The sequence below is a fragment of the Oncorhynchus masou genome, chromosome 32 (assembly GCF_036934945.1).
Source record: "Oncorhynchus masou masou isolate Uvic2021 chromosome 32, UVic_Omas_1.1, whole genome shotgun sequence".
Taxonomy (NCBI): domain Eukaryota; kingdom Metazoa; phylum Chordata; class Actinopteri; order Salmoniformes; family Salmonidae; genus Oncorhynchus; species Oncorhynchus masou.
In genome coordinates this window covers 31,421,419-31,543,314 of record NC_088243.1, presented here as the reverse complement: position 1 = coordinate 31,543,314, position 121,896 = coordinate 31,421,419, and the positions used below count along the sequence as shown (strand labels likewise).

The window sequence follows — 121,896 nt, the reverse complement described above, 5'->3', positions numbered from 1 at the left end:
GGTCACACACACACCAAGTCATTTATTCAAAAGGGCCTAATGAGCAAGTAGGCTATGTTTACATGTGTACTTCCCACTTGCACATCAAATCAAATCAAGTAAATTAACAAATGTTTTGTTGAACATTTCACTCATGTTATTGTGCTTGACCAATGCATGGGCATTTAATTTATCTGCACACAACAAAAAAGTCACAATGAAATTGAGGAAGTCAGTCAAGGCACTCACCTCAATTTGGGCAGTATATCAAGTAACTGTAATCCTGGAAAAAAGAAACAGTGCACTTAATAAGGCAGTGATAAAAACAACGATCCACTTTCAAATTGATCAGTTTCGTACTTTGTACTATTAAAAAGTTGGAACACCACGGAATGTAAACATGAATTTGTGTGATGGGAATTAGCGTGTGATTTTTCACAGGTGAGCGATTTAGGATATAATTAATCAATCCGCAGTGGAGCAGGGATGTGGAACGACTTCTAACAAATTACACATTTTCTGTGTATGCCAAATTCACAAAAGGATGTGAATGGTAACTTGACAGACTTCAGACGAGCTTCTGTTGTTGGCTTCTGATTGCAGCTAATTTGCCATTATAAAAAGGTAGGCCTACATCGAAGCCAGTTCCTGGACAATACTGTAACCTGTCAAGAACCATAATATTGTACATACAATGTTGATAGGACTACTATGCCCATATTTCTTCAACAAATTCAGCACACATCTCTATAGACCTAATCTTAATTTCCCAGATAAAACACAGATTTTCCCAAAACAAAAAATGATTCCGGTACCACCATCTATGTCAAATACAAATGAATAGGTCTACTTTCAAACCTAAATATGTGAGGTTTGCCCAATATTCAAGTATTTAGGGAAGAGATAGCCCAGTGAGCACATTCCGACACCGAAGTCTGTGCAGTTGAAAAGATCTTGAAATTTGGTCTGTCCGTCCTGGCCAGACAGATGTCGTCCGTCCTGGCCAGACAGATGTCGTTTTTTGGTCTGTGGATGTTAAAAATCAGGGCCAGGGCGGGGACGGACATAGACGTCAATAACTTATTCAGATTTGGTCCGGTTTGGACCGGAATTGATTTCAACCTCCATAGATGCCCGGCCCGAACCGACCTCGATTTGGCTCGAACATCGACGTCTATGATTGGGTCAGATTTGGTAATGTACAGTAGAGTATGGTCCAGTACAATACAGTAGAGTACAGAATACTAGAGCACATTCGAGTAAAGTACAGCATTCTGTGTTCTACTGTACTGAACTCTAATGTGCTGCAATATGCTCTACTATACTGAACTAAACTCTGCTGTGCTCTACTGTATTGTGCTGCACTGTACTGTGCTGTCTCAACCTGTAAGACATAGAGGTTTGGTCCAGACTGACCAAACGTGGTCTTCTTCTGGGCGGGGTTCATTAGAATAATACCCAGCATGCTCTGAAAGTGTTCCTTTTCACATTTACATATTGGGCCATTAGCAGACACTCTTATCCAGAGCAACTTACAGTCAGTGCATTAAACTAAGGTAAATAAACAACCCCTATTCACAGTCATAGCAAGAAAAACGTGTCTAACTGTTATTGAGAATATTATTGTAGTTGAAGTGTTCTGTTGTTGTTGTTTTTTATTGTGTGTCTGAAATCTCTGAACATGATCACTGCCAGTTCTAAAGCTTTTGAAACAGCTAAAATAGAAAAAGCTAACGTGAAAGATGGGAGGAAAAATAAACATTCCATTCTGCACTCTTTGGTTTGCTCCAGTTTCCTATTTTAATTGTAGTTCAAAATGTTGAATGTGATAGAATTCTTTCTTCATTGACATGTAGATACACAGTACCAGTCAAAAGTAGAATGTAGAATAATAGTGAAGACATCAAAACTATGAAATAACACATATGGAATCATGTAGTAACCAAAAACGTGTTAAACAGATCAAAATATATTTTATATTTGAGGTTCTTCAAAGTAGCCACCCTTTGCCTTGATGACAGCTTTGCACACTCTTGGTATTCTCTCAACCAGATTCACCTGGAATTATTTTCCAACAGTTTTGAAGAAGTTCCCACATATGCTGAGCACTTGTTGGCTGCTTTTCCTTCACGCTGTGGTCCAACTCATCCCAAACCATCTCAATTGGATTGAGGTCGGGTGATTGTGGAGGCCAGGTCATCTGATGCAGCACTCCATCACTCTCCTTCTCAGTCAAATAGCCCATACACAGCCTGGAGGTGTGTTGGGTCATTGTCCTGTTGATAAACAAATGATAGTCCCACTAAGCGCAAACCAGATCGGATGGCGTATCGCTGCAGAATGCTGTGGTAGACATGCTTGTTAAGTGTGCCCCAAATTCTAAATAAATCACTGACAGGGTCACCAGCAAAGCACCCCCACACCATCACACCTCCTCCTCCATGCTTCACCGTAGGAACCATACATGCAGAGATCATCTGTTTGCCTACTCTGCGTCTCAGAAAGACATGGCGCTTCAAACCAAAAATCTAAAATTTGGACTCATCAGACCAAAGGACAGATTTCCAGCTGTCTAATGTCCATTGCTCGTGTCTCTTGGCCCAACCAAGTCTCTTCTTCTTATCGGTGTCCTTTACTAGTGGTTTCTTTGCAGCAATTTGACCACGAAGGCCTGATTCACGCAGTATCCTCTAAACAGTTGATGTTAAGATGTGTCTGTTACTTGAACTCCGTGAAGCATTTATTTAGGCTGCAATTTCTGAGGCTGGTAACTCTAATGAACTTATCCTCTGCAGGAGAGGTAACTCTGGGTCTTACTTTCCTTGCTCAACCGTCCTGAGGGGGGGACACCGATCCCGTAGAGGATATTATTAAAGTAATGATGGACTGTTGTTTCTCTTTGCTTATTTGAACTGTTCTTGCCATAATATGGTCTTTCACTACCTCATGAAGCTGGTTGAGAGAATGCCAAAAGTGTGCAAAGCTGTCAAGGCAAAGGGTAGCTACTTTGAATAATCTCAAATATAATATAAACAATATTTGTTTAACACTTTATGGTTACTACATGATTCCATATGTGTTCTTTCATAGTTTTGATGTCTTCACTATTATTCTACAATGTAGAAAATACAAAAAATAAATGAGAAGGTGTGTCCAAACTTTTGACTGGTACTGTATGTGAATTTATGTACGGTTGAAATTTGGCCATAGAAACAATGACTGGAAAAATAAGTATTCTCAACGTCCGTAAAATAAGTATTTTTAACATATGTTAATGACGTCTTTTCAAAGTCTGTAAAATACATATTTTCAACGTCCGGAAAATACATATTTTCAACTTTCAATCAGAACCGTAAATTAACCTAATTTTCACCGTCATTTCACCCAACGCTCACTGGGAGGGGACAGATTGCAAGCAGGCATATAGCTAAAATGACACAGTGACATACATTAGTAATGGAAGTGTTGCCAAATGGCATATTTTCATTCCCATTTGTCTGGTGTTTCTCAATAGGGAAACTTTTGTTATTAACAATGTGCCACTGTGTGACCTTGCAGATGAACTGAGTGGCTGAGTAGTGAAGATAAACAATGCGCTGTACCAATAAACTCCTTGCGCATCTTATCTCTCTGTTGCAGGTCATCTGTCCCAAAGATGATGGCGTTGATGACACTGAGGAGGGTGACCATGTAGGGCACGTTGTCTGTGGCCTGCAGCTCGTTCATGATCACACTGAAGCGATACTGCTGGGTCTTCACACCCTGGAAGCAAAGTAACACATGTAACTCCTGCTGTGTGAGGACAGCTTCTATCCCCATAATGCTCTAATATTGATCAGTGTGTAACATTTATCAAAGTATTGACAACTACGGACATTGCTTGAAAACCCAAAGCGGTCACTTCAGCATTTCAACACATGTACACTCGAGGGCATTACTAGGTGCATATGGTTGTTCAGTAATGTCTGGGTTGATTAGAAATGACTTTAATTTGCCTATTTAATGAGATTCCTTTGCGCTGAAATAGCATGCTACAAAAAACTCATCATAACTGATTTCAGTACATTTTCATCAAAAGCACACAGATTGTTATTTATAATTTTCCTCGAGCATTGTTAATTTTCTCTCATGATCCTTCCTAAATCAGAACTAGGTCACTTATTCTGTAAGTGTATGGTATATAGTCTCTGTCAATCAGTGACAGCTTGTCTGGCTGTATGACACTTGCCTTGTAGTGGTCCAAGGCATCCATGGCCAGACGGTACCCATCAGAGGAGAACATGCTCAGGGCAGCAAGCAGCTCAAACACCTGCTTCTTCACCATGGTATTGGACGTGTCCAAGGCTGTGATAAGACAAAGTCACAGACATCAGTCAGTGTACACATGGTCATTGTCCTCATATTCCCTCCTACGTTTCTCCTTCTCCCTTGTCTGGTGTCCTCTAGGATGTTATGGCTCATCTTAAGACAACGTAATGTGAATTTACCTTTACAAAAAAGTGTTTTGTTTGTGATAAGTTTGTCAGTGTGTGGGAAGATGTTGCAATGCACTGTAACCTCCACACAGTGTCCCCCTCCATACACTTTGTCTGACACAATGGCCTATATCTGACCTGAATTCTGTTGCCATGGTACTTCTTTGAAATTCCCAAATCTACTTAGGTATTTTGTGGGGTTGATTTTATATTGGATTACAATTATGTACAACTGAATACTAATTCTTAAGTATTATTCTCTCTCACACACACACACACAGTGGCCATTTTATTAGGTACACCACCTGTTCACGAAAATGTTTTGCTCCGGACAGTGAGTTATGTGGCCGTGGCTTGCTATATAAAGCAGGCAGACAGGCATTGCAACATTTAGTTACAGATTGAACATTAGAATTGGCAAAACGAGTGACCTAAGCAACCTTGAGCGTGGTATGATTGCCAATGCCAGGCTCCCCATTTCCAGTATCTTAGAAATGGCCAGATCCTGGGCTTTTCACGCACGACAGTGTCTAGGGTTTACAGAGAATGGTGCGACCACCAAAAAACATCCAGTCAGCATCAGTCCTGTATGCAAAAACAACTCGTTGATGATAGGTCGAAGGAGAATGGCAAGAATCGTGCAAGCCAACAGGTGGGCCACAAACAGGCAAATAACGACGCAGTACAACAGTGGTGTGCAAAACGGCATCTCGGAAAACACTATTCTTTTGTCCTTGTTATAGATGGGCTATTGCAGCAGACGACCACACCAGGTTCCACTCCTATTAGCTAAAAACAAGAAGGAGCGGCAAGGGGAATGTTTTCCTTGCACATGTTAGGTCCCTTGATACCAATTAAGAAACGTTTCCATGCCTCAAAGTACCTAATAAACTGGCCACTGAGTGTCTATATATACTGTGTATATATATAAAAGGCTAATTCGTGGAACCTCTCGTGGAAGGTGTGTGTGTGTGTGTGATGCCATAGCCTTAAAACACTGTATATCTCCTCAGTCCTAGGTGCTGTCGAACCTTGGGAGAGTTTGCGGATGTAGCCCTCATTCTCCACAATAAAGTTGATCCCAGACGAGGAGTTCATGATGGCCCGGACACAGCTGACACAGGTGAGCTGCAGGAGGGCGTCTGCGATGCGGGAGCAGCCCCTCCCAGACAGACAGTCCAGGGCCTCCAGCAGCAGGTCCAGCCCACTCAGCTCCAGGAACTGGACCATCCAGGACTCCTCGCTGCCCTCCAGACGACGCTTCAGCCCAGAGTAGTTGACCACACTGGGCACCTGGAGCATGAGGATGCACAGCTCTGGGTCTGCACTCTCCAGGTTGGCCTCCAGCTGGGTGTCTGAGTCCTGGGAGGAGCTCAGATGGCCCCTCACTGTCGCCCACTTTCTCTTCCCGTCCGACTTCACTGACATGGCGATGGAAAGGGTCTGTGGAGGGAAGTTAAGGTAGTTTAATTCATTAATTGACATGGTGATGGGCAGAGGGTTTGTGGAGGGAAGGGAACGAGGTTTAATTCAGTGTCGTGGTGAGACTTTTGGTTTGCTGGACTGCAGTATTGTTTGATAGAGTCTAATGTAAACATACATCTGTTTTCTATAAAGTGCTGAAAGTGGTGGAGAGTTCATAATATTTTGATGGTCAAAATGTTATTGGGATGTTTTTTTGCAAACAAACCATATACTATTTGACCTGCAGATGGGCCTTTGCATAAATATATCCTGGCTAAAGGATTCATGCCTTTATCACAACATAGCACATTCATAGGAAATGACAGCTCTGCACATTGGGGGACAAGTGAAAGATATGTCAGCAGTCCTGTCATTACTAGTCCTGACAAACATTCAAACATAATCCTGTAGTAAAAGGGAAGGGACTCGCTGTCAGCTAATCAACAGCAAACACAAAGACAGGCACATGACACTCAGTGTATCTTTATGGGAGATATATTATATTCTGTGTATATACTTTATTTTCAATTACATCCAACTGTGAACAAGATTTTGAGTAGAGTTGCAAAGGGAGGGTATATTACTGGAGACTTGAGAAGTTTACCAGTAAACCACCAACATTTTTGGTATCTTTTTGGTATCTTTGTATGTAATCTATCACAAGACATCTGGCAGCTCTATTGGGATTATTACAGGTGTCTGTAATTATCTCTGGCCCTTTGTTGGGACTCATCATCTGTAAAATATATTAAAATAAAATGAAAAAATTGAATGACAAAGCTGTAAAACATTATCCTAAATATAAACCCTCACCTTAGTGATTACCATTGGTGTTTAATATGAAGGTTTCAGAAGTTTACTATGTCAATATGTATTTGTTGTAAATGTTTTGGCATCAAACTGGTGGGAGCTGAGAAAAAAAGTAAATAGTTGGAAGAGTTGCAGAGTTCATTGAAAATTATACAATTGTTGATTAGAAGCTTTGATCATTAATTAGGCTATTTTCTCTTGAACCATATGGTCTATCTACTAGAAACTTGTGGACAATATGGACACAGATATAAAAAATGAAAACCATATTAAAAGTGTTTCAAGTATAAATGACCAAAGTTACGATAGATTTAGCTTTAGCAAATTACCAGTAGCTTTGCAAACCTAGTTTTGAGTAATATGCTGCAAAACAAAAGTATCATTGTGAAGCGAAAAATATCACCCAGGATATCCCTTAGCTCTTCTGGTCTTTCAGCAAAACTGGCTGAATTGGCGCAAATGCACACATTGATCACACAAGTGACCTTTTCTGGCATAATCTTAGCTCAGAATATGGCTCTTTCTATCAACCTGTCCCACCCTCACCTACGCACAACATCCCTTGCAAGCTCCCACACTCACTTAGAAATAACAGGGTAGGGAATGAGCTTAAGAAAGGGGGAAAAATCTATAAATAATGCATCTATAATCGCAGACATCTGATCTAATAACTGTAGAAGTATAATTCTCCTCCCAAAATGAGTTACTTATTTCAATAACATTAGTTATTTCACACTTGGCAAGACTAACCTATACAGATGGCATTGGAAAGGCAAATACACATAAACAGCAAAACTGCAGCTCTGCACGCACTGCAGTACTATGGATGGTTCCAAGCCCCCGTCTGCCTCTCTCTATATCTACACAACACATGGCTTAGCTCAGGAATCCGGGCTATTTCAGGGATGTTTCTGTGTGGTGTTTTATGTAAAAGTCTCTCATGAAACTCACTGAGCAGAATATCAAGTGAGTCAAAACTAGGTGCTGATGACAAGACTCCACCACAGTGGGAAATTACATGGAACCAAAGTCAACTCTAAAATGTAACAAACTGTAAACTCCTACAACTTTCCATTCAGTTCTCAAGTTCCCGATAATTCAACAGGCCGAAAAAGGAGCTGCTCTGTTCCAGACACATTTGGCAAATCATTTGTCAGCTTCAACTTTGGCGGGGCTGATTCTATCTGACTTGGACTGACAGTGCGACAGTGTTACCGAGCAAGCCAGGAAGACAATTTCCTTTCACAATAGGCTTTCTCATCCCCCATAAAAGAGCTCTGTTCAATAGCTACAGAATGGGAGGAATATCTCCTGCTTCACTGGTTGCTTTCTGATGACTAATGGGTTTTATACTCAACAAGCATCTGAACACATTCTAACAAGGATTTACAATCTATTCATCTGCACAGAGTGATGTACTGTAGGGTCACTGGTGAATAGAACATTTTAGTCCAGGTGAATTCCACCACATTAGTAATGGACACAGTCATGGACACAGGGGAAGTACATTTGAAATGCATTGACATTAACATTAGGTAGCAGGACAGTCAGCAGGACTTTCCAACATGGGTCAGGTGCTTTTCAGTAGGAACTAACAAGGGAACGACTTTCCTGAGACAGGAAACACAAGACAAACATGGTGCCACAACAATATTAATTTTTAAAATGTAATTTCTCACACAATTCTGACCTGACCTCAGTTATATATAGAGAGAGAGAGCGTCTGTTAATAAACAAACAGCTGGCTCTCAATGCAGGACCAACCGTGGATCATCTGAATAAAAAGGATGACAATTACATTCTTTATTAGCTTGTTGCTTCTGCACATTGTTCTACTTTAACCAATATTAACATGAGCTCAGTGACAGCTCCCACATACCACAACTCACATTAGCTTTCTTACTGCATGTCAGGAATACACTCCTCCTGTACTCAAGGGAAGCTGCCTACATTCAAACAAACCAACCCACCAACCCACTGTTCTACTGTAAAAATAGAGTGCTATTATATAAGAAAGATGATCCACATTTATTTCCTTGTAAGAACTCAGCCAACATATACAGTGTAGATATGTCTGCATTTGCCATGGAAAGAGTCTCACAATCTATTAGTTTATTCTTACCACCTTGAGAGCAGGGGGATTTTGTGTAAGCCAAACAGAAGAGAGTAAATAAACAGCAACATGTACCGGTGCTGGGATAAGAATTGAACCAGATGAAACCCAGTGTTTATGGAATCTATCTTATTTGTTGTCCTTTAACTGGAATGCCAGACTTGGCCATGAGAGAGAGAGAGACCCATGATGCCTCAGAACTGTCTCTGAAAAAACATTGTTGCCTGCAGTTTAGCTGACTGTCGTGTTTTTATAATGCAGACTTAAGCCATAAGAAAAGCTTATTTAAAAACAGAGCCCCCTGGAACTCTTATAAAAATCTTGAATTGTCATTGATAACATCTCACTTTCATTTCTAAACATTCAATTCAGCATAATTGTATCTGTAACATATTTGCCCAAAACAGCCAAAGTGTTGGCCATGTCCCTTTCTTCACATCTGGTATTCATTTTCTAGAACTAGTAGCCTGTTATGAATTCCTCGCTTCACTTGCTATCTTCATTGATGTTTCTTCTTTGAAGTGGTTGAATTTAAATCCTGTTGATGTTATTGACTGACAATGTTTTAAGACCTATAAGTTCAGACCTGTGAGTTCACCAGAGCAGATGTCTGACGGAACTATTAGGAATAATTTCTCATGGTCTTGATTCTGGTTTTTAGAATCTCAGATATTTGGCCATGGACTTTAAGACATTATGACCATGTTGTTATGGCAATGCATTTTGAGGGCTGCAGCATAGCCCAGTGAATACTGTTGCACTCCAAAGCTATGAGGGTATGCTGTGAGTCACAAAGCCCTGAGTGGGTTGCTTTTTCTTAGTGGCAATTACACAGAGTGATATTTCAGAGCCCTCTCATCCTGGTTCTAATGATGACTGAGCGTGACTTGCCTTGAACAATAAATCCATATAGGTACTATGCGATGCTCCTGCACTCCTGCTTGCATGAACGGGCCCACAGAGACTGATGTAAAGTATGAAGAAAGTATGTAAATGTCTGCACTCACTACTAATTTACTAAAATGTTTAAAAATAGGTATATAATAAGCAGAGCCTAATGTAAACAGGGCTGAGATCTCCAACAGAATTTGGGCAGTGTATCCCAACCTTGTTACAGTTAAACAGTTCAATGCAACATACATTTTTTAAACTTTATTTAACTAGGCAAGTCAGTTAAGAACAAATTCTTATTTTCAATGACAGCCTAGGATTAGTGGGTTAACTGCCTATTCAGGGGCAGAATGACAGATTTGAACCTTGTCAGCTCGGAGATTTGAACTTGCAACCTTCCGGGTAACTTTAATTTATATTCTATTGGACCACATCTGTCTGTGTTTCTGTTAACAGGGACCAGCTGACTCCACTGATGTAACCTGTCCTGCATCACACACAAGCAGTCCTCCATTCTATGGGAAATACTAAGAGAATGTTTGACCATTTCCAAAAAGATGAATATGCATTATGTCAGGATATTCACTCCTGTTGTAACAATATGTTATGATAAATAGGAGATAATGGGGGATGTGATGCCAATAAGGATGAACTGCCATCTGTTGGGTAAATGTTCAATAGGCCTACATGTAGTTGACGTTCTGTCAGTAGCCTTAGATTATTCTTTGGAACAGATGTGAAAATATGTTTCTGGTTGATAATCATGTGAAGTAGCCTGTCCTAGTCCGGAGGATTCCAATGTTTTTAGGACCGTTTTTATTTTGCGCTCCTGTCCGCGGCTTATAATGGCGAATTCCGATAACTCGTTTAGATTGCCTAATGGAATGATTGCCTTCAGAACACTAATTTTCCTTTTAAGACATCTAAACAGGTCGTTGTCTGAAGTTCTCATAAATAGCCTACCGATGCGCTAAAATACATTTCAATTTAAACCGTTTCCAGTTGCGCTGCTTTACCTGAGATTATGCCAGAAATAACCACTTGAAGAATCGCGTCCTCCGATTGTGGCCAGATAACGAACGTCCCTTTCCAGCCTTCAAGCGCCTTTTTCTTTCGTACTTTACCAGGATACCTATCTGCAATGTATGTAGTGGAAAATGGATGGGGATGGTTAGGAAGATTTCAGTTTGGACCTGGATCTCCTTGCAGTTTACACATGAGTGTGACGATGTTGCAGGCACAGCTGGATGGCCCCTCCCACGCCCTGAACTCAGCTGGCCCAGCTGGACAGCATGCTTTATTGTGGCATGGGGTTGAGATAGGTAGAAGACGAATGTCCCAACAGGTTGCAATAAAGTAGCCAATATATCATATTCTATTTTGCAGCCTACTATTATGTTGTATTATATTCTGTTGTATTCTATTTGCATAGGAATCTTGTCTTTCAAAAGTCTCCATGGGAAAGGTGATACCAGGCAGGCCTACGGTTTCTTATTGGAATGTCAAATAGCTATGCTTACAAAAACGTTATCTGCCTCAGGATTACAGTCTTTTAGCCTGATTACCCTGACCACGTGGTAAACCCAAGCGGCCAGGCCTAATTTAGTTTGAAGATTAAAGATAATAATTATCTTAAACCAAGGGCCAAACCAGGCTTAATTAGTCTATCCATCATTGCTCCAAAACACAAGGATAACTAGTTCATACACAAACCCTAACATAGAAAATAAAACCTAGAACCCCACATAGAAGTAATAACCTAGACTAAAAATACTAGTCACACCCTGACCTACTCTACCATAGAAAATATAGGCTTTCTATGGTCAGGACGTGACAGTGGAATGTCTTCCATGTACGCTGTTACTGTTTTGAGTGTTAATTCATTCATAACTAATACATATATTAATTGGTTTGAGTAAATGCATTTCTCGTTTATAGAGTAACTCTTTGATTGACTACTTCATCATTTAGAACTGGTAAATGATCAATCGTAGAGTTAATTACACACACGTGTATGCTTTGCGGACTGGGACCAGAAATCGGCTTTGGCATTTCTAACCCATTTCTTTCCTTGAGGCCCCCATTATTAGCCAGATAATGATCAGAAAAAATAAAACATATGCAAATAAATATAGACAGTACAAATAAGCCAAAAACGGACCAGTCCATCTTGCATTTGACCGAAATGTTAGATGGCCAGTCTGCCCCTGTCTTTGTGTGGGTGTGTGATTGTTGTTCTCTTCTCAGAAAGCTTTAAATCATTCTAGGAACTGAACAGACTGGCATTGTTTACAGGGCCGGACTAACTCATTTGGGGCCCCAGGGCACCGACCTCCAGGGGTCCTACCAGCCTCTCAGGGAATGCTGCAATTAACGGGCTTTCCATGAAACTGGCTGCATTACCTTCCTCTATAAGCCACAAGCCCACATCCAGACATCCAGAAGTGAAACCAGAGTGTATTATGCCATAATAACCCATATGAAATGTTCATGAATGTACCCTCTCTTACCTTTGTTTCAAACATTTGTTATTTTTATTTTTTTAAATGATGTCCTAATATTACTGTTATATCAAGCGTAGCTGTAGACGAACACACATCTGCACGGTTTCACATTTTACATCACTCTCATTTAATGACATGTACGCTCATTCTCACAACCCATTAATCCGTAAAGCAGCACACTGTCATAAACCATAACAACATACAGTACGACTTACAGCACGTCGTTCCATACATAACAATTACCATATTATAATGGCCAGTCTGGTACAGTTTGCATAGGTAAATAAATATTACACTTTGGCACCAAAAAGTTAATATTTGTTAATTATTTACAACATTTTCATATCACAATGATATCCCAAATGGATCACTTTAAAGCCAGCAAAAAGTATTGGAATATGCCACACTTGACCAAATAGATCAACATGCTTGCATATCATTGTAATTCAATACGTATAATTTTTAATCCACAATATCGTCCCAGTTCGATAATAAATTACGTGTAGTGTACTTAAACTACACCTCCCATAATGATATGTTTTCAGGAAGTGAATGAGTTCGAATTGGAACGTTCAACCCATACCTGCTACAACAACACACATATTGAGGACGTTGATTTAACGTTTGTTTTGGTAGCTATTATATTGTACGAAAGAAAGATAACATGACAGGAAAGACAGCGAAAGACCTTTTACAGATGGACCTATATGGTCTACTGGGTATTAAAGACACAGCGACAGCGAAAGAGGTGAGTGATGGCTAGTTAGCAATAAGGAGCTAGCTTGCGAACTAGCTACTTTAGATAACTAACGTTAACTAGCTAGCTTACAAACTTTGACGCCTTGTGTAACTTAGCAGTAGGTTAGTTAGTTGCTTTGAAGTTGGTACATAGCTAAAGACCTATCTCTGCTCTTCCAAAAGGTGCTAGCACAGACGGAAGTGGGTTGTTATACTAAAAAGCCAGCTAGCTCTGATCCAGTCACCCGACGACAACAACGAGTTGCCTCTGTTGTGTTAGTAGAGGGACGAGCACTTAGCCCTGGACCAGAGCTACTAGCTCGGTTGGTTATGAACAAAGCAAGCTAACGTTAGTTACCTAATATTTTTTTTAGGTCAGAATTTGTACATCATGGATAATGTCATTAGCAATATGTTTACCAAGCCTGTAGGTCTTGTGTGTTCTAAGTAAAGTATCTTCAAATTGCCACTAAGTGGCGGCATAGTACTGTTCAAAATTCAATGTGTCTCGTGGTCCTATGACAGTTTTTATTAAGATAATAAAGAGCCAGCCATTTCTTTAGATGTGGGTTGTATCTGAAGGAAGCATGCAGATGAAGTGCAACACCTCCTGGAACAGATGTCTTCTGAAATTATAAATCAGACTCATAAGCCAATGCATCATGTTGCCAAAATTAGACCGTGGCTTCCTTTTCTAGTACTATAAGAAGGTCCTGTTTGATTCTCCCAAGGGATACCAACAAGTACCGGCTGAGCCAGCATTTGGATAAGTTCAAGAAACAAATTATCTTCCTCAATATCTCTTATTGTTTGCCAATCAGAAAGTGTACTGCAGTCTGCATGTTAAACAAGTATCATGTTTGATTGCTTGCTCAAACAAAAGGCTGCTCCACCTAATTGAAACATAGTCTGAATGACATTATGTGCAGACATGGGTATTTGGTTTGCTCTGGGAAGATTCCCCTTCCCTTGTCCTATTTTCCCTGCCCATGCTCCATGGGTGACAGGCCTGCTACATGTGTGTCCCCAAATCCAGTCATTTTCACGACCACCTCTGTGCTAAATTTTCAGCTCCTAAAATCTGCAGGCCAGAAGGAAATTAACATTGCTGCCAAATTGTGGGAAGAATTCAATTTCCTAATTGGATTTCAAAGTCTCATCCACCCCAGAGGAGCATTTTAGGGAAGTTAGTGGTTGTGGCCTGGCCAGAAAAAGTCCCTGAAATGGGGAGCTGAGTTTTGTGAGGTTTGCTGATGGTCAGGAAAGATAGTGAGCAGTAGTGCATACACCAGTGTGTGTGAGGGGACTGGTAGAATTTGTGAAACCAGGTGGTGCAATCTACATTGTCAGTTGTTTTCTCCCACTGTTACACCAGGAGGACTGCTGTTTTATCATTGAAATAGGAAATACTCTTTCAAGATCATGTTAATGTGGACTTAGCAACAGCTTGTAAACGATTCCCTGATGAATCTTGGCTTCCTGTTACTCCTCCTGGTTTGAATTACCTTTGTCGTTATCTCTGGTTTTGAAATTCCTCTCATTTTGGATTCCAGATATTTTAGTTAGGGAGCTGGTGGCTTGGAACCTGCGGTTCATGCACATCACTGAATGAATCATTATCTGGAGTTATTTTTGCCACGGAGTTCTCCTTTAGCTGACAGTTAAACAGACCAGTTATTTTTCAGGCACATGCTCCTGCAAATCAGCAGGGATAAAGAAGTGGCTGTTTTACAGAGGAAGGGAATAGACCAAACACAGTTTAAGCACCAAAAAATTCAATAAGATTCAGCAATGTGGCTGCCTGGTGCTATTTCTTTTGTCTAATAAAGCAGAATATAGCCTACCTATAGTGTGACTGTTTAAGACAGATAGATTGTGTCTCCATATATCTGAGTTATGTGCAGACATTATTCACCAGCAGATGTCTTTATGGACTTTATCATGACAGTGCAGCGTTTACACGTGGAGCTCCTTCCTCTCCTTCTCATTGCTCTTTGTTTCTGGCTCCCTGACTGTAGTAATGTTAGGCCTCAGTGGCTACAACAGCTCATGGTACTATAGCTTAGCTAGCTGTGGGACTGAATAGAGTGACCCCCTGCTAGGCTGGCTGTGTATCCTACCGTTGCACTCTACTGCCTGCCTGCATCCATTCAGAAGACACTTTCCTCGGGTAGGTGAGTAACTCAGCTGGCCCTTGGCAGGCCCCAATCATGATAATTGTATCACTGTCCCAAACAAATGTTCCTGTCAGGCGAATTATGCTCAGCTCAGGGCGCATTTTGGAAGCTGAACCGCAATTACATCTTAGTAGACACACACACGTTCCGCTTTATACCCCCGACCTCTGTACATATTTTATAATTTCCTTTTCTTTCTCCCCCTGCACCACTCCCTTGTCCTTCTTTCACTCCCTCTCTCCTTTTCTCTCTCTTTCTTCCTTGCATGTGTTTTCTCCAGCGGATAATTTTCTAATAATGTCAGATCAGTGTAATTTAGGAGGATGGCCCAGTTGCAGAGCAGGTAGTTAATCAGCCACCCATGTGGGTCCTGCTGTGGCTGTGTTGGGGCCAGTTGTCAGCTGTAATAGGTACTACAGGCGGGTAATGAGTACAAGATGTGGGCATGCAGTAAAGACTGTGGCAGGCAGCGGGTGGCAGAGAGAGCCTGATTTCACCAGGCACCAACCATTAGGCTACTGTTTGCCTGCTGGTATTGTAAGTAAGTAGCCCACTGCTAAGGAGGGAGGGATGGGCTTGATTATCAAATCAAATTACATTTTATGTCACATGCCTGAATACGACAGGTGTAGATGTTACTGTGAAGTGCTTGCTTACGAGCCCTTCCTAACGATGCAGAGTCGAAAAATAGTCACACAAAAATGGCGTTATATACAGGGAATACCAGTACCAGATCAATGTACAGAGGTACGAGTCCGGGTAACCATTTAATTAAACACATTTCCACGTAAAATTACCCATGAGCACCAACATGAAGTTCATAGGACCCTGTTAAATTGGGTGTTGAATGAAAGATAAGAGAACCATTATCCATCCTAAAAATAAGAAATAGACAAAGTATTTGATTTCTGGTCAAACAAATGGAAAAGGGGTCTTAGATAAAATACTTTTTCTGCTAATTGTTTTCTAACAGGTGGCATGCATAAGTCTAAATATTCCTGTTACATTGTACAACCTTCAATGTCATGTCATAATTGCCTAATTCTGGCAAATTAGTTCGCAACGAGCCAGGCGGCCCAAATTGTTGCATATGCCCTGACCCTGCGTGCAATGAACGCAAGAGAAGTGACACAATTTCACCTGGTTAATATTGCCTGCTAACCTGGATTTCTTTTAGCTAAATATGCAGGTTTAAAAATATATTTTCTGTAGATGCCCTGTTAGTCTAATGGTTAATTGCTCCTTTAAGAAGTCTCATTCTCATAATTTATTTAAGATATCCAGCACTGGAAAAACAGTAATGAGTAGTAGACCTGTAGTTGCCACTGTTATTGATTCTCCTCACTCAAGAGGACCTGTCCCGACCTGAGATTTCTACTTCCCCTTATCACTGAATTAGCTCACTCTAAAGTTGCCACATTGGCATGTACAGATGACCCTGGGTCTACCTCAATTGGGGCTTGCGTGTTACATCAGTGATGGGACCAATGATGTATTTAACTAAATTCAGGGCTACGGGAGCAGTATTGACTTGCCAGCAGTAGATGAGGGAGATGGGGCAGAGTGGGGGGGGGGCACCTGGCACTGGACTGGCTTGTCTTATGGAGCCCCAGTGCCGAGCACAGCACTATGAAACCCACAGTCAGTAATCCCCAAGGGGGTGTCCTTCTGCTGTTGGAGTGCTTGCACGCATTTACCAAATAGGCTGTTATTAACACAGAGGGGATCTCTCCCCCACCCCATCCTCAAGCCCCTAAGCCCAGTTCTTCTCAAGGCGATGAGAATAAGGGCCTCTGTGGAGCTTGTTAAAGGGAGGTGAGGTAACCACTCTGAGGGATTTGATTTACTGATGGTGTTACAATTACTAGCGTGGATGTTTTTCAGCACAGCGTGCTTGATGACAGGTTGCTCTTGTTCAAGAGCTCGGTAGGTGTCCGGGCAGCTGGAGAAACCTACTTTGACCTTACAAAATGACAGAGACATGTAAACTTATGAGATTGGTCTGATGATGGCCAAAGCCACTATGTGAGTTGAGGTCACGACCTGACCTCTGAACCGGCTGATGTGTTTCTCTTGGGCAGTGGCAGTGCTGCGTAACTCAGGAGCTTCTCATGTCATGAGAGGGGTCGCTGGTCAAGAAGTGGTCCACCTGATCGGGGGAGGGGGGGGGACTATGAGAAGAGACTGAGTAGGATTAGGTGGTCCAGGAGAGGTGAGACAAGAAATGCAGCAGAGCAGAAAGTGACTGGATAGTAGAGAGGAGAGGTGGTAGGAGGCTGAGTGGGAAGTGTTGCTGCTTGAAATAGTTCTACTGACCTGAATATTACTCTATGTAGGAAGCTCTCTGAGTGAAGGGCTGTAATAATGTGTAGCCTCACAGAGCGATCCCACCCTGTCTATCCCTCTCTGTACAGCACACCATGTCCAGACCAGACTACTTTAGACGAGGATAGGCTCATCCCCAGATAGTTAAAATGTCTTCTCTGACTGCTGATGCATTACCACATCCTCTTCAGTTCACTAACAGCCAGTCAGTCAGTCGGTCTGGGCTGTCTGTTTTGGCACATTCCTCAGATCCAATAGTGCAAAAAAAAATGCAAACGTTGCCCGGAGTTGATGGTGTCCAATGCAAAACAGAGCAGAAAGGGGCCCTTGATCTATCCAGTTGTAATGGACCGGTTCTGATTGATTGGCAGCACGGAAGAGATGAGGTTGTGGTGAAAGGGGGGGGGGGGGCTGGGAATTGCCAGGGACCTCAAAATACGACCTTATCATGATTTTTTAACTTTAACTTTTATTTAACTAGGCAAGTTGGCTATGAACAAATTCTTATTTACAATGACGGCCTAGGAACAGTGGGTTAACTGCCTTGTTCAGGGGCAGAATGACAGATTTCTACCTTGTCAGCTCGGGGATTCGATCTGGCCCAACACTCTAACCAGGCTACCTGCCGCCTGATACTTAGCTGCTGATACAATATATATTGAGATTCTCATGATTTATTGCAATTCGATACTGCAATTATATTGCGATTTGATGTTCCAAACATATTGCTCACCATATTTCTGCTGCAGAGAGACGAGAGAGCATGAGAAAATTAGTTTTGATCAGTCAAGGAAATAAGTGCTGAAAACATGTTGGCTCACGTGAAGAAGATGTAGAACAAGCTATAAGATGAAAAATACCAGAGTTTTGGCACAGATACTGCTGACGAGCACTAACTAATGCTACCTAGCAACAACAAAAAATATTTGCAGTCAAAATATCAATATAATTTGCGATATGTAACTATTGATTTTTCCCGCATCACTAGAAAGGGGGAGGTGAAAGCATGCAGAATGCTGGCAGGGCTGATTAGGACGTGAGGTCTTCATTGGGCTTGGAGGAGCGGTTTGAAAAGCTGCTTTCTCTCTCAATGGGCCCTGCTTCCTCTCTGGAGGAGTAGACATTGCCTAATGAAAAACACGTTGTCATTAACTCGCCCAGAAGAGCCCAAGAAATGCGGTTAACATTCCAGAGAACAACGGAGTAAAAAAAAAAAGAAACGGACTAGAACCTGATTTTTAAGATCACAATGCTCCAAAGTATTTTCCCCCCGCTAAGTTTGTCACTCATATTTTAAAATGTTTTGGCTTGAGACACAAGATATTAATGGCTGCCATCCCAATTTAGTGACTGACAATGGTACACTGTTTGTGTGTTACTGTAATTTTTTTCCTCTGCTGTCAATCCATATTTATCTTGAAAAAGTTTTGTCAGCATTAAGGTGACAGCAGTCAAGATGTGGCCCCAGTGAAACAGAGCCTAAACTCACTAATCAACTACTAAACGCATTTCCACCCCCTGTACCGTCATATCAAACTTCTACTCATATTTTCGTTATGTTTCCAGGAGACCATAATTTTTTTTATACACATTTCACTTTTTGGGCCAGTAATGGCATGAAAAACAATAATTGTGTTGGAAATATATTTCAGAGATTCTAGATTGTCAAGATGCATACAGCGGTTTGGAATATTCAGGAAAAACAACCTTGAAGGCATTCTTTCGAAACAACAACATAGTACAGTCTCTACCACAAAGACCAACCAAGGTGCACAAAATGAAGAACTAACTGCATGCATCTACAAAAATATGAATCCACTCTTGGGGCAGTTAATAAAAACAACACAACACAGTAATGGAGAATCTGGCCCTTCTAGGTTATTGGTTTCAATAGACAACTGAACATAGTGAACTGGGACATAATGTGAATAACAATGTGCTGACCTAAGTCCATGCATACTAAAAGAGTAAACACTCGGACTCTGATTTAATTCTCCCCTTTTTTTCTGTAGATCAAGAAAGCCTACCGACAGAAGGCCTTGACATGCCATCCAGACAAGAACCCAGACAACCCAAAAGCAGGTGAATGAAAATGACATGGCACGATGTCCATTTCTCCTCACCTCGTATACCTGAACTCCATCGACACTAGCTACGTCCATCATTGTGACCTGACACACCCTGAGAGAATATAGTGTGTGTGTGTTTGGTGTCTTGTATGACTGGGAGGTTAACATGGGTATTCATGTGCAGTGTGGCCCTGTCAACAGGCAACAAGCTTGCATCTCCTCTCTTAACCCACAACATTACATGCTGACATCTCCTCCACGAAACCCTCTAGAGTCTGACCTTGCTGCCAGATGGACCTCCATGGCCAACCAGAGCAAAGGCTTCCCACAGGCCCTCCAGCCATGCGGGCCAGCCCCAGCCAGACAGCATGACTAGCATTTCTCCAGCCAGCTCCTTTGGCACTATGCGGCTTGTCACCAACAAACGTCAACAACCAGTTTCGGAAGTTTCAGTATAATTCTGCGTCCGGGGAAAAAAATCACTGTGGCAAAAGCCCGTTGTAAGGCATGTTTAAAAGTGAGGTTTGTGCGGTTGCTGGATACCTCTTACTATCCCTGATTAAGTAAAAAATGGGAAACAAGGGGGTAATGGGGGGGCTGAGTGGAATAAAACAATGAAATTTACCAGAAATGAAAAGGAGAGGTTGAAGAATGTTCTCTTTCACATCACATGCACTGATTTACCCACTTGCACGAGAGGTTAAGAGCCCCGAGACTGTAGCCCCAAGGGATGGGGGGGTCAAGTTCCACCCCCCCATATTGCACGCCCTGTGCTGTAATAGTCTGAGCTGCTCTGGCCAATGTGGCACTCCAGCAGGCTTTCATTCAGCCAGCTCTGCTCCATGTGCGTAGGTAACTTGACCCGTCCACTTCCACCACAGTCTCCAGCCTTCTGTTTGTGTGCTGCTTTTCTCACAGGGAGTAAGAGTAGAGGTCCGTTAGATAGAAGAAAAAAACTCCCATAAGTGAGTGATTTAAGCGTGCAGTAGTGGGGCTGTTATGAGCTGGGGGTTTGCGGTGCTGGGGGGGGTGGATAGAGGCGAGCGCCAGGGATTTGTGTGGTACTTGTGATTGCCCCTGTGGCCCCGTAGGGCTCACAAATGGGAGATGGATTGAGAGGTCTGGGTGGATTTATGTGGGGAAAAGTGCGAGTGGATCATTGGGGAACCAGGTTTCGTGAGACTCCGGGCACATTTTAACACAGGAAATGTCTCCGTTTATGTCAGCCCCGGGTCCTGCGTTGGCAAGGAGACATCACAGAGCACACGCCTGCTAGTTTTTTGAACCTTGCCTCATTTCGATCCTCTCCTCCACACGCAACGCACAGCCCCCATGGTCTCTCCCTCTCTCCTCCCCACCTCCCCTCGCGTGTTAGAAGCTCACTAAGGTATCATTACCTTGCGTTGTTAACCTTTGTCCCATTTGGTTGCTGTTTTTTAAAGCTAACATTCTACACATGCACTATGGTCCCCTTAACCACATCTTAAGTCCCCACTGAGCAGGACTATGAAAGAGTGTATGTTTCTATGTACTGTACAGTATTTATTATCTCTAGAACATGAGTGTCCTTGGTGTTTCCTCCCCAGCTGATCTCTTCCACCAGCTGTCCCAGGCCCTAGAGGTGCTGACTGATGCTGCTGCCAGGGTAAGACTCTCTGTCTGTCTGATACTCACCCATCACCAATACCCCCCCCCCCAGGCCCTTTTTCTTTCTTCTCTCCAACTGTTCATCACATCAGACTGTCCTCCTCTCTTCTGTGTCAGGCTGCTTACGATAAGATTTGCGCTGCCAAGAAACATGCGGAGGAGAGGAATAACAAGCTAGATGCTAAGAGGAGGAAGATCAAGCTAGGTGAGCCCTCAAACCTGTGCCATCTCAACAATTATTTCCCTCAGTTTCCAAAACTGGTGATTTAGGATGTGTGTGTGTGTGTGTGTGTGTGATTTTCACAGACTTGGAGGCCAGAGAACGTCAGGCTGAGGCCCATAGTGCAGAACAGTTCCAAAACACCAGAACTCTACAGGAGGAGGTAAGAGATACAACTCCACAGCATCCTAGTTTCCTACTCTGACCCTAGAACAGATCATACAGGCATGTTTCACTTGAATGCCAATCTACACACAGTCAGGTGGCTAAAACATTACATTTACATTTAAGTCATTTAGCAGACGCTCTTATCCAGAGCGACTTACAAAACAATCGGCATTCTGGAGGGTGGATGAATCAGAATATATAACACATGCTCAGCTCACCTGCTCAACCTCCTGAATGCTGCACCGCACACAGTCAGCCCCAGAGTACAGCTGTTCCAATCACTGGCTTAGTGAAGGTAACACACACAGCCATCTCTCTATTCTCGGCCCCCACACCCTCTCAAACAGTTGAGCCTACCATTGTTATTATAACGCACACTTTCACGTGTTTCCCTTGATTGACCTTGAAATTCACTAAAGTCGTGGGCAAACAACAAAACTGCAGCCATATCTCACGAAACATGTTTACTATTATTTATTATGATTTATTATGATTTTTTCCCTCTCCCCAATTTCGATCTTGTCTCACCGCTGCAACTCGGCCTCGGGAGGCGAAGGTCGAGTCACGCGTCCTCTGAAACATGACCCGCCAAACCAAGCTTCTTAACACCCCCCCTGCTGAACCCGGAAGCCAGCTGTACCAATGTGTTGGAGGGAAACATCGTTCACCTGATGACCGAAGTCAGCCTGCAGGGTCCCGGCCCGCCACAAGGAGTTGCTAGAGCGCGATGAGCCAAGTAAAGCCCCACTGGCCAAACCCTCCTCTAGCCCGGACGATGCTGGGCCAATTGTGCGCCGCCTTATGGGACACCCAATCACGGCCGGTTGTGATACAGCCCGGGATCGAACCCGGGTCTGTAGCCTCTAGCACTGCGATGCAGGGCCTTAGACCGCTGTACCACTCAGGAGGCCATAGAAGCGTTTTCATTCCTTGCCATATCATTATTATTTCCATTAGGCAACATTGCATGACTTGATACACTTTGCTCATAAAGTCAATGGTAAATAAAAGGTTTGGGATGCTTTTCATGTGAGTCATGATGACTTGCCCTCAGCCTGTTAAATGCATGTAGTTATGGGCCGTGTGCGTTGTGACTGACTGACTGGGAGTGATCACCAGTAGGTGGTAGTATTCTATTGAGCTAGTGGTACTGCACCGTAGCTGGTCTTTCAAAAAAATAAAAATAATCATAATTTCAAAAAAACGTATCCTAGTTTATCACTGGTACTCTAAGACGTTTTGTGAATATCGGCCCAGAAACCATCCTTGGGAGAATGATGTTCCTTGTTAACCCTGGGGTTATTGTTCTGTCAGATTGCCCGTCTGAGGGAGGAGGGCTCCAGGCAGCTGCAGGAGGAACAGAGGCTGATCAAGGAACAGATCCAGAGGGAGAAGGAGACACAGCTCCACCACACAGGCACCTCAGACTACACATCTACAGGTACTGCACTCAACCACACTATATTTATTGATATATATATATATATATATATATATGACATTTCACATTCTTAAAATAAAGTGGTGATCCTAACTGACCGAAGACAGGGAAGTTTTGCTAGGATTAAATGTCAGGAATTGTGAAACTGAGTTTAAATGTATTTGCTAAGGTGTATGTAAACTTCCAACTTCATGTGTATGTGTGTGGCTGTTCCCACAACAGCTCAATAGGGTTGAGGTCTGTGCTGGCCACTCCATTATAGACAGAATACCAACTGACGGCTTCTTCCCTAAATAGTTCTTCCATAGTTTGGAGCTGTGCTTTGGGTCATTGTCCTCTTGTATTTTAATTTAATTTTACCTTTATTTAACTAGGCAAATCAGTTAAGAACAAATTCTTATTTTCAATGTCGGCCTAGGAACAGTGGGTTAACTGCCTGTTCAGGGGCAGAACGACAGATTGTCAGCTCGGTGGTTTGAACTTGCAACCTTCCGGTTACTAGTCCAACGCTCTAACCACTAGAAATTGGCTCCAATTAAGCGCCGTCCACATGGTATGGCATTGCAAAATGGAGTGACAGCGTTCCTTCTTCAAGGTCCCTTTTACCCTGTACAAATCTCCCACTTTACCACCAAAGCACCCCCAGACCATCACATTGCCTCCACCATGCTTGACAGATGATGTCAAGCACTCCTCGAGCATATTTTCATTTTTTCTGCATCTCAAGAATGTTCTTCCTTGTGATCCGAACACCTCAAACTTAGATTTGTCTGTCCATAATATATATACATGCATACATATACACACAATTATATACACACACACAATTATATGCTGAGGTGGGGGGGTCACGGTCCACCACCCTGTGCCATAACAGTCTGAGCTGCTCAGGCCAATGTGGTACTCCAGTGCCCATATAGAACTTTATTCTTGAAATGTTGGTGATGTAACAATACGAGCGCGCCTCTGACAGTTCATTCTACCTTCTCTAATGCTATGCTTTTTTTTGCCTCTGGTGCTGTATGTCAGACCCACTGCCAATGCTGTCTACTAAACCAGGCCAGTCAACAGGGCAATGACCAGCCAGTCGGACATATATTATACAGTACACACCCTGCCTGGACAGAACAACAATGGCTTGTCTTTGACTTAGAATTTGTTACAGTATGTTGCTTAGGAACACAAAACTGTTTGGAATATTAGTATGAAAGACCTATTTTTGTCCTTTGGCAAAGAAATGACCTAACATAATACAGACCTAACAGAAACATATACAGCTTCATCATCTGGTCGACTAGTATTCTACCTCTTATTATCATATTTGCATTTGGGGGGAAAATATGCTGGTTCTGGGCTGTAGCCATGATAAACCGTTGTCTAAATGTCTCTAATAAAGGGATGTGATGGAAGTCAAGGTTGTGGGAGATGAGGTCTTGGCCTGGCCCCCCTTTGCGGCTATTCACTAAGTCATGCAGGGTCAGCACGTCTTCACCGAGACCCTCTCTGCTCGCATGCTATTGGGACTCTGCGGTGAGGCCTTCCTGGAACAATGCCCTGTTATGGCTCCAGAGGCGCCTGGCGGGTCAGCCGGCTTGGGACCAGTACAGTACGTGGGGGGGATGAACAACCAAAGGCTGATCATGTATGACCTGCGGTGATGCGAGGCAAGCGGACAACAATTTCTTGACTACTGTGACGGAGCCCTCCCCGACCAACCGCACTTCTCATTTGTCTTTTTGACATTTGTTTGTCTGCCTGAATAAATAATAGTTTCTTTGTCTTTCTCTCTCTCCCTTTCCCTCGCTCTCTTGCAGACTCAGCTGTTGGAAGGCATTCCAAGAGCAACGTGACCCCCAAATTAAAAGTAAGCTATAATATTGCCTTTAGTTGGGATTGGAAGAGGGGTCAGTGTTTTTAGGGTTGAGATTCTTGGACAAGGAACATGGGAAGAGAGGGAGAAGAGTCTCCGTACTGGTGTCCTCCTGAGGAATCTTTGACGGGAGTTAAACCATGGCCAGAACCTCCAAAGTATTTCATTAGTAAGGGGTTTATGATGGAAACCAAGACATTTGGGATATAGTAAAGAGCACATACACTCCTCCCCAAGTGCGTATGTGCCCTGTTCCTGTCTGTTCCTCTCCTCCAGTGTACTGTAGTCCATCGTCAGGAGAGCTGTAACTACGTAAATAGAGGGTTATTATATTTCCTTTGGAAACCACTCAATCCACATCTATTAAAGGACACAGGGGATGTTAGCTAATGTCTTTATATATTTCATCTTGTTAAAATGTCTGATACCCATCGAGCGGTGTATCCCCTAAAGAATCCGCGTGTGTTAGGAAAACAAACATCAGGGTTGAGGGCTGAGTCTTGCTACGGTATTAAACATATCATATTCACGTACTGTACATGTGAATATTGTTCCATACATTGCTCTAAGGGGCAGTTGTATCTGATAGTTGGGCACACGCAAGAAGTCAGTCAGTCAGATTTTGCCGTATTGATAGATGTAAATGAATGACATCTGTATCATTTTTATATTACAACGTTCAAGCCGTATTGTTCCTGGCCCTATAGCGTTGTTCTTTCCTTCAGTATTCCAATACAACAGGCCCAATTTTGGGTATCTTATCAGTCTTCATCTGACAGAAATTGAATAATTTTGTTGATGTTATTTTGGTGTAGAATATATTCCAAAACTACTGGGGGACATTGACCCTTACATTTCTAATACTCCTTATTGATTTCAACAGTGCTATTTGGAAGTTCATCATAAACCATTGTTGTCCTCCCCACTGTGGCAGATTCTTTGACAAGACTGTTATTTTTCGTGTGAGGGTATTTGTTTTTGTTCTAAAATATTTAGGTATTTGCGGCTTCCAAGCGTGCGTATCAAATGTACCAGAGCAGTTGGGAACTGCCAGGGAACTCCAATCTCTTTAGAGTTGTTTAGACTACCAGCAATATATACAGCAGCAATGTGCTGGAGCAGTCTGAAATTTGGGTATCATCCAAGATCGGCTCTGCCTTGTTAGAAGATTAATGTGATACAAGGTTATCGTTGGGTAGGGGAGAACTGCCTTGGAAGGAGAAAGCACATTTTCAAAATAATTGTTTGAAAAAGAATGGTGTGTAGAATGGTGAATTCCCAGAAAGGCTCCCTCTGACAGTGAACAGGGTGTTGGTCTGGACCTAGTCTGGCCGCTTGCCTTTGATAATTCTGCTCCAGATAGTTAGCGAGAAAGTCTTGACCCTGCAGGGTTATGAATGGAATTAGCCTGTTACATAACATCTTACTCAGAGCTAAGCACTGGGAAGAAGAAGCATTTGCAACTGAAATTATGTACAGTTCAGATAATTTACTGTACGTAAACCTGAGTCAACTTTTAGCTGTCAGCCAACATGTCAGCCAACAGACACATGCATTGATCTGATTTTCTGTAATATACCATTGCAATGCTTAAAAGCCAGATCAATGCCAGTGGGCTGGACAGACCATAATATTGTGACCATAACCATGAACACCAAGGTTCCAAAGAAACCCCCTAGGATTGTGGTCAAAATACATTTAATCATGAGCTATTTCTAAATGATTTGGCTGCTGTACCCTGAGTGCTGATTTATCTAGAGGATGATTTAAATCACGCTACAGAATGTTTTATTGATTTGGTCAATGAGGTAATGGACCATCATGCCCCTATAAGAAAGAGTACAGTTGGTGCTCGTCCATCTCCATGGATTGATGAACTGGTGAGGCTTTTTCTCAAAGAAATATGGCAATAGTCTTAGCAGCCAAGTCAAAATTAGAAATTGATGAACAGAATTATAGAACATAATGTAATTATGCAGTTAAATTGAATCAAAAGAGAAAAAAAAGTTATTTTACAACAATGCGTTTATAGATTGTAAAAACGATTCTAAAAAGGTATGGAACACAGTTAAGGGCTTACTTGGTACATCTATCTCATCATGCCCATCTAGTGTGGAGGTTGACGGGAGAATAATAACAAAATCAGTTGATATTGCCAATGATTTTGCAGATTTTTTTTTACAAAGAAGAATTAAATTACTGAGCAACAATGTAAACATACATTCTTCCAAACAAGCTATTGTCCAATGGATTGATGATCATATTATGAGCAACGAGATCTTCTCTTTTAGTCTACAAACAGTGTCAGTGGAGGAGGTGTTAAATCTATTGAAGTCATTACCTGATGGTAAATCTACAGGTTATGGTCTTATGGACAATTATTTTGCTTCGCTGTGCTGCTCCCCTGATTGCAGTTCCACTGAGATACATATTTAATTGGTCACTGGAAAAGGGGATGTTTGCAAATGTATGGAAGCATGCGAAACAGTGTCCTATTCCGAAAGACAGCAAAGAACCCATTACTTCTGCCAATAGTCGACCAATTATTATACCCCCTACACTCAGTAAGATATTGGAGGATATTGTGAGTAGACAAATGTGGGAGTACATGGAAAATAATGATCTGATTACAACCAATCAGCATGCTTATCGCAAAAACCATTCCACTGCATTGGTTGACATGACTGACCAGTGGATCAATGCTATGGATAATGGCAAGTTTGTGGGTGTACTATTTTTCAATTTTAGTGCGTCATTTCATTTAGTGGATCATGAAATAAGTTTGACAAAATTAACGCATTATGGTTTTAAGGAGGTAGCATTGAATTGGGTACAGTCATATCTAACTGACAGGAAACAGTCCACCTATATCAATGGTTCATTTTCTTCCCTTCATGTGTTAAACTGTGGAATACCGCAGGGCAGCTGCCTTGGGCCACTTTATTTAATATATACCAAGGATCTTCCCTATGCCTTAGCTGAAACTCAAGCCACTATATTTGCAGATGATACTACAATTTATGCAGCAAGACAATCGGTTCAACAGGTACAGCAAGCTTTACAAGGAGATTTGGAGAATATCAGGGAGTGGGATTGCCAAAACAAACTTGTTTTAAACAACAAGAAAACAAAAGTTTTCTTGGTCTGTTCAACTAGGAAAAGGCCAAAACAGCATGGGATACAATTAAGTATGGAGGAGTAATCAAATCAAATTTATTTATATAGCCCTTCGTACATCAGCTGATATCTCAAAGTGCTGTACAGAAACCCAGCCTAAAACCCCAAACAGCAAGCAATACAGGTGTAGAAGCATGGTGGCTAGGAAAAACTCCCTAGAAAGGCCAAAACCTAGAGGAACCAGGCTATGTGGGGTGGCCAGTCCTCTTCTGGCTGTGCCGGGTGGAGACAGAACATGTTCAAGATGTGGCCAAGATGTTCAAATGTTCATAAATGACCAGCATGGTCCAATAATAATAAGGCAGAACAGTTGAATCTGGAGCAGCAGCACGGCCAGGTGGACTGGGGACAGCAAGGAGTCATCATGTCAGGTAGTCCTGAGACATGGTCCTCCGAGAGAGAGAGAGAGAAAAAGAGAATTAGAGAGAGCACACTTAAATTCACACAGGACACTGAATAGGACAGGAGTACAAATTGAAGAAGTGGCAGAAACCAAACTATTGGGAGTGCAGCTAGACAACTGCTTATCATAGTCGTGTCAAATAACTAATCTATGTAAAAAATAAAAATTAAAACAGCATGCATAATCAGAAGGATAGCCTAAATATTTACCAGGAAAACTTCTTCAGCAAATAACACAAGCATTAATTGAGAGTCAGGTGAACTACTGTTCTGTGGTCTTGGGAAATGCATCATCAAGTGAAGTTAGGAGGCTGCAGAATGCACAGAACAAAGCAGCAAGGATTGTTTTAAGGTGGAGATATGGTTCTTCTGTTGCAGTCATGCACAGTGCTCTTTGTTGGTCATCAATCGACAAGATAATTGAAAAAAACATGCTTATTTTATTTCATAATATACATCATTTAAAACGGTCAAGTTCTATTCACAGCGGTATTCAGTTGGTAAGAGACAGACATTCCGTAAATATTAGGAATAGATTGTCCACCATCTATGCGTTATCCAGACAGAAAAGAGAAATAGGCAAAAGAACATTTCGATTTAGAGGAATAAAGAAATTGAATAAATTAACTGAGCAAACTAGAAACCTTTCAATATATAAATTTAAACATTTATTTTAAAATGATTTAAATATACTACATAGAAATTTTGTGGGACTATAGTAGATGAAGAATCAATATTTTTTTAGATTGGAGTATTTATTGAGTCATTATGTTACTATATTATGTATGTTTGTAATAGTGTGTTATATGTAAAAATGTGTTTGCATTATAAATTGTATTTTAATGTTTAAGGACTCTTGGAAGATTACTCCAAATGGGGACTAAATCCAAATAAAATCAAACATTATAGAGATCATGGCTTCATTACATTGTATTTGCTAATAATGTCCAGAGCTAACAAGGGGTTCTCAGAATAAATCTCACATATTTCTGAGTGAATGAGTGACCCTCACGTTAGATACATGCCACACATATATACTTCTCTGGATCCATCTGTTTTGCATTAGGTGCTCATTAAAAGGCCTGGTGATGTGTGTTGCGTTGTGGCTAGCAGCAGGTGAGTCAATGTGCTGTCTCCGGTCCAGGGCCCAGTCAGCCCCGTGTTAATTTCAGCCCTCTCGAATGCACGTAAAGCTGAATGGAAATTGACTGCAGGTCTCCCAGGTGGTGGTGGGTATGCTCCAAGACCTGAACAATGTCCCCCTGGAGCACCACTCTGCTCCTTGGCCTGGTGCAGAGGCTATTTCCTGCTTAAATCTACGCATGTCATTAGAACGTGACAGTGCCAGTGTGTTCTTGCCACACTCTTCTCTCAGCTAGGCTGGAACTCCATTATCCCATTACTCCAATATCCGCTGGTTAGACAGTTTTTGATAGTGAAGAAATAAAGAAATAAACTTCAGTGCTGATATGTTCACATGGGTTCAACAAGTTTTATGACATTCATGAATTCTATCCGGTGATCCATAACCCAAGACTGGCAGGGTTGAAACACTTTAGTTCAGGCCCTATGTTCCTCCAGGACCCAAGAGGATTAAGTAAGTTACTTCTATAACCAAAGATGGGTTATTTGTCTCTCTGTTTTTCTCTCCTAACTCTTTTTTTTATTTTTCTCTTCAGTTAAAGTGGAAGTGTAGTAAAGAGGATGACACCAACGGGGGCTACTCTCAAGACTTCATTTTTAGCCTTCTATCAAAGGTGGGTGCCCTGAACGTGAATCACCAGATACTACCGCATGGCTGAGATTCCAAAGGCCACCGGCTTTAAGTTGGCACACAGTTATTACGAAGCGCAACAGTTTCTCACACCTGCATCGTTTGGAAGGAGCTATGACTCATACCGTATGTCTCATGTCAGATGTTCCTATTTGAATGTGTAATGTAGCAGAAGAGACACTGGTTATATAATTATAATATTTATCTGAAGGCTTGTCCCCTGCTGTATCACAGACCTGTATCTCACCCCAACTCTCCTGTAATGAGACCTGCCTGGTGCCCAGCTCACGTTTGAGCTCTGCATGACATCAGTGTTATAGATGTTTTATTTTCCACTTTATACAAGCCCCATTTAAGTTTAGTAGCAGTGAAAGTGCTGGGGGCAATGCAGTGCCCTCTTAAAGTGGTGCACGCCATTGTTAGTGCCCCTGTTACCGGGGAGGTTTAGCAGTGCCAGGGGAGTCGCTAGGAAATGTGCTTTTCTCATGCAACCGTGTACCACCTCGAACTGCACCCAGCTAAGGAGCATTTTGGTGGGGCTTAGGTTGGGCAGGAATGAGGATAGGGAAAGTGTCACTGACGTCAAAAGATTGAAAAAAGGTTGAACTTTCAATTTCTCCTCCGCACGCAATCAGTCAGGCGTGGGAGGCTGGGTCAAAGGATTGTGGGAAACCAAATTTTGCTTTTTTCTTAAATAAAGGGAGTGAAATTTAAAAAACAACTTGATGCTATTTGAAATGGCGAGCTGCTCTCATGAGTGGCAGGTAATGCTTGAGTAGGAGTAGCCGCCCATGTGTGGGAATGGGGTCTGTGTGTGTGTTTTGGACTCACACAACCGTACGTCTGCTCTGGAGGAAAACACATTTCGAGTTATGAAATAGGGGTCTACAGAGACTGTTTGTCACTTGGCATGCTGTGGAGTGTCCTCAGTGTCCATTAGCATTCCAGGCCTGTCCCTTTCCCAGAGATTCCTGGGAATGGGATTCTTAGAGGCTTCCTTGCTGGGACTCTGCTCTTTAAAAGTGGGCTTAGTGAGAGAAGCCCTGTATTTCAGGTGACATACTGTATCAGTCATCGGGCCTTCTCTCTGCTGCATGCCTTTACCCAGAGGAGCCCAGCCTCCATCAGCCAAGAGCCTCTCTGTAATTATCAGTGCAGCTGAGAAGGATCAGCTTTTACTGCAGTCAGAGACCCAGTCCAAGTCCTGTCTCCACTCTCCAGCTCCTCTGTGTGTGTGTGTGTGTCAGTGGTTGACCCAGGCTGGACTCCTCCTACCCTGTACTCTCCTGTCTCTGACTTGTTCTGGCAGGCAGCTGGACAAAGGCCACAGCTAATTTCAGCTCATACCAGAACATGATGTTTTATTGAGTTCTCTCACCACATATATAGAGCAGGCTAACTGAAGAAGTAAAAGTAGCAGTTGATGATGAAGTGTCCCAGTTGATTGTATTCAAAATGTTATTGAGGTGAATGTCTTTCTGTAAATGAATAATAAAACCGATACATTAGGGTAGGGTTCATGTAATTTTAGAGTCACATTCCGGGATAATGTGATGTTTTTCATTCTCTCGAACAAAATGTGTCCCATCCACTCTCTCTCAAGGGCCAAATCACAGTATGTCCCCCCCTTTGTTTTTCCACTGCTGCTTCTTGCTGTTTTATTTATGCATAGTCAGTCACTTTACCCCGACCTACATGTACAAATTACCTCGACTAACCTGTACCCCCGCACATTGACCCGGTACCGTTACCCCCTGTATATAGCCTCATTATTGTTATTTTATTGTTACTTTAGTTTATTTAGTAAATATCTTCTTATCTCTATTTTCTTAACTGCACTTGGTTAAGGGCTTGTCAGTAAGCATTTCACGGTAAGGTCTACCTACACCTGTTGTATTCAGCGCATGTGACAAATAACTTTTTTGATTTGATAGTTAATTTGTAACTTAAACTCAGCAATTAAAAATGCATAATCTAATATTGCCATTGGATGTGGCGTTCTGATACGATACACTAGAATTTAAGGTTTTACAGTCCCGTCCAGTCATCAATTGTTTTTATTGCTGATTTTTTATTTTTTTTTATTATTCAAATTTTATGTGATCTACTTTCAGAACATTGTGTACCAACTCTCTGTCTCTGTTTCTTTCAGTATGGCGACGTTTTAAATGTTCTCATATCAAGTAAGAAGCGAGGAAGTGCTGTGGTAGAATTTGAAACTGTCAAAGCAGCTGTAAGTATTTGGTTCAGAAATGATACACACATTTAATTTCATCTTATATTGAAAACTCACTGAAATCAATCAATACCCACCAGCTTATTTTTTTACTATTTGGTTTGCACTGAGCACTATGCGTCTCACCAACTTCCCAGCCCAAGGCCCCACATGATGACATTTTGAAGAGTCTCTTTGTTGCCGGAACAGAGGAGTGTTCTGATGGGAACCAGGAGAACAGGACGGCTGAGCCGTTTCATTGTTCAGACCGTCTGAGTCCTCTGCCCCTTTGTTGTCGCGTGCTGTTTTGTTGTGGGCTCTGGTGTGCCGTGTGGTTCCCCTCAACAGAACATATCTGCTGTCCCCTGGGGAGCCAGACTCGGGGGCCTGTGGTCTCCGTCTCTCTGTCTGGAGATCTCAGGGTCCCTGCCCTGGTTGGGGTATCCAAAGTTCACATGTGTGTTTCAAATACAAACCCCCACACAAACTTGATGGAACTGAAAGGAGTAGAGAGGTTGATGCTACGTGCTGGGGCAGGTCATGTCACACTGGGTCTAACGTTACTCCGTTGTTGCTCTCCAGGAACTGGCATATAAGAACGAGAGTGGCCTTACAGCAAACCCACTGAAGATCTCGTGGCTTGAGGGACGACCTGAAGTCATCACCCCAGTGGTGTCGCAGGTTCAGCAAACAACTGGACAGTACTTCCCACCTATACAGGTATGTAACCAGGGGCAACCTTCACCACGAGCAGGGAAACCTCTCTCCAATGTGCTTAGTCCTAATTCTCCTTCTCTCACATCAACGATAATGTAAGTCGTATGTTACCAAAAACCCCACATTTTCCATACATTTCCTTTAAGCTGTGCTGTATTTGTGTTTGGGTCTGCATGGTTTGGGACCAGTAGACTATACCTCCCTAGAGCTGCTGATAAACTGTGTTTCACCTCTCAACCCACCACAGCTCAGTGACTCAGGCCCCTCGTCAGGGTTAGCACGGCGCGCAGGGTTCACAGCCTGACCCGCGCACTTGGATTTGTCAGAGTAGTATGTTATTATGGTAACCGGTTTCGCCTTACGCATATCCGACGCAGATAGCTTCATCTCTCACAGAGCTTTTCAGGGCAGAGAAGGAAAACATGATTATGGTAGTGTAATTTCCCCATTAGCCCTCAATGAGAACGCTCCTCACTAAAGAGGCCAACATGACATAATGAGATCCAGTGAATATTAGTAATGTTGTCCCATCTGGCCCTGGTCACTTGGGAGAACCATGGAGGTCCTGAGGAGTCTGTCTGTGTTCCAGAACACTACATCTCTCGCTCTTCCTCTGCCTCCTCTCTTTGTCTCATCCTCTCTTTCTCTGTCTCCCTTTTTCTCCCCTCTCTTCCTATCAATCCCCCCTCACTTGCCCTCTTCTTTTCCCTCTTTCTCCTTTCCTTGTTCCCTCTCCTTCACGGTGATAGTTGCGATCACAGAGGAGCAGCTGTGCTGATACCTGCTTTTTAACCTTAGCAGTTCAGCCCCAGCAGAGCAGGGAGCACAGGGACAATCACGCATGATTTCACACTCTGCTCCACTCCGTTTAATAAGAGAATCTGCTTACACTGGTTTGGGACCTGCTGTTACACTGGTGTGGGACCTGCTGCTGCACCTGGGCCCCACAAGTCCCCAGAGGCCCCTGGGGGCCCCTAGTATCACACACTGGACCGTAGCAAAGTTTTACAGACTGCCTGAAGTGATGAGCCCTGTTGTACTGCTGTGCTGAGTGATTCTCTAAGCCTGTGAAGGATACAGGCTCTCTGTAAGACATGGGTGTGCTGCATGGTCAGAGACAATACTGTAGGGCCGGTGGTCCATTCAGTATGTTGTTCTTAACATAAATGATCAAGCACGGTAAGGAACAGAGGCCCTGTTCCTGCCAGGCCATGGTGCAGAGATTGCTCCCCATTCTCCTGACTAGTTCATATCCCTTGTATTGGGATAGGATTTAGTTTCACCTGCTGGGTGTGCTATGTTTTGTATCACTGCACTGTGCCATAATTACATTTGTATTTATTTATTTATTTAACCTGTTATTTAACTAGGCAAGTCTGTTAAGAACAAATTCTTATTTACAATGACGGCCTACTTGTAAAGCCCCCCCGGCCAAACCCTACCCTAGCACGGATGATGCTGGGCCAATTGTGCGCCGCCCTATGGGACTCCCGATCACTTCCGGTTGTGATACAGCCCGGGATCAAACCCGGGAAGCGTAGTGATGCCTCTAGCACTTAGACCGCTGCGCCACTCAGGATAATACATTCTCATAGTGAGAGGTTATGAAATGAGTAGGTTTATGAAATATATGTACAGTAAATCATTCTGTGGTATAGTGCTGTTTTTTAAAAATGTCAGATGTCTTCTCTCGGCTTCTGGCGTTTTGATGTGAAGTTTTACTGAATGGCAGTGTGATGTACACAGCTATGTGGATTACGTAGATCGAAACAAAGAATTAACTATACTGTAGCTACATGGATGTAATGGCAGGGTCAACTGTGGGATGTGTGTTAATGGTGGTTTACATGACAATGGAAAGTACACAGAGTTAAATTAAGTGTTAGAGCTGTCCTCCAGAACTCCTCACATCTGCCGTCAGACTACAGGGATTCACACAGTGTCAATATGATTCATAGTTCAGTCCTTACCTCCAAGAATCTCTGGAGTTTGCTGTCCACATTCAACCATCTGTATCCTATTCCCTATCAGAAGGACTTGTAGCATCGTCATGTGTTTTTGAAGTCATTGTGTCCCCAATTTAGAACAACAGTTTAGTATTGTATTTTTAGTGTTTATTCTGATAAAGCATCATCTCCAGTGCTTGATACAACTCTGTTTATTTAATTTTCGAGGAATCTTTGACTTGGAGCCTGTCACGACATGAACCAGATCTAGCGTGTCATCTTTTCTGGGATGGTTTTTCCATCATATCAGAATGGCTAGCTTCCTTCTGCTGAATAAAGTGCAGGTTCACCTAAAATAGCCCTGCATCTGTCTGGGCCCTGGTATGCTGAGTGTAGTCTTGCTGCAGCTGGCTGTAGTGCTGGGCTCTTTCCGGACGGAGATAACAACTTCTAGTGTTCTGACTTCCTGGAAGAGGCCGTTTAGAGATCAAAAGGACTAGTGTAACAGATTGGTTAATTTACATCTGTTGCCAGCTGTTATCAGCATGAATTCATTTAACTGAGCTTTAGCTTGGACAGGGAGTAGAGAAGGAGGTGGCGAGAGAACGATCTCAATGAGATCTGGGAGCACTGTAAACCCCTGCCTGCATTTTCCTTCATGGGACAGTTAAAAAGAGCAAAGAGACATGGGAGAGGGGCATGTTTCGACGTTGCTGACTCAGTGCTTTTCCTCTGGACTAAAGTTGCACATTACGTACTGTAGCACATTGCATGTGAACTTGATTAAATCGCTTGCTTGTTTTAATCACTGGATGTTGAACTTTTGAGATCTTTGATAGTTTTGTCTTCTTCCCAAGGTCTTACGATGCCCAAGTGTATCATGGATATCATGTGAAGCAGTGGTATTGTGCTGCCTTGGACCTAATTGATCTTTTAAATGGGGGAGAAATGTGTGACTCGGTAGCTCTGTTGTGTGTCCTGACACTATGCAGTTTCAGAAACGGTCCTCCACGCTGCGTACCCCAGTGAAGCATGTTGCATATTTTCAGTAGCATTAGGTTGCACTGCCAGATGCAATTTAAACAGGAGTAGGAATGTATCAGTTGGCAAAAACAATATTTCCCCCTCAAAAAATGTGCAGCATAAAAAGAAATAAAATCCACCGTCTTCTGGAAGATGGCAGGCTTTCGTTGTATTCTGTATGATGGCAAGTTTGGAATTTGGGAGGAAACGTGGTTCCAGATGGGATGGGGTACCTCAGTTTAAACTGTTTGGTCAGTGATGCACAGCGCCAACGTAATGTGTCTTCCAATTACAGACTCTTCTCACATCAGCCGTGTGAGTTTGGGCGTTTTGTTGAGAATACCTTTGTGACTCCTCGTGCGGAGAAGCCCATTGCAGACGATGGGGTTGTCATACGGTCTTTAGACAGTCTGTGTGGCGTGTGTCTGTGTGGGATTTCTGTTTGTGTCTGATTACTATGGTATGATGGAGGAGGAAGAAGACAGTAGGCCCACTGTCCCAGAGGCATGTTATGCCATGGCGGAGAGTCTGGGTAAGCGGCCATGTAGATCTAGGCACCAGGTTTGCTCATTCTTCTCCTGAGCAAATTATATCAAAGTCCTTAACCTAGAAAGCCAAGATGTGACATTTAGCCGAATGAGGCCCAGGTAAACAGTCACAGTTAAAGCAATCCATTCATAATGAATGTTTTCTGTTGATGCAGGATAAGCAGAATAAAGGTTGACTTCGTCAAGCCACACCTTAAGCCATTCAGTAACCTCTCTGTTGATGTAGGTGTGATCCACGCTGTTCATCATAGCAAATCAGTGCTTTCCTCAAGTTCCCGTTTTATATGATGGGTTTACTTTGAAAGTTACAGCTGTCTGAATGAATGGATGGTTCAGTTGGCTTGGAATGTCTGTCTAATTTGTGTTTGACATGAACTAGCTACCTCTAGTTGTCTCGTGTAATGTAAGGTGTAATTCCTCTTCAAACAGTAAGTGTAAAGTGTGACAGACAAGGCTTTAATATGGCCTCTATGGCAGCTCATCACTGTTAGAAAACTAAACATCTCTGTCAGTCCATCAGTGTCTAAACAGTATTATACAAGCCATCTAAAATGTTGATCCGAGCAATTCCAAACCACTGGTCTTCCACACAGTTAAAAAAAGTTACAGTACACACTGGTCTACCAGTCTTACCCAATGTGTTATTATTCTCATAAAACACAATACACTGAAAGCCATAACAATTGGTTTTCCTGAAAGATGCATGGAACGGATATAAAGTACAGATGTACCCACAAAAATCAGTGGATTGTTAACGTGCAAACACTGTTTAACTGCCTGCCAGCAGCAGGACACTCATGGCTAGTGAAGTTCTCTGTAGCGCCTCAGGGACCCCTGGAATGTGACTGCTTTTGGCTTTGCCCCACTGCTTTCCTTTCCTGACAACCCCCTGCTGTGGTGCTGGATGTGGCTCTCTCCCAGCTCCCCTGGCAGGTGGGTGAGTGGGTCCAGGACTGGGGGTGGTGAGGGGTGCGTCAAGCCCTGTTGGTTCAGCAGGTATAGTTTAAACTCTCATCAGGAGCCTTGCTGGTAATGGATGGCTCTGGTCCCCAGCCTCCTTGGTCCTAGCAGCACATGTGGAAGTATCACATTACCCCTCGCCACTTTCCCCTCTCGTGCCACTCATCAGAGCGAGGGACTCCGATTTACAGCTAAGAAAACAGTGCTGGGGTTTTGGGGCTCGGACCTGCGGCCTGGCTGAGGTTGCAGCCCGCCAACCGCCGGCTTTATTAGAAGCAGAGCTAAGTGTTTGTTTTCACTGTGTTGTTGGGAAAGAGAGACGGGGGTACCTTCGTGCACCTTCGAGTGGGGCCTCTAAGATGCGTGCGGAGGAGAGATTGCCCTCCCCACACAACATAATGGCAAGGATGCCAATACGTCACAGCTTCAGGACCTTGAAAACTAAGCCTTCATTCTTATTTATTTATTTAACATTACACTCTGAAGTCTAACATTAGTCTCATCAAGAGATTTGTAGAAAGGAACTGGGTTTTAAACTGAGAAAGGACAAAAAGCAGTCATCTGAAGATGCCTACTTTACTTTTTTTAACAGATTAAAGGTCCAATGCAGCTGTTTTTATCTCAATATCAAATAATTTATTGGTAACAATTAAGTACCTTACTGCTATTTGTTTTAAATTAAAATGGTCAAAAAGAAACAAAAATAGCTTCTTAGCAAAGAGCAATTTCTCAAGCAATAATTTTGCTTGAACTGTCTGGGAGTGGTCTGAGTGGGAAGGGGAAAACTAGCTGTTATTGGCAGAAAGGTTTGGAACTCTTTCTTATTGGTCTATTAACGAATTTACCACTTGGTGATGTCCCCAGGCAGGCCCAAACTCCATCCAACCAAAACAGGCTAAAATTTCAGGCACTCTTTTTAAACGGCTCTTACACCAAAAGGGCATTTCACAGGTATTATTCCAACCTCATAGTGTGAAAATATATATAAAACACAAGGAAATTTGGTTTTTGAATGCACTGGGCCTTTAAGATAAATAAGGTGTTAAATTATTAACTAGACTATGTAACATTTTATTTAACGCTGCAACAGGTAATGCTAGAAGAACATGAACTTTGCCCCATAGACTGGTTGAAAGGAGAGAGGAGAATTCCAAAGTTAACCCTTAAACATCAATAGACAATCGACACTCATTCTGATTCTATTACTGTATCATAGAAACAACAGATACAGTCAAGAAATGTTCAAATTAGCGTACAACTCCATCATGAGAAGCGTTCTGTCATAATAATCTACTATAGATAGCAAACATTTGTCTAAGTAAAATGAGAGAAGGAGTAAGTTAAAGTGGAAGTCCATGTGTACTCGTATTCTTGTCGATGACCTTGTATGAAATGGAAGAGATCATTTTGTAGGTTATATCCCCATGGTGTTTGCAATGCTCTGACACTGGAGTATGTTTACATGCACTAATAATTCAATATTAAACTAATTGGCAGTAGGCAGATTAAGCAGTGTAAGGTGTTTACATGACTATCTTAATCGGTGTACGGTCATAATTGAAGTAAACGTACGACGATTAAAACACCTTGTTTTCTGAGCAATCTTTCAAAATATTAGGCCATGCAATGCCTTAATCAGAGGTCTAACGGTGTATTTGATCTGTGCCAGCACGAGCAGTGCAAGCTTCCTTCTTTTGAGTGAAGTGACTTCGGAAAAACTGAAAGCATTCATATTAGAAAGAGTTTTCACGTGTATACTCAGAATCTAATATGCTTCACAAATATAACATGGTCACAGTGGTAGAACGTTTATTTTGATTGGTGATTTTCTGCGTTTATTAAAGGCCCATCAAATAGCCTGATTTCAGATGGGTCTATGTCAACAGGATTATTAGGGAAATTGTTCTTCTTGCAAAGCATGTAACTGTTTATTTGAACTACTATATTAATCTGACTATTCCCAATAATCATATTATTGTGTGCATGTAACCGTACTCTATTTTATGTCAGCCGTTCATCGTGTTATGGCAGTTTGGAGTGTTCTAATGCCAGTCATGATGACGTTAGTAAGGTCTCTGTCTGGCTGTTCCTCTAATAGTGGAGCCTGTCCATGACCTGCAGCACGTCATCCAGGATGGAGGGGCCCAGGTCCAGGCTGAAGGAGAAGCTATTGTCCAACTCATCCAGCTGCTGCGTGTCCTCAGAGCAGGTCTGAGTGGAGTCTCCATCCCGGTCAGAACTTAGGCTGCCACGGGCAGGACTGGGGCTGCTGACCATGACCCTGTGGCTGGGGCTAACCCTGCCCTCCATCTCCCCATTCCCCTCACCCTCCTCGCTGTCCAGCAGGGGCAAGGAGCTGCACTTCTTCCTCCTCTCTGAGGCACTGTGGCTCATGTGGGCCCTGGTCCACTCGGGGCTCTCCGTGGCCTCGTCCAGGTTAAGGCGTAAGGGTTTGGGTGGAGGGTAGCAGGCCAGCAAGAGGTTCTGCTCACTCTGAGAGCTTTGCAGCACCAGGCTGTTGCCCCCCTTCAGAAAGGACAGGTCCCCGAAGCTGTCGCTGTGGTCGTTGTTCCCGATGTGGGAAACATGGCGGAAGTCGGCCAATGGGAGGCTGATCATGTTGACAGAGAGCACCTCCCTGCGCTTCTGTGTCCTTCTGGACCAGCGGGCCGAGGCTGGCTTACGGTACAGAGACGTCGTCAGTGGCATCTTACCAGGTCCTGTTGAGGTGTCCTCTGGTTCACTTCTGAGGCGAAGCTTAAAGGCAGTTTACAATAAAAAAGAAAAATATAGAAGAAATATTAAAATCTATTCACTTCGTGGTTAGGTTCATGTCAGATCATGTGGTTTCCCATCAACAACACATCATACATCTCTGATATGATTATCCAGGCTTACTTTCATCATGCTGCAGCCTACTGGATGGGCATTATTTGTTTCCCTCTGCTTTCCAACACCAGATGTAACCCTTGGATTATGTCAAGTTTAATGTGACAAGGCAGCAGCTCTGCTTAGTTTTATGTTAATATGATTCGGCGTCATTTGTCTCCTGGGAGAGGGTCCAATACATACTTAGAAGGGTTTTGATTTTTAAATGTTTACTTTTCAAATCCAGTTTATTCCCATAAATGCAGGTCTGGTCTGCTGAATGCACCAAAGGAATGGCTAAGCCTGATTCTGACTTCCAGCAACCATGCTCCAAATATGCACATTCTAAGCAGACACAGCATCCTCTATCTATATAAGCCATGTCACCATATCCTCTGGCCCCCTTTCCTGTCTTTTTGTCAGGCAACTCCAAGCTTTGCTTTCACTTCTTAAACAGTAGTTATTTTATGAATGGGGTGTAATTTGTTACGTGCTGAGAGACAAAGCTCAGAGACACAGTATGTGTATTCGTCTTTATTTATTTCTCCTTACCTTTAGATCTGTTAATCTGGTTTACTGGTCACAGACAGTCAGCCTTTCCTGTTATGCTGGATCCAGATAAGATCAAATTCTACAACTCTTGATTAGAGAGATGTGTGGCAATACCTGCCATTGTTATGACTGTGAGTTATGTAGAATTGAACTGGAATATGCCTTTCACCTGCTATAAATGGCGTCAAACTGTCTTGTTTTCTCAGACAGCGCACTTTGTACAATGGTAATTTTAGAAGTTCATCTGTACATTATCAATCTGTTATCTGTAAACAATGGGCCTTTAACAGCTACCACCATTTTAAAAAGCAAAGGCATACAATATATTACGCAAAACAACTGTACAAACTGAGAACGTGTGGCTCTGAAAAGATAGTTTAAATCCATTATAGTTTGTATAAGAGCTAGGCCAAAAGCGCAAAATAAAATGCACCTTATTCTAATCTAGTTGAGTATGGTTCCAGTAATTTAGTGTTTTGTGAGTTGTAATCATTTTATTGAGTAACACAGAATGCAGTTCATCTCTGGCAGGTCAAATGGACGATCTCAGTGGTCTTTGTGATTTTACAGGCTCCTAACAGCTTTGCCCATATTAGATTTGCGTTCGTGACTTGAAACACTCACTTTGTAGATTTGTAAGGCACTACGGCAAACGGGTTTTGTTGGCCCGTAAAGGTTTTATCGGTACTTTAGTAGCAGCGGGAGATGGGGAGAGTGTGGACGCACCAGCATTCCTTTCCAAACATGTCAGTTGGACGAAGGAGGAGTGTTAGAATTGCAGCGGTGAGGATCACATTAAGGAAACACTTCTCTTCCAAGTCCAAATGAAATAAGCCTAGTAAAAACCGCTTTGCCAAGACAATTTACAGTTACTAAATAATCTTCCTCCTCTAGCTGAGCACCTTTTTGAGGGAGATGTCTAAAATATATTCTCAAGAGCAGGTGTTGGTTATGATTTAAGAGTTGGCATATGCGTGTTTTTATAACCAATATTTTGAGTAAGTTGATGGATACAGTTTGTAATAACAGAATGTAGTGTGATATCTGTTATTTTCTGTACTGCTGTGTACACAGGGTGTCTGTATCCCACACCCACGTGTCTGTCTCTATCAGGAAGCCAGGCTGGGGCTGGTACCTAGAGACTGACACTGTTTCTCCCGACATGATTGGGCTTGTTCAACTGTAGTGGGAGAAGCACAGTGAACATCCCTGAGAGAGAACTGGAGCGACTTCACCCCCCAAGTTCTCCAAATCCCAGATTTAACAGCCCAAACACTCCGTTTCAAGTGTTAATGTCACGTGCACAAGTACAGTGAAATGCCTTTCTTGAAAGCTCCAAACCCAACAATGCAGTAATATCAAATGTAGCACTAAAAATAACTGTCTCTTACCCGAGTCCTAGAATCCTTCTCAGTAAAGGGTACCTATCATGTCCTGTAGACCTTGCCAATTTGATCCCGTGCTTCCCTCTATCTTATCAAAGTTCAGTTCAATAGTACAAGTATATTCCTTCTAGGACCCAGCAGGTGTGTTGTTTGAGAAAGTCTCCTCTGACGAAGTAACCCAGGTGAGGTCCGTGTAAAGAGACGACCAGGTGGAGTTTTGTTTCCTTCTTTGTTTCCTCCACCTCTCCCTACCTAACGGCAGAGAGTGTGTTTACCCTCGGATGATGTCACTCTCCCTGTCGTGGGAGTCTGAATCATGGGCGTGAATCCTGCTTGCTGCACCCACTACCTGAGTGAAAGGACAGAGCAGGAGCTGTTGTAGTCCCCACTGATTTACTGCTTGAAACACGGAACAAGGTAAAGCTGAGCTGGTGAAAGAGCACAGCATATTCCTCACACACACACACACACACAACACACAAACAGGGCCACAGTGACTTGTCTGTGTGCTAGTCATCTTAATTTCATTGTCTCTACTCTGCTGATTTCCTGTGCTTTGTTAACTTGTGTAAAGCGCTGGGCCAACGCAGGCCGTTCTGGCAGAGTAGAGGCCAATAGACTGTGGTATTGGATAAAGCCACTGACTCACACACAGACATGTACGAACAGGCAGGCTATGTTGCACAAGAGAACCTGTTCCAATTCTCACGCCTTCAGCGTTAGGGCTGTGACAGTCATGGAATTTAGGGTGACGCTTATTGGCCTACTGTAGTAACCATTAGGCTTATCGATAATTAGTGTTTGTATATGCTGTTTGATGATGCCCACATACCTACTTTTCCCTTGAGAGCTGACGCTTTATAGCAGTGGCCACCCCACTCTGCTCAACGCCTAGCGTACACATCTCCTAACATTATCTGGTCTCCGCAGCAGAGTCACAGTCCGCTCTGCACACCAGCATCCTCTGAAACATTTTGGTGCCTCCTTGCAATGGCTTTGACCTTGAGAGAACATTAGTGGTCGTCTGTCTGGCTCCAGACAACATAGCAATCTGCTCCGGGGTCTCTGAACTGAAACATCTACGGGATTGGCTGGATTCATTCTCTAGGATTACTGATCAGATCCTTTCAAATGGCTCCAAAAACCAAAGGCCAGCTGCCATTCATTCCTCATTCACTCCCCGACACCAGAACAGACCTTTCTGCTTTTAACAGATGCAATTACAAATGTAATAATTGCCTTGTCATAACATGTATCCAAGGCTGGAACTGAGCTTTTGAACAACTCCAATTCTATAATTGTTTTCTCCCCCCCACCGCTCCACTTCATAGCCTCCACCTCGACCCACATGACCACACAGCAAGGAAAAGCTTTCGAGAGCTGGTGTCAGTCAGACTATCCACCTCACCCCATCCACACTATTTTGTTTTGTTGGGAAGAAATCTGTTCATGCTAGCAGACAGTCAGCGTGTGTTATTTGTGGTGATGTGATCACACATGGCCTATTTGACCAGGGGTTCGAGGTGGCTTACTCCCATGTTTGTGTTTGTACAGTATGTTGTCCAGAATCTGAGGTGATTACGTTGGCCCTGGACCCTGACCGTAGGGGCAAAGTAGGTGTCTGATTGCCTTCCTCTCTCCTCCTCCCTCTCCCGTCTCAGGGCAGTGCTGGTACTGTGGTCTGTCTGGGTCGACTACGTTCTCCTTCAATCCTAGGATGCTGCTTGTTTTTTTTGTTGCATGAAAAAGTGCTTCCAGATACTGATTTCTTTGACTGGCTAGAAACCCAAATGGGGGTTTTTGTAGAATTTGGCGTTTTGTTGTGTGTTCTTTTTTCGTGTGTTTAAAATTATTTTTTTTTTACCCCCTTTTGTCCCCAATTTCATGGTATCCAATTGTTGTAGTAGCTACTATCTTGTCTCATCGCTACAACTCCCGTACGGGCTCGGGAGAGACGAAGGTTGAAAGTCATGCGTCCTCCGATACACAACCCAACCAGCCGCACTGCAGGAGTCGCTGGTGCGCGATGAGACAAGGACATCCCTACCGACCAAGCCCTCCCTAACCCGGACGACGCTAGGCCAATTGTGCGTCGCCCCACGACAGAGCCTGGGCGCGAACCCAGAGTCTCTGATGGCACAGCTGGCGCTGCAGTACAGCGCCCTTATCCACTGCGCCACCCGGGAGGCCTTGTGTGTTCTTGTCTTGTGGACAACAGACAGAGTAGTGTTTCGCTGTTGTAAGCTATTTCCACTCACATGGAAGGAAACACAAAGGTTCGGTCGTGACCCTGATGGTGTATGATGATCTGTACAGGACTGAAACCTTGGATTCAAACCAGTGTTGTGGATGTTCGTCAACAAGTGAATTCCGTCATTCGATAGTGAGAGAGCCGTGTCGTCACTGTCTCTCTACTATGAGTCAGTCAGACAGACAGTGATGAGCCTTGTCTGAATCACCTGTCTGAATCGTTTTACCTCTGTCTCTGGAGACGTTTCAACAAAGTTGTCTTGATGTTCTAGTGTGGCCTTCTACGCCCTTCTCCTCCCCCCCAGACCTTTTGCCTGGGGGATCTTAACAGATAAGAGAGGTAACTGGTGTCAGGCCCTCTGATGAAACACACCGTTTGTTTCATTTCAAGTCCTTGTATATTGTTTTGATTGGAAGGAACACAGACTTCTTCCCCACTGTGTGATTTGTAGAAGTAATGTTTAATTGCTGTGTTTGTAGACTAGCAGACCAGAGGTGTATTTGTGTGTGGTGTTCTCGCTGGACGTGGGAGGTCAGGGAAGTCTGAGAATGTTTACTTCCTTGTGTCTCCTGGCACTGAATTATTTGTAATTATTAAATTAAGGGTTTGATATTTTGGTTTCTTTGAACGTTTGGGCTCTGAAATAAACAGTGTGTGGAGGGCTGCATTCCAGTTGCTGTTTGTGCAGCACATTAGGCAGATAAAGAACTGTTACACATGTTTGAAGCAGCAGTACAGACTTCTCCTCAGGCCCTACACCAGACACACACAAAACACCAGCTTGTTCAGACGCATGCACGCACAGTAGAAATTAGCACATTGTTTCATTTGTGTATTTGAACTTTAACCTTCGGGTCACTTTCTTTTTTGGGAATATTGAGGATTTAAACTACATTATTGCTGGTTCTGTGGCCCCAGTGTTTTAATAGAAAATCTGTTGCAATCAGAGGGCTTTTCCCAGAAGGCCCTGATGTGAAATACATAATTCTGGTATTACAAAGATGTATTGTTGAATATTATTATATAGTTGAACAGCCGTCTTCCCCATCTATCTATTATATGAACCCCCAACTCATCCATCATACAGAGAAATGCCAGAACACAGGGAGTTCACGTCTCAACTTCCATTTCTCTTTCATTTTGTTTATTTCCTTTAAGGGTTTCCAAAGGCACTCTCTCGATCCAGCAGGCTCAAATCCAGCCTTTTACAGCCCCTCCCCTCGCCCCCTGAACCCAGTGCTGACTGGCTTTTCCTTTACACTAATCTAACTCCCTGACCAGAGATTTCAACTAGACACCAAGACCTCTACATGTAGCCTACAAACACCTGCACACAGCTTACTCAGTCAGTTGTCACCTGCTGCTCCTGTAAGTTTTAGTTGCTATTTTTACATTCATCGTCAATCATGTTTGTGATTGTGTGGTTTGGCCCTGTCAAAACTGTAAAACCTCATTCAGATAAGTCAATTTTTTTCTGCTCGCTACATTCCAGCCGTTATTACACTGAACAAAAATATTAACGCAACGTGTAAAGTTTTGGTTCCATGTTTCATGAGCTGAAATAAAAGATCCCAAAAATGTTACATCTGCACAAAAAGCTTATTTCTCTCAAATGTTGTGCACAAATTTGTTTGCATCCCTGATAGTGAGCATTTCTCCTTTGCCAAGATAATCCATTCACTTGACAGGTGTGGCATATCAAGAAGCTGATTAAACGGCATGATCATTACACAGCTGCACCTTGTGCTTGGGACAATAAAAGGCCACTCTAAAATGTGTAGTTTTGTCACACAACACGATGCCACAGATGTTGATGGAGCTTGCAATTGCCATGCTGACTGCAGGAATGTCCACCAGAACTGTTGCCAGAGAATTTTATGTTAATTTCTCTACCATATGCCGCCTCAATGTCATTTTAGAGAATTTGGCTGTACGTCAAACCGGCTTCACAACCATAGACCACGTGTGACCACATCCAGCTTCTTCACCTGCGGGATCGTGTGAAACCAGCCGCCTGGACAGCTGATGACACAGGAGTATTTCTGTCTGTAATAAAGCCCTTTTGTGGGGGAAAAGCTCCTTCTGATTTGCTTGGCTTGGCTCCCCAGTCGGTGGGCCTATGCACTACCAGGCCCACCCATGGCTGCGCCCCTGCCCAGTCATGTGAAATCTAAAGATTATGGCCTAATGAATTTATTTCAGTTGACTTTTTTCCTTTATATGAACTCTAACTCAGTTAAATTGTTGAAATAGTTGCGTTTTTATTTTTGTTCAGTATAGGAATATTAGGACAAGCCGTGTGTGTGTGTGTGTGTGTGTGTGTGTGTGTGTGTGTACACACACACACAGTAATACATCCTCAAGTCTTCTTGGGTATGACGCTTAAAGCTTGGCACACCTGTATTTTGGGAGTTTCTCCCATTCTTCTCTGCAGATCCTCTCAAGCCCTGTCACGTTGGATGGGGAGTGTTAATCAGATAATCTAGTTTCTCATGGTCTGAGAGTCCTTTAGATACCTTTTGGCAAACTCCAAGCGGGCTGTCATGTGCTTCTTATGGAGGAGTGGTTTCTGTCTGGCCACTCTACAATAAAAGGCCTGATTTGGTGGAGTGTTGCAGAGATGGTTGTCCTTCTGGAAGGTTCTCCCATCTCCACTGAGGAACTCTGGAGCTCTGTCAGAGTGACCATCGGGTTATTGGTCACTTCTCTTACCAAGGCCCTTCTCCCTCGATTGCTCAGTTTAGCCGGGCGGCCAGCTCTAGAAAGACGTTGGTGGTTCCAAGCTTCTTCCATTTAAGAATAATGGAGGCCACTGTGTTCTTGGGGACCTAAAATGATGCAGACATTTTTTTTTTGGTCAAGTTCCCCAGATCTGTGCCTTGACACAATCCTGTCTCGACGCTCTACGGACAGTTACTTGGACCTCACATCTTGATGTTTGCTCTGACATGCACTGTCAACTGTGGGATGTTATATAGACAGGTGTGTGCCTTTCCAAATCCTGTCCAATCAATTGAATTTACCACAGGTGGACTCCCAATGAAGTTGTAGAAACATCTCAAGGATGATCAATGGAAACAGGATGCATCTGAGCTCAATTTCAAGTCTCATAGCAAAGAGTCTGAATACTTATGTAAATAAGGTAGTTTTGTTTTTAAATGTGCAAAAATGTCTAAACTTTGCCATTATGGGGTATTGTGTTTAGATTGATGACATTTTAGAATAAGGCTGCAACGTGAGAGAAGTCAAGGGGTCTGTATATTTTATGAATGCTTTATGTGTGTGTCTATATCCCTATTTAGTGTGAAAAGCTGTCATCAAGGCAAAGGGTGGCTATTTGAAGAATCTCATAAAATATATTTTAACACTTTTTGGTTACTACATGATTCCATATGTGTTATTTCATAGTTTTGATGTCTTCACTATTATGCTACAATGTAGAAAATAGTAAAAATAAAGAAAACCCTTGAATGAGTGGGTGTCCAAACTGTTGACTGGTACTGTATATTGACAGTAGATGGATAGAATATGTAGTTCATCTCAAGAATATGTAGGATACAATAGTATAGGTACACTTTTTGTGACTGACTAGAATACAGCATATACATATGAAGTGGGTAAAAAAGTATGTAAACCTTATTAAAGTGACCAGTGTTCCATGTCTATGTACATAGTCAGCAGCCTCTAAGGTGCAGGGTTAAGTAATCCGGTGGTAGCCAGCTAGCGGCAGTGACTAAAGTTCAGGGCAGGGTACTGGGCGGAGGCTGGCTTGTGGTGACTATTTAACAGTCCGATCGCCGAGATAGAAGCTGTTTTTCAGTGGCTCGGTCCCAGCTTTGATGCACCTGTTCTGATCTCGCCTTGTGGATGGTAACGGGGTTAACAGGCCGTGGCTTGGTGGCTGAGGTCCTTGATGATCTTTTTGGCTTTCCTGTGACACCGGGTGCTGTAGATGTCCTGGAGGGCAGACAATGTGCCCCAGGTGATGAGCTGAGCAGACCACACCACCCTCTGGAGTGCCTTGCGGTTGCGTATGGTGCAGTTACTGTACCAGGCAGTGATACAGCCCGACAATATGCTCTCAATGGTCCATCTGTAAAAGCTTGTGGGGCCAAGACTAATTTCTTCAACCTCCTGAGCATGAAGAGGCGCTATTGCGCCTTCACCACACTGTCTTTGGTGGACCATTTCAGATTCGGTGACGTGTACGCCGAGGAACTTGAAGCTTTTTGATGTGGATGGGGCGTGCTTCCTCTGTTGTCTCCTGAAGTCCATGATTGGCTCTTTCATTTTGTTGAGGAAGAGGTTATTTTCCTGGCACCACTCTTCCAGGGTCCTCACCCCCTCCCTGTAGGCTGTCTCGTCATTGTTGGTAATCAGGCCTACCGCTGTTGTGTCATCTGCAAACTTGATGATTGAGTTGAAGACGTGTGTGGCCATGCAGTCATTGTTGAACAGGGAGTACAGGAGGGGGCTGAGCACTAACTCTTGTGGGGCCTTTGTGTTGAGGATCAGCGTAGTGGAGTTTTTGTTGCCTACCTTCACCACCTTTGGTCGGCCCATCAGGAAGTCCAGACCTAGTTGCACAGGGCGGGGTTCCGGCCCAGGGCCCCAAGCTTAATGATGAATTTGGAGGGTACTATTGTGTTGAAGGCTGAGCTGTAGTCAATGAACAACATTCTTACCTACACTATATATTCAAAAGTATGTGGGCCCTTTTTAAATGAGTGGATTTGGCTATTTCAGCCACACCCGTTGCTGACAAGTGTATGAAATTGAGCACACAGCCATGCGATCTCCAAAGACTAACATTGGCAATAGAATGGCCTTATTGAAGCGCTCAGTGACTTTCAACGTGGCACCGTCATAGGATGCCACCTTTTCCAACTAGTCAGTTCGTCAAATTTCTGCCCTGCTAGAGCTGCCCCAGGCAACTGTAAGTGGAAACGGCTCAGCCGCGAAGTGGCAGGCCACACAAGCACAAGCTCGCAGAATGGTGCCGCCGAGTGCTTAAGCACTAAAAAAATGATCTGTTCTCGGTTGCAACACTCACTACCGAAGCAACATCAGCACAAGAACTGTTTGTCGGGAACTTAATTTCCATGGACGAGCAGTCGCACAGAAGCCTAAGATCACCATGCCAATGCCAAGCGACTGCTGGAGTGGTGTAAAGCTTGCCGCCATTGGACTCTGGAGCAGTGGAAACGGGTTCTCTGGAGTGATGAATCACACTTCACCATCTGGCAGTCTGACGGACAAATCTGGGTTTGGCGGATGCCAGGAGAACGTTACCTGCCCGAATGCATAGTGTCAACTGTAAGGTTTGGTTGAGTAGGAATAATAGTCTGGTGCTGTTTTTCATTGTTCGAGCTAGGCCACATAGTTCCAGTGAAGGGAAATATTAACGCTACAGCATACAATGACATTCTAGAATATTCTGTGCTTCCAACTTTGTGGCAACAGTTTGGGGAAGGCCCTTTCCTGTTTAAGCATGACAATGCCCCCATGCACAAAGCAAGGTCCATACAGAAATGGCTTGTCAAGATCGGTGTGGAAGAACTTCACTGGCCTGCACAGAGCCCTGACCTCAACCCCATCGAACACCTTTGGGATGAATTGGAATGCTGACTGCGAGTCAGGTCTATTCGCCCAACATCAGTGCCCGACCTCACTAATGCTTTTGTGGCAGCAATGTTCCAGCATCTTGTGGAAAGCCTTCCCAAAAGAGAGGTGGCTGTTATAGCAGCAAAGGGAGGGGACCAACTCCATCTCCATATTATTGATGATGATTTTGGAATGAGATGTTTGACGAGCAGGTGTCCACATACTTCTGGTCATGTAGTGTAGGTATTTCTCTTGATCAAATGGGATGGGGCAGTGTGCAGTGCGATGGTGATTGTGTCATCCATGGATCTATTGGGGCGGTATGCAAATTGCAGTGAGTCTAGGATATTGGGTAAGGTGGGGGTGATACGATCCTTAGCTAGCCTCTCAAAGCACTTCATGATGACATGTTTGAGTGCTACGGGACGATAGTCATTTAGTTCAGTTACCGTCGCTTTCTTGTGTTCAGGAACGATGGTGGACATCTTGAAGCAAGTGGGGACAGCAAACTGGGATTGGGAGAGATTGAATGTCTGTTAACACTCCAGCCAGCTGGTCTGCGCATGCTCTGAAGACATGGCTAGGGATGCCGTCTGGGCTGGCAGCCTTGAGGTTTAACACGCTTAAATGTCTTGTCTCATGTCGGCCACGGAGAACGAGAGCTCACAGTCCTCGGAAGCGGCTATTTCTAGAGGCAACTTGGAACATATCCCAGTCTGTTTTGATCATGCAATCTTGAAGCATTGATTCCGATTGGTCAGATCAGGGTTGAACAGTCCTTATCACGGGTATTTCCTGTTTTGAGTTTCAGCCTATAGGAAGGGAGGAGCAGAATGGAGGCGTGATCTGATTTGTCGAAGGGAGGGCGGGTGAAGCCCTTGTAGCCAGCCCGGAAGGGAGAGTAGCAATGGTCGAGAATTTTTTTGTGTGTGAGTAGCATGTGTTGGTAAAACTTCAATAGCGTTTTCCTCAGATTTGCTTTGTTAAAGTCCCCAGCTACAATAAATATGGTCTCAGGATATGCGGTTTCCAGTTTTCCATAGATTAGGGCCTAATGAAATGTATTTCATTTCAGATTTTCTTATATGAACTGGAACTCAGTAAAATCTTTGAAATTGTTACATGTTGTGTTTAATATTTTGCTTCAGCGTACATAAATACAGTATGTTTTTATTTCTATAGCTTAGCTTTTCTTTAGAGGGAAACGTGCCTTTCCCCAAACTCTGAATGGCATTAAGAAACTAGGTGTTCAATTCTGATTGTGGCCTTAACTGAATAACACAGGAAGTAGACTTGGGGCCCATTTCTGTAGCGCTTACTGCAGTATTATGATCTAGTATTTGTTCCTTCATTACAAAGTCTGTCTATAGACCTGGATTCCTTTTGTGTTATGTCTGTTCTCAAAAAATAATGATGATGATGATTGATCTTCTCCCATTTATGTGTGAATTTACTCTTATGAGGAATCACAGTTTGACTGTGGCATATGCGATCCTCCTGCCCAGTGTGTGTTTGTTTGACTATGCGGGAGCGCCTGGGCACACTCTCGCACATATCACACACACACCCCTAATGATCTCTACATAAGTATTTGGCTCTCATAAATCACAGGGTCCATAGCCCACTGACACACATGCATACACTCACGCACACACATGCACTGCAGAGAAATGGCCCCTTGATTAGTTTTACCAGACTGCAGTGCAAGTAGAACATTTTATCTTGAACCACAGCATGGCCAGAAAGAGACCAACTTGGCAGATATTCAACAAAACTTAACCCCTTGTGTTCATTTAATGACATTTTTTGAAATACCATATGTACTGTACAGTTTTTATTTAAGGATGAAATCCACATCTAGACCTAGCAGTAATTTACCTGTACAACCACTATGGTGTGGTAGTTCTGTGGTAGAAGTACCGTAGTCCATAGGAGGAGCTGTCTGTTTGACCTATTTGTCTCAGACACCTTGGAGCGGGATGTGTGTCATTGTTTACATTGGATCTTGGAGAGCGGGAAATCAAAGCAAACTGAAGCGATGTTGATCAGAATGTTCTGAAAGGAGGTGATGGCTTCAAGTCTTTTCAGTCTTGTCCAAATCATTCAAAGACTTCTCTGTTTATCAACGCTGTACACAAACACACATCTCTCCTCGTGATCTCACTCTTTAGGCTAATGAGGGCTGATGGCTTCCAGTCTGTTTCTGGACTGCCAGTTAAGGAGGCAGACAAGCTCCGTCTCATGTCCATGATGCAGTGCTGTCAAAATTCAATTTCCCTGTGTTTTATATCATATCGTACAACAGCTGATGAAACTAACACTGTAAAAGTGTGATTAATTTTTTTCAAATAATAATTGTATCAGTTAGTTGCTAATTTTGAAAATACAATCTACAAATGACATTCTAATCAGAAGGTTTGCATACCAGGGAGTTTCAGCTTTCCATGGGGACATCCAATATGTGGTAAATTGGTGAATAGACCAATAACAATGAGTTCCAAACCTCTGCCAGTGACAGCGGGGCTGTACTTGTGAACATAAGCAAACATTTAAAGTCAAATGGGTTCTCCCGCACAAAATGCATATCATCCAATGAAAAGCGTTGATTTACTTGCATGTGACTGAACACTAAATTGTAGCTGTTCCCATCAGATAACATGGTACAAGTTAGCCCTATGCTAACTTAAACAGGTGGCACAGATTATATCCTGGCACAAGTGCATCAACCAATTGGATGTGTTCCAACACTTTTTCATGATGTCCAACAGCATGTTCTGATCATCAAAGCAACTATCATCAAAGTATATTTGATTGACTGGTCAAATTGCTCTCTGTGTAAAGTGCCTAGTCCACCTTTTAATATTCACACAAACGCACTGCTATTTCCTAATAATCATAATGCACAGGCTATAATACATGGATGTGTACTCCTAAATGTAGGGCTACAACGTTTTATAGGCTATGCATTATTATAATCATCCACTTTGTCGCACATGTTTATAATTGAGCGTCAAGGAGCGGCAGTGAAGGTCTGTTCCTCAACAAAAAAGCCACGAGGTGTTAAAGTGCACTATCAATTGTGAGTTAACCGCTTTAGCATTGGTGCCACCAAGAAGCGATGATGACAATGATATCCTATATGACTGCTATTTGACAAATCCATGAGGCTCTTTAAAAAAAAAATATATATATATATTTTATGTATGATAAACTTGCATGTTGTAAGGACCTCATATTTTTCAATAAAAGCACATGGATGTGTGTGAAACTCATAAACAAAAACATGGGATTTTGTCATGTATGAGAAAAAGTTGTCTCATGTAGTAAGTAGCCTAGTCAAGGATGCATCAGTGCAATATTGGCACACATTTTATTACAGATCAAAATATCCCTCTCGTGCAAGCATATAATCAGTACCACCTGATGAGGTTAGCATAATGTGTGCCATGTTATCTGATGGGGCCAGCTATAATTTAGCATTATGTCACATGCAAGTAAATTTGACACTTTTCATTGGCTGATATGCATTTAGCTCCAGCTATAGTAGTTTTCAGTTTTACCCACCCCACTCAGACTACTCCCAAGACAGTCCTAGGAAAGTTCTTGCTTGAGAATTGTTTGCCAAAAACCCATTTATTTCCCCCATTTTAATGGAAATCTATTACAATAAGGTATTTAATTGATACCTAGAAATGATTTGGTATAGGAACGGCTGCATTGACATCATCAGGCCATCACAGCCCGAGAGGCACACATCTGTCATGAGCTGGAGAGAGAGATTTAGGAGGGGGAGAAAATGAGTCTCTTTCTCTTGATAACCCTAATTTCTACCCTGCAGTAGGTTGAAGGAATGAATACCCTTAGATGATACTGCTATGTTTTCAGATCAGTCCTTCTGTGATCGTCTGCCAGATCAGATACCACTTTTTGTTCTCCTTTCTCATCAACAAAAGTGTGTAATATGTGTAACTCAAGATGCGAACACACAGAGAGAGACCGGTGGGTCTAATGTAGAGCCGATCTCTTGATCCCATCTGTCTGTGTGGGGAACACACTGCCTGGCCACCTGCAACATGGCCTGCCACTTCCAGGGGAGCACCCTAACTCATAGCTCTGCCTGGTGTATGGTAATGTCACGGCTGGCCTGGGGTCAGGTTGTTGGGTGCTGTTGGGAGGCCTGGATCGTGAGTGATATCAGTGCTGTAAGTCCGGCCTAAGCAAGCGAGCGAGGGCAGGGTGTGTGTGTTTGTCATCCTGTCTCTGTGCTGGCCCTGTCCTCTTCTCCTGGCTTTGTTGTGGGTCCTATTGTTTGTCTTCTGCGGTTTCCCTAGACTCCCTCCGGCACACCACACACACACACACACACTTGTACATACAAACACATCTCCCCAAGTGTTTGGCTAGTGTGATGCACAGGCTAACCATGTACGTTGAGTGCCCAAGTCCCCAAGAAAGGAAACAGCTCTCAGGCAGAGAAGTGCACCACACCACTCATAGACACCTGTTTTGTGTTCTGAGCCCACCTCTACATGGAAAGTGAACCACTAGATTCTCTTTTGACCATACATGGGAAATCAATGGAGACCACTGTCATATAGGCTGTTTTTTTATATGAGCATTTCAGAGAGTGGCCAGTAGAGGTCAGTGTGGAGTAGAGGTGGAAAAGGGGGACTGCATTTCCTCCGGCCCACAGTTACACCATTTGTTTTGTTTAATTGAAGATGCAATACTTAATTGAGCTTGCGTGGTATTTCATAGTTACATGTTAGTCAAGGACTTGAGCTCACATTACTGGAATGATAATCACAGCCCTCTATCCAACAGCAGGGCGAGGGAGCCTGCATCCGCACACCATCCCTCCTTCTCTCCTATCTTCTTTCCTCTCTCTCGCACACATGGGTGGATGCTGGAGTCCCTGTGATCTCTTCCAGATGGTTTACCTCGCCGAGCCACTCTCTGAACCTCCCTCATTCTCTTCTTCTCATTTCACTTTGTCTCTCTCCCACTTTCTCTTCTGTCTCACTCTCACACATCCACACACACTCCCTCTCTTCTTTCCCCTCGCGGTCTTAAGGAGATACTTCCTTGGCACAGCAGACTTCCTCGATCTAATCCTATAAAACAAAAGGTTTATTCTGTGGACACTGAGCCTCCTTCCCCCTCCATGTCAGGATTACGGGCAGTGTGTGTGACTGACTGTGTGTGTATACATACATATGAGTGTGTCTTTGCATGCTTTTGTGTTTTTAAAGTGTATCGGCACCTAGTGCTGACTGTGCAGCCTAAGCTTGTGTGTGTGTGTGTGTGTGTGTGTGTGTGTGTGTGTGTGTGTGTGTGTCAAATCCAAAAATCAAATGGTATTTGTCACATGCGCCGAATACAACAGGTGTAGACTTGACCATGAAATGCTTACTTACAAGCCCTTTCCCAAAAATGCTGAGTTAAAAATTGACAAAATTAACAACAAAAACGTAAATAGTAACACAATAAAACAACAATGAGACTGTATACAAGGAATACCAGTACCGTGTGTGTCTCCCTTTCTCTGTGTGTGTGACCATAGAGGGCTGGAGTACAGGCTGAGCTGAGGCTAGCCTGCGTCTTTTCCAGCCCGGCTGATTAGCCATTAGCCGGTGGCTGGCTCACTCTGGCCTCTCTAATTTCCCTCAGTAAGGGAATCCCTGTACAACTCTCCCACCCCAGCCCTTCAAAGCAATCACACAAGGATGACCACGCAGGCAGACAGCATCCCAGCCCTCATTTTTGGGCTTACTGACCTCAGGCAGGGAATTATTTTGTCATAGTTCCTCCGGCCCGTCTAATGCATGCTAACCCTCTGTCATCGAATTTGTAACTGACACTCAGATGTAAACTGAGTATACAAAAGATTAGGAACACCTGCTCTTTCCATGACATTGACTGACCAGGTGTAAACTATGATCCCTTATTAATGTCACTTGTTCAATCCACTCACAATCAGTGTAGATGAAGGGGAGGAGACAGGTTTAATAAGGATTTTTAAGCCTTGAGATTATTGAGACATGGATTGTGTATCTGTGCGCTGTTCACAAGGCGTATGGGCAAGACAAAATATTTAAGTGCCTTTTGAAAGGGGTATGGTAGTAGGTGCCTGGCGCACCAGTTTGTGTCAAGAACTGAAACCCTGCTGGGGTTTTCACGCTCAACAGTTTCCCATGTGTATCAAGAATGGTCCACCACCCAAAGGACATCCAGCCAACTTGACACAAATGTAGGAAGCATTGGAGTCCACATGGGCCAGCATGCCTGTTGAACACTTTCGACACCTTGTAGAGTCCATGCCCCGACAAATTGAGGCTGTTCTGAGGGCAAAAGGGGACATTAATATTAGGAAGGCGTTCTTAATGTTTTGCCCTCTGTGTGCATCTGAAGCGGTTCTCTCCTCTCTCTGGTCAGACGGATACACAGACAGCAGCAGTGACAGACAGTGTTATCATTTGTTCCACCTTAATTGTATTTTTGCATTTGCACTCTTTACCCGTGTTATGCCATTATTAATGCAACGGCTTAGCAGATGGTTTGTTCTTCCTTTTGAATGTTTTATACTGGTAACTGAAGTAAAGCCTTTTTAAAAGACCATGGTAAGGATCACTGGTTGTTATATCTTTGTACCTGTCCTTCGTCTACCTGCCTGTCCCTGTGTCTGTCTTCCCCTGCAGGGCGCCCTGAGCAGCGAGCGGGACTACGAGAGTGTGGTGCTGATGAAGCTGAGACAGGCAGCAGAGAGACAGAGACTTATAGAGGAGATGCAGAGAGAGGACGAGGAGAATGCAGCTTAGTACCAGGCCCAGGCCGGGATTCAATCCAAGTTGTGTTGTCTATAAGCGCACAGTGCTTGACATTTTTAAAGGTCATTTCCATTTGAGCCGACATCTGCGAACGTCTGGGAAATTGCCTTTTAAAAGACACGTTGTCGGTAGTGCAGGGCACAGCGCTTTAACAAGCCGTTCAATGAATCCTGGCCCTAGTCCAGCTCTGCCCAGCCACAACCCAACTCTACTACACACCCGATGCTTTAGTTTCATAGAGCACATCTCTTAGTTTTATTATGAATAAACATCTCCTTTACAGAATGTGTGTTTTCTTGTTTGTCATTCACTGAATGACTACCGGTACGGCTCCGTTGGTAGAGCATGGTGCTTGCACTGCCGGGGTTGGGGGGGTTCGATTAAAAGCATCTGCTAAATGGCATAGTTTATATGTTTCCAGCTACTACTGTAATGTAATCTCAACCAATGTACTTTTTCATCCAAACCTCTAAGACAAATCAAATTTTATTTGTCACATACACATGGTTAGCAGATGTTAATGCGAGTGTAGAGAAATGCTTGTGCTTCTAGTTCCGACAATGCAGTAATAACCAACAAGTAATCTAACTAACAATTCCAAAACTACTGACTTACACTTGTGTGTATAAGGGGATAAAGAATATGTACATAAAGATATGAATGAGTGATGGTACAGAGCAGCATAGGCAAGATACAGTAGATGGTATCAAGTACAGTATATACATATGCGATGAGTATGTAAACAAAGTGGCATAGTTAAAGTGGCTAGTGATACATGTATTACATAAAGATGCAGTCGATGATATAGAGTACAGTATATACGTATACATATGAGATGAATAATGTAGGGTATGTAAACATTATATTAGGTAGCATTGTTTAAAGTGGCTAGTGATATTTTACATTTCCCATCAATTCCCATTATTAAAGTGGCTGGAGTTGATTCAGTGTGTTGGCAGCAGCCACTCAATGTTAGTGTTTGCTGTTTAACAGTCTGATGGCCTTGAGATAGAAGCTGTTTTTCAGTCTCTCGGTCCCAGCTTTGATGCACCTGTACTGACCTCGCCTTCTGGATGATAGCAGGGTGAACAGGCAGTGGCTCGGGTGGTTGTTGTCCTTGATGATCTTTATGGCCTTCCTGTAACATTGGGTGGTGTAGGTGTCCTGGAGGGCAGGTAGTTTGCCCCCGGTGATGCGTTGTGCAGACCTCACTACCCTCTGGAGAGCCTTACGGTTGTGTGCGGAGCAGTTGCCGTACCAGGCGGTGATACAGCCAGGATGCTCTCGATTGTGCATCTGTAGAAGTTTGTGTGCTTTTGGTGACAAGCCGAATTTCTTCAGCCTCCTGAGGTTGAAGAGGCGCTGCTGCGCGTGTGGGTGGACCAATTCAGTTTGTCCGTGATGTGTACGCCGAGGAACTTAACTTACTACCCTCTCCACTACTGTCCCATCGATGTGGATAGGGGGGTGCTCCCTCTGCGGTTTCCTGAAGTCCACAATCATCTCCTTTGTTTTGTTGACGTTGAGTGTGAGGTTATTTTCCTGACACCACACTCCGAGGGCCCTCACCTCCTCCCTGTAGGCCGTCTCGTCGTTGTTGGTAATCAAGCCTACCACTGTTGTGTCGTCCGCAAACTTGATTGAGTTGGAGGCGTGTGTGGCCACGCAGTCGTGGTTGAACAGGGAGTACAGGGGAGGGCTCAGAACGTACCCTTGTGGGGCCCCTTGCGGGGTGGAGATGTTGTTGCCTACCCTCACCACCTGGGGGAGGCCTGACAGGAAGTCCAGTACCCAGTTGCACAGGGCGTGTCGAGACCCAGGGTCTCGAGCTTGATGACCAGCCAGCTGGTTTCTCCACGCATCGCGCCGTCAGATACAAACATATTTCTGGTAAGAAGAGGGGCGGGGCGTATGCCTCATGGCTAACGAGATGTGGTGTGATCACAAAAACATACAGGAACTCAAATCCTTCTGTTCACCTGATTTAGAATTCCTCACAATCAAATGTCGACCGCATTATCTACCAAGGGAATTCTCTTCGATTATAATCACAGCCGTATATATTCCCCCCCAAGCAGACATCAATGGCTCTGAACGAACTTTATTTGACTCTTTGCAAACTGGAATCCATACATCCTGAGGTTGCATTCATTGTAGCTGGGGATTTTAACAAGGCTAATCTGAAAACAAGACTCCCTAAATTGTATCAGCATATCGATTGCGCAACCAGGGCTGGCAAAACCTTGGATCATTGCTATTCTAACTTCCGCCACGCATATAAGGCCCTTGCCCCGCCCTCCTTTCGGAAAAGCTGACCATGACTCCATTTTGTTGATCCCTTCCTACAGACAGAAACTAAAACAAGAAGCTCCCACGCTGAGGTCTGTCCAACGTTGGTCCGACCAATCTGATTTCACACCAAGACTGCTTCCATCACGTGGACTGGGATATGTTTCGTATTGCGTCAGACAACAACATTGACGAATACGCTGATTCGGTGTGCGAGTTCATTAGAACGTGCGTTGAAGATGTTGTTCCCATAGCAACGATTAAAACATTCCCAAACCAGAAACCGTGGATTGATGGCAGCATTCCCGTGACACTGAAAGCCCGAACCATTGCTCAGGGAAAGGTGACCGGAAACATGACCGAATACAAACAGTGTAGCTATTCCCTCCGCAAGGCAATCAAACAAGCTAAGCGTCAGTATAGAGACAAAAAAAAAGAAAACCAGCCCCGTCACGGACCAGGATGTCTTGCTCCCAGGCCGTTTTGAGGACAATACAGTGCCACTGACACGGCCTGCAATGAAAACGTGCGGACTCTCCTTCACTGCAGCCGAGGTGAGTAAAACGTTTAAACATGTTAACCCTCGCAAGGCCGCAGGCCCAGACGGCATCCCCAGCCGCGCCCTCAGAGCATGCGCAGACCAGCTGGCTGGTGTGTTTACGGACACATTCAATCAATCCCTATTCCAGTCTGCTGTTCCCACATGCTTCAAGAGGGCCATCGTTGTTCCTGTTCCCAAGAAAGCTAAGGTAACTGAGCTAAACGACTACCGCCCCGTAGCACTCACTTCCGTCATCATGAAGTGCTTTGAGAGACTAGTCAAGGACCATATCACCTCCACCCTACCTGACACCCTAGACCCACTCCAATTTGCTTACCGCCCAAATAGGTCCACAGACGATGCAATCTCAACCACACTGCACACTGCCCTAACCCATCTGGACAAGAGGAATACCTATGTGAGAATGCTGTTCATCAACTACAGCTCGGCATTTAACACCATAGTACCCTCCAAGCTCTTCATCAGTCCCCTAACAGGGGAACAAGATTTATACTGTTATCGTAACGTATTTCAAAATAACCCAAAGAGTTGGGCCATCCAACACAACTACACCAGATCTAAATGCTGCAACCATGTGATTTGCGTCTGTCACCCTCACTCTAACTGTGAAACGTTCTTTCATTACCATATCTTTGCAGCCAAGAGACTGAGTCGTTTCCCTTGAATGCCATTTTTGGTGTGTGTGTGTGAGAGAGAAACTAGTCGAGTCTTCCAACAGTCCAAACCACGACCATGTGATCAGAAGATGGGAAAGTCATGGCTATTCCATGTTTCATCGGCAATTAGCCTGGAGTGGTACTACTGTCGGCAGGTTTTAAGGGAATGCTTGTGGGCTCATGTGATAAAGGGAATATAGTATGGAGGCGCTGGTTATAATGATTGTTCCTGGGATTTTCTATATCTAAGGCTTTGTACCAATTTACAGAGGCAGTACTATACAGTGCTGTACAACTTCAAGGCTGTAAACTGTACCGTTGTATTTAGTATTAAAAAAATGCTTACTCTTAAGTTTGATTCACCCTTATGTCTCCTTTGTCACATGTTTAGAGGTTGTGTTATAGTAAATACATAAGTTCCCTTGAAAGTACCTGAACACTGAAGAGGTCATTGGATGACTGGTTGGCCCACCGAAGGCAGTGAAACCAACTTCAGTCCCTAAAATCAATAATATGTAATTTCTGTACATCAATGGCATTCATGGACCATATGCTCATACAGTGTCATGATCATTGCACTAAGTTGCTCTCTTCCGGTTTGTTGCGGTTCCAATTTCAGATGAGTTTCCCAATAGAGGCTACTAAAGGAGTTGCTCATGGAGGAAGAGGTCTCCTGATTTGACAGGCTACTGCTGGGAGCTCTGGTCAGGACCTGGTCACACTGAGCCAGACTGTGGTCACTCTGATGGGGAAACAGGCTTTTGTAACAGTCTCCTCTCTCCGTGGAACATCCCAAATACAAAATATATATTTTTTGTCCTTCGGGGAACTATGGCGTAATGGTGTCTCAATTTGTGGGGTTGTGGCGTTTCCTCCTGTCATCGTGTTATTTAGGAGCCAGGCGGTCCATCCCAGTGATCTATCTTCCCGGCACTCCCGGCCTGCCGCAACTCTTACACAACAACCAGCTGTGGTGTGGCACGGTGTGGTGTGAGCCATCTGGTCCCTACGCTGCTCTTTTCCCCCTCCTCTCCTACTGCAATATACGCTCATCAGATGGTTCTGTTTATGCATTTGACGGTCTGCCTTTCATATCCCGCCTTTTCATATCCCGGAGAGAAAAAAAGCCCAAACATTCATTGTCCAAATTACAGCAGAGGAAATACAATTACAATTCCCCTTCCAGAAACACATCCTGACCGTGCCCTGTGCCAGCAGACTGTGCTGCATGCAAATTAAACGGGAAGACACAGCGTCCCAACAAAGTCCATCCAATCAACAGGAGAAGCCCCCGGCGGCATCTTCACAGCATTCTCTCCTCTTCCTAGGATTTTCTGTCCGTGTGGAAACTGGCAGCTCCTCAGACACCAGCGGAACCTGGAACTGTCACAGTTACACCTGCATGGAGAAATTAGGGACCCTTTTGATAGCTAAATGGTGGCCAAGTCATGGCAGAGGGGGCAGGCCTGGTGAAGGCTCAGTGATCTGGGGTTAGCCTCAGACACGCGCTGGCAGCCCAGGAGCTGCAAATGAGCCTCTAATGAAACCACCCAGCAGCAAAAGGGCTGCCTCACACGGTCTCTCTCCGCCGGGCCTAGGACAGGCGTCCTGCAGCACCCGTCACACTCACAGGACACAACCTGACTCTGACCTCGCCCTGTGTACTGAGCTGTGACCGGCCCACTTTGAGTCTCAGAAACCACCTAAACGCTGCAGAAACACCATATTTCTCCTGGGCCTGAGGCGAGAAGGCACTGTTCTTACTCTCTTTCCTAAGAAAACAGTATCTGATTTATCCAACAAATGTAATGCTAACCATATTCTACTGGCAAATGGGGAGATCCGACTTCCAACCTGTCCTTTTACTATACTCTACCTCCCTGAGAGTTGAGACGTCCCTTGGAACAAATCGGATACAAATGACATCAAATAATAGTCACCTTTTTATTATAATTGCCTCACGTGCTTCTCATGAATTTATATCACCAATTACAAGAAAACTACATCAACAGCTCTAATGTAATGGAATAGATTGTTGTGCCATGATGGAGTCAGGATAAAGGAATGTTTGTCGACTGGTAAAATTAAAAGGTAAATATTTGTTTGGCCTAAAGACAAAGTAAAATAAACTTTGAAACGGATTAATCTCACACTTGACATTCAGGTTCAGTTACAGATAGTTGAAATGACATGAACTATACTCTACTCAGGTAAACTGAATCTTGGTCATTTGAGCTGTAATTCTGTCTGGAATGTACATTGTCATCTATTTCCCTGAAGTCTGTTTACCGATTGGTATGATATATTATGAACAAGCCACTACTCGCATATCTATTTGGTAGCTGCTCCAAAACATTGGAATGCGTCTGAACGGAAGTACAAATGTTTGACAAGTAGCGTCATTATACAAATTCACTCATTTAAGGTCCTTTGTCAAATTCTGTACTTTGCTCCCCTTGCTCAAAAGACTAGAAGGTAGAAAGAACCATTACATCACTGAGAGAACAGTAGCAGGATGAATGTATAGAATTATCTGCCTTGATTTGTAATGTTAAATGTATAGTATAGGTTTTCTCTGTGGCCCCTCATTGGAAAGAGGACACTACAATCACAACCTCATCGCCCAGGAGGACACACTGACCCCGGTCAGGTTATGCAGTCTGTCTCCTTGTACATGCACCACACCAGCGTCTGTCCCACGCCAGTCATGGTCACCACACGGAAGCCAATCTTCTCCAGCTTGTCCAACACCAACCGCGGAGAGTCGTCCACGTGGTACTCCGAGCTGCAAGAGGCACAAAGCGTTGTTTTGTCGTGACCTCTAAAACCCATTGTAAACTCTGTCGTCTGGAGTGCTAACACACGCAGGAGGACTCAATGAGCCAGGATTTTGCTTTTGTGATTAGTCCCTCAACACCTTTTGGTTAATTTCACAAAAGCAACCCGTGGCAGATCCGCCACGACAACACTTCCCTGTTCTGCGTTCCATCAGCTCTGCTGGTCTGTTCCCAAACTAAAGAACAGCAGTCTCCTTTCTGCTCTGGTACAACTTATCTTTCACTGCTACACCATTGTTCCATGGCTCTGTGACTATGAAAGTAAGAACCATTTCCTGACACAGTAAGGATGGATTTCGCTACACCCGCAATAACATCTGCTAAATAAGTGTATGTGACCAATACGATTTGATGTCACTTGTGACATACTGAACACTCACAAATTGTTCCCCAGCATGGTGGTTTTCCTGGCTCCCAGGTAGTTCATGATGGCTGGGTCAGAGTATTCATCTCCTACCATGGTTGGCCCAGTCTCCTGAAAAACAACACCTACAGTTGAAGTTGGAAGTTTACATACACGTAGGTTGGAGTCATTAACTCATTTTTCAACTATTCCACATTTCTTGTTAACACACTATAGTTTGGGCAAGTCGGTTAGGACATCTACTTTGTGCATGACAAGTAATTTTTCCAACAATTGTTTTCATATAATTCATTGTACAACAATTCCAATGGGTCTGTTTTTGTATTGTAGACCTCAAAAGTCTGGTTCATCCTTGGGAGCAATTTTCAAACGCCTGACGGTACCACGTTCATCTGTACAAACCATAGTACACAAGTATATACACATGGGACCATGCAGCCGTCATACCGCTCAGGAAGGAGACTGGTTCTGGCTCCTAGAGATGAACGTACTTTGGTGTGAAAAGTGCAAATCAATCCCAGAACAACAGCAAAGGACCTTGTGACGATGCTGGAATATCTATATCCACAGTAAAACGAGTCCTATATCGACATAACCTGAAAGGCCGCTCAGCAAGGAAGAAACCACTGCTCCAAAACAGCCATAAAAAAGCCAGACTACAATTTGCAACTGCACATGGGGACAGCATCATATTGTCGGGGTGCTTTACTTTGCTGCAGGAAGGACTGGTGCACTTCACAAAATAAATAGAATCATGAGGCAGGAAAATTATGTGGATATATTGAAGCAACATCTCAACACATCAGTCAGGAAGTTAAAGCTTGGTCGCAACTGGGTCTTCCAAATGGACAATGACCCCAAGCATACTTCCAAAGTTGTGGCAAAATGGCTTAAGGACAACAAAGTCGAGGTATTGGAGTGGCCATCACAAAGCCCTGATGTCAATCCTATAGAAAATTGTGGGCAGAACTGAAATAGTGTGTGTGAGCAAGGAGGCCTACAAACCTGACTCTATTACACCAGCTCTGTCAGGAGGAATGGGCCACTCACCCAACTTATTGTGGGAAGCTTGTGGAAGGTTACCTGAAACGTTTGACCCAAGTTAAACAATATAAAAGCAGTTCTACCAAATACTCATTGACTGCATGTAAACTTCTGACCCACTGGGAATGTGATGAACGAAATAAAAGCTGAAATAAATCATTGTCTTTACTATTATTCTGACATTTCATATTCTTAAAATAAAGTGGTGATCCTAACTGACCTAAAACAGGGAATTTTTACTTTGATTAAATGTCAGGAATTGTGAAAAACTGAGTTTAAATGTATTTGGCTACGATGTATGTAAACTTCTGACTTCAACTGTACATTATTGCCACTGTCTCTTTTCTTTACAGCATTCAGTGTGGCAGACATACTAAAGAGATGTCCTTGTTGGCCTGAGGATTCCTTTGTACCCCAGCTCACCTGCATCAGCCTCGATACATTTTCATGCAATTTCGTTAATTAATTAGATATTTATGACCATGGCCGAAACTACATATGAGGACACCGAGGTTTGGACCTGGGTAATTTTTTGAAACCTCGTCCCCCAAAAAAGAATACAAATACATTTTGTACACAATAAAGAAAATCAATTACGGGTCAACATTTTAAATATTGCTCCCAAGCTCGGAACGCTTATATTCTTGATCTGACTGACTTCTAATTGTGCCAGCCTCTTCGAACGACTGGAATCATTAACATTGGGTAGCTCGTTATGTTCGCCTGCGTCCTCCGGACTCGCGGTACAGGCCGAGGGCCGGAGACATAAAACGAACTAACCCAACACGGAGGCGGATCAAGTAGACAAATAGAGACACTGCTGGCAGTGTTTGCGAGGTGCTGGACAAAAGGTCATTTTAAAACCGTCCTGCGACTCCTGCCGTGCCTACAGACATCCCCCAAACAAAACAAAAACGATCCTCGGAGAATGAGTCCGTCAGGTGGCTATATGTTGGCAGAGACTTTAATTGTCGTTAAGTTGAAAGACTCCGGCCAGCTAGAACGATAAAGTAAGAAGCTAACGTTAATCGGGGTCTACCTCAGCAGGAGCAAGAAATACGCTACTAAATTCTCAACTTTGCTTTACAGAGAGTAGGCATTTGGATAAAAGTGTATGCTAAATGGGATACAGTGTGATATTATATTCTAACGATGTGGCGTTCAGTGCTGAGGCAGGCTGCAATGCATTCAGGAGAAGGCATAGGAGACAGAGAGGTTAGTATGTGGCTCCCAAACTTGGTGTCAGTGCCCCATGTGGGGTCCCCTGAGAAAATCTGTGCTAATCTTATGAAAGAGAACTTTAATAAAATATGTTTTAACATCTCCATGGCCTATCTTCTCTATAGGCCAACAGTAACATGCTATCAAAAAGCAAGAACTAGACTTTCACTCACAAAATGAACACAATTAATTGGTTAGAGAGGTCTGAAATATCACTTTCATTTGTATCCCCCTGTAGCTTTAGAATGTGCAAAGTATGTTGACAGTATAGTGCCTCCCACAATGCAGGTGATGGCTGCAAGGTGCAGTTGGTGAGAAGCAGTCCCGTGTAGCTCAGTTGGTAGAGCATGGCGCTTGCAACGCCAGGGTTGTGCTCACCAACATTTCTGTTACGGCTATACAGGTCTGGCTCCCAAGGGCGACAAGTATGAAAATGTATGCACTCATGACTGTGTCACTCTGGATAAGAGCATCTGATAAATGATGTCAAATAAAGAAAGTGCAGTGACATCATCAAAAACTACATGACCTTTGATGACATGATTTTTATCACGTGTTCATGCAGTCGATGACCATCAGTCACAATTCGGACAATTTTGAAAACCTGCAATACACTTTGAAAGGCGTGACTAAATAATAAGGGTGATCCACTCGAACGCGCCCACAGACAGGATATTTTCATGCCATTGTCTCGTCAAAAAGTTGCAAGAAATACGAATCACTGATGCGTTCTGTTGACGTCGTTCTTATAATAAACGTGCAGATTAATTACATTTCAATACATTTTTGAATATTGTTGAATTCAGTTTTAATGTCTGGATTCTGTGATTGAGATTATGTCCGCATCGCGGATTGCATGGCAGGCCATCCACAATCTCAAAATCAATTGACCCAATATGCACACAAATTGGCCAAAATATTTGACTGAACAGCGAACATGTGTTTTTAATTTGGGGCACAACATTGTCCTGTAGTTAGACATTTGTTTTGCTTCCACGTTTGCAAATGTTACAATGTTGCATAACAGAACATAGGTTGCAATGTACTAAGCGAAAAATGTCAAATCGGCTACATTGTTGCAGAGCCATTGCCTGCCTTTACAACATATTTTGAGTCTAATATTGCGTGCGTCAACTACAAGCATGCATACTGGATGACATGACGAGAAGAGGAATACTAACCAGACGGATCTGAGTACTAACGAGTACATAGGGCATCGTGGATCTCAACCGTTTAACGGGTAGTCCCCCGGGAAAGGATGATTTTTAGACGGTTACTTCAGAGACACGACAGTCCCCTTTCCAAGTTGCGCTCGCACTGACAGCGAATGCGGAAACACCCATCGCAATGGACAAATCACAACTCGCACTCTCAACAGCTGTCAACAAAGCTGGTGTATATACGCACAGTGTGCTCGCGTGTCCAATATAAGATCAAAATAAAGTGTAAAAGCTATTAAATTTGACACGCAATGAAACCTATTTACATGACAAACTGGACTTAATGTGAACATGCTATACATTAAAATAATATCTGATGTCATATTTAACGATTTTTGTTAGACCTATTAAATCAGCGGCAATCATAAATGTAGCACGACTATTTGTTTACAGATATAGGTTTGTTTACATTTCATGGAGATGTTATCTGGGAAGTGAACTCTGGTCATGTTGCAATCAGAGTAGCAAGGCTCCCTGTCTGACTCTGAACATAATGCCATGTTCATGTTTTTTTTTCTCAGTTCGACTAAAGTGGTTTATTTTAATTATGTGGCTTTGAAACGGTGCATCATTACCCACTGTTGCTTCAGCCAAGACATGCATGTGTAGCAACCGTAGTGGTTTCGTATGTGAAGAGCTTCTTTAGGCAACGAATACATTGGCTCTCATAACTAAAATATAAACCCTGTCTGTCAAAGTTCTAAGAGGTTGACCGAGTTCTTCTGTTTTTGTGACGTGTCTCCTGTTTTTTGTTTTAATTGTGAAATTTAAACTTTCGACTTTCCATAGTCAAACACTAATTCTTTTTTATCTATAGCCTACTCCAAATATATATTTAGCTCCTTTCAATATCCTCACTGTAAGGATGAATGGTGACAGTATTTACAGATCCTAAATATTAGGCTATTATATTGTCGTCTTGGTTTTGTTACAAAATACATTTTGATCCAATATACATCAAGGTGCTGCTACTACACAGTCCTAATCAACGTGTTAGTACACAGCCTGCACTGTGATTTTGTCTGCGTGCAGTACTCAACCATATGTTTACTGTCTCGAACTCTAATTTCCTGTTCTGAGATGTATTCATTTCTCTTTTAAGAGCAGCAAAAACTAATTTGGATTAGTCTTCTAAGGCTGTGGGGGAAATGAAAGACAACCTAATAGCCAAAGAACAATGGATGGGGACATTGATAATATCAGCAATATGAATCTATTGTCCTTTTGACAAGAGGATGTGACAATCAGTTTGGCTTTGCATGTCATGCTCAGTAGGGCTGGTAATTTATAGTGTGATCACAGCTTGGTATTGCTCTGATGGGAAGAGATGAATGGCAGTGAACCAGGCTTAAATGTGATTTTGGCTTTTATTGTTATTGTGAAAAACACGTTATTAAAAAGACGTAACATGTTGATTTGCGATTTTATACACTTCCTGGAACTCAATTTGAACAGCACGTGTCACGTATGATATATCACTGACAAATTAGAACCATGCTGTCTCAAATGTAGTTGATGTCTTTATCAGAGTGTTTTCTACACTGCATTACACAGTGCATACTAACCCTAACCCAGGCTGATGAATACAGGCTATGCATTCCCATTCACACAGGTGGGAGGTTTGTTGAGAAGATTGCCACCTGCTGGCTTTGTAGACCAATGCCATCAATAGGCTTATTATAGTATTAGTAGTAGTGTTAAAAGAGAAAGGTGGTTTCCCAGAAAGTCTTTTTGTCTTTTTATTGCCCCCTGAAGAGCAGAGGAGACTTGATTCACGAAGGAAAACAGGAAACCAGTGGGGATGTCGCTGCTGTAGTCCAAAAACAAATGAACGACTCCTCCTGCCAAAAAAAACTCTCTTAGAATGTGTTCCTGGGGCCCTCTGAACATCCTGTGGTTCTCTGAGGGACTTCCTGGTCTAGCTCTTCTGTTGTGCGTTGTTAGAGCCCAGGGTCACCTTTACTGTGACCTGGAGGGACAGCAGGGCTCATCCTAAGAACAACCTACCCAGCCGTAGGGAGCAGTCTACTTCTTTGACAAGGATCTCTTCTTCACCTTCTCACCACTGAGAAGCAGTGATGAGGGGAGAGATATTATTTACTGCCTGAGGAGTATTTCCCCACAGACGGCAGTAAGAAGAGAATACTGCCACATGATGAGGAAATGTGAGGCTCCCCTTGGCCCCAAAACAGCAGTAGCTCAGTCCATCTTTACGAATACCACAAACTCACATACACATTCTCACTCTCACACGCTCAATCATGTTTCTTTGCTGAATGCAGAGGAAGCCCATATTTCACAACTTTTTGCCTTGCTACGTCCTGCCACCTACAATGCCAATGTCTAGATGTTTGCTTCCTCTATGGTTGCAAAAGACACATTTATGTTTCCTGCCACAAAACAAATCTAAAATACATGTGCTCGTCCTTTGCAGAAGTATGATTTGTGCGCAAGGCATTGCACTGATAATCAGTCGATTAGTCGGTCGCCTGCCGTTTCTAGTGTGCGGTTGTTACTTGTTTTTGATCATGGCATTGTATTTATCATGACATTGTTATTGATATGTAAATCGATTGCAATACATGAGTATTAGAATGCTTTGCCTTGAATCATATGATGTCTCCAAATCAAAAGTCACAAAGGTTGGATATAGGAAGCACTTTCTATATAGTTTTTTAATAACCTACCCTTATAATGGACCAAACCCAAATGAATGATTCTACATCTGCATAGGCTGGGTTTTTATATAACACTTTGTGACATCTGCTCATGTCAAAATGGCTTTTTAAATATATTTGATTTGATTTGTTGCTTCTTTCAGTAGCTTTCACTGTTCATTGTTCACAAGTCAATGAGACATGGCGGAATAGTCCTCTTTTGGATGAGTTTAACAATTCTCTTTAATTGATTGGCTTCACCCTGACATCTCACAAGATGTACCTTTGGACAGAGGGAGAACATTTCACATGATACTTATGAGGCCCCAGCTTCCCATGGAGCAATGCAGGAAGCCAATGGCTGAGGGATTTATTTGCTGTGAGGATCAGTGGGTGGGGACCAGAGACGAAGCTACCATACTAGACCTAGATGCTAAAGTGATCTGTTTAAATCATGGCCGTTTTTTTGTGGGCTGGGATGAATTATATGAGACAGCTAAGGACATGAAAGATGTACACTAAGTGCTCACTGAAAGAGAAATCAAATAGTCAGCAATAAGCATCCAGCTGCAAGATAAGAGATTCAATTATGAGACAACATAAGCAGGCGAACCTCCACTTGTACAGTGAAAGATCATGGTGTAGACAAAGCTACAGTCTCTCCTTAAACCCCACATGACATTAGCGTCAGCTCGATTCAGTGTTTGTCATAATTCATATCTAAAAGCACGTTTATTGTAGCTGGGATAGAAATGAACATGGGAAAATCTCTTTATTGAGACATGCGTCTGCTTGCTTCGCAAAGCCTCCACGAGTGAGTGTCCAACAGCTTTAAATCGAACCAGACTGAAGTGGAGATATAAGAAAGAGAAAGGTGTGGTGAACTTTATACTTTACAGTGACATTGTTGCATTGAGTCTTTAATAAAAGCAGACCAATAACCAAATGCGTGTGTGTATAAGTGTGTGTGGTTCCCCTAAGGCCTGCGCCACAATCCCTGTGCAGCCCGGTGTTTCCTCCTAACTGACATGTGGAGCGGCTCTGAGAGGAGATTTATCCTTGACCTAATTTCTGCTCGGTAACTTTCCTAATTATGCTCAACAGCTTACATAAAGTAGCCCTCTGCCATAAGTATTACCCAGCAGTCTAGTAACACTCTTGGGTACTCCTGTCTCCTACAGACCACTGTGCTCTCTCTCCTGTGGCTGTTCAATGTATCATACCTGTTTTTTGTGTACTATCCATAGACTGTGTTTTGCACTGGACGACAAAAGAATGTCTTTTCTTTTTACAAGATCTATCCTCCTCCATTGCTATACTGTTATGTTATTGGGAATAATGGCTGGCGTATAGCTTTTTAGAGAAAGGGCAATTTATAGGATCATTCTCCTCCTTCAGTATCTGTTCCCTCAGTAATCTGGGCCTGTGTCTGACCTCGGGTCTGGTCTGCATTCAGCAGGATTAATTATCAACAGTCTGCTGGCCTGAGGTGGTTCTGGATGCTTCTGAGAGCACAGAACACTCTTCTGATCCTCTGTGTTATTTCAACACAACAGTCCTGGCAGCCACTTGCTAGTAATTCATATACAAAAACAAATCTCCCCTCAAAAATACAGAATGAGGGAGTTGTTTCGCTGAAGGCAATCATAAAACAGAAAGAACATATATTTTTTAAAAATACATATTTTGACATGATAGTTTGAAAAAGGGGGAAATGAAACAAAAATGAGGTCAAGTAATTATGTACAAGTAAACATTTCCTTTTGCTTTAATGCCTTAAAATGCAGGAAAAGTCCAGTTAAAGGCTTTATTGGGAGCAGTTGGTTTCATTGAAGGCTAGGAAGTGGACTATACAGCATGTCCTCCACATCTGTCAATTGATGATTGTGAGTGGGTTTTAGTATAGGGCAATTCCATGATCAAGGAATTACGTTGAGACTCTTAAAATGTATACCAAACAAAAAACATTAATTTCAAAGTTTAACAAACTCTATGCACAATGACTACTTTTAACAATTTCCGCTGAACATTTTACAAAAACACATTTACAGGAAGAACTATGCAGATACAAAGTTTGGTAACAGAATTTAACTGAGGGAGATTTTTCCAGGAATTTTTAAAATGTATTATGTAAATTGTTCAAAGTACTCATTATGCATGGAGTTGTATAGTTTGTTAAACTTTGAAATCAATGTTTTTGTTTGGCATACCTTTAAAAATGAAAAATTTGAGTCTCAGTGTAATTCCCTCACTGCGGAATTGCCCTATGATACATTTAACAAGCTGATTAGACTATATTGTCTCTTCAACACCTCAGCATGCCCAAAACTAGATAAAAAATAAGTGCCACAAGTGGTTGAAGCCTTTATTCCAAGTTATTTAACCACCACAGGATATTGGCATTAGACTTCAGTTTGTTGAAGAGGAAAACAAGCATCTCAGAGGAAGCCTTTGATTCAAGGAAATACCAGGGAGCACATGACTGTTTGACAAGTGTGTGTTGATAGTGGGAAACATCCAGGTCTCTCAGCCCCTTTGTGAAGTTTTGACCCCGTATCGATCGAGTTTAGCTTCTCCTCCATCAAGGAGCAGATGAGACCGAGGGACACAGGATGAAGCAGGACAACCTGGACCCATGCATAATGCCATTAGTGCTGATTCCCATAAAGCGCTGGCGTTGACATCATGGTTTTTATTATGGTGCAGCATGTGGTTGTTGTTTATTAACCAGCCTGCAGAGTTAATCTGTTCCGTGGATCGTCTCTGGATAGAACATGGACGCTCTTAAAAAACAGCAACAACAATCTGCAGAAAAACCCAAAGGGACAGATTGATTTTGTTAAACGTATAACAACAAGACGGCAAAATAGTTGTCCAGACACCTGGCCTTCCACATCACAGGAAGCAGGGAGAGGTCCCCTGGTTTACAGTGAAAATATGTCTGGCTGGCCACCATGTTCCACACTTAAGGTTATGTGAGGTGTTTTTGCATGACGCCATTTTGGACAACAGCTGGAGCAGCTTCGCTCCAAACAGAGCGTGAGAAGAGGAACAGTAGTTTGAACAGAGGACAGAATAAAGAGGGGATACAGGCAAATTAAGATGAAAACGCATTCTATCTTTGTGGGAAACCTCTTCAGGTCTGGTCTGGTGACGTTACCTGACCAAATATTGTCATACTCCAGATACTAATGTCTGTGATAAAGTCTTGCTTCCCCTTGTGAAAGCCATGTAAGTGTTTGTGATTTATTAAGACTGATAAACCAATAACTGATTTGCCAGCTACAGAGGCTGACATAAAATGGTTCTTCTCAACATAGCCTGCCTTTATTTTCCTTTAATAAATCCTTGTGTTCTGGAGCCCATTATAACAAATGGCCTCTGGTTCATCACCACTTAACAAGACAGTCTATGAGTGACCAAGTGGAAAAACAGTGGTGGTTGGTGAACCCAGATAGCTTTGGCCCTGCACTGTGTGACATATCAGACCACAGAGAGAGAAGACCTGTTTATACCTGGTTCTAACATGCATCCTTTGTCCTGTTCCTGTCCACTTTCTGATTGTGCCCACATTTTTACTGACAATGAAAAGATGCATTGTGATCTGATTGTGATCCGATCTTCCTGACCACCTCTGGAGGTAGTCAGACACGCATTGTGTCTGGATGACTTACAAGTGTAGACAGATCTTGGCAGTGAAACCATTTAAATCCTCATTATCCCGCCTGTCGACAAATGTCACCATTCACTTATGCCATCAATATGTGTCTTAAAATAAATAAGTAAATATTATTTGGAAAAATAGCAGTGAAATAATTTACTTAAAGGGAGGGACATGAAAATCTGGTCACAATGCGGACACAGTGGGTGGATAAGAGACACGTTTTAATACCATGTGTAGACACATTGCTGAAAATGTGGGCACAATCAGAATGTGGACAAGATCAGGACAAAGGCCCCATGTTAGCACTGGGTGTAAACAGGGCTAGAGAGAGAGAGGCTCACAGCAGCATACTGTATTATGAGGTGAAAAAAGGCTTGAAGGGTTGCAGCCTTACTGTAGCTTCAGCTCTCGATTTAGAGGCGTAGAGGATAAAATGAGTAAATTATGTGACAATGATGTCATTGGACTACTGGCTTTGATGAAGTCCATATGTCTGGGGGGTTCAAATGGAACAAGTTCTCTCTGGTACCTTTCAAATGAGGAACCATACGTTGTACCCCCCTAGAAAGAAAACCCAGAGAATGTGACCACAGCACCGCTGGAGAGAACTGACCATTACCAAGACCTCTGACCTCTCAGAATTATACATGTCTTTATGAGATTAGGATAGAATGTGCAGGAGGTACTGCAATAGTTATAACTTCTGAATGGGATTTATTGTAGAGTTTCAGAGACATGAGATGTTTAGATTGAACAACTACGGTCTGTAGAATAGAGGTTCCATTCTGCATTGCACTACATGTATACAGTATAGGCTGGGATTACTGACACTCTGTCAACAATTCTGTTTCTTTACGTTTTTGTGGTAGGTAGATATGATTTATTGTTGCAATTGTATTGTTGCAAAAAGACTTCTGCGAACTCACCATTAACACATTGGAATACTTGGGAAGTACGTAACTCATGAGTTAGTACTGTAACTCATTTCACTTCCAGGAAAATGTGTATTTTCTATGTGGTTTCACAACATGATTCATGCTGTTGAGGTAAGAGTCACATTCTTCACTGTGTTGGGAGGGCTGCACTGTCCAAACTGGTCCAAGACCAATACCTCACTGACACTTATCTAGTTCATAATTTGCTCCCATTTTACAAGCTCTGAGGTGCAAGGTCATGGAAAACACACATACGCACACACACACGTATTGTAATAAGTGTGCAGAGGGACTGGGGAGGTTGAGTAACGAGGGCCACAATACATAGGCTCCTTTTATTTTCTCGACCTTCCCTCCTCTGTTCTCCATCTCTCACTCATGGGAGAGGTACCACATGCATGAAACTCCCCTTGTTACGTCAGACAGCAATGCATTCCATTGTTTCATCATTCAAATGCTGCATCTTGTCCTTGCTCCATTTAAAGTATTCACCCCCCCCCACAACCTTTATAACAGGAACCAAAGGGTGATAAAATAACTCTGCCTTGCCTCCACCAAGCATAGAGCCAGAGATGATTTTTCTGCCCATGTGGTCTGGTCTATCTGCTATCCTGACCAGCAACAACAGTGGGCGCACGTTTTAAGACTTTAGGACCTGAAGTTCTGTTGTTCTGGTGAAGTGAGACTCCGGTCCCTGAAGCATGCAGAGTATTTCTGTGGCTTTCCAGGAAAGAGGAGTGTGTCCCTGAGTTTGGAGACTGCTGTTATGTAGTTGACTCAGCACCATAGCGGGCCCCCGCTCCTCTTCTCCATTCCTTCTTTCCTCATCCCTCGCTTCCTCCATCCACTCATCACAGAACATATGCACCAGCCTGGGGTGAGCGGCTGCTTCTGATTCTGGGTAATGGCCATCCAAACTGGGCCACAGCCTAATGAATCACTTCCTCCAACATACTGTGAGAAAATCACTTTCAGAGTTTTGGGGTAGGGGACTGATTCAGTGTGGAGAGTTCTCTCTTCTTCGCCTCGCCTCCTCCTCTCCTCTCCTCTCCTCTCCTCGCCTCTCCTCGCCTCGCCTCGCCTCTCCTCTCCTCTCCTTCTGTGGGAATGAGCCAATCAGCCAATCATGTGGTGAATTGCAGTACAGAGCCAGTAAAGCAGAGAAGGTTGTATAATATATTTTCTTGTGCTGTGTTGTTTCTTTGATGCCGCAAACTTGTTAAATACGATACTCAAGAACCAAATGAGCATGTGAGTGTGGAAATCAGATGTGAATTAAAATGTTTACGCTTGTCCTTTCTAATGGTGTGCCCCCCCCCTTCTACACCCCTGGGGGCTACAGAGGATCACGCGGCCCAGGTCACCCTCCTTACCCCCCCCCCCCCCCCCTCCCACACACACACACACACATACGGCGGCAGCCTGCTCTCTGTCACGTACCATCTCCCCTTGGGTTCCTGGACCTCCCTGCTTCTCAAGCTGTGTGACTTGGCAGCTCTCTCTCCACAGCACAGTACACAGCACCCGGGAGGTCACCGTGTGAGTGTGTGTGTGTGTGTGTGTGTGTGTGTGTGTGTGTGTGTGTGTGTGTGTGTGTGTGTGTGTGTGTGTGTGTGTGTGCGTGCGTGCGTGCGTGTGCGTGTGTGTGTGAGACAGAGAGAGAGAGAGAGAGAGAGAAAGAGGGGGAGAGAGATATGGTGGGGTTACACGCTACAGCACAGCTCCATGACACAGGTATACTGTATATTACTGTGTAGCTAGACTCAAACTCCCCACACTGGGGGAATATTCCTGAACACTGATTCCCTCCTCAGATTCTCATTGATGCTGTAATGGTCCCCGTTCCCCTGCTGTTCATGTTAACTCCCCTCCACAGCTATGTATGGCTTCCCCACACACAGTCCCTTATAGGGGCCTTGTCCTCTGCCCCTCTGGGCTGTGTGGCTTGGCAGCCTGCCCTGATCTGTTCAGACTCATGTCCCAGTCGTCACGGTACAGTTTTAGGACTATTTTCATGCATGTAGTATGTTGATGCCTTGGAACCCCTCATTTACAATCCCCAGCCCACTCTTCTAACTCAGTGTCATTGTGGTCCATGGCAGGCAGCTGGGCCCAAGGATGAGGCAATAGTGAAACTGAATCCCACAACAAGAGCTTTGCTTAACCCTGATGTCCTGTTGCTTTCCACAGCCTGGACCTGGACCCCACTGCTCCAATCGGAGAGTCAGTGTCATGGTCCACCAGGAAAATGGGCCTGTAATGGGCCTGCAGTTATCGCTCTTCTCCCAACATGAACAAATAAAAAACAACCAGATAACTTAACCCTCTCAAGTCACAAACACAGATTCATGTATCTGTTTCAGTAGAAGAAATACAATATTTTCCTCTACATTTGTTTGAATCTATCAAAATAATAGTGTTTTTGACTAAAAGCTTGAAAGCAAGTATAGGGTTGTATTCAAAGCTTTTTGGATTTAAATCCAAACACAAGAGCAGACCAGCGCAATCTCTCCTGGAATTTGCCGTGCAATTGTTGGCTTAACTGCCAGCTACTCAAGAGCACTGCACAATTCTTCAGCTTTTTGAGCATTCTTACATTACCAATATGAAGATCTGCCAATGTTCAGTGTGCTTTAAGTTTATTTTATTTCCCCCCTGCATGCGAGTTTTCTTCCAATGCCACAATAACTTGCCTAGTCAATTAGTGGTTTTGGCAGCGAACCTTCCTTGTATTCAGTCTGGCCACCTCCAATAATACATGTCCTCAGCACACATGGATTCCCATCAATAACAGGGCCATTTCCTCAATTTGTGTGTACCAGTTGCCATGGGGGCTGGCACAGCTGACAGATAGCTTTCCTTACTCCAACTTTGTTATAAACGAGGGTCTGCATGTTGCCCAATCGCAGGCCTGCCTAGTACCTAGGGCGTATCATTTCTGGATGCAGACACAGCTGAGGATTGTGCTGACTCTCTCTCTCTTTCTCTCTCTCGTTCTCTCTGACATGTTGAACCCAGCTCATTCTCTGGCCAACACACATGCAGTTATCCTAAATCTCTGTGTTTTTCTTTGATTGACTGTCCTCTTGCCCATATTCCACTACTTTTCACTCTAAGATCTCTCTTTATCTGGGAATCAGTCCTCGTGAAGAGCGTTTCTCATGTCATTCAGTTGGAAACGTCTCCAGAACTAACAGAGAGGGGGCCATCAGTCTAGATAATGAGATGACTGAGCACCTTCCACTTTGAAGGAGCCTTTGTTGCAAGAATATTTGGATTGGTCACTGTTATGGATTATATAACTGTCTCCCGTGTTCACTGAGCCCTAAACTGCCATCTACTCATGTCTCTTCTCCTCTTTGTCTCCTCCTCTTCTCTCTCTTGCAGGGGCCAAAAACTGTATTTTGGTCGTTCCACCAATTCGGTGGCTTTTGAGAAGTGTAACTTGGGTCCAAAAAACATTTGATTTCACCTAATTAAAAAAATGTGTCATTAAGAGCATAGTTTCAGCTTCATAAAAAAAACATCTCAAGAGGTTAAATATACAAAAAACACAATAGTGCCTATTAAGTTACAAATAAAGTAACGGTAACAGGGTTGATGATTTCATCATAAATCAAACAGAAATCCCCTTGTGAGGAGGCTGTCTATCTTTGGGTAATAGGTTTGAGGTGTTATGCTCGACCCGTTCAGTTTTCCACCACAAAACACCAAAAAAACGTCCAAAAAGAGTAGAACTCTCACGCCCTGGTCAAAGTATATTGTGTTTGTCTTCATTTATTTGGTCAGGCCAGGGTGTGACATGGGTTTATTGTGGTGTGTTTTGTCTTGGGGTTTTGTTGGGTGTTGGGCGTGTGGCTTAGTGGGGGTATCTAGCATAGTCTATGGCTGTCTGGAGTGGTTCTCAATCAGAGGCAGGTGTTTATCGTTGTCTCTGATTGGGAACCATATTTAGGCAGCCATATTCTTTGAGTGTTTCATGGGTGATTGTTCCTGTCTCTGTGTTTGTGTTCACCAGATAGGCTGTATAGGTTTTCACGTTCGTTCTTTTGTTCGTTATTTCATGTCTAGTTCATTTATTAAAGTACATGAATAACCACCACGCTGCATTTTGATCCGCTTCTCCTTCGACAGACGAGAACCGTTACAGATTCACCCACCACAACAGGACCAAGCGGCGTGGTAACAGGCAACAGCAACAGCAGGAGCAACAAAGAGAGGAATGGACATGGGAGGATGAATTGGACGGAGAAGGACCCTGGGCTCAGCCTGGAGAATATCGCCGCCCCAAAGAAGAACTGGAGGCGGCGATAAGCGGAGAGGCGCCGGTATGAGGAGGCAGCACGGCGACGCGGATCGAAGCCCGAGAGTCAGCCCCAAAAATGTCTTGGGGGGGGGGGGCTCAGGGAGAGTGTGGCAGAGTCAGGAGTCAGACCTGAGCCAACTCTCCCTGTTTATCGTGAGGAGCCAAGGAGGAGACCAGAACCAGAGCAGGTGTTGGAGGTGAGCGAGGCAGAGACTGTGAAGGAGTTAATGGGGAGATTGGAGGAGAGAGAAATGAGGGAGTTGCTGTGTTGGTGCTTTAAGCATGATATTCGCCCGACGGAGCGTGTTGGGGATTTGATGGCACCTGGGTCAGCGCTCCATACTCGTCCTGAGGTGCGTGTTAGTCGGCTGGTGAAGATAGTGCCAGCCTCACACACCAGGCCTCATGTGCATCTCCCGTGCCTTGCACGTCCTGTGCCAGCACTGCTCTCAAGATCTCCAGTACGCCTTCACAGTCTAGCCCATCCTGTGCCACCTCCACCCACCAGCCCTCCGGTGGCAGCTCCCCGCACCAGGCTTCCTGTGCGTGTCCTCTGCCCAGTAACACCAGTGCCAGCACCACGCATCAGGCCTACAGTGCGCCGCGCCTCTCCAGGGCTTCCGGAGCCTTCCTCCTCTCTAGCGCTGCCAGAGCCTTCCTCCTCTCCTGTGCTGCCGGAGTCTCCCGCCTGTTCAGCGCTGCCCGAGTCTTCCTCCTCTCCTGCGCTGCCGGAGTCTCCCGCCTGTTCGGCGCTGCCAGAGCCTTCCTCCTCTACAGCGCTGCTGGAGTCTCCTGCCTGTTCAGCGCAGCCAGAGCTGCCAGCCTGCATGGAGCAGCCAGAGCTGCCAGTCTGCATGGAGCTGCCAGTCTGCATGGAGCAGCCAGAGCTGCCAGTCTGCATGGAGCAGCCAGAGCTGTCAGTCAGCAAGGAGCTGCCAGTCTGCAAGGAGCTGCCAGTCTGCAAGGAGCCGCCAGTCTGCAAGGAGATGCCAGTCTACAAGGAGCAGCCAGAGCTGCCAGTCTGCATGGAGCAGCCAGAGATGCCAGTCTGCATGGAGCAGCCAGAGATGCCAGTCTGCATGGAGCAGCCAGAGCTGCCAGTCTGCATGGAGCAGCCAGAGCTGCCAGTCTGCATGGAGCAGCCAGAGCTGCCAGTCTGCATGGAGCAGCCAGAGCTGCCAGTCTGCATGGAGCAGCCAGACCTGTCAGTCAGCATGGAGCAGCTAGAGCTGCCAGTCTGCAAGGAGCTGCCAGTCTGCAAGGAGCTGCCAGTCTGCAAGGAGCTGCCAGAGCTGCCAGTCTGCAAGAAGCCGCCAGAGCTGTCAGTGTGCATGGAGCAGCCAGAGCCGCCAGTCAGCCAGGATCCGTCAGTCTGCCAGGATCCGCCAGTCAGCCAGACTCTTCCAAATCTGCCAGTCAGCCAGACTCTTCCAGATCCGCCAGTCAGCCAGACTCTTCCAGATCTGCCAGTCAGCCAGGATCCGCCAGTCAGCCAGACTCTTCCAGATCTGCCAGTCAACCAGACTCTTCCAGATCCGCCAGTCAGCCAGACTCTTCCAGATCCGCCAGTCAGCCAGACTCTTCCAGATCCGCCAGTCAGCCAGACCCTTCCAGATCCGCCAGTCAGCCAGACTCTTCCAGATCCGCCAGTCAGCCAGGATCTGCCAGAACCGCCAGCCAGCCAGGATCTGCCGGATCCAACTACCTGCCTGAGCTTCCTCTCAGTGCTGGGCTTCCTCTCAGTGCTGGGCTTCCTCTCAGTGCTGGGCTTCCTCTCAGTGCTGGGCTTCCCTCAGTGCCGAGCTTCCCCTCAGTGCCGAGCTTCCCCTCAGTGCCGAGCTTCCCCTCAGTGCCGAGCTTCCCCTCAGTGCCGAGCTGCCCCTCAGTCCCGAGCTGCCCCTCAGTAGAGTGGGGTTCTGGGTGAGGACTACTAGGCCATGGTCGGCGGCGAGGGTGGACTATCCTAGGACGCGAGGAGGAGGGACTAAAACATTGATAGAGTGGGGTCCACGTCCTGTGCCGGAGCCGCCACCATGGACAGACGCCCACCCGGACCCTCCCCTTTTGTTTTGATGTGCGTCCAGGAGTCCGCACCTTGGGGGGGGGGGGGGTTCTGTCATGCCCTGGTCGAAGTATATTGTGTTTGTCTTCATTTATTTGGTCAGGCCAGGGTGTGACATGGGCTTATTGTGGTGTGTTTTGTCTTGGGGTTTTGTTGGGTGTTGGGCATGTGGCTTAGTGGGGGTATCTAGCATAGTCTATGGCTGTCTGGAGTGGTTCTCAATCAGAGGCAGGTGTTTATCTGGTGAACCATGTTCACCAGATAGGCTGTATAGGTTTTCACGTTCATTCTTTTTGTTCGTTATTTCATGTCTAGTTCATTTATTAAAGAACATGAATAACCACCACGCTGCATTTTGGTCCGCTTCTCCTTCGACAGACGAGAACCGTTACAAGAACCAGCTCACCTGCTTTCACACTATGATTTGACTATAAGACGTTAAATGTTTCTCTTGAAAAAAAATATTTAAGAAGTAATAGTTTCACCATGTAGAAAAGAGTTTAGTTCACGTAACAGGGTTGACCTTAAAATGAAGGAAATATGTAAATGAATCACTAATCACATTAAATAAATTATAATCTTCAGAAATGACTTTGTCAAAGCAACAAAATAAATAGGGGTTGAGTGGGTTAAAATCTTCCTAGAGGTCAGAGGGTGCAGGGAGGGACATGTCAAAATGCTGAATTTGACACTTTAATTAACAAGTCTTTATTCATAGAAAAAAATCGGATATTTTTAATTCGTCACTTCATTTAATATAACAGGCTTTTAAAATTCAATATTGGCGCACAATTATACTTCAAATATCGGTAGGCAAAAGGCACTATTTTCGTGGAACGATCCACCTGTCGTTATAACCATATCTCTCCTCTTCCCTTGATCCAACCTCTCTTTCTCTTGTTTCTCGCTATTTCTCTCTCCCTCGATCTCCCTCTCTATCTCTCTCCTCTCTGTGGCCAGGGACAGCAGCTGGCTGTACTTTGTTAAGCGACGGTGATTCTGGATGGGTGACATCACTGGGGGGAGATATCTTTGAACAAGATCTACAGGCAAAACATTACGGGCTTAATGCCCTCATTACCATGGACATGGGATCATGATGCAATCAGGGTCACTCAGAGGCCTTTTGGCTCTTTTATCTACCTCTTATTTTCCATTATCCTCAGTTATTATCTAATCCCCCTAACTATGTTCCCTGCAGCCCATACCTTGGAGTTCTACTGCAATTCTGGACATGGAGCAACAATCAGAAGGTGTTGGGTAACTTTTTCTGTGTGTGTGTGTGTGTGAGTGTGTATGTTTGCAAACTGAAGTCCGTGTACGCTTCGTTATTGTGTGTGAATAGGTTGGTGCACGGCTCCAATGCAACTTTTACTCTCTAAATGAGTCTAATCTTTATTAACTTTGACTCAGAGCCATTAGGATGTTTTCCATTGGCACGTTTTCCCCTCATTTTGTTTACATTTAGAAACTTCACTTCTAATTGACAAAGATTGGGATAGGAATGCTCCCCTCATGTACTCCCTGTTCACCCACGACTGCATGGCCACACACGACTCCACCAAGTTTGCTGACTACACGACGGTGGTAGACCTGATCACCAGCAGCGATGAGACAGCCTACAGGGAGAAAGTCAGCGATTTGGCAGTGTGGTGCAGGGACAACAACCTCTCTCTCAATGACAGTGAGACCAAGGAGCTGATCGTGTAGTACAGGAAAGGGGGAGGGGGGCACGCCTCCATCCACATCGACAGGGCTGAAGTGGAGCTGAAGTGGAGCGGGTTGAGAGCTGTCTCACTAAGGACTTCAAATGGTCCACTCACATGCGCACAGTCGCGAAGAAGGCGCTACAGCGCCTCTCTCCCCTCAGGAAGTTGAAAAGGTTTGGCATGGGCCATCAAATTCTCAAAAGGTTCTACAGCTGCACCATTGAGAGCATCTTGACTGGCTACATCATCGATAAAGACTCCAGCCACCCAAGCCATAGACTGTTCTCTCTGCTACCGCACGGCATGTGGTACTGGTGCATCAAATCTGACACCAACAGGCTCTTGAACAGCTTCTGTCCCCAAGATGGCTAAATAGCTAACATAATGGCTACACGGACTATCTGAGTTGACTTGAATTTACTTTTTTATTTTTGCACATAACACACAATACCCCATAATGAGAAGTGAAAACATGTTTTTAGACATTTTGGCATGTTTATTGAAAATGAAATATAAAATGTCTCATTTACATACAGTAAGTATTCACACCCCTAAGCCAATACATTGTAGAAGCACCTTTGGCAGCGATTACAGCTTTAAGTCGTCTTGGGTTCTCCCATCTCAGCCAAGGAACTCTGTTCTGTCAAAGTGGTCATTGGGTTCTTGGTCACCTCTCTGACCAAGGTCCTTCTTGCCCTGTTTCTCAGTTTGGTTGGACTGCCAGCTCTAGGCAGATTCTGGGTAGCTCAATATTTTTAAATTTCCCAATGATGGAGACCACTGTGCTCTTGGAAACTTTCAACACTCTAGAAATTGTTTTATATCCTTTCCCAGATATAAGCCTCATCACAATTCTATCTTGGAGATCTACGGACAGTTACTTGGACTTCATGGTTTAGTTTCTGCTCTGAAATACAATGCCAACCTTATATAGGCAGGTGTGTTTCTTTCTAGATTATGGCCTATTGTGTGTAGATGGGTGAGAAAAAAAATCAATTTTGAATTCAGGCTCTAAAACAAAATATGGATTAAGTCAAGGAGTATGAATACTTACGAATGCACTGTATCATCCAATGATACATTACATACTTAAACACACCCTTAGAGGGTTGCAGGAAGAAGGTGTGATGTCAACTTAAGGCCATGCCAAACCGAACAAGTGCTGTGGGATATGAGTTATTGGGCTCCATCCATGTTTGGGAATGCTGCTCTTCTGTGTCGGAGAGCGTCGGGATGCGGAGCAGAGAGCCGGGAGCGTTTTCTCAGCTGTTTCAGTCAGGAGGGGGACGCAGCTAGAGCTCTCTGCCCTCTGAGATCTGCACATTCTTCTTTAATGGGTCAGGTTTTGCATGAACGCCACCAAGCCTGTCTAAACTGACAGTGCTGCTGGCATGCACTTCCACCCATCCTTGAACATCCACACACGCACTAGTTTACATGCAAGTGAATCCTCTAAACCAGATCGATCCTTATTTGCAGTGACCTGCAGAAATCAGGCACATAGAGACAGTGAAGTGGTGAAGCATGGTTTTGAGCGACTCGGAGGTGAACTGTCTGTATACAACCAAACGTCATGTCCAGAAGCTGTAAACTGCTCTAAGGTGGGGCCTTTTCCAAGGATACAACTTAAATTGCCAGATTTGTAAGTGGATTTTGCCCATTTTAATTGGAAAGTTACTCAGTCGATATAAAAGCCTATAAAGTTTACAGCCTTTAAAAAGACAAACAAGTTATGATAGAGCAGGATTAGTGGTAGAGCTCATGGTTAGAGTATTGATAGCCTGGTTGAGAATCAGGCCTCTCTAATCGTAAAGGAGGCGTGATAACAACGTGATTTGGAGGTATGGCTACATGAGACTAGAGTTTTGGTAATGCTGATAAACTGATCTGGTAGCAGGATGCCAGATACCAAACAGTGGCAGTCATCCCTCTGAAACCACCATACTTTATTATGAAAGCATGCCACAAGTGTGTGTTGGTCTGTGTGTTTCAAGTTTTTATTGTCACGTGCACAAGTACAGAGAAATGTGTGTGTGCGTGCGTGTGTGTTATGCTGGTAGATTTCAAGAGCTCTCGAACTGGTCCTCACTATTTTCAAACCTGTGGCCGAGCAAGGATACTCCAGAGCCCATGTAATTTCCAATTTCCCAATTTCCAACAAATGAACAATAACTGCAACAAGTGTGTACATAGTAACCTATCTCGGTGTGTACACATTTCCTCTAAAACTGGCAGCCCACTATCCACATACATTTTATTGGGTAAAGTAAATCTCTGCCTGAGAGAAAAAAAAGGACAAAACTGTGTAGCTGTTGGCAGCAGCCCCTGGCAGTTCTCAGACCACTGTGATTCAGGCTGGCTTCAGTAGTGGAGGAGAGAGCGAGAGGGAGGGGGGCTGGCTGGGTTTATTTATACTGGCGTAGAGGAGAAGCATTACCTTGGAGGTGGTGGGCTGTGGAGGCCTATACATCTTACCTCCTGGCAGGCAATTTGGCAGGGGGTGGGGTGGGAGGGGGGGGGTGCAGCGCTGTGTAGGGGGAGACCGTAGAGGGGGCTGTGGTGGGGTGGCTGGGGGGTACGACGAGGGAAGAGGGGCCTACTCTGCTGGGGAGTCAGCCAAAGTGCAGGCCTCCCTTAATGGGTTCTCCACTGCTATGTGATCCCAGCTCGGAGAATTGGAGCAGACACCCTGACTCCTGTCTTCCTTTCTCTCTCTCTGTAGCAATGGGCTGGACTGTGTGAGAGAGGGGGACTGTGTGGCTTCTGATGCTTCTGACATGAGGAAAGGTGATGGTGACTAAACCACAGCCACTTGTGGTTCTACAGTGTGATTGGAGTTGCACACTTAGTGTAACATGCTCACAGTACATGGAGGGAGGAAGTGCTTCTTCATAACTGGAGCAGCATCTTCTCAGTGAGAAAACTAGCCTGTGAGTCACTTTAGGCTGGATACCCACCTGTTCCAGAAACATCCTGATACAGGACTTAGTCAGAGGAAAGTACTGTGGTCTTTGTGCCATTGTGCTTTGCTGGGTTAGAGAAAGAACAGCGGCACAGAACCACACTGTTCATGCTATTTCTGGAAGCGGAAACATGGTAAAATAGTTTTATCATAAATTCCCCTTAAATATGTTAAATATGGTTTCCACTCCTTACGATTTGCATGGGGTTTTGTGGGGGAACTGGGTGTCATTTGTTCACACTAGTAATTGTATATGAAGGTTGTGATGCAGCACCATATGAAAGGGGCCAAGGTCAGTCAGGTTTAGACAGAGGTAGTAGACTGAACTGCAGAGATGTTGTTAACCTGTTTTCTGCCTGTCTGTCCTGAGTGATTACGTAATATACTAAAAGTGCTGAAGATGATCAATGTTCTTTCCATTAGATTTTCATGTCGTGATTTGAAATGCTGCTGCTCTTCAGCCAGCAAAATGTTGATTTGATTTTGCGTCACACACACACACACACACACACACACACACACACACACACACACACACACATTTTTACATTTTACATTTAAGTCATTTAGCAGACGCTCTTATCCAGAGCGACTTACAAATTGGTGAATTCACCTTCTGACATCCAGTGGAACAGCCACTTTACAATAGTGCATCTAAATCATTAAGGGGGGGGGTGGTGAGAAGGATTACTTATCCTATCCTAGGTATTCCTTGAAGAGGTGGGGTTTCAGGTGTCTCCGGAAGGTGGTGATTGACTCCGCTGTCCTGGCGTCGTGAGGGAGTTTGTTCCACCATTGGGGGGCCAGAGCAGCGAACAGTTTTGACTGGGCTGACGGGAACTGTACTTCCTCAATGGTAGGGAGGCGAGCAGGCCAGAGGTGGATGAACGCAGTGCCCTTGCTTGGGTGTAGGGCCTGATCAGAGCCTGGAGGTACTGCGGTGCCGTTCCCCTCACAGCTCCGTAGGCAAGCACCATGGTCTTGTAGCGGATGCGAGCTTCAACTGGAAGCCAGTGGAGAGAGGGGAGGAGCGGGGTGACGTGAGAGAACTTGGGAAGGTTGAACACCAGACGGGCTGCGGCGTTCTGGATGAGTTGTAGGGGTTTAATGGCACAGGCAGGGAGCCCAGCCAACAGCGAGTTGCAGTAATCCAGACGGGAGATGACAAGTGCCTGGATTAGGACCTGCGCCGCTTCCTGTGTGAGGCAGGGTCGTACTCTGCGGATGTTGTAGAGCATGAACCTACAGGAACGGGCCACCGCCATGATGTTGGTTGAGAACGACAGGGTGTTGTCCAGGATCACGCCAAGGTTCTTAGCGCTCTGGGAGGAGGACACAATGGAGTTGTCAACCGTGATGGCGAGATCATGGAACGGGCAGTCCTTCCCCGGGAGGAAGAGCAGCTCCGTCTTGCCGAGGTTCAGCTTGAGGTGGTGATCCGTCATCCACACTGATATGTCTGCCAGACATGCAGAGATGCGATTCGCCACCTGGTCATCAGAAGGGGGAAAGGAGAAGATTAATTGTGTGTCGTCTGCATAGCAATGATAGGAGAGACCATGTGAGGTTATGACAGAGCCAAGTGACTTGGTGTATAGCGAGAATAGGAGAGGGCCTAGAACAGAGCCCTGGGGGACACCAGTGGTGAGAGCGCGTGGCGAGGAGACAGATTCTCGCCACGCCACCTGGTAGGAGCGACCTGTCAGGTAGGACGCAATCCAAGCGTGATGCCCAACTCGGAGAGGGTGGAGAGGAGGATCTGAAAGTATCGAAGGCAGCCGATAGGTCTAGACGGATGAGAGCAGAGGAGAGAGAGTTAGCAGCAGTGCGGAGCGCCTCCGTGATGCAGAGAAGAGCGGTCTCAGTTGAATGACTAGTCTTGAAACCTGACTGATTTGGATCAAGAAGGTCATTCTGAGAGAGATAGCGGGAGAGCTGGCCAAGGACGGCACGTTCAAGAGTTTTGGAGAGAAAAGAAAGAAGGGATACTGGTCTGTAGTTGTTGACATCGGAGGGATCGAGTGTAGGTTTTTTTCAGAAGGGGTGCAACTCTCGCTCTCTTGAAGACGGAAGGGACGTAGCCAGCGGTCAGGGATGAGTTGAAGCGAGGTGAGGTAAGGGAGAAGGTCCCCGGAAATGGTCTGGAGAAGAGAGGAGGGGATAGGGTCGAGCGGGCAGGTTGTTGGGCGGCCGGCCGTCACAAGAAGCGAGATTTCATCTGGAGAGAGAGGGGAGAAAGAGGTCAGAGCACAGGGTAGGGCAGTGTGAGCAGAACCAGCGGTGTCGTTTGACTTAGCAAACGAGGATCGGATGTCGTCGACCTTCTTTTCAAAATGGTTGACGAAGTCATCTGCAGAGAGGGAGGAGGGGGAGGGGGAGGAGGATTCAGGAGGGAGGAGAAGGTGGCAAAGAGCTTCCTAGGGTTAGAGGCAGATGCTTGGAATTTAGAGTGGTAGAAAGTGGCTTTAGCAGCAGAGACAGAGGAGGAAAATGTAGAGAGGAGGGAGTGAAAGGATGCCAGGTCCGCAGGGAGGCGAGTTTTCCTCCATTTCCGCTCGGCTGCCCGGAGCTCTGTTCTGTGAGCTCGCAATGAGTCATCGAGCCACGGAGTGGGAGGGGAGGACCGAGCCGGCCTGGAGGATAGGGGACATAGAGAGTCAAAGGATGCAGAAAGGGAAGAGAGGAGGGTTGAGGAGGCAGAATCAGGAGAAAGGTTGGAGAAGGTATGAGCAGAGGGAAGAGATGATAGGATGGAAGAGGAAAGAGTAGCGGGGGAGAGAGAGCGAAGGTTGGGACGGCGCGATACCATCCGAGTAGGGGCAGTGTGGGAAGTGTTGGATGAGAGCGAGAGGGAAAAGGATACAAGGTAGTGGTCGGAGACTTGGAGGGGAGTTGCAGTGAGGTTAGTGGAAGAACAGCATCTAGTAAAGATGAGGTCGAGCGTATTGCCTGCCTTGTGAGTAGGGGGAAGGTGAGAGGGTGAGGTCAAAAGAGGAGAGGAGTGGAAAGAAGGAGGCAGAGAGGAATGAGTCAAAGGTAGACGTGGGGAGGTTAAAGTCGCCCAGGACTGTGAGAGGTGAGCCGTCCTCACACACACACACACACACACACACACACACACACACACACACACACACACACACACACACACACACACACACACACACACACACACACACACACACACACACTTCAGCAGGGAGAGCTGCGTGATCAGTTGCATGCACCTGGCTGTGTCACATGCACTCTTCCTGAGGTCTGGCATGGGTATAACTGTCTTATGTAATGCTATGAGATCCCGCCGGTACAGACAATGCTATAATAGCTGTTTATTGTCATCAGATGCATTGCATAGCTTTGCAGAATTGTTTTTGCATTGAGTGTGCTTAAAATAACAAGGCTCACATGAGGGCCCTACCAAAATATCCTGACATTTCCCCATTTGCAAACCTGAGTGCATGGCTTTATGTGAGTCTACCGTACACAATATGTTATAATATAGATTCAATTATTCCCTGTGAAAAGGGCATTTTGTCAATGTATCACAAGTTACTGAGTCAGATCAGCGTTCACTTCCCACTCCTTCTCTGTATAGCACGGTTACATCTACAGTACTGTCAGCGAGAGGAACTTCAGTCCAAGTCCCCTAATGTTAACAATCTGAGTAAATGGTGTCTCCGGAACCCTGTTTTGTTAGCCGGGGCCATTCCCGTAAGCACCCTTCATCCCGGCGCTGTTATTCTTTACAATCTGCACCTCCGCAATGGCTCAGCCTACCTTCCAGAGCCCCCTCTTTGTCCCCAGGCGGCCCCTGGATTCCCTCAGACCCTTTATTACAGCAGCGCCACACGAGGTCTGTCAGACATAGGTTTACTTTACTTACTGCACACTACACAGTACTACACTATACTACACTATACCATACTATACTACACTACACAGTACTACACTATACTACACTATACTATACCATACTATACTACACTACACAGTACTACACTATACTACACTATACCATACTATACAACACTGCACAGTACCACACAATACTACACTATACTATACCATACTATACTACACTACACAGTACTACACTATACTACACTATACTATACCATACTATACCACACTACACAGTACTACACTATACTACACTATACTATACCATACTATACTACACTACACAGTACTACACTATACTACACTATACTATACCATACTATACTGCACTACACTACACAGTACTACACTATACTACACTATACTATACCATACTATACCACACTACACAGTACTACACTATACTACACTATACTATACCATACTATACGACACTACACAGTACTACACTATACTACACTATACTGTACCATACTATACTACACTACACAGTACTACACTATACTATACTATACTATACTACACCACACAGTACTACACTATACTACACTATACTATACTATACCACACTACACAGTACTACACTATACTACACTATACTATACCATACTATGCCACACTACACAGTACTACACTATACTACACTATACTACACTACACCATACCACACTGTACTACACCACACAGTACTGTACCACACTATACCACACTATACTATACCACACTATACTACACAACACAACACTGCATTGCGCTACACTACACCACACTACATTGCACTATACTACACTATACTATATTACACTACACTATACAATATTACACTACACTACACTATACCAAAGCCTACTACACTATACTACACTACACCACACTATACTACACTATACTGCACTGCACTGCACTACACTGTACTACACCATACTACGCGGAACTACACTATACTACACTATGTTGCACTATACTACACTACCCTACACCATACTATACTGTACTATACGACACTATCTATATTACACTACACTAAACTGCACCATACTACGTTATACTACACTATACTGACTCACACTACACTGTTGCACTACATTACACTACACAACACTGTACAATACTACACTACACTATACAGCACTATACTACATTACACTATACTGCAATATACTACACTGTACCACACAATACCATACTAAACTATACTACTCTACACTGTACTACCCTATACTACACTGTACTAAACTACACCACACTATACTACACTACACTATGTTACACTATACTACCTACATTCCACTACAGTGTACCACACTATGTCATACCACACTATACTTCACTACATTATACTACACTATGCTACACTATACTAAACTACGCTGTACTATACTACACTACACTACACTATGCTGCACTATACTACACTGTACTACACAATACTACACTAACTAGCCTGCTGATGTAGCTCAGCCTCATTGAGAGACACTATACTCGTACTACACTACACTACACTATGCTGCACTATACTACACTGTACTACACAATACTACACTAACTAGCCTGCTGATGTAGCTCAGCCTCATTGAGAGACACTATACTCGTACTACACTACACTACACTATGCTGCACTATACTACACTGTACTACACAATACTACACTAACTAGCCTGCTGATGTAGCTCAGCCTCATTGAGAGACACTATACTCGTACTACACTACACTACACTATGCTGCACTATACTACACTGTACTACACAATACTACACTAACTAGCCTGCTGATGTAGCTCAGCCTCATTGAGAGACACTATACTCGTACTACACTACACTACACTATGCTGCACTATACTACACTGTACTACACAATACTACACTAACTAGCCTGCAGATGTAGCTCAGTCTCATTGAGAGACACTATACTCGTACTACACTACACTACACTATGCTGCACTATACTACACTGTACTACACAATACTACACTAACTAGCCTGCTGATGTAGCTCAGCCTCATTGAGAGACACTATACTCGTACTACACTACACTACACTATGCTGCACTATACTACACTGTACTACACAATACTACACTAACTAGCCTGCTGATGTAGCTCAGCCTCATTGAGAGACACTATACTCGTACAATCATACAGGCAAGCAAACTACACACTCATAATTATACAGACAGCTTGCATCGTTGCGTGTTGGTATTGACCCCACCTGTTCCGTGTCACCTGGTTGTCAGGCTAAGCGGGGGGCCCTGCTGGCACACAATGTGCTGTCATGAAGCTAATGAGTGTTGAATTAAATATGGGACACACTGTGTCCCTGAATGGGGACCTAGCTGCCTGAAAAGGAGCTCATCACCAGGTACTGTACGCTGCACTGATTCCCGCTGACGTGTCATAAATATTTATCTGCTGCCGTCTGCCCACTCAAATTAACAGTGTTGACTTGCTGAAATTTTTATCAGACCTGTAGCCAATGTTCACCAGGGAGATTGTGTTTGCAAAACAAACCTAAGTCTGAACCTTAAAGAAGAAATTAGGTTTACAGCAGGGGTTCTTCTGTGAAACACACTGCTTGACGATGTGCACAACACAGGGAGGGAGTGACTATGGACCAAGTAATTGTCTGTAAAAAAAAATACATATACAACACAATGTATATCACTCACTCAACACACTTAAATGTGCAGAACCACAAAGAGACTGCCATAGAGAGTATTTTAGTGTTCAGTGATTGTTTCAGAGACCAAGACTGTTTAAATTGGAAGTCGGTCCTTGACAGGAACAATCAGTCCCCCCTCCAAATTGAAAATATAAAAAACAACTGAAAATGAATCCCTTCGAACACAAATAGCTTATTACTAAATTATTTAAGTCTGGCTATGAGCGTTACTAAGAATATAAATGGCCTGAAGTTGGATGGAGGGCGGGATGAGTGAGGGGAGGATGGGGAGTGTATGGTGCAGTGCAGGGGAGAGACGCAACCTTTGGCCTCTTGTCAGAATCAGCCACTTGTGACAGGTCATTGTAACTGAGACGATGTCCTGCTGTCCTGAGCAGAGGACTGACCACACACACAAGTACAGAAAGTATATGGATGAATGTCTGGAAGGCAAATATGCATTCTATTCTATGTTTATGGTTATTCACCAAAACAACATTTCTGTGATTGTCATTTACTACTATTTACTGTGTTTTACTGTGTAGAAAAACATCAAACCACCTCATTCCCACTTTCAGAAGACTGTGGTCATCAGCAGTCTTTCTGATGAATCTCCTAATCCTAAAACTCAGTTATAGGTCTCTGTCACACCCTGATCGCTTGTTTTCCCCGGTGTATTTATCCCTGTGTTTCCTGTCTCTCTGTGCCAGTTTGACTTGTATGTTGGTCAAGTCAACCAGTGTGGTTTTCCCGTACTCCTTTTGCTCTTCTCGTTTTGATAGTTCTCCCGGTTTTGACCCCTGACTGACTCTGACTACTTTCCCACCTGCCTGCTCATCCTGCCTGCCCGGACCTTGATACTGCCTTCTCATCCTGCCTGCTCATCCTGCCTGCCCGGACCTTGATACTGCCTTCTCATCCTGCCTGCTCATCCTGCCTGCCCGGACCTTGATACTGCCTTCTCATCCTGCCTGCTCATCCTGCCTGCCCGGACCTTGATACTGCCTTCTCATCCTGCCTGCTCATCCTGCCTGCCCGGACCTTGATACTGCCTTCTAATCCTGCCTGCTCATCCTGCCTGCCCGGGCCTTGATACTGCCTTCTCATCCTGCCTGCTCATCCTGCCTGCCCGGGCCTTGATACTGCCTTCTCATCCTGCCTGCCCGGACCTTGATTCTGCCTGCTCATCCTGCCTGCTCATCCTGCCTGCCCGGACCTTGATTCTGCCTGCTCATCCTGCCTGCTCATCCTGCCTGCTCATCCTGCCTGCCCGGACCTTGATTCTGCCTGCTCATCCTGCCTGCTCATCCTGCCTGCCTGGACCTTGATTCTGCCTGCTCATCCTGCCTGCTCATCCTGCCTGCCCGGACCTTGATTCTGCCTGCTCATCCTGCCTGCTCATCCTGCCTGCCTGGACCTTGATTCTGCCTGCTCATCCTGCCTGCCCGGACCTTGATTCTGCCTGCCCTTCGGTACCTTTTGCAGTCTGAACTGGCTTTGACCCTTTTGCCTGTCCACGACCATTCTATTGCCTTCCCCTATTGGATTAATACATATTGTAACCATCTGCCTCCTGGGTCTGCATATGGGTCTCGCCTTGTGTCATGATAGTCTCAGTCAATCTGCAGAGCTGTGGACCAGTGCTTTTCAGCCTGGTATATTAAGACACACTCAGTTGGGGAAACTAATGCTAAGATGTTCCCTTTAATTCCAGGAGCCTCCTTCATCTACCTGTGTTTATATTGTTATGATTTGTCCATGCAATCCAAAGGAGTTATACCCAGACTTGTCATGGACGCAGAGGCTTTACATTACCATAGTAACAGACAACTTTGCTCAGTGGTCCCTAATGCTATGATTAGCTGCCATGCATGTATCCATGCTAAACAGAGTGTGGTTCTTGCCAAGATCGACTGGCTGGGCAAGGTGGACCACTGCATGTGCTATCTCCTTTTCTGTTTTTCTCCCTACCCATAGCACCAGCGGTTTGGCTCGAAGTTTAGTGAGGGTTCAATGTTATGGAGTAGGCTGAGGATAGTTATTTTCAATCTACACATAATGGGTACATTAGGGTACAGCAGGAGTCAGCAACAAGCTATCTGTTGGCCAAAACCACCCTGCAAGTGATTCACCCCCCCCCCCCCCCCGTCATGTTTTAGTTTAAAAAAAGTTGTGGTCAATTTGCAGGCTACAAATAATAATAATTTTCCGCCCCCCCCGACAAAGATCTAGTTGCCTACCCCTGGTGTACAGGATGTTACATTTCACATCATATTATTCCCATGCAGCTGTGCTGAAGATGAATATCTTCCTTCATGTGTTATTATTGAGGATTGCTGTTATACACTGAAGATGTGACTGTCACTGCGTCGCCTTTGACAAGACACTATCAGCTATGGACGGATTGAGCTACAGCTACTAAAATGTAAGCAATAGGCTTCCATTAGGCTGTAATCCCTTTCGTTGTGTTTTTGCAGTAAAATACATTTTTCTGCCAGCCCTTCAATTAAATGTAAAGATCTATGCAGTTGATACTGGAGAAGCCATTGTTTTCCCCTCTGATATCTTACCCATACGCTGGATTGTGCAATCTCTTCCGCTTCCAACCTTTTCTTGGTATTTAAAACAAATACACAGCAATAATACACTTTACTTTCCCCATTTCAAAATGTACGGTTATGTCTTCAGAAAGTAATTCCTACCCCTTGACTTATTCCACATTTTTTGATGTGTTACAGCCTGAATTCAAAAGTGATAAAATATTTTTTTTTCTCTCACCCATCTACACCCAATACCACATAATGACAAAGTGAAAACATGTTTTTGGAAATGTTAGCAAATGTATCAAATTAAATACAGAAATATCTAATTTACATAAGTATTCAGACTCCTGAGTCAATACATGTTAGAATCATATTTGACAGTGATTACAGCATGAGGCTTTCTGGGTAAGTCTCTAAGTGCTTTCCATACCTGGATTGTGCATCATTTTCCCATTATTCTTTTCATAATTCTTCAAGCTCTGTCAAATTGGTTATAAATCTGTCACGCCCTGACCTTAGTTATCTTTGTTTTCTTTATTATTTTGGTTAGGTCAGGGTGTGACGAGGGTGGTTTGTTTAGTTTTTGTATTGTCTCGGGGTTTTTGTATGTCTAGGTGTTTATATGTCTATGGTTGCCTAGATTGGTTCTCAATCAGAGGCAGCGGTTTATCATTGTCTCTGATTGGGGACCATATTTAGGTAGCCATATTCCTTGGGTAGTTTGTGGGTTCTTATTCTATGTTTAGTTGCCTGTCTGCAACTAGCCATATTAGCTTCACGGTTCGTTTTGTTGTTTTGTATAGTTTGTTCAGTGTTCTTCCTTTATTAAAGAAGTATGTACGCTTACAACGCTGCGCCTTGGTCTCCTCCATATGATGACCGTGACAGAAGAACCTACCGTAAAGGACCAAGCAGCTTGAAAAGGAGGAGCAGCATTTAATGGGGAAATGGATGTGGGAGGAGATATTAGATGGAGCAGGACCCTGGACGCAGCCGGGAGACTATCGCCTTTCTAAGGAGGAAATAGAGGCAGCGAAGCGGAACGGCGATACTACGAGGAGAAATACTGGAGAATAAAGGAACGCCGACGATATGAGGGTACACGGCTAGCACGGAAGCCCGAGAGGGAGCTCCAATAAAAAAGAATTGGGAGGAGGCACACGAGGAGATTGCATGAGTCAGGTCGGAGACCTGAGCCAACTCCTCGTGCTTACTGTGGAGAGCGTGTTACTGATCAGGCACTGTGTTATGCGGTGGAGCGCACGGTGTCTCCAGTGCGCTATTCTAGCCCGGTGCGCTCTATTCCAGATCCTCTCATTGGCCGGGCTAGAATGGGCATCCAGCCAGGAAGGAGGGTGCCGGCTCAGCGCTCCTGGTCTTCAGTATACCTCCTTATACCAGGATATCCTGCGCCGGCTCTGCGTACTGTGTCTCCGGTGAGTCTGCACAGCCCAGTGCGTCCTGTGCCAGCGCCCTACATTTGCAGGGAATAAACATCCAGCCAGGATGGGTTGTGTCAGCTCTACACTCCAGACCTCCAGTGCGCCTCCACAGTCCAGTACGTCCTGTGCCTCCTCCTCGCACTCGCACTGAGGTGCGTGTCACCAGCCCAGTACCACCAGTGCCGGCACCACACACCAGGCCAACAGTGCGCCTCAGCAGTCCAGAGCGTCCGGCGATAGTGCCCAGTCCAGAGCGTCTGGCGACACTACCCAGTCCAGAGCGTCCGGCGACACTACCCAGTCCAGAGCGTCCGGCGACAGTGCACAGTCCAGAGAGTCCAGCGACAGTTCACAGACCGGAACCTCCAACGACGGGCCACAGTCCGGAACCTCCAACGATGGACCACAGTCCCTGGTCTCCAGCGACGGTCCCTAGTCCAGGGTCGCCAGCAACGGTCCCCAGTCCAGAACCTCCGGCGATGATCCACGCAGCGAGGGTCCCCAGCCCGGGGCCTACGGCGAGGATCCGCAGTCCAGAGCCTCTGGCGATGATCCACGGGTCAGTAACTCGGCCACTCAGAAACATTCACTGTCTTATTGGTAAGCAACTCTAGTGTAGATTTGGCCTTGTGTTTTAGGTCATTGCCTGGCTGAAAAGTGAATTCATCTCCCAGTGTCTGGTGGAAAGCAGACTGATACAGGTTTTCCTCTAGGATTCTGCCTGTGATTAACTAAATCATTTTATTTTTATCATGTAAAACTCCCCAATCCTCAACGATTACAAGCATACCCATAACATGATGCAGCCACCACTATGCTTGAAAATATGGAGAGTGGTACTCAGTAATGTGTTGTATTGGATTTGCCCCAAACATAACTCTTTGTATTCAGGCCAAAACGTGAATTGTTTTGCCACATTCTTTTTGCAGTATTACTTTAGTGTCTTGTTGCAAACAGGATGCATGTTTTGGTGTATTTTTATTTTGTACAGTCTTCCTCCTTTTCACACTGTCAATTAGGTTAGTATTGTGGAGTAACTGCAATGTTGTTGATCCATCCTCAGTTTTCTATCACAGCCATTAAACTGTTTTAACTATTTTAAAGTCACCATTGGCCTCATGGTTTGAGGTTTCCTTCCTCTCTGGCAACTGAGTTCGGAGGGACGCCTGTATCTGTAGTGACTGGGTTTATTGATGCACCATCCAAATTGTAATTGATAACTTCACCATGCTCAAAAGGATATATAATGTTAAAATGTTTACACGTCTACCAATAGATGCCCTTCTTTGTGAGGCATTGGAAAACCTCCCTGGTCATTGTGGTTGAATCTGTGTTTGAAACTCATTGCTTGACTGAGGAACCATACAATTATTTGTATGTGTGGAGTACAGAGATGAGGTAGTCATTATAAAATCATGTTAAACACTATTATTGCACACAGTTTGAGTCCATGCAATTTGTAATGTGACTTGTTAAGCACATTTTTACTCCTGAACTTATTTAGGCTTGCCACAACAAAAGGGGTTGAACACTTATTGACTTAAGACATTTCAGTTAATTTTGTAAACATTAAGAAAAACATATTTCCACTTTCACATGATGGGGTATTGTGTGTAAGCCAGTGACAGCAAATCTCAATCCATTTTAAATTCAGGCTGTATGATAACAAAACATGGAAAAGGTCAAGGGGTATGAATACTCTCTGAAAGGATGGCCAATTCCTCCACTCACGATGCACTCTTTAAATAGCCTTCCTTTGTGTCAGTGAAGGGCTGTTAAGTTAAAACCAGGAATCGAATTAAGGGGTTATGAGAGGGGTATGCCATAGGACTGACTGCCTTTTATGAAAGAAAATGTCAAAAAGCACAGGCCTACCCATTGTTAGTTTAAGATTCGGAAGACAATTAAACAGATCCGATAATATAAAGTGATCTATAACAACGCTTTGGTACGTGATGCTTTATGCTAAAAACAAACAGCAAAATTACCTTGAAATTCATGACTCTGATGCATGTGCTGATATCATTGTTTAGTTTCTTTGACATTCGGACACACCTTCTATAGCCGAGGAAACAAAACATTTACTTTCCTTGGGAAGTAATCTAATTCTGTCACTACAAATTGATAAAGCTATTCACTTTCTGTACAATTCAAGATGTTTAAACCCAGACAGCTTTTAGGGAAACACTTGTGACTGTGATAAGGTGCGTCTCGGTGAGAGGTGTAGGAGTCAGGCGCAGGAGAGCAGGGATTTCTGAAAAGCGTGTTTAATATAGATATATGTATACATATATGTGTATAATTTTGCACGCCCAATTTTTCAGTTTTTGATTTGTTAAAAAAGTTTGAAATATCCAATAAATGTCGTTCCACTTCATGATTGTGTCTCACTTGTTGTTGATTCTTCACAAAAAAATACAGTTTTATATCTTTATGTTTGAAGCCTGAAATGTGGCAAAAGGTCGCAAAGTTCAAGGGGGCCGAATACTTTCGCAAGGCACTGTATATGTATATATATATATGTATATATATATGTGTATACACATATATATATATATGTATATATATATATATATATATATATATATATGTGTATATATGTATATATATGTGTGTATATATATATGTGTGTATATATATATATATATGTATCTATATATATCTATATATATATATATATAAGTGTGTGTGTATATATGTGTATATATATATATATATATGTATATATATGTATTTATATATACACACACACATAGTCCACCAATACAAAATTGGCACAGATGAAAATCCAAAACTACGCTCTCCCGTGTCAATACACGGAGGAACAACCACAGTTCAGACACTACATACACGTACGTAATAGCGAAAACAATAAACAGCACAGATAATTGAACGCAAATACCCACAAACTTAATCCTGCACGAATTAAGGCAGGCAACAGGTGCCCTATATATACACAGAAATAAAAGCAATTGAAACCAGGTGTGAAAAGGAACACAGACAAAACAACCAGAAAAGGAAAAAGGGATTGGTAGCGGCTAGTAAACCGGCGTCGCCGAGCCCTGAGCGCCGCCCGAACAGGGAGAGGAGTTACCTTCGGTAGAAGTCGTGACAGTGACCTTCTCTCGTTGGGTTAAGCCACGGAAGAAGAGTAGCCAGCAGTTAAAGGGGACATCAAATCAATCACATGTATTTATAAAGCCCTTTTTGACACCAGCCGATGTCACAAAGTGCTGTACAGAAACCCAGCCTAAAACCACAAACAGCAAGCAATGCAGGTGTAGAAGAACGGTGGCTAGGAAAAACTCCCTAGAAAGGCCAGAATTTCGGAAGAAACCTAGAGAGGAACCAGGCTATGAGGGGTGGCCAGTCCTCTTCTGGCTGTGCCTGGTGGAGATTATAACAGAACATGGCCAAGATGTTCAAACGTTCATAGATGACCAGCAGGGTCAAATAATAATAATCACAGTGGTTGTAGCAGGTGCAACAGGTCAGCACCTCAGGAGTAAATGTCAGTTGGCTTTTCATAGCTGATCATGCAGAGTTAGAGACAGCAGGTCCGGGACAAGGAAGCACGTCCAGTGGTAAGGTAGGCCTAACATTTTAAAGTTCCATGCTCAGATTCCTAATGACGTTTCAGATTGAATTATTTGCTAACAGGGACAGTTTCACTGCAACCAAGACACAGTAATTTGACATTAAAGATATATGATAAGATTAACAATTGGAAAAGATTAACAATTGGAAAGTATTCACACCCCTTGACTTTTTCTACATTTTGTTATGTTATAGCTTTATTCGAAAATGGATTAAATAAAAAAAAAACTAATCAATCTACACACAATACCCCATGATGACAAAGTGAAAACAGGTTTTTAGAAATGTTAGCAAATTTATACAAAAAAGAAAATTGAAATAAATACCGTATTTACAACCAGGCCATGAAGTTGAACTCAGAGACAAGATTGGATCCATGATCTCGCCATCACGGTTGACAACTCCATTGTTTCCTCCTCCCAGAGCGCTAAGAACCTTGGCGTGATCCTGGACAACACCCTGTCGTTCTCAACTAACATCAAGGCGGTGGCCCGTTCCTGTAGGTTCATGCTCTACAACATCCGCAGAGTACGCCCCTGCCTCACACAGGAAGCGGCGCAGGTCCTAATCCAGGCACTTGTCATCTCCCGTCTGGATTACTGCAACTCGCTGTTGGCTGGGCTCCCTGCCTGTGCCATTAAACCCCTACAACTCATCCAGAACGCCGCAGCCTGTCTGGTGTTCAACCTTCCCAAGTTCTCTCACGTCACCCCGCTCCTCCGCTCTCTCCACTGGCTTCCAGTTGAAGCTCGCATCCGCTACAAGACCATGGTGCTTGCCTACGGAGCTGTGAGGGGAACGGCACCGCAGTACCTCCAGGCTCTGATCAGGCCCTACACCCAAACAAGGGCACTGCGTTCATCCACCTCTGGCCTGCTCGCCTCCCTACCACTGAGGAAGTACAGTTCCCGCTCAGCCCAGTCAAAACTGTTCGCTGCTCTGGCCCCCCAATGGTGGAACAAACTCCCTCACGACGCCAGGACAGCGGAGTCAATCACCACCTTCCGGAGACACCTGAAACCCCACCTCTTCAAGGAATACCTAGGATAGGATAAAGCAATCCTTCTCACCCCCCTTAAATGATTTAGATGCACTATTGTAAAGTGGCTGTTCCACTGATGTCAGAAGGTGAATTCACCAATTTGTAAGTCGCTCTGGATAAGAGCGTCTGCTAAATGACTTAAATGTAAATGTAAATGTGTCGAGGCACTGATTTGGGGAAGGTTACCAAAACTTTTCTGCAGCATTGAAGGTCCCCAAGAACACAGTGGCCCCATCATTCTTAAATGGAAGAAGTTTGGAACCATCAAGACTCTTCCTAGAACCGGCCGCCGGCCAAACCTGAGCAATCAGGGGAGAAGGGCCTTGGTCAGGGAGGTGCCCAAGAACCCAATGGATACTCTGACAGAGCTCCAGAGTTTGTCTGTGATAGAGGAACATTTTAATCTGGGCAGCAGGTAGCCTAGCAGTTAGAGCGGTGGGCCAGTAACGCAAAGATCGCTGGTTCGAATACCCAAGCCAAGACGGTGAAAAATCTGTCGATGTGCCCTTGAGCAAGGCACTTAACCCTGATTTGCTCCAGGGGCGCCATACTACTATGGCTGCATCTATCCAAGCATTTCGCTACACTCGCATTAACATCTGCTAACCATGTGTATGTGACAAATAAAATTTGATTTGACATTCCAGAAGGACAACCATCTCTGCAGCACTCCACCAATTAGGACTTTATAGTAGAGTGGCCAGACAGAAGCCACTACTCAGTAAAAAGGCACATGACATCCTGCTTGGAGTTTGCCAAAAGTCACCTAAAGGACTCTCAGACCATGAGAAACAAGGTTCTCTGGTCTAATGAAACCCAGATTGAACACTTTGGCCTGAATGCCAAGCATCATGTCTGGAGAAAACCTGGCACCGCTCATCACCTGGCCAATACCATGTTTTTCAGTATCAGGGACTGGGAGACTAGTCAGGGTCGAGGGAAAGATGAACGGAGCAATGTACATAGAGATCCTTGATGAAAACCTGCTCCAGAGCGCTTAGGACCTCAGACTGGGGCAAAGGTTCAGCTTCCAAGAGGACAACAACCCTAAGCACACAGTCAAGACAACGTTTGAGTGGCTTCGGGACAAGTTTCTGAATGTCCTTGAGTGGCCCAGCCAGAGCCCGGACTTGTACCGGATCAAACATCTCTGGAGAGACCTGAAAACAGCTATGCAGCGATGTTCCAAATCCAAACTGACAGAGCTTGAGAGGATCTGCAGAAAAGAATGGGAGAAACTCCCCAAATACAGGTGTGCCAAGCTTGTAGCATCATATCCAAGAAGACTCGTATACACGGACACACACACATGTGAATAGTGCCAGACATGCACTCAAACAAATACAGTTGGCCTTGCTGTTATGATTTTAGTTGTCATTGATGTCCTTTGTCCTTTGCATAGTTGTTTTTTGTTTTCCTTTGTCTTTTTCTTTTTTCTCTTCAGTTAATTTTCTTGGTTGTTGGTGCATTGTGGGGAGGGGTGTGGTTCTTAGGGGTTGGGAATGGAATTATTATTATAATACATTTTTTCTTGGGGGGGGGGACTGTGGGAAGGGTCTCGGATGGTTGAAGGACATCTCTTCGGGGGGGATCTTGTGTCGCTCTGTGTGTCGCTCTGAATGGGAGTCTGTTGGATGACTGGTGTGGTGTAGTTGTTGAGCGGCTTCACTGCAACTATATTGTACAGTTTTTATACACTTAGGTTGGAGTCATTAAAACTAGCTTTTCAACCACTCCACACATTTTTTGTTAACAAACTATAGTTTACAGACAATTGTTTACAAACAGATTATTTCACTTATAATACACTATCACAATTCCAGTGGGTCAGAAGTGTGCCTTTAAACAGCTTGTAAAATCCCAGACAATTATTTCATGGCTTTAGAAGCTTCTGATAGGCTAATTGATATAATTTGAGTCAATTGGAAGTGTACCTGTGGATGTATTTCAAGGATTACCTTCAAACTCAGTGCCTCTTTGCTTGACGTCATGGGAAAATCAAAATAAATCAGCCAAGACCTCAGAAAAAAATTGTAGACCTCCGCAAGTCTGGTTCATCCTTGGGAGCAATTTCCAAACGCCTGAAGATACCACGTTCATCTGTACTAACAATTAGTACGCAGGTGTAGATTGATGAGGGAAGAAAACGATTGAATCATTTTTAGAATAAGGCTGTAACTTAACAAAATTTGGAAAAAGTCGAGGGGTCTGAATACTTTCCGAAGGCACTGTATGGTGAGAATACAGTATATAAATGCACAGTGTGAAAAACAGTATTCAAGAAACTCGAAGTGTCCAGTATTTGATGTCTCTATATATTGTAAATGGGACAGCAGCATTGGCTGTGTGTGTGTGAATGTGTGTGTACAGTATGTGTATTTGTTTATGAGTATGGGCGCATGTGTGTGAGTGTGCATGTATACAGTATATGGGTACAGGAGTCTGTGTTTGTATGAGGTGTGTGTGTGTGTGTGTGTGTGTGTGTGTGTGTGTGTGTGTGTGTGTGTGTGTGTGTGTGTGTGTGTGTGTGTGTGTGTGTGTGTGTGTGTGTGTGTGTGTGTGTTTTGTGTGAGTAAATATGTGTGCAAAAAAGTCTCAAGGTATAGGACAGAGTACAGGGCAGGTAAAATGCTAGTGGTGGCTGTTCAACAGTCTGATGGCCGAGTGATAGAGGGTGTTTCCAAACATGTACCGTCTGCCAGACGGTAGCTGAGTGAACAGTCCATGGTCCGGGTGGCTGAGGTCCTTAATGATCTTCTTCCTTCGACACGGTGTGCTGTAAATGTCCTGGAGAGCAGGCAAGGTGCCCCCTATGATGCGTTGGGCTGACTGGCAGTGCAGTTGCTGTACCAGGCAGTGATGCAACCCGACAGAATGCTCTCAATGGTGTATTGGTTCGTGAGGGTCTTATGGACCATGCCGAAGTTCTTCAAGAAGAAGGCTCTGTTGAAGGCACTCTTGTGCCTTCTTCACCCCGGTGTCGATGTGATGGAACCATTTCAGGTCTTCAGTGATGTGCATGCTGAGGAACTTAAAGCTTTTGACCCTTCCTACTGTGGCCCCGTTGATGTGGGTGGGGGCGTTCTCTCCTCTAGTCCCCGATCAGCTCCTTGGTTTTGTTGATGTTGAGGGAGAGGTTATTGTCCTGGCACCACACCACCAGGACTCTAACCACCTCCCTGTAGACTGTCTTGTTGTTGTCGGCAGGGTAGGTTACTTTCTAAATGTAATCCATTACAGTTACTATTACCTGTCCAAAATTGTAATCAGCAACGTAACTTTTGAATTACCCAAACTCAGAAACGTCATCTGATTAAATTCAGTAACTTTTAGATTACTTTCCCCTAAAGAAGCATTAGAAGACACAAATGTATATTACCAATTGAACCACATCTGTTGCAGGATAAATCAGTTAAAGTATACATAACTGGTCATATATGGATGTTCAATTGTACTTTATGGGTTGGTTATGTAGGCTTCTTCTAACTCATACGTTTTCTACTACATATAATAATACAATTAAATTATATCTTTACATATCTTTAAATGTTTACATATTTTTGCTTTACTCATCTCATATGTGTATATACTGTATTCTATTCTACTGTATTTTAGTCTATGCCCCTCCGACATTGCTACATCCACTTTTGGACTTGTAAATTATATATACAGTTGAACTAAGCTCATGAGACATTTATAAGTTATATTCTTCAAGAATCAATGGTTATATATACAGTGGGGAGAACAAGTATTTGATACACTGCCGATTTTGCAGGTTTTCCTACTTACAAAGCATGTAGAGGTCTGTACACTTCAACTGTGAGAGACGGAATCTAAAACAAAAATCCAGAAAATCACATTGTATGATTTGTAAGTAATTAATGTGCATTTTATTGCATGACGTAAGTATTTGATCACCTTCCAACCAGTAAGAATTCCAGCTCTATATGCAAATTGTAGGGGGTCTAGGGTGTCGGGTAAGGTGATATGGTCCTTGACTAGACTCTCAAAGCAATGCATGATGACAGTAGTAAGTGCTACAGAGAGCTTGTCATTTGCTTCCGTTACCTTCGCTTGCTTGGGTACAGGAACAACGGTGGACGTCTTGAAGCATGTGGGGACAACAGACTGGGAGAGATTGAATGTCCAAAAACATTCCAGCCAGCTGGTCTGCTTGTGCTCTGAGGACATGGCTAGGGATGCCGTCCGGGGAAAGCCTTGCAAAAGTTAACACGCTTGAAAGTCTTATGACGGCTACAGAGGTTGAGAGCCCACAATCATCCTGAGCAGCAGGGGCCCTCAGCGGGCAAAACATTTGTTTAGCTTGTTTACTGACCAAAGGTCAGGTCACACGTCACTATGGCCTTAATATGAGACGGTTTCCAGGACCACTAAGTTAACTTACACTGATTGGTGGGATTTACTTCAAGCATTCATTTGTTTTTATTATATTCTGTCCATAGCAAGGCATTAAAAGTATCATTGTAATGTCAAATAGAAAAATTTTGTAAGTCCTGCCACATGTTTATAGCTATGATATAATTCCAATGGGGGTTTCAAAAGAGGGGAAACATATTTTTGGGTTAACCAGTGGAACCAGTGGAATATCACAGACCAACTCTGGAATACATTAGATTGAATTCGAATGCAAAGAAGGACTCTTTCCACTTTCGAGTGAAAACAATTAAGTTCTTTGTGTGCTGTGAAGTGTTCTGAAGACAGACGGACATTCTTTAATACATGGAGGATTTGTTAAAGGAAGGATCATGCTTATTAAACTGACAGGCAGAAGCTGATGATTTCTGCTTTGGGTCCGAAAGCGACAGCCAGATAATCTTGGGGAAAAACAGTCCCTGTTTATTTCAATTTGAACCAATAGTTCCAGCGATATTCTAAGACCATTGAACACTGTTGTGGAAACTTACAGTGTATGTTTTGTATTTTAAACCTCATAACTACATTTGTTACAGTCATATGACTTTTTCAAATGTCACCTTTCATTACATTTTTCTGACATTTCCTTCCATTCTAATGTTTGTCAAAGTGAGACTTTGGTAGTTTCTGATATTCAGGAGTGTCTCCATTGAAAATACTGAATGAAAACTTCCCAGACTCAATGTTCCACTGTATTTTTAGGGATGGCACTGGACAGTAGAACATATTCTTTATGCATTACATCTTTCTGCTCAATCTCTCTGACGGCTTCTGTGTACAGTCACCTCACTATGGTTACTACTTCATCTATTAAACAGTCTTTTTAACATGCCTGTCAGGACTCTGGCAGAGGGAGAGAGATGATTTACAGCACAGAGCGGTAGCTGGTAGCAGGGGGAGGGAAGGCCGGTGTGGGAGGTCATTCTGTGGATGTGTGTTTGTGCAAAATACAAAGAACTCGAGCTGAAAAAAGGTTGCTCATACAAGTTTTGTTTTCCTGTCAGAAATCAAATTCAGCAGTTCTGGGGCCTTGAGCTATGGGGAGGATTGAGTGAATGGGGTGAAAGGGACTCCTTCAATGGGAGATTTCTGGGGTGAGTCTGGGGAGTGTGGGGGGGGGGGGCAGGCAGTTGAAGGATCAGGCGACTAGCTTTGCTGAACTGGAGGCACATACTGCGGCTACTCTCTGTCTCCTCGCATGCGGCCCCCACTCACACCCCACCCCCTCCAAGCTCCCAATGTTGTCAAAGCAGAGAGAGACTAAAGCGGTACAGAACGTCTCCAGCCTGCTCTGAATTAACACATTTCAAAACAAGCCTCCCTCAGAGTTCACCCACAGTGCTCATTCCTGCAGGCTCCAGACCGAAGCCCAGCACAGCAGAGCTCAGCGTGTGGAGGCTACATGCACCACCGGCTGTGGGGATGGGGATAATGGGAGAGGGGAAGCAGTGGGAGGCACAACTCTCTATAAAAACATGTATGTGAAATGTAGATGTACAGTATATATCAGTATTTTGTAGACGGAGGTGAGAAATAGGGGGGATGCCTGATATGAAAATAGGGTCGTGGGAGACTACATAATCCTGAAGAATAAAAAAATATATATATAATATCGTCTTTGTATCTCAAAACCACTTTAAAAATCTAAATGAAAATGATTCAAATCTAAAACCTATAATTCAACCAGAGAACACCCTTAGATCATGGGAAAAGCAGTTGAATCATTCCCACGGTGAATGACTTGGTCTGCTACACTATGAATCCACACACTATAGCAGAGACTTTGACGCAATTGATATGGTGAAAACAATGTGTGGGGAGGCATTGTGGGGAGGCAGTGTTATCTGACCTTTGTCAGATAACACTGTTAAACAAAGAATATTTGCTCTGACTGAAGGACTCAAACTCCCCAGTTTATGCTCTCCAAATGGACATTAGCTGTGAGGGCCAGGATGCCAATGCATTCATTGACTTTAGATCGCTATACATGTCGGGGAATGCTATTCACGAGGACTTATTGTTCTGAAACAGCACAGGGGATGTTCAGTGCGCTGTGTGGCTATATTGACGAAAAACCGATTCCATATTGGATCGAATGGTGGACCTTTGCACAGATGGGGCTCCATCTATGGTGGGACAGTGGGCAGACCTCTGCAATCTATACTGAACAAAAATGTAAACTCAACATTTGAGAGAAATAAGCTTTTTGTGCGTATGGAACATTACTTTACAAGTTGCGTTTATGTTTTTGTTCAGTATAGTTATGAGTGTGTCTCCCTCTGCCATATGATTGCATTATATTTGTGTGTATTTAGAATTTAGATTTAGATTTATGAGACACCGAGAGAAACTGGGGGCAAAAGAGCTGAGCACAGAACTCAGAGATACACTGAGTGTATAAAACATTAAGGATATCTGCTCTTTCCATGACATAGACTGACCAGGGGAATCCAGGTGAAGGCTATGATCCCTTATTGATGTCACTTGTTAAATCCACTTCTATCAGTGTAGATGAAGGGGAGGAGACAGGTTAAGGATTACACGCTTTATTTTTTTTTCAATTTTCGCCTAAAATGACAGACCCAAATCTGTAGCTCAGGCCCCGAAGCAAGGATATGCATATTCTTGGTAACATTTGAAAGGGAACACTTTGAAGTTTGTGGAAATGTGACAGGAATGTAGGAGAATATAACACAATAGATTTGGTAAAAGATAATACAAAGAAAAAAAAAGATATTTTTTTTTGTACCATCATCTTTGAAATGCAAGAGAAAGGCCATAATGTATTATTCCAGCCCAGGTACGATTTATATTTCGGCCACTAGATGGCATCAGTGTATATGCAAAGTGTTAGACTGATCTAATGAACCATTGCATTTCTGTTCAAAATGTTGTATCAAGACTGCCCAAATGTGCCTAATTTGTTTATTAATAACTTTTCATGTTCAAAATTGTGCACTCTCCTCAAACAATAGCATGACATTCTTTCACTGTAATAGCTACTATAAATTGGACGGTGCAGTTAGATTAACAAGAATTTAAGCTTTCTGCCAATATCAGATATGTCTATGTCCTGGGAAATGTTCTTGTTACTTACAATCTCATGCTAATTGCATTAGCCTACGTTAGCGCAACCGTCCTGTGGAAGAGACACCGATCCCGAAGAAGTTTTAAAGAAGGATTTTTAAGCCTCAATACAATTGAGACATGCATTGTGTATGTATGCCATTCAGAGGGTGAATGGGCAAGACAATATTTAAGTGCCTTTGAATGGGGTATGGTAAGAGGGGTGCAACTCAGGAAGGTGTCCTTAATGTTTTGTACACTCAGTGTATTCTGCAGCAGGTAACTTCGATTGTAAACTACATCAAACCACATCCACTGCGCACACACCTGTTAGCAAAACTATGTGGAGATATGGGATCAGAGTATGACAATGTTCTATTTCATAGCAAAGTTTGGTGGTTATCAAGGAGGAGTGTTAGAAAGATTTTTCGCACTGAGAGAGGAACTTGGTTGACTTATGTTGGCTTACATTTCCCCAGCTCATAACTGTGTGTAGCTGGATTCAGTGCTCTCGTGTGCATTAAAGCCAAATATTGATCCAGGTTGGATGTGACAGCAGAGATGAGGTGCGCTCTGTTGACTACACCCCCTGACTTTGAGAAAGTCAGACGTGACGTGCATCCAGCAAACCCATCTCATTAGTAGCCCCACACTAAAATGATGTGATCGTGAGTCGTGAAGACAATCAGAAATAATGTTAGAATGTTTTTCAAATGACTGCCAGAGCCCCAAATCAAAAAATCTAACATTGAGTGTTAATTACATAATTTTGGTTGGTTGGGGTCACAATTTTCACATGGTTGGGGTCGCAAGATTATTCAGATATCAAAATGGGTTCGTGGGCCAAAAAAGTTTGGGAACCCCTGGTCTACAGAGTTGTGGAAGTACGAAGAAGAAATAGAAGACGTCCAAGGGTTGTCTAATTTTCATACATAGTCTAAGAATTTTCTGTGAATCTGAGATAGTATCTGTCTCTTATATAAGAGCAAATGTACTGCTTTCCTATCCTGGTATTCAAGTTCAATATTATAACCCTTTTTGGTTCAAGGTAGAACCCTTTTTGGTTCAAGGTAGAACCCTTTTGGTTCCAGGTAGAACCCTTTTGGGGTCCATGTTAGAACCCTTTTTGGTTCCAGGTACAACCCTTCTTGGTTCCAGGTAGAACCCTTTTTGGTTCCAGATAAACTCTTTCTACCTGGAACCCAAAAGGGTTGTACCTGGAACCAAAAAGGGTTGTACCTGGAACCAAAAAGGGTTCTACCTGGAATCCAAAATGGGTATCCTATGGGGACAGCCGAATAACGCTTTTGGAAGCCTTTATTCCAAGAGTGCAGACTGCCTTGGGTGAAACATTGATGAGTGGAGCCTGTGTCTGGGGCTGTGACTGCATGTGCCCTATCCAAACCCAGGGTGTTGGGGGTCGGGAGGAAGAGCAGGTGTGCTGCCTACACCCCAGCCCCACATCAATCTTTCATGGCAACACACAGACGCGACATCATGATCTATTATCATCTCTTTGACCTCCCTGTATTGTCTTGTTCCTGGCACTTGTGTTCTCCTCAGACTGACGTAAGCCACAGACATGGCTGAGAAGGCGTATAGGATTTATTGCATGGAGCTCAGGCACTATAGATTGCATACAGTACATGTATAAGTCATCATAATACAATGGAATTATGTAAGTGTACTGACATTTCAAAACATTTATAATTGTTATTACAGTATGTACTTATGCAGACAAAAACACCATGAAAACATATTAGAATGGGTCAGAGGAGGTATAACTCTTAAAATATATCTACAGGGGCAACATGATACCCGCCTAACACATGATTTGTCCACATCACTGCAACAACAAAGCACTTACAGTAAAATGGATTCATTCCACCAGTTTATATTGGCAAATTTAGGGTGGCAAAACTAAATACCCTTGTATGTATAACAATAGATACTTAACATTTGGCCACATAGTCTGCATGCAATATATATATATATATATGTATTTTATTCTTAGTCTGCATGCAATATATATATGTTTTATTCTTACGTAACACTTATGTTGAAATCTGCACACATATATCTAGGTTATGTTCTTATTCATTTATCTAATATATTGAATTCTACTGTGGCATAATACTTTGATGGAGTTTACACCCAACTTCTATAAACACTTAGGAGGGATATATGTAACATGAATTGCTACATTATATATTTATAAATCTGGAGGGATGAGGCCTCTTTTTCAAATGTAAGAAATGTGCTACAGTTGAACTCGGAAGTTTACAAACACTTAGGTTGGAGTCATTAAAACTTTCAACCACTCCACAAATGTCTTATTTACTTTTTGCATGACACCAGTAATTTTTCCAACAATTGTTTACAGACAGATTATTTCACTTATAATTCACTGTATCACAATTCCAGTGGCTCAGAAGTTTACATACACTAAGTTGACTGTGCCTTTAAACAGCTTGGAAAATTCCAGAAAATGATGTCATGGCTTTCGAAGCTTCTGATAGGCTCATTGACATCATTTGAGTCAATTGGAGGTGTACCCATGGATGTATGTCAAGGCCTACCTTTAAATTCAGTGCCTATTTGCTTGACATCATGGGAAAATCAAAAGAAATCAGCCAAGACCTCAGAAAAAAATTGTATACCTACACAAGTGTGGTTCATCCTTGGGAGCAATTTCCAAATGCCCGAAGGTACCTCGTTCATCTGTACAAACAATAGTACGCAATTATAAACAGCATGGGACCACGCAGCCGTCATACCGCTCAGGAAGGAGTAGTCTGTCTCCTAGAGATGAACGTACTTTGGTGTGAAAAGAGCATATCAATACCAGAACAACAGCAAAGGACAGTGTGAAGATGCTGGAGGAAACAGGTACCAAAGTATCTGTATCCACAGTAAAACAAGTCCTATATCGGCATAACCTGAAAGGCCGCTCAGCAAGGAAGAAGCCACTGCTCCATAAAAGATCGTACTTTTTGTACAAGTGTCCTCTGGTCTGACGAAATAAAAATAGAACTGTTTGGCCATAATGACCATCGTTATGTTTGGAGGAAAAAGGGGGAGGCTTGCAAGCCAAAGAACACCATCCCAACCATGAAGCATAATGCTGTTGGGTTGCTTTGCTGCAGGATGGACTGGTGCACTTCACAAAATAGATGTCATCATGAGGTTGGAAAATTATGTGGATATATTGAAGCAACATCTCAAAACATCAGTCAGGAAGTTAAAGCTTGGTCGCAAATGGGTCTGCCAAATGGACAATGACCCTGTGCATACTTCCAAAGTTGTGGCAAAATGGCTTAAGGACAACAAAGTCAAGGTATTGGAGTGGTCACAAAGCCTGGACCTGAATCCTACAGAAAATGTGTGGGCAGAACTGAAACGTGTGTGCGAGCAAGGAGGCCTACAAACCTGACTCAGTTACACCAGCTCTGTCAGGAGAAATGGGACAAAATTCACCCAACTTATTGTGGGAAGCTTGTGGAAGGCTACCCACAACGGTTGACCCAAGTTAAAAAATTGAAAGGAAATGTCCCAAATACTAATTGAGTGCATGTAAACTTCTGACCCACTGGGAACTTGTTCTCAACTAGCCTACCTAGTTAAATTAAGGTGAAAAAAAATAAAAAATGTGATGAAAGAAATTAAAGCTGAAATAATTTATTCTCTCTACTATTATTCTGACATTTCACATTCTTAAAATAAAGTGGTGATCCTAACTGGCCTAAGACAAGGTATTTTTACTATGATTAAATGTCAAGAATTGTGAAAAACTGAGTTTAATTGTATTTGGCTAAGATGTATGTAAACTTCCGACTTCAACTGTATAGCCAGTGCAATAAAATGATACAATTAACAAACACGATTCAGTTATCTGTCACAAAAAGTGATTTATACAATCAACAATCAGTTTAGCTAATGATAATAATAGTAAAGTATCGACAAAAGTATCAATATAAGTCTTATGGTTGGTACCTACCAAGCAAAACTATTCACTGTTGTGTACATACCTTTAGTGCATTGGATTACTGCAGTCCATTAGTGGGTGCTCTGTTTGAAAACACAAATCACAAGATTTTATGCCCCATTAAGTAATTCTCCTCTGAGCTTGGCAGAGATCTTGTAGTTTAGGGGCTTCAGTGTTAACCCATAGGAGCAGTCTAAGGAGAGGTCCTGACTTGGGTTATTCTCAAAGCTGCATTGGTGAATCAAAATAGCAGAAAATAAAAAAACCTCCACTTTGGCGATCTGGTCACCGATACATCGCCTCTTCCCTGCTGAGAATATCAACACACTGTTGGTCAGGTCCTTGTCAAGGGCACCATTTTCATCGAGGAACCGTGAGGGGTCAAAAAGATGTGGGTCCTTCCACTTTAAAGGGTTGTGGTTGACAGACCACTGGTTGATGAAGACCACTGTGTCTTTGGGGATGTGGAAGCCTTCGATGGTAACATCTGAGGTGGTGGAGTGGGGGATGGTGAGGGGTACAAAGCTGGTATAGCGCATGGTCTCATAGATAACAGCATCTAGGTAAGCCAGGCTGGCTTTGTCCTCAATACAGGGCAGCCTGTCACGGCCTACCACTTTGTCAATCTGCTCCTGCAGTCTGGTTTGGATGTTGGGGTATTTCACCAATAAAAGGAGCATCCAATGAAGGCAAGTTGACACAGTATCAAGTCCTGCACCAATCAGATCAGACACTGTCCCTTCTGTGTGGGCCTCCGTCAACCCGGTATCATGGCCTGCCTTGTCAATTACCTGAATAATGGCGTCACTCATGTCCCGGGTCACTTCAGGGTCAAACGTCTCCCTGTGCTCCACCACCTTGTCTCTCACAAAGGTGAAAAACTCTTTATTGAGGTCTTTGAAGCTCTGGTAGACACTGCGGACAGGATTTGGGAAATATTGAAGCCAGGGCATGACATCCACCAAGCTGCCAGCCCCCACCGTCTCTCCAAACTTGTCCACACTGCCCAGAAGGGTTCTAAACTCAATGTCATCATGGCAATAACGCTTTCCAAAGCACAGTGCACAGATTACATTAGCAGCAGCTACTGTCAGTTCGTGAGCAGGGTTGAAAATCTGTCCATCAGCACTGAGTTTGAGGAAAGCTTCAATGAGCTCAGTAGCCTCTGCAACAACGTGCTGTTCAAATGCTTTTTTGGTCTGGCTGTTGGCAGAGTAGAAAGCTCTAATGGTGGACTGAGCGATCTTCCGGTGGGTCCTCCACTGTTTGTTGTAGTTAGAGAATGTCATGCTGTTACCACCAGACACTGACTGAAAAGACACAAAGTTGGGTCTGCCTGCAAACTCTGTGCTGTGTTGCACCAAGGCTTCTCGTATTGCTGTGTCTCCATTGAGCACCACTATGTTGTTGCAGCCCAGGCGTATCTGATACACGTTGCCGTACTTCTTTGCCAGCTTGGAGAAGGTGATATGAGGCATCTGCCCCAGCTGCATGGCATTGCCCACCACCGGCCAGGCAAAGGGTCCTGGCAGCCTTCTCTTGAGTCTGAGATTCCTGACCCATAGACAGGCTTCTAGACAGAAGAGGAAAACAAAGGAGGCGACCAGAGCTGGCTGGACCTGTCCACTCCACTCTCTGATGATGCTGCTGCCCTTCACCCCAAACTCTGTGTCCAGCAGTGCCATGGTGCTGAGATGTTCTAATTCTGGTGCTCAATCCTTCAAATTCTGAGAGTGATCCCACTTTTATTTTGTTGAATGCTATTCCTGGTAACCGGATTTTTAAAATAGGTCTTCCTCTCCACCTAAATTCCAAATAAACAAAATAATAATGCTGTCTGTTTTTAAGTATGGTCAGTCCTACATGATCATCCCGAAAATGTAGAAAATTAGTTGAGACAACGAGAAGGTTTTCAGCACCTCTTACACTACGGTGTCTGTCTCCTCCTACTCCGTGCTGGCTTGTGAACAGGCTTGATCAGGTTGAGTGGTTAGTAGTAGTGCAGTCGCTGTCCGTCTTCAGATGACCACATTAGAGGAATGCAGATTTCTGTCTTGACACTCTCCCTTATATCTCCTCTGTGGGAGGGTTCAGGGACATAAAACTCCTATTCTGTTTTTTTTGCACCGAAGTGCTAGTTCCTGTGGAGTCTTTCTTTTCCCTAACACTCAATGCCACGGTGAGACAAAAAGGAAAGCAGCAACCAGTCAGGCCTGCCTGAACCTAGGACTAAAACAGAAGGAGTTTAGATTTAGCGGGCCAGAGGCTCTAAAAGACTGGGCTGCACTACCTTTAAACACAATACAGGTACCACAGGGGAGAATTTTGGAACATGGGGTAGTAGTTAGGGTTCACACTTTCAGTCACACAGACCACCATAGCTAAACTCACCATAGCTAAACTCACCATAGCTAAACTCACCATAGCTAAATTCACCATAGCTAAACTCACCATAGCTAAACTCAGGGGACACTGATTGGTCCGGTTATATTCTGAAAATTGCTTGATTGCCTCTCTATAGGAACGATTCCAGACTGAAATATAGTGTATGTAAAGCAAACGTCTCAGTGAAGTACCCAGGCTAAGGCAGGACTACTTGTAACTTTGGAAGGAGCTTTCTTAGGTCTGTTGAAAACTAATGTATGCGTTTTTTATGACATTATTTTTAAAAAATGTATCTGTTATTTTCAGCCTAACTCTAAACACTACTAGGAATAGAATCCAAGATATGACCATGAAAGCTCTGGGTTTTGGATCTTGTCACAGAATAGATACACATTGTACAATACACTTTTATATGTTCTATAAAAGTATATACAGTATTTACCAGAGCTTTTTTTGTTGTTGTTGCATGATGGTCCTGTTATACATATTCTTTGAGATAATGTAGGTCTTAGGCTGGTGGCTATATCAAAATAGTATAAAAGTGAGTTCAAAACAGGGACCTCTGGCAATAACGCTAGTCATAAGGCTTTTCAGAGAAACACATAAAAGTTGTCCTATTGGGGTTTTAAAGCTATTCAGCAGGAATTGAACTACTATGGAATTCTGTACTCTAATGGACCAGTGATAGTCATGCTGCAAGGAGCGATTCTTCACTTGTATCATGTATTGTTGCTGAACCAGATCACAATTCAAATACATTTGATAATAATAAATAAATAGTTAGGTGGGTGCTTATATTTGTCCGACTTCTCACATGCACAAGTTTGTATTACACGCATGTGTGAATTGTACATGTCTTTTTATACATATCCCAACTCGCCGTTATCAATGGCGACCCTGGAGCAATTAGGGTTAAGTGCCTTGCACAAGGGCGGAGAGACAGATTTTTCACAGCGCTCTAAATGCTAGGTTACCTGACACCTGATGTGTTTCTGACAGTTTGGATGAGAGAACATGTAAGACTGATGGAGATTATCTATAAAACATAATGAGCGTTAACAGTGGTAAAGACTAGTTTGCAGTTTTATTATACGTTATCACATGTTTATTGCATTTTAAAATGTACCTTAGAGTGTGTATTTCCATTATAATCTTTATTTTGGAATATGTTATGCACCAGTTCATATTCATTGCACTGTACGTGGAGTGTGTCACTACAAAAAACAACACATTGCAATGGACAGGAGATTGCACTCATTCCAATGATGAGATGCTTAATGGGTTAATCAATGACAAACAAGAGAGAAGCAGAATCCGTCACTATCAACCCCTGACTGTTTAAAACGTTGCTTTATTCATTCCAGATATCTGATTTTTCAAGCATATAATTTGTTTATTTAAAAAAAAAATCAACACAGTATTTTCTATGATGAATCCTTGCTTGGACATTCAACGCATGCTGTAGTTGAGTTTCTTGGTTTGAGAGAGGCAGAGATTCTGAACACTATTTCATAAATTCTTGAATACGTGCTCTTTGACAAAGGTGAAATGACATCCATATAGATTTCAGACCCTTGAGGTGTAAACAGACATGCATTTGTTTAAATACATAAAGACTTGACAATTCCATTGATTTGTGTAGTAGTATTGTATTTAGTGACAGTTAGTTTGGATATGAAGGGATGGGTTGTGTAGCTGGAGGGCCTGTTCAGTAGATTTCTAAGGAGATCAATGCAGTCAGTGTCAGAGTTGGTCATCTCCCATGTATTCATCAGCATTATCAATCCCACAATTCCAAATCCATCTCTCCATTGAAACATTGGAAACATTGAAACCTCTCCATTGAAACATATTCATGGTGTACAGTAGATAGTGGATTGGATAAGAATACAAATAATTTTCATACCTGAAATATATCTATACAAATATTTTGTGACTGCTTTATGTGAAAAGGTTAACTACATTGATACATCACCATCTTGATGCGAGGAATCCGACAAGTCCTCAACGCAACAAATTGTGGTTCCTTGGGTGTGACGACAACATTCATATTCCACTGTGATATAACCTTCCATTGACTTTTGAGTGATATTTTAGTTTCATGCACATATTTTCATACGTTAACATGCTGAATACTGTTTATGAAGTAAGCTCAACACTCAAAATGTATATAAAACAAAAGTATACTTCCTTAAAGAATATGATCAGGTACATAGTTTGAGAGCCTGTTCAACTTCATTGACCCCACGACTCGACCCCTGGCCCCCAACAAAGGAGATCCATTTCTACCTAGCAAACTTTCCATTACTGTAATCATACTTTCAATTCTGTATCAACAACATTGCAAACATATTCAATTGTGTTCAGATATTAATTAAATATTAAATATGAAATATGACACTCTTCAACAACAGCATTCAGTGCAGGTTTGCTTATACTCACTGTAAAATGTAATTGATTGGCAATGTTGCCCACAATAATGGGATGAGATTTTTATGCAGGGGACACCAGACCGAGCAGCTTCCCCCTGAGCTTGGTTGTGATGGTGTAGTGGAGAGGCTTCAGTGTGAGCCCATATGAACAGTCAAGGGTCAGGGCCTCTGATGGGTTGCTCTCAAAGGTACACTGGTGAAGCAAGACTGCTGTAAATAAAAATGTTTCCACCTTGGCAATCTGGTCGCCAATACATCGTCTCTTACCAGTGGAGAAGATCATGACGCTGTTGGTCAGGTCCTTGTCAAGGGCACCATTTTCATCGAGGAACCGTGAGGGGTCGAAGAGATGTGGGTCCTTCCACTTTAAAGGGTTGTGGTTGACGGACCACTGGTTGATGAAGACCACTGTGTCTTTGGGAATGTGGAAGCCTTCGATGGTGACATCTGAGGTGGTGGAGTGTGGGATGGTGAGGGGTACAAAGCTGGTATAGCGCATGGTCTCATAGATAACAGCATCTAGGTAAGCCAGGCTGGCTTTGTCCTCAATACAGGGCAGCCTGTCACGGCCTACCACTTTGTCAATCTGCTCCTGCAGCCTGGTTTGGATGTTGGGGTATTTAATCAAAAGCAGGAGAATCCATTGGAAAATGGTTGACATTGTTTCTTGGCCGGCTCCAATGAGGTCTGCGACTGTTCCTTCAACAAAGTCGTCGGCCAGTCCACTGTCCTTTCTGTGCTCAATCGCGTTAATGATGGCATCACTCATGTCACGCGTCACATCAGGCGTGAAGGTTTCTCTGTGCTGCATCACTTTATCTTTCACAAAGGCAAAAAACTCCTTATTTATATGTTTGAAATTCTGGTAGATGCTGCGGACAGGATTTGGGAAATTCTGAAGCCAGGGCATGACATCCACCAAGCTGCCAGCCCCCACTGTCTCTCCAAACCTGTCCATTCTGCCCAGAAGGGTTCTAAACTCCATGTCATCATGGCCATAACGCTTTCCAAAGCACAGTGCACAGATTACATTTGCAGCAGCTACTGTAAATTCATGAGAGGGATTAAAATATCGTCCATCTGCACTCATTCTCAGAAATACCTGCACAAGATCCATACTTTCTCCCAAAACGTGGTGCTCAAATGCTTTCTTGGTCTGGCTGTTGGCAGAGGAGAACGCTCTAATGGTAGATTGTGCAATTTTCCTGTGCATTTTCCACTGTTTGCTGTAGTTAGTGAAAGTCAAGCCCCTGCCTCCTGAAATCATCTGAAAAGACACAAAGTTGGGTCTGCCTGCAAACTCTGTGCTGTGTTGAACCAAGGCTTCTCGTATTGCTGTGTCTCCATTGAGCACCACTATGTTGTTGCAGCCCAGGCGTATCTGATACACGTTGCCGTACTTCTTTGCCAGCTTGGAGAAGGTGATATGAGGCATCTGCCCCAGCTGCATGGCATTGCCCACCACCGGCCAGGCAAAGGGTCCTGGCAGCCTTCTCTTGAGTCTGAGATTCCTGACCCATAGACAGGCTTCTAGACAGAAGAGGAAAACAAAGGAGGCGACCAGAGCTGGCTGGACCTGTCCACTCCACTCTCTGATGATGCTGCTGCCCTTCACCCCAAACTCTGTGTCCAGCAGTGCCATGGCTATGGATTATCAGAACACCTATTCCTGGAGACAGATATTGTGAATGAAAAAAAAGCTACAAAAAAGTTAAGTTTTCTTGACAACTTTAGTCCAGCACTCACTTTTTTGTTAAAAAAACATATAATAGTTAAATTAAATAATGTTCAAAAGTGATTTTGTGATGTACAATGAAATTAATTAATCAATTAAACAAGTTCCATTAGCTTAGAGTCCCAAGTATCCTTCTGAGACCATGGGGACAGTCCCAGTACTCCTTGGGAAAATATCTCAGATGAAGCTTGGTGAGTTAAGGTGAAGTTTTTTTCCTCTTGTCACTCTTTTCAGCAAGATTTGAGACTTTAGTGACTAGTTTTGCTTCAGCAAGGTGTCTTATATGTTTGCAGTTGGTGGGTAGGGCTGAGCATTATTTTCATACTCCTCCCATTGTGGTAGCCCTATATATATTATCATTCTGATGTTGGACCTCGACGCGCGCTACGCACTGGAAACAAAAGCGCGCAGAGACCTCTCTCTGCAGAGGTGAACTCCAGCAAATACGTTTAGGAGGAAAGTAGCAATTATTTTACTAACTCGAATAGTAACAGTGGTATCCAATGTTAAATAGTTATACTTTCTTACGTTGGTTGTTATAATTTGAAGATTCAAGAAAAGCTTATAGCAAGCATATGGTTCGTTTCTCTTTTATTATATTACCTTCTAATTGCGTAAAATGTAAGAACTGTTTACAATAACTTTTAATTTTACGTGTATTAATACGTAATGGAATATCCTATTTAGTTGCAATAGTCGATAAGGTATGGGTTGCTTTTGTGCGCGTCTGCATGGAAATTCTATACTTCTGCATAAATAGCCTAAGGTAAACTCTGTTTAGTGTCTCAATAAAATAACAACAAGAATGTAATCATGATGCCATGTAGCCTAATAAATGTGTGTTTAAAAATGATGGGTTTACAGTGAGTTTTGCAACTTTGTAGGTACTGTGCAAAGCCAGTACCTGCATTAGTCTTCCATTCGTTTTGTGCGCACGCTACATATTGACTGTTGTAATACCATTGTGATAGTATTATTCTTAATTTATAATTTTAAACATAATGTAATTACATGTAATCCGTTCAAGGTAGTCAACAGCACATATATAATTGACTAAATCACTCAACTATGTCGTGCTTCTAATCGAATCCCCATGTGGTACTCTGAAGTTCAGCAAGAGTTGTGCAGGAGCCGAGTCTGACTGCTTTCCATAATATTGAGCAAAAGATGAAACAAATTATACTTGTAATAATAATATTGTTATATCTTTGTCACTGTATGAATATCACTGTAATTTGAAAATGACTCACTGTGAATGACTGTACATGGATACAACTCAAATAATTATCTGTGTGGATTGAAATATAGTTTATAGACTATTTATAGAAGGTTTATTTTTCCAATATGAAGAACTACCATTCTACCACTCATGTAAAGGCCTCAAGATTTACACTTTTGTTTAAATCCCATGTTGCATTTTGCAATGCAGGTATAGACTGACTTGCCTTTCATAAATATGCTTATACAACACACTTACATCATCTTAGCATAGACAAATCCATGAAAAATTCTTATTCACATCTTCAGCAGGTCTCATACTACGGCATATCTTCAAGCATTTGCAGTACAAAGCACAAACGTGCCAGTAGGTTTGCACACGAGAGCCATGTTTCAATTGTGTGCTATCCAATGGCAGCTTACTTTTATCGCCTGTTGACATGGTTTTAATCCCCCAAAACAAGAATGTTGAGCTCAAAAGAGTTAGGAGGAAACTTTTCAGGAGATCAGAAGGCTACAGTGATGTTCTGGCCCCTCAAAAGGTGCAGGAGGAATGATGACACTCTCAAGATGTAGGTTTTGGTACCTAAGATGTATCATGCTTTCATGCCTGGTAGCACACACACATCATGGTCACCCGGAGTCCTGTCCTTGGCATTCATTACAAAGTGCAGTTTATTCCTTATGGAAATCACTGGTCCATTGATTCTATTAACCTTTCAGCTCAAAGACTAATTTTAGTTCCTGAGGCAAAACATTTTTCGACTCAGTGCCAAAGAATACATTTGCGTTTCTAGTTTCCCCACCAACTGCGAAGTTTATTTTTGCAGGGAGGTAATGACGCTAATTGAAGGCACTAAAACATTTCAGAAGTGAGGCCGTAAGTTAGAGGGACAGAGACTTCAGTAATGCTCCAGCACAGTCACTCATTATTGGTGCATGAGGAAATGGGAAAGGGGGGAGTGGGGATTCTCACTATGGGTGTTGAAGAAAGAGTGTTAAAGTGATACACTTTTTCTATGTTTTGGTCTAGTTTATTTAAAACCTATATCATTGCATACCATATTTTCACAGCTGAGGTTATAAAATGTGTATTTAAGGGATCAATCTGATCTGACTAAGCCTTTCTTAAGTTGATTAAAGTATGATTTCAGCTGAGATTTTATTAAACATGAGACTTGCAAAGAGAAGGTGGTAGCAAGTCTAGCAGGCCCTGTGGTCCCTGTAGAGTCCACATTATATTTATGTATTTATTTATCATTTATTTAACTAGGCAAGTCAGTTAAGAACAAATTCTCATTTACATTGACGGCCTATCCCGGCCAAACCCTGACGACGCTGGGCCAATTGTGCACCGCCCTACTGGACAGCCTGGATTCAAACCAGGGACTGTGGTGACGCCTCTTGCACTGAGATGCAGTGCCTTAGACAGCTGCGCCACTCGGGAGCCCGTCACATACTGAGGGATAATTAGCAATGCTGAGGTACAGTAATGTTGAAGATGGGAAGAAAGGATGGGAAAAGGTCTACAGGAATATTTTAAACTCTGTAATGGTGAAAAAAACCCATCATGTTTATTTTTGTAGTTTCTTGTTCCTCTGAGACTTGAAATGAAATTCAGGTAAAATCACACAATGTGGAGCATGGTTTAAATGTCAAATAGTACATTAAACATGCTTTGTATGTTTTACTACTAGGTTTAATTGGTTGTTTCTTCGAATTGGTTAAGTGAAATACATCTAGGAAGAATACCCACAGCTCTTAGAGCAAATGTGAAATGGTATCTCTATTCCACAGTTTGGCCACAATTAAAGCCACAATCTTTAATTCTG

At 43.6% G+C, this 121,896-nt stretch overlaps 6 protein-coding genes across 6 annotated transcripts; 1 reads left to right on the top strand and 5 right to left on the bottom strand.

The window, feature by feature from the left end:
- Positions 1-224: 224 nt before the first annotated feature.
- Positions 225-10,931, bottom strand: inf2 (inverted formin 2). The gene is made up of 5 exons (XM_064953896.1): positions 10,749-10,931; positions 5,486-5,897; positions 4,208-4,323; positions 3,582-3,741; positions 225-262 (listed from the first exon to the last, which is right to left on the bottom strand). Exons 2-5 carry the CDS (start codon positions 5,880-5,882, stop codon positions 225-227), a joined length of 711 nt encoding a protein of 236 aa, XP_064809968.1. The 5' UTR covers positions 5,883-5,897; positions 10,749-10,931.
- A 1,842-nt stretch (positions 10,932-12,773) lies between these two features.
- On the top strand, positions 12,774-57,425 carry LOC135525919 (dnaJ homolog subfamily C member 17-like). The gene is made up of 11 exons (XM_064953892.1): positions 12,774-12,984; positions 19,489-19,558; positions 21,132-21,190; positions 21,310-21,397; positions 21,499-21,575; positions 22,895-23,021; positions 24,836-24,885; positions 30,150-30,227; positions 32,397-32,477; positions 33,042-33,179; positions 57,012-57,425. The coding sequence occupies exons 1-11, from the start codon at positions 12,901-12,903 to the stop codon at positions 57,129-57,131; spliced, it is 972 nt and encodes a 323-aa protein (XP_064809964.1). The 5' UTR covers positions 12,774-12,900; the 3' UTR covers positions 57,132-57,425.
- LOC135525920 (cdc42 effector protein 3) lies at positions 37,129-43,028 on the bottom strand. Its single transcript, XM_064953893.1, has 2 exons — positions 42,465-43,028; positions 37,129-40,410 (listed from the first exon to the last, which is right to left on the bottom strand). The coding sequence occupies exon 2, from the start codon at positions 40,360-40,362 to the stop codon at positions 39,745-39,747; it is 618 nt and encodes a 205-aa protein (XP_064809965.1). The 5' UTR covers positions 40,363-40,410; positions 42,465-43,028; the 3' UTR covers positions 37,129-39,744.
- A 5,152-nt stretch (positions 57,426-62,577) lies between the features above and the next one.
- LOC135525921 (GTP cyclohydrolase 1 feedback regulatory protein-like) lies at positions 62,578-67,457 on the bottom strand. Its single transcript, XM_064953894.1, has 3 exons — positions 67,295-67,457; positions 63,865-63,959; positions 62,578-63,432 (listed from the first exon to the last, which is right to left on the bottom strand). The coding sequence occupies exons 1-3, from the start codon at positions 67,328-67,330 to the stop codon at positions 63,294-63,296; spliced, it is 270 nt and encodes an 89-aa protein (XP_064809966.1). The 5' UTR covers positions 67,331-67,457; the 3' UTR covers positions 62,578-63,293.
- Positions 67,458-109,896: 42,439 nt separating this feature from the next.
- LOC135525917 (cytochrome P450 1B1-like) lies at positions 109,897-114,323 on the bottom strand. The gene has a single exon (XM_064953891.1). The coding sequence runs from the start codon at positions 113,977-113,979 to the stop codon at positions 112,405-112,407; it is 1,575 nt and encodes a 524-aa protein (XP_064809963.1). The 5' UTR covers positions 113,980-114,323; the 3' UTR covers positions 109,897-112,404.
- A 1,687-nt stretch (positions 114,324-116,010) lies between these two features.
- LOC135525916 (cytochrome P450 1B1-like) lies at positions 116,011-119,087 on the bottom strand. Its single transcript, XM_064953890.1, has one exon. The coding sequence runs from the start codon at positions 118,751-118,753 to the stop codon at positions 117,173-117,175; it is 1,581 nt and encodes a 526-aa protein (XP_064809962.1). The 5' UTR covers positions 118,754-119,087; the 3' UTR covers positions 116,011-117,172.
- Between the last annotated feature and the right edge of the window lie 2,809 nt (positions 119,088-121,896).

Excerpts from the sequence above, each read along its gene's own strand:
- LOC135525921 (XM_064953894.1), bottom strand. The coding sequence starts at position 67,330 with ATGCCCTATGTACTCGTTAGTACTCAGATCCGTCTG. Across the intron at positions 63,960-67,294 it reads TTAGTACTCAGATCCGTCTG|GAGACTGGGCCAACCATGGT; the intron begins GTTAGTATTCCT and ends GTTGTTTTTCAG. Across the intron at positions 63,433-63,864 it reads ACCATGCTGGGGAACAATTT|CTCGGAGTACCACGTGGACG; the intron begins GTGAGTGTTCAG and ends TGCCTCTTGCAG.
- LOC135525916 (XM_064953890.1), bottom strand. The coding sequence starts at position 118,753 with ATGGCACTGCTGGACACAGAGTTTGGGGTGAAGGGCAGCAGCATCATC.
- LOC135525917 (XM_064953891.1), bottom strand. The coding sequence starts at position 113,979 with ATGGCACTGCTGGACACAGAGTTTGGGGTGAAGGGCAGCAGCATCATC.
- inf2 (XM_064953896.1), bottom strand. The coding sequence starts at position 5,882 with ATGTCAGTGAAGTCGGACGGGAAGAGAAAGTGGGCGACAGTGAGGGGC. Across the intron at positions 3,742-4,207 it reads ATGCCTTGGACCACTACAAG|GGTGTGAAGACCCAGCAGTA; the intron begins GCAAGTGTCATA and ends CTTTGCTTCCAG. Across the intron at positions 263-3,581 it reads GATGCGCAAGGAGTTTATTG|GATTACAGTTACTTGATATA; the intron begins GTACAGCGCATT and ends TCTTTTTTCCAG.
- LOC135525920 (XM_064953893.1), bottom strand. The coding sequence starts at position 40,362 with ATGCCACTGACGACGTCTCTGTACCGTAAGCCAGCCTCGGCCCGCTGG.
- LOC135525919 (XM_064953892.1), top strand. The coding sequence starts at position 12,901 with ATGACAGGAAAGACAGCGAAAGACCTTTTACAGATGGACCTATATGGT. Across the intron at positions 30,228-32,396 it reads TTTTTAGCCTTCTATCAAAG|TATGGCGACGTTTTAAATGT; the intron begins GTGGGTGCCCTG and ends TGTTTCTTTCAG. Across the intron at positions 33,180-57,011 it reads AGTACTTCCCACCTATACAG|GGCGCCCTGAGCAGCGAGCG; the intron begins GTATGTAACCAG and ends CTTCCCCTGCAG.